Source organism: Gobius niger (genome assembly GCF_951799975.1).
Source record: "Gobius niger genome assembly, chromosome: 24".
NCBI lineage: Eukaryota > Metazoa > Chordata > Actinopteri > Gobiiformes > Gobiidae > Gobius > Gobius niger.
In genome coordinates, this window is record NC_136875.1 from 211,358 (window position 1) to 333,253 (window position 121,896).

The 121,896-nt window shown below is 45.1% G+C and overlaps 2 protein-coding genes across 2 annotated transcripts; one reads left to right on the plus strand and one right to left on the minus strand.

Annotated features, from left to right (window-relative positions):
* The first annotated feature begins 24,282 nt into the window (after positions 1 to 24,282).
* Positions 24,283 to 94,903, plus strand: slc2a9l2 (solute carrier family 2 member 9, like 2). The gene is made up of 13 exons (XM_079582109.1): positions 24,283 to 24,646; positions 62,840 to 62,910; positions 63,911 to 64,012; positions 67,597 to 67,757; positions 68,442 to 68,566; positions 69,689 to 69,834; positions 72,361 to 72,493; positions 76,373 to 76,560; positions 79,156 to 79,266; positions 81,994 to 82,095; positions 85,232 to 85,307; positions 91,360 to 91,487; positions 94,583 to 94,903. Exons 2-13 carry the CDS (start codon positions 62,857 to 62,859, stop codon positions 94,853 to 94,855), a joined length of 1,599 nt encoding a protein of 532 aa, XP_079438235.1. The 5' UTR covers positions 24,283 to 24,646; positions 62,840 to 62,856; the 3' UTR covers positions 94,856 to 94,903.
* Positions 94,904 to 96,575: 1,672 nt separating this feature from the next.
* On the minus strand, positions 96,576 to 98,677 carry drd5a (dopamine receptor D5a). Its single transcript, XM_079582268.1, has one exon. It carries the CDS (start codon positions 98,573 to 98,575, stop codon positions 97,007 to 97,009), a length of 1,569 nt encoding a protein of 522 aa, XP_079438394.1. The 5' UTR covers positions 98,576 to 98,677; the 3' UTR covers positions 96,576 to 97,006.
* Positions 98,678 to 121,896: the final 23,219 nt, after the last annotated feature.

Consider the following 121,896-nt stretch of genomic DNA (forward strand, 5'->3'; position numbering starts at 1 on the left):
CTGTGGGTTTTGTGGAGTCTGTAGGGTTTGAGGGGTCTGTGGGGTTTGTGGAGTCTGTGGGGTTTGTGGAGTCTGTGGATTCTGTGGGGTTTGAGGGGTCTGTGGGGTTTGTGGAGTCTGTGGGGTTTGTGGAGTCTGTGGATTCTGTGGGGTGTGAGGGCTATGTGGAGCTCTGTGGGGTCTGTGGAGTCTGTGGGGTATGTGGAGTCGGTGGGGTCTGTTGAGTCTGTGGAGACTGTGGTCTCTGTGGCGTCTGTGGCGTCTGTGGGGTCTGTAAAGTCTGTGGAGTCTGTGGAGTCGGGGGGGGGTCTGTGGGGTCTGTGGAGCTCTGTGGGGTCTGTAGGTTCTCTGGGGTCTGTGGAGCTCTGTGGGGTCTGTGGAGTGTGTGGGGTCTGTGGAACTCGGTTGGGTCTGTGGGGTCTGTTGAGCTCTGTGGGGTCAGTGGGGGTTTTGGTGCTCTGTGGGGTTTGTGGAGTCCGTGGGGTCTGTGGAGTCTGTAGGGTCTATGGGGTCTGTAGAGCTCTGTGGTGTCTGTGGGGTCCTAGGGGTCTTAGGGGTCCATGGAGCTCTGTGGGGTCTGTGGGGTCTGTGGAACTCTGTGGGGTCTGTGGGGTCCATGGAGCTCTGTGGGGTCTGTCGAGTCTGTGGAGCTCTGTGGGGTTTGTGGAGTATGTTGAGTCTGTGGAGTCTGTGGGGTCTGTGAAGCTCTGTGGGGTCTGTGGAGTTTGTGGGGTCTGCGGGGTCTGTGGAGTCTGTGCGGTCTGTGAAGCTCTGTGGGGTCTGTGGAGTTTGTGGGGTCTGTGGAGCTCTGTGGGGTCTCTGGAGTCGGTGGGGTCTGTTAGTCTGTAGGGTCTCTGGGGTCTGTGGAGCTCTGTGGGGAATGTGGAGTCTGTGGGCTCTCTGGGGTCTGTGGAGCTCTGTGGGGTCTGTGGAGTCTGTGGGTTTTGTGGAGTGTGTGGGGTCTGTGGAGTCTGTGGGGTCTGTGGAGTCTGTGGGGTTTGAGGGGTTTGAGGGGTCTGTGGGGTTTGTGGAGTCTGTGGGGTTTGTGGATTCTGTGGGGTCTGTGGAGCTCTGTGGGGTATGTGGAGTCGGTGGGGTCTGTTGAGTCTGTGGAGACTGTGGTCTCTGTTGCCTCTGTGGCGTCTGTGGCGTCTGTGGGGTCTGTAAAGTCTGTGGAGTCTGTGGAGTCGGGGGGGGTCTGTGGGGTCTTTGGAGCTCTGTGGGGTATGTGGAGTCGGTGGGGTCTGTTGAGTCTGTGGAGACTGTGGTCTCTGTTGCCTCTGTGACGTCTGTGGCGTCTGTGGGGTCTGTAAAGTCTGTGGAGTCTGTGGAGACGGGGGGGGTATGTGGAGTCTGTGGAGTCTGTGGGGTGTGAGGGCTATGTGGAGCTCTGTGGGGTCTGTGGAGTCTGTGGGGTCTCTGGAACTCTGTGGGGTCTTTGGACACCGTGGAGTCTGTGGAGTCTGTGGGGTCTGTGGAGTCTATGGGGTCTGTGGAGTCTGTGGAGTCTGTGGGGTCTGTGGAACTCTGTGGGGTCTGTGGGGTCCGTGGGGTCTGTGGGGTCCATGGAGCTCTGTGGGGTCTGTGGAGTCTGTGGAGTCTGTGTGGTCTGTGAAGCTCTGTGGGCTCCGTGGACTCTGTGGGCTCTGTGGGGTCCGTGGGGTCTGTGGGGTCCATGGAGCTCTGTGGGGTCTGTGGAGTTTGTGGGCTCTGTGGGCTCTGTGGATTCTGTGGGGTCTCTGCGGTCTGTGGAGTCTGTGGAGTGTGTGGGGTCTGTGGAGTGTGTGGACCTTGTGGGGGGTGTGGAGTCTGTGGGGTCTGTGGAGTCTGTGGGGTCTGGGGGCTCTGTGGAGCTTGTTTGGGTTTGTGGAGTTTGTTGAGTCTTTGGAGTCCGTGGGGTCTGTGGAGCTCGTTGGGGTTTGTGGAGTCTATTGAGTCTGTGGAGTCTAAGAGGTTTGTGAAGCTCTGTGGGGTATGTGGAGTCTGTGGAGTCTGTGGGGTCTGTGGAACTCTGTGGGGTCTGTGGGGTCCGTGGGGTCTGTGGGGTCCATGGAGCTCTGTGGGGTCTGTGGAGTCTTTGGAGTCTCTGGGGTCTGTGGAGCTCTGTGGGGTTTGTGGAGTATGTTGAGTCTCTGGAGTCTGTGGGGTCTGTGAAGCTCTGTGGGCTCTCTGGACTCTGTGGGCTCTGTGGGGTCCGTGGGGTCTGTGGGGTCCATGGAGCTCTGTGGGGTCTGTGGAGTTTGTGGGGTCTGTGGAGCTCTGTGGGCTCTGTGGACTCTGTGGGCTCTGTGGATTCTGTGGGGTCTGTGCGGTCTGTGGAGTCTGTGGAGTGTGTGGGGTCTGTGGAGTGTGTGGAGCTCTGTGGGGTGTGTGGAGTCTGTGGAGTCTGTGGAGTCTGTGGGGTCTGAGGGCTCTGTGGAGCTTGTTTGGGTTTGTGGAGTTTGTTGAGTCTTTGGAGTCTAAGAGGTTTGTGAAGCTCTCTGGGGTATGTGGAGTCTGTGGGGTCTGAGGGCTATGTGGAGCTCTTTGGGGTCTGTGGAGTGTGTGGGGACTCTGGGGTCTCTGGAGCTCTGTGGGGTCTGTGGAGTCTGTGGCGCTCTGTGGGGTCCGTGGAGCTCTCTGGGGGCTGTGGAGTCTGTGGGGTCTGTTGGGTCTGTGGGGTCAGTGGGGTTTTTGGTGCTCTGTGGGGTTTGTGGAGTCTGTGGGGTCTGTGGAGTCTGTGGAGTCTGTGGAGTCTGTGGAGTCTGTGGAGTCTGTGGAGCTTTGTGGTGTCTGTGGGGTCCATGGAGCTCTGTGGGGTCTGTGGAGTCTGTGGAGTCTGTGGCGTCTGTGGAACTCTGTGGGGTCTGTGGGGTCCGTGGGGTCTGTGGGGTCCATGGAGCTCTGTGGGGTCTGTGGAGTCTGTGGAGTCTGTGGGGTCTGTGTAGCTCTGTGGGGTTCGTGGAGTATGTTGAGTCTGTGTGGTCTGTGGAGTCTTTGGAGTCTGTGGGGTCTGTGGAGTCTGTGGGGTCTGTGGAGTATGTTGAGTCTGTGGGGTCTGAGGGCTCTGTGGAGGTCTCTGGGGTCTGTGGAGTCTGTGGAGTCTGTGGAGTCTGTGGGGTCTGTGGAGTCTGTGGAGTCTGTGGGGTCTGTGGAGTCTATGCAGTCTGTGTAGTCTGGGGCGCTCTGTGGGGTCCTTCAAGCTCTGTGGGGGCTGTGGGGTCTGTTGAGCTCTGTGGGGTCAGTGGGGTTTTTGATGCTCTGTGGGGTCTGTGGAGTTTGTAGGGTGTGTGGGGTCTGTGGAGTCTGTAGGGTGTGTGGGGTGTGTGGAGTCTGTGGTGTCTGTGGGGTCCTTGGGGTCTGTGGGGTCCATGGAGCTCTGTGGGGTCTGTGGAGTCTGTGGAGTCTGTGGGGTCTGTGGAACTCTGTGGGGTCTGTGGGGTCCGTGGAGCTCTGTGGGGGCTGTGGAGTCTGTGGGGTCTGTTGGGTCTGTGGGGTCTGTTGAGCTCTGTGGGGTCAGTGGGGTTTTTGGTGCTCTCTGGGGTTTGTGGAGTCCGTGGGGTCTGTGGAGTCTGTGGGGTCTATGGGGTCTGTAGAGCTCTGTGGTGTCTGTGGGGTCCTAGGGGTCTGTGGAGGTCTGTGGAGTCTGTGGAGTCTGTGGGGTCTGTGGAGTCTGTAGGGTCTCTGGAGTCTGTGGGGTCTGAGGGCTCTGTGGAGGTCTGTGGAGTCTGTGGAGTCTGTTGGGTCAGTGGGGTTTTTGATGCTCTGTGGGGTTTGTGGAGTCTGTGGGGTCTGTGGAGTCTCTGGAGTCTGTGGTGTCTGTGGGGTCCTTTGGGTCTGTGGGGTCCATGGAGCTCTGTGGGGTCTGTGGAGTCTGTGGAGTTTGTGGGGTCTGTGGAACTCTGTGGGGTCTGTGGGGTCCGTGGAGCTCTGTGGGGGCTGTGGGGTCTGTTGGGTCTGTGGGGTCTGTTGAGCTCTGTGGGGTCAGTGGGGGTTTTGGTGCTCTGTGGGGTAGGGCTGCACGATATTGGAAATTAGTGCGATATGCGATATGGGTGTCTAGTATTACGATAACGATATTATTGCGATATTATATTCTTTCACCTAAAAATGCTATCTGCAGGAATCGCTAGAGAAAATCTATTAAAAAAATAGAACATTGCAATTAAGATCACAACTCAATTATTTTCAAATCTAGTAAGGTACAAATATTTATACTAGTGTTGATCTTAAAAGTCTTGCCTAAAGTTGCCTTTTCCATCATTCTGCAGACAAAAGAAATGACTCAAGCATTTCAAAGATTGCATTTATTTGCATTATAACATATTAATGTGTGCAGGTGCATTTTTCATGCAAATTGGCCATTTTGAGGCAAAAGCTTTAACAAAACAACAAACCACATTCAGTGTTTGTACCTAGAAAAATAAAATCTTTAAACTTAAAGTGCAATTGCAATTGAAAACATGTACCTGAAATATTAAAATCTGTAAACTTACATTACATTCACTAAATTATATAGCTATGTGCCAATAGACTTGCTGTCTATGTTTTTCAATTTCAAACATAAAATAATAAAACAAAGTGTCCAGGCCTTCACTGAGTGCAAATTATTTCAACAAATAACACGTACAACCTCAATAGTAAACTAAACTACAAGTTTTTGGCCAAAAAAACCAACATGTTGACATTGGCAGGTTTCAAACAAGTGCGTTGGCATGTAACCACATTACCTGATGTACTGAAAAGTCTTTCTGAAGGTGAGCTACTTGCTGGTATGCAGAGGTATTTTCTGGCCAATTTACTCAACTGTGGGAAATTGACCTGATGAACATTCCACCAAGATAGAGGGTCATCTTCGCTGTCGATGGTGGGAGACACGAGGTAGCTGTTGAGTTCCCCATCCAGCGAACGTGATGATGCTGTAGTAGATGTTGGAGCCGGGGCACACTTGAAGAAACTGCCCAGGGATCTTTTGGACGTCTTCTGGATGTCTTCTGGTGGATCCATGTTGTCATGTTGAGCGTCATGGCTTTGCTCCTTAAATATACAATTTGAAATGATTAAATTAGATTGTTATTAAATAAAGTTTGAACAGATTACTGCGTTGACACCATTTACCTTTGGGAATGTTGCTTCCATTTCTGAAATCACTCTGGCTTTGATATCATGCAACTTGTCACTGCTGATGTAGCCTGCTTTAAACCGAGGATCCATGAAGCAGGCCATATCCAGAAGTTCTTGAGTGGCTGGTTCGTCATATTTGGAGTTCAAGTAGTCCAAGATCTTCTTCTTAATAGATTTTGTCAAATCACTGTCTTGTTCTTTTGCAGCAAGAACTGAGGTGTTGAAAACGTGAAGTACTGGTTTCACATATGAAACGCTAACATAGCACTCACTTGAAAGGGCATCTGTGAATTCTTGTAGAGGCTGCAATGCCTGATTTATGGATTCAAGAACATCCACGTCCTGCCAAGTTGGAACCAAGTGTCTGGACTTCCTATCTGCTGACAGGACGTCACTCAGGGCTCTCTGCTGCTCAAGAACTCGCTGAATCATCTGTTGTCTGGACCCCCACCTTGTGGGGCATTCCGTTATCAGTGCATGCTCTGGGAGGTTGTGTTCTCTTTGTGCTTTTTTCAGGGCAGTCTTCTCCCTCCAACTATGGGAGAAATGCCCCACCAACTTCTTGCAAAGTCCAACAGCTCTTGTAATACGATCGTCACCTTTGACTGCATTCTCTGAAACAAAAGACAAACAAAAACAAGGTTTAATATCTAAATGCATAAAATAAATACACAAATAAATGTTAATGAAACATTTAAGGCCCTATACGAGATTTTTTATTCTCCTTGTAGTTAAATCTGTTTTATCCTTCAGTAGTATAAAGTAAAAAATGACTTTTTTTTAACTCTAATTACTTTGTATATAGCCTTTTTTAATCACTTGTTAACTGGTATTGCGCTCTTAAACTCATCCTTGTCCAGAATTGGAAATGTTAGAGATGGACGATAAATAATAATGATAAATAGTGACTCTATTTCATCATCAAATCACGTATAGGCCCTTGATATGTCAAATGTAAAGATTAATAAATTATCATAAACACTCACCAATTGCCAGATGCAAGCGATGGCCAAAGCACTGCAGTCTGACCCAGTGGTTGATCTCGGCAGCCTTCACCACATTCGCTCCGTTGTCTGTTGTTATTGCCACTTGTTTGTCTTCTGGCAAGTTCCAGTTGGTCAAAACATCCCGCAGGGCAGCAGCGATGTTATCACCGGTGTGTGAGTCGGGGAAGTAAGCGACTTCCAGGCAGCGTGTAATCAGTTCAAATTGGCTCGTCAAAAAGTGAAGAGTGAAGCTCATGTAGGGCTCAGTGGTTCGACTGGACCACAAGTCCGTGGTGCTAGCGTAAAAGTCCACTTCACGGAGCTCTTCCTTTACAGACTTTACACATGACTCGTACATCTCCGGAATTGCGACTTGTGAGAAATAGGTTCTAGATGGCACTTGATATCGCCTGTCGAACTCCTTTGCCATTTCTAAAAAGCCCTCTTTACACACCACGGTAACGGAGAGTGTGCATTTGGCTATGTATCGCGTAATGGCTGCAGTTATTGCTTTGTGTCGCTTCGATGTTTTCGCATAAGGAGTGACAGAAGCGAAACTGTCGCTAATGTTTGTTTGCGGGTTTGCCTTTCTTTTCAATGACTTTACCGGAGTTGGCTGTGGCGTTTTATACACAGCGTAAAGTTCCTTGTGATTGTGTTGCAAGTGGCTGTGGAGATTAGTCGTGTTCCCCCTCGACGTAGCCACTCTTTTTCGACATGATTTGCAAATAACTTGCGCCTGCGTTTCGTCTTGTGCACTAAAACCAAAGTAGTCCCATATTCTCGAGGTACAATGTCTTTTTGGAATAAGTTGCTCCCCGCTTTCGTCCTCATTCTCTTCGTCACCCGCCATGCTTGTTTTTCTTATTGCACGTCCTCCGCCGCGCATGTGCTTGTTCTGGCCAATAGAGAGGCAGCAACTGAGAACCCGCAGCGGAGTGGTCAACGTGCGTATATAAGAATAAGCATGATTTAGACATTAAATTATTTGAAATTATCGCGCATCTTTTCGATATGGATATCGCACGTGCCAATATCGCGATGGCGATATTTTTTCGATATATCGTGCAGCCCTACTGTGGGGTTTGTGGAGTCCGTGGGGGCTGTGGAGTCTGTAGGGTCTATGGGGTCTGTAGAGCTCTGTGGTGTCTGTCGGGTCCTAGGGGTCTTAGGGGTCCATGGAGCTCTGTGGGGTCTGTGGGGTCTGTGGAACTCTGTGGGGTCTGTGGGGTCTGTGGGGTCCATGGAGCTCTGTGGGGTCTGTCGAGTCTGTGGAGCTCTGTGGGGTTTGTGGAGTATGTTGAGTCTGTGGAGTCTGTGGGGTCTGTGAAGCTCTGTGGGGTCTGTGGAGTTTGTGCGGTCTGCGGGGTCTGTGGAGTCTGTGGGGTCTGTGAAGCTCTGTGGGGTCTGTGGAGTTTGTGGGGTCTGTGGAGCTCTGTGGGGTCTGTGGAGCTCTGTGGGGTCTGTGGAGTCTGTGGGTTTTGTGGAGTCTGTGGGGTCTGTGGAGTCTGTGGAGACTGTGGTCTCTGTTGCCTCTGTGGAGTCTGTGGAGTCGGGGGGGGTCTGTGGAGTCTGTGGAGCTCTGTGGGGTATGTGGAGTCTGTGGAGTCTGTGGGGTCTGAGGGCTATGTGGAGCTCTGTGGGGTCTGTGGAGTCTGTGGGGTCTCTGGAACTCTGTGGGGTCTCTGGAGTTTGTGGGGACTGTGGGGTCTCTGGAGCTCTGTGGGGTCTTTGGACACCGTGGAGTCTGTGGAGTCTGTGGGGTCTGTGTAGTCGGTGGAGCTCTGTGGGGTCTGTGGGGTCTGTGGAGTCTGTGGGGTCTGTGGGGTCTGTGGAGCTTTGTGGGGTCTGTGGAGTCTGTGGAGTCTGTGGGGTCTGTGGAACTCTGTGGGGTCCGTGGGGTCTCTGGGGTCCATGGAGCTCTGTGGGGTCTGTGGAGTCTGTGGGGTCTGTGGAGTCTGTGGAGTCTATGCAGTCTGTGTAGTCTGGGGCGCTCTGTGGGGTCCTTTGAGCTCTGTGGGGGCTGTGAAGTCTGTGGAGTCTGTGGGGTCTGTTGAGCTCTGTGGGGTCTGTGGGGTCTGTGGAGTCTGTGGGTGCTCTGGGGTCCGTGGAGTCTGTGGGGTCTGTGGAGTCTGTGGAGCTCTGTGGGGTCTGTGGGGTCTGTGGAGTCTGTAGGGTGTGTGGGGTCTGTGGAGTCTGTGGGGTCTGTTGGGTCTGTGGGGTCTGTTGAGCTCTGTGGGGTCAGTGGAGTTTTTGGTGCTCTGTGGGGTTTGTGGAGTCCGTGGGGTCTGTGGAGTCTGTGGAGTCTGTGGAGTCTGTGGAGTCTGTGGGTGCTCTGGGGTCCGTGGAATCTGTGGGGTCTGTAGAGCTCGGTGGGGTCTGTGGGGTCTGTGGAAGAAGAAGAAGAAGAAGATCTTTATTTATATAGCGCCTTTCACAGACATATAGTCACAAAGCGCTTTACATGAGACAATTGTACATTCACTCCACACTCGGTGGTGGTAAACTACGTTTGTAGCTTCAGTTTCCCCTGGGGGAGACTGTCAGAGGCGCTTTCGCGACTACACACGTCTGCGCCAACGGATCCTCTGACCACAACCATACATTCACTCACACACATCATTCATCCTGGCCTATTGTGCATGTTTTTGGTGGTAGGGGAAACCGGAGTACCCGGAGGAAACCTACGCAGACACGGGGAGAACATGCAAACTCCACACAGAAAGGCCCGTCCAGGTGGGAATCGAACCTGGACCTTCTAGCTGTGAAGCGAGAGCACTAACCACTGTGCTACCGTGCTGCCCAACTCTGTGGGGTCTGTCGAGTCTGTGGAGCTCTGTGGGGTTTGTGGAGTATGTTGAGTCTGTGGAGTCTGTGGGGTCTGTGAAGCTCTGTGGGGTCTGTGGGGTCTGTGGGGTCTGTGGAGTCTGTGGGGTCTGAGGGCTCTGTGGAGGTCTGTGGGGTCTGTGGAGTCTCTGGGGTCAGTGGGGTTTTTGATGCTCTGTGGGGTTTGTGGAGTCTGTGGGGTCTGTGGAGTGTGTGGATTCTGTGGGGTCCGTGTAGTCTGTGGGGTCTGTGGAGTCTGTGGAGTCTGTGGAGCTCTGTGGAGTCTGTGGGGTCTGTGTAGTCGGTGGAGCTCTGTGGGGTCTGTGGAGTCTATGGGGTCTGTGGAGTCTGTGGGGTCTGTGGGGTCTGTGGAGCTTTGTGGGGTCTGTGGAGTCTGTGGAGTCTGTGGGGTCTGTGGAACTCTGTGGGGTCTGTGGGGTCCGTGGGGTCTCTGGGGTCCATGGAGCTCTGTGGGGTCTGTGGAGTCTGTGGAGTCTGTGGGGTCTGTGGAGTCTGTGGAGTCTATGCAGTCTGTGTAGTCTGGGGCGCTCTGTGGGGTCCTTTGAGCTCTGTGGGGGCTGTGAAGTCTGTGGAGTCTGTGGGGTCTGTTGAGCTCTGTGGGGTCTGTGGGGTCTGTGGAGTCTGTGGGTGCTCTGGGGTCCGTGGAGTCTGTGGGGTCTGTGGAGTCTGTGGAGCTCTGTGGGGTCTGTGGGGTCTGTGGAGTCTGTAGGGTGTGTGGGGTCTGTGGAGTCTGTGGGGTCTGTTGGGTCTGTGGGGTCTGTTGAGCTCTGTGGGGTCAGTGGAGTTTTTGGTGCTCTGTGGGGTTTGTGGAGTCCGTGGGGTCTGTGGAGTCTGTGGAGTCTGTGGAGTCTGTGGAGTCTGTGGGTGCTCTGGGGTCCGTGGAATCTGTGGGGTCTGTAGAGCTCGGTGGGGTCTGTGGGGTCTGTGGAACTCTGTGGGGTCTGTCGAGTCTGTGGAGCTCTGTGGGGTTTGTGGAGTATGTTGAGTCTGTGGAGTCTGTGGGGTCTGTGAAGCTCTGTGGGGTCTGTGGGGTCTGTGGAGTCTCTGGGGTCAGTGGGGTTTTTGATGCTCTGTGGGGTTTGTGGAGTCTGTGGGGTCTGTGGAGTGTGTGGATTATGTGGGGTCCGTGTAGTCTGTGGGGTCTGTGGAGTCTGTGGAGTCTGTGGAGCTCTGTGGGGTCTGTGGGGTCTGTGGAGTCTGTGGGGTCTGTGGAGTCTGTGGGGTCTGAGGGCTCTGTGGAGCTCTGTGGTGTCTGTGGGGTCCTTGGGGTCTGTGGGGTCCATGGAGCTCTGTGGGGTCTGTGTAGTCTGTGGAGTTTGTGGGGTCTGTGGAACTCTGTGGGGTCTGTGGGGTCCGTGGAGCTCTGTGGAGTCTGTAGGGTCTATGGGGTCTGTGGAGTCTGTGGAGTCTGTGGAGTCTGTGGGGTTTGTGGGGTCTGTGGAGTCGGTGGGGTCTGTTGAGTCTGTAGGGTCTCTGGGGTCTCTGGAGCTCTGTGGGGTCTGTGGAGTGTGTGGGGTCTGTGGAACTCGGTTGGGTCTGTGGAGTCTGTGGGGACTCTGGGGTCTCTGGAGCTCTCTGGGGTCTGTGGAGTCTGTGGAGTCTGTGGGGTCTGAGGGCTCTGTGGAGGTCTGTGGGGTCTGTGGAGTGTGTGGGGTCTGTGGAACTCGGTTGGGTCTGTGGAGTCTGTGGGGAATCTGGGGTCTCTGGAGTCTGTGGCGCTCTGTGGGGTTCGTGGAGCTCTGTGGGGGCTGTGGAGTCTGTGGAGCTCTGTGGGGTCTGTGGGGTCTGTGGGGTCTGTGGAGTCTGTGGGATGTAAGGGCTCTGTGGAGGTCTGTGGGGTTTGTGGAGTCTGTGGGCTCTGTGGGCTCTATGATGTTTGTGGGGTCTGTGGAGTCTGTGGAGTCTGTGGGGTCTGTGGGGTCTCTGGAGCTCTGTGGGATATGTGGAGCTCTGTGGGGAATGTGGAGTTTGTGGGGTCTGTGGGGTCTGTGGAGTCTGTGGGCTCTGTGGAGTCTGTGGGGTCTGTGGAGTCTCTGGAGTCTGTGGAGTCAGTGGGGTAAGTGGAGATCTGTGGGCTCTGTGGAGTCTGTGGGGTCTGTGAAGTCTCTGGAGTCTGTGGGGTCTGTGGAGTCTGTGGGGTCTGTGGAGTCTCTGGAGTCTGTGGGGTCTGTGGAGTCTGTGGAGTCTGTGGGGTCTGTGGAGTCTCTGGAGTCTGTGGAGTCAGTGGGGTAAGTGGAGATCTGTGGGCTCTGTGGAGTCTGTGGGGTCTGTGAAGTCTTTGGGGTCTGTGGAGCTCTGTGGGGTCTGTGGAGTCTGTGGGGTCTGTGGGGTTTGTGGAGTCTATGCAGTCCGTGGAGTCTGTGGAGTCTGTGGAGCTCTGTGGGGTCTGAGGGCTCTGTGGAGCTCTTGGGGTCTGGGGGTCTGTGAGGTCTGTGGGGTCTCTGGAGCTCTGTGGGGTCTGTGGAGCTCTGTGGGGTCTGTGGAATTGGTGGGGTCTGTGGAGTCTGTGGGGTGTGTGGAGCTCTGTGGGGTCTGTGGAGTCTGTGGGGTCTGAGGGCTCTTTTGCCTCTGTGGAGTCTGTGGAGTCTGTGGGCTCTGTGGAGTCTGTGGGCTCCGTGGAGCCTGTGGTGTCTGTAGAGTCTGTGGAGTCTGTGGGGTCTGTGGAGTCTGTGGAGTCTATAAGGTCTGTGGAGCTCTTTGGGGTCTGTGGAGCCTTTGGGGTCTGTGGAGTCTGTGGGGTTTGTGGAGCTCTGTGGAGTCTGTGGAGTCTGTGGGATCTTTTGAACTCTTTGGGGTCTCCGGAGTCTGTGGGGTCTGTGGGGTCTGTGGGCTCTTTGGGGTTTGTGGAGTCTGTGGAGTCTTTGGGTTGTGTGGAGCTCTGTGGGGTCTGTGGGGTCTCTGGGGTCAGTGGAGTCTGTGGAGTCTGTGGAGTCTTTGGTGTCGGTGGGGTCTGTGGAGTCTGTGGAGTCTGTGGAGTCTGTGGCGTCTGTGGAGTTCTGTGGGTTCTGTGGAGTCACCAACAGTCTCGTTCTAAAGCCCTCAAAATGCCATTTAGGCTTTGTTACACCAGCAGCCTTGTTCTCCAGTCTTTCAGAGGCCTTGTTACACCAGCAGTCTCATTCTAGATTCCTCTGCAGCCCTCCAGAGGCCTTGGTTCACCTGCAGTCTCTTTCTAAAGCCCTCCAATGCCATCTCGAGCACTTGTTTCACCAGCAGCCTTGTTCTCAAACCCTCCAGAGCCATGCAGAGGCTTTGTTTCACCAGCGGTCTCATTCTAAAGCCCTCTGCAGCCCTAAAGAGGCATTGCTTCACCAGCAGCCTCGTTCTCAAGCCCTCCAGAAGGTTTGTTACACCAGCAGCCTTGTTCTCCAGCCCATCTGAGCCCACCAGAGGCCTTGCTTTACCAGCCCTACCATTATAAATCCCTCTGCAGCCCTCCAGAAGCCTTGCCTCACCATCAGTCTCGTTTTAATTCCAATGCCATCCAGAGGCTTTGTATAAGCAGCAGCCTCATTCTTTAGCCAACCAGTACTCCAGATGCCTTGTTACACCAGCAGATTGGTTCTCCAGCCCTTCAGAGCCCTCCATAGGCCCTGTTTCAACAATAGTCTCATTCTAAAGCCCTCTGCAGCCCTCCAGAGTCCTTGCTTCACCAGCAGTCTCGTTTTAAAGCCTTCCAGAGCCATGCAGAGGCCTTGTTTCACCAGCAGCCTCATTATTAAGCTCTCCAGTCCTCCAGAGGTCTTGTTTCACGAACAACCTTGTTCTCCCGCCCTCTACAGGCCTTGTTACACCAGCAGCCTTGTTCTCCAGCCCTTCACAGCCCACCAGAGGCCTTGTTTCTCCAGCAGTCGCATTCTAAAGCCCTCTGCAGCCCTCCAAAGGCCTGCTGAAGATGCAGGAGCCTCATGTCAACTGTCTGTAAACCTGCTTCTGCAAGGTAAGACAGGAAGTATTATATGACCACAGTGGATGGTGTAACAGGTGCAGTTTTTAGTGTATGATACAGGGCACTTCAGTGACATGCTGAAGCTAATACTGCAGAGCTGTTTGTGACAGAGTACTGCTGTGATATCTAAATTATACTGATGTTACTTTTACAAAACTGAACTAAGAAATGTAGTGGTGTGGAAGGAATAGTTGAATGAATGACACAGGGTCTGCCTTTGGCCATAGCTGTAGACAGTGGTAAATAGTTCACATTATTTATGTGTGTTTTCCAAACTTACCATTGCATAGGGATTCACTGTGAATGGCCTTGTGCTTCATTGAAATATTGTGTTTATTATTTGTGTGTGGAAGCCCTGGGCTTGCATTTGTCTGATTGTTGTTCAGATTTTTTTTTTATTTTTTATAGTTTTATTGTGCCATGATTTGAATTAGTGTAAAACATATAGAAACCATGGGACTTGGACTTGACTTGCGGGGTCAGAGACTTGGACTTGACTTGGACTTGTGGTCAGAGACTTGGACTTGACTTGGACTTGCAGGGTCAGGGACTTACAGTGCCTCTCGAAAGTATTCATACACCTTGAACTTTTGCACATTTTGTCATGTTTACAGCCCTAAACATAAAGATTTTATTTTGATTTTTTTACTGAACGTTCACACACAAGTAACCGACAACTGTGAAGTGAAAGAAAATGATACATGATTCTGTTATTTTTCAAAAAATAGAAAACCGAAAAGTGGGGCGTGCATAAGTATTCATACAGCATGAATGAATACTTTGTGGGACCCCCTTTTGCTGAAATAGCAGCAGCAAGTCTTTTGGGGTTTGACTCTACAAGACTTGCACATATAGAGACAGACATTTTAGTCCATTCCTCTTTACAAAACAGTCAGATTAGAAGGAGAGCGTTTGTGAACAGCAGTTTTCACATTATTCCACAGATGTTCAATAGGATTTAGGTCAGGACTTTGACTGGGCCATTCTAACACATTAATATGTTTTTATTGAACCACTAGCTGAGACCCGGCCTTCGGCCGTTATTACAAAGAAATGTCCAGTATAGTCCCTATAACCCGTCACTCAGAATAGCTGTAGACCCGCAGTAAGTAGACCAGTGGTTCCCAACCCATTCCTAAAACTATGGCCACTACAAATGTTTAAAATAATGAATGCTAAAAATAATTTCAAACAAACTGCAATTGGAGTGTTTGATGCACCCGTACTCCTTTCGTATATACTACAACGACAATATGTTCGATAAACTCAGGGAATAGAATTCAAGAGACAGTGGAACATGTAAGCCTATGGATTAATATTAGGGGTTCAGCTCTCACGGTTTGGTTCACGGTGCAGGACACGTGGTTTGGTGCATCACGGTGCAAGTGCAATCTAAAAAAGAATAAGTTGTTTTTTATTAGACAGTATTTATATCCTTAGAATACAATTGGCAATGCTTTCAAAGCCGCTTTATTGAATGTAAAGAAAAAATAGAAAAGAAATGGTACAGCAGCAAAGTTAAAAAATACATAAATAAAAAAAAAAAAGCTACAGTGCAGGCCATGCGCTCGTTAAGTGATAGTTTCATTTTCGCTTTCCGCACACGGAGGCTGAAGCACTCGGAGCAGCGCGTTTCATTTGAAGCTCGTGTTTCTGCGTGTACTTTTTTTCGGAGACAAAACTTTGGAGACGGAATATGACCAGGATTGGATCTTACGCATGTGTCTGCACCTCTGACATTACGCAGCACTGGATCTATAATGAACCACAGCCTCGGTCACTGCAGGAGAAACTTAAACAAAGACGCGCAGATGTGTGTTGGAGGACGTAACTGTACCGGTGCGGAGCGTCTACAGCTGCAGTTTAGCGGTGAGTGATGATCACAAATCGCCCTGTTTGGATGCGCGCACACATACACACACACGCGAACACATCGCCCTGTTTGGATGCGCGCGCGCACACATACACACACACACGCGCGAACACATCGCCCTGTTTGGATGCGCGCGCGCACACATACACACACACACGCGCGAACACATCGCCCTGTTTGGATGCGCGCGCGCACACATACACACACACACACGCGAACACATCGCCCTGTTTGGATGCGCACACACGCACGGCAGTCAGACCTCGTGCACTCGCGTTGTTGTGACGGCGGGTTGTCATCGGACAGCAGCACCGCGGTCCATATGGACCCGTGGCCAATGCCCGCGGCCGTCACGTGGTGGCCTCTGGCCAATGCCCGCGAGCGGAGGGACCGCCACGTGAGGGCCGGCCGCGGATTTTTGGGAAATGAACATGACAAGTCTTGTATAGCGCTTTTCCAGACGCTCGTCGGTGTATAATTTGTTGCAGTATTCATTTAGTCCACTGCGCCCATCAGTCCCCACCACCAACCACGCACACACTCACTACTGTCGCCAGGCTTCCTGGTGTTCCCAAACGGTCTCCCATCCCAGTCCTAACCAGGCCCTTCCCTGCTTAGCTTCAAAGTCGATATGGGAAATAAACATGGCGGCACCCATGCGGCGGCCATTGAGATTGCGTTTTCTATTATAGACTAGCTGAGACCCGGCCTTTGGCCGGGCCTCGCTAGTCTCCACATTTGATATTCTGAGATTATGAGTGATTACAAAGAAATGTCCAACCCGTCACACAGTTCAGCTGTAGACCAGTGGTTCCCAACCCATTCCAAAAACTATGGCCACTACAAATGTGTAAAATAATGAATGCTAAAAATAATTTCAAACAAACTGCAATTGGAGTGTTTGATGCCCCCGTACTCCTTTCTTATAAACTACAACCACAATATGTTCACTAAACTCAGGGAATAGAATTCAAGAGACAGTGGAATAATTATGGATAAATATTAGGGGTTCAACTCTAACGGTTTGGTTCACGGTGCAGGACCCGTGGTTTGGTGCATCACGGTAGTGTACAATGTAAAAAATAAGAAGTTGGTTTTGAACTGAAATAGCCTAATGATCGTTGTTAGACAGTATTTATAACCTTACAATAAAATTGGCAATGCTTTCAAAGCTGCTTTAGAATAAAATGTACCTCTGGGCTCACAATACGTGAAAGCAAAATAGAAAACAAATGGTACAGCAGCAAAGTAAAAAAGAGAAAAAAACTACGCAGTGCAGGCCATGCGCTCGTTAAGTTGTAGTTTCATTTTCGCTTTTACTCACACGGAGGATAAATCAGTCGGAGCAGCGCGTTTGATTAGAGGCTCGTGTTTGATCAGGTTTTGGGCAATGTTTTGCGTGTACTTTTTTTTCGGAGACAAAGCTTTGGAGAGGTCTCCCATCCCAGTTCTAACCAGGCACTTCCCTGCTTAGCTTCAAAGTCGGTATGGGAAATAAACATGGCGGCGCCCAGGACGGCGGCCATTGAGATTGCGTTTTCTATAATAGATTCCATTGTAGATTTAGCTTTGTGCTCCGGGTCATTGTCCTGCTGAAGGTGAATCTCCGCCCCAGCCTCAGTTCTCTTGCTGACTCCAGCAGGTTTTCCTCCAAAATGTCCCTGTATTTGGCTCCATCCATCTTCACAACTATTCTTACAGTCTCCCCAGTCCCCGCTGAGGAAAATCAGCCCCACAGCATGATGCTCCCCCCCGTATATTTGACACTGGGGATGGTGCACTCAGGACCATGAGCAGTGTTAGGTTTGCTCCATACATAATGTTTTGCATCTGGGCCAAAAAGTTACATTTTTGTCTCATCTGACCAAAGCACCTTCTTCCACATGGAGCTGTGTCCTCCATATGACTTCTAGCAAACCTCAAACGGGATTTCTTATGGCCTCCTTTAAATAATGGCTTTCTTCTTCCACTCGTTCATGAAGGCCAGATTTGTGTGGATACGACTTATAGTTGTCCCATATACAGATTCCCCCAGCTCAGCGGCAGGACTTCACAGCTCCTCCAGAGTTATCTTGGGGCACTTGGTTGTATTTCTTACCAGTGTTCTCCTTGTTTCATCTAATATTTTAGATGGGCGACCGTGTCTTGGTAAATTGGCAGTGGTGCTATACTCTTTCCATTTCTGAATGATGGATTGAAAAGTTACCCCGGAAGATGTTTAAATCTTGGGAAATCTTTGTATAACTTAATGCTGCTTTACACTTCTACAGAACTTTATCCCTGACCTCTCTGGTGCTCCTTGACCTTCATGATGTTGTTTAGTGACCAATACACTCCGACCACAGCTCTGAGGGCCTAAAAGAACAGCTGAAATTAAACTGAGAGTAGATTACACACAGGTGGCCTCTATTTAACCGTTAGGCCAATGTGTAGACACTCTGGAGTCATAATGAATGTTATAAAGGCAATTTAATGCACTCAGAAAATGCTGTATGAATACTTATGCACGCCCCACTTTTCACTTTTCTATTTTTTGAAAAATAATAGAATCATGTATCATTTTGCTTTCACTTCCCAGTTGTCTGGTACTTGTGTGTGACTGTTCAGTAAAAAAATCAAAATAAAATCTTTAAGTTTAGGGTTGTAAACATGACAAAATGTGCAAATGTTAAAGGTGTATGAATACTTTCGAGAGGCACTGTATGTGCATCTCTGCTATACAGAGTTTAAATTGTTAAAACTAAGTATTTTCCTCCCCCTACATGTTCCAGCCATGTCCTAATGTGTAGAATGAGCTCAGACCTGTTCACCACAACTGCCTCTAAAATCCTGCACTGTCACTCAAAAAGGTGTTAATTCGGGTCTGAAGTGCTGTCATGCACGAGCTTAATATAGAAGCTGCAGTTACACATAAGACCTGAGGTGGCAGTAGTGAGTGTAAAATGACGAACTTGCATCTAGCCCCTTTAATATAAAGCGCTGCTGCAATCGTAGGTTGGTATGACACTCAGTTTTACTATGTTCAATTTTTCACACCCTCGATTGATTGATTGATTGATTGATTGATTGATTGATTGATTGATTGATTGATTGATTGATTGATTGATTGATTGATTGATTGATTGATTGATTGATTGATTGATTGATTGATTGATTGATTGATTGACTGTTCTATCGTCTGAAGTCTGTGAAGTTGCCTGTGTTGGGCCATTGAATAGTAGGCCCTGGTTATACTGTAGTGTCCTCATTGGTCTGGACTCAGAAGGTTGTGAGGCAGGATGTTTGGTGACCCTGTTTTAAATTGAGTTAGTGACTATAAGCCTCATGTGACACAGCTCTGGGCACCGTTGTGTCCTCAGTTCGAGCTCCGATACAGGTCAGTTCCTTTATTTTCTTTGGCTCTAATATTCCGCTATATTTATGCAGATTAACTCTGGGACATTGTGGTCGGTGCTGCGGTGTTATCTTGGGAGTCGTTGTTTGTGATGACCACAGAATCAATGCAGTGACTGAACAGCAGTGGCTCATGTTGTGGTGAGAGTTTGTTGTTCTCCAGTGTATGTGATGAGTTTGGGGCTTGTTCGTCTGGCATGATACGAGAAAGAATGATAATCCCACCAGTCCCACCAGGCATAGATCAAGGTCAAACCACGACTGGCTCTGAACCAGAAAAACACACAATGTAAAGCATCAATGATATTAACTGATTCAAATTAATAAAGTCAAAAATTGTAGTTGACCTTGATGACCACCTGAAGGAGCCCCAGTAACACCAGGGGGACCTTTCAATAGTTGGCTGATCTGGTCAATGACAGAAAATAATGGTGACATCTTAAGATGTAATGGTTTAAATGTTTCAAGTTTGTGTGCCCTAAGTGCTCATTTTAAAACAGGAACTGACAGTTCAGCAGACACAAAACTAGCATTTCAAACTCAATGTTAATACTTTTCAAACAAGATACTACTCATTACTAAAACAATGTAGATTCTCATTCATCCAGTGGATCAAACCACCACGTCTACATCCGGTGGGCGCGTTCATCACAGACAACAGCTCTGAGGATGCTGCCAAGATGGGCTTGAAACAAATATTGTGTTGTTCCATTAGTATTGAAATTGAGTTTGAAGTGCTAGTTTTGTCACAGCACTGGAAAGGGAGGAGGGAGATATTCAACAATAATCGTACCCATAAAATATTTTTGGTGAATATTTGACGCCGCCCAGTTTGGAGGATAACTCAGGGTTTACAAAGCAGGGACCCCAGGGGGCTACGTCTACATGAGTGTTTATATCTGTGTGTGGATAGGCTCCCACAAAGTCGCTTTAGGTTACAGCCTGAGGCATCTCTCAGGGCCCGCTCCTGCTGTTAAGTCCTGTTATTACAGTGCACTGTTTCTCAAAAAAAAAAAAAAACTCTCTTGGGTGGGCGGCCCCCGCTGGTGGGGTTTCTGATCTGTTCAAAACAGTCACAGCAAATCATTTGAGCCATGGATTTTTACTGCAGTACCAACAATGTTACTGCAGTGCCAACGCTTTTACTGCAGTACCAACACTTCAATCAATTGTTTGTTTTGTAAGTAAGTGCTTTATTTGTCATTGTGTCAAGCATACAACGAAATAGTGTTAGTGTTTAGGTGTTAATCCTAAGCCACTGCGACTGAGACTACCACTGTGGGTCAACAGTCTTTCACCAATCTTCTGGGAAGAGCTTAGTAGTTCATCTGTTTTATTCTCCAGTGAACTTCCATTAGTCAGAACAATAGAAGGCATATGTGGCTTAGCTTTGAGTCTTGCCCGGATACCTCTTCGTTTGTTCCTTCCTTGTGTCCTGTAGCTCCTCTTGTGATGCCTCCACTGTGCTGCAGCTGTGTGGGCTCTCAGTACCTCTTCAGCGGGGTTTACCGCTACACCGGTAACCGTGACATCCCTGAACTCTAATTATATGACGAGCACCTGTAATCCAAAATGTTAATGGCTAATGTTAAAAGCAAACCCCATATGGTTTGTGTTCCAGTGGCAATAAGACCTACTAAGAAGAGACCTGTGGAGTAGAGAGGTCCAAAGGCAGAATCGATCAATGGAGAGCCTTAAAATGCTCCACCTTCTGAAAGTTAGTTTTAAAGAGGGGGTATTTTGCTCCTTTTTTGGTGGTGTAAACTAGATCCAGGATGTTGTTTCCCCTTGTTGGAAAGTCAATGTGTTGATAGACTTTGGGGAAAATGCTCTTTAGATTTGCATGGTTGAAATCTCCAGCTAAGATGAGAAAGGCATCTGGGTGGGCTGTCTGCTGGTCACTGACGCTCTGGAACAGTTCATTCAGTGCCTCTTTCCTGTTTTTGATGTTGGAGGTGGGCGGGATGTAGACAGCCACAAGCAGTACAACAGTAAGTTCCCTCGGCAAGTAGAAAGGCCGACACTTAACGATTACTTGGGTCTTACAGAGGGTCACTCTCAGTTATTATATTTATTGACAAGACAAATAATTATAGCAACTTTATTGCTAAGGAGCCATGTGCCAATTCCTGTGGCTCCCAAGATGTTGATTTTTCTTTTTTCTTTTTTGCAAAAGTTTCAATTTTACCTGAGTTAGAAACTACTTATATTATATCATGGATAATGCTGCTATTTGTATATGATTTTTTTTTGGGAGACTGCATCTAAACGGAAAAAATGCCTTCAAGCAAAACTTGCATATTCCCATCCCTTGCTATAAACATTCATTGTAAAATGTGTTACCACCCCAGAAATAATCCCTGACCCTGCTTGCTACCCTGTGATCTTTTTTCTAGATCGGCCCCTGATTATCTAATCCCTCTTTGCTACTGTCATGCCCTATGGATCTTAAGCTATACCACCATGGCTACACCAGGGTTTCCCCAACTTTTTTGGCTGGGACCCCAAAATTGACACATAAACAACGCAGGACCCCCATTGTATAAAGTTATTGCCTCTTACGCTACTTCAGGGAAGAAAAACAAGTTATAATCAAGTTAATATGTATTTAAACAATTTATTTTGAATAATAAGCGAAATCGTAATCTCAGTTGGAGCAATGAATTATGGGATCACTCTGAGGTCAGTCGGGATCAATTTGACCCGGAAGTTTGTTTTGACAGCGCAGAAGCATGTGCGAAGACGAGAGAGGGCAGATAAATGCAGTTTAAATGACTTGCTCCACGTTTGTATGATATTCAAAACTTACTAAACTGAGTGAGAGGCTCGGGTGGAGGAGACAGAGATGAGTCGCTCTGTTTTTAGACGATGGACATTTGGCGATTTTCATTAGTTATTTGTGTGGAAACGCGGGCTATCGCTAAGCGGCTACAAAGAGGACTTGTTGGTGGCAGACACAAGACGGTGGACTTTTGCAGATGCTTGAGTTGGATGGAGTTTGCTGGCCATATACGATGTGCTTGTGTTGTGACATCGGTGAAAATGGCATCATGTCCGCGACAGAGTTCACCGTGGGTCTGGAAGTGTAAGACCACGTAACTGCAGTCAGCACTGGGACTTGAGGAGACGGCTTCTGCTTTATGCATGCCCTTGAAGTTTTCAAGTTTTTATAGTTTATTATTTAAGTTTTATGCTTCATGTTGCACGATTGTTTTTAAAAAAAAATCCTACTTTGTGAACCTGTTCACTGACAAAGGCAATAAAACCAATTCTGATTCTGTTGGTTTATTAACCAGGAAAAGCTTTCAGTTCCTGCACACACATCTGGATGGTGAGGGGAATGTTTTACTTCAGTGCCGAGTACGAACGAAGTACACTTTCTTGAAGGCCGAGTGCGTTATCAGAAAATATTCAATAAATTACATAAAGTATGAATTCATTGAACAGGGCACATAGAAGGTGCTATTGTACATGTTTTGCTGGGTATGTTTATTTATTCCTTTGCTGCATGACTTTATTCAACTTCTAGGCATTTGCCATTTAGCCTTTCCTTCATACACAATCATTGTAATCCCTCTTCCCCATACAATGCTGAGAGAAAACATGTTCATGTAGCCAAAGCATTGTGTTGTATAAAAGTAAAGATGACTTACTTTCTGCTTTTCTATAGTACGACGATCTGTTATTGTACCACAGTTTTGATGCCTGTAAAACAATCTTTATGCATGCATATTTTATATTGGGATTACTTGGAGAGAGCGCATTCATGCGCATGCGCACTACGAGATTACGATTTCGCTTATTGAATGGATTTCACTAATTGTAGACTGGTTTACACTAAAAAGGTACAGCACAAACGAGCGCACACAAACGAATGGAGCGCACACAAAACCATTTTTTTAACATTGCGCGATAGGACGCGGGCAAAAATGAAGTTTGCTGTAGAATCCTAAAAATCGGTACAGATGTGCATCATGGTGGTTTACAGCTACGCATCCACTCGTCAAAGCTCAGGTAAGAACATATCTCAGTATGAAAAAAACGTGGCCTGTTCCTTTAAGTTGCATCCAATGCAATTTGGATTTTGTAAATTTCATTCTACTGATACTGCAAACATTTATCTTACAGAGAATATCAAGTCAAAATTGGATAGAGGGGGTATAGTTGGGGCCATCTACCTTGATCTAAGAAAAGCCTTTGATACTGTCAATTCAGACATATTAATTGCCAAATTATCAAAATTTAACTTTTCACCAAAGGTTCTACAATGGGTGGAATCATACTTAAAAGACAGGAAACAGTGTGGGTTAACAATAAAACATCCGAGGTAATGTATAATCATGTAGGTGTGCCCCAGGGCTCAACCCTTGGCCCTTTACTATTTAGTTTATTTATCAATGATCTACCTGATGTATGTTCTGAAGCATCATGTCAGTTATATGCTGACGACACCATCATTTATGTTCAAGCAAAAACGAAAAAACTGGCAGCAGAGAAGCTGACATCTGCTATGGTGTCAGTCTGCCATTAGAGAAAAACATACACATAGTTTTGCTAGCATTTAAATGTAATTTTGAATTTTTTAACCAAGTCGGCAACCAAAGAGAGCGACCCAATAGTTCTGGTGGATGGGCAAGCACTACAAGTGGTGCAAGAATACACGTATTTAGGCGTCACCATGGATTCCCAATTATCATTTAAAAAACATGTTAAGAAATTTAGTAATTTAGTAAACTTTAAACATATTAGAAATAACGACTGATGCTTCAAAATTATACCTAAACGCCACAATTCTCTCGCATATTAATGACTGTTTGACGAGCTGGTCTCAGGCCAACAAGACCACACTGTGCCTGTAGAAAGACTTTATAAGTAGACAGTAAAAACATTAGACAAAAAGAACAATTCTTATCATTACTGTAAAGTCTTTACCAAACATATTTTTTTAAAGTGGGAAAATGTGTTAATGTATTCAGATGTAATTATGATCTATAAAACCCTAAATGGACTTGCCCCGCCCCCATTACAGGAGTTTATTCAGCTGAATGTAAATACAAACACTCGCTCATTAAGCAGAGGAGGCTGTAAAATCCCATTTAGAAAGACTTCTTTTGGACAACCTGCCTTCTCAGTACGAGCAGCTCACTCCTGGAACCTGATCCCAACAGAACTGAGAAACCTGACCTCATTCCACACTTTTAGAAACTCTGTGAAGAAGTGGCTTTTGGACAATCAGACATGTGAACACACCATGGTCTAAAGTCACCACTGATACATGTCTGGCTGTGTGGAAGATTGTGGTGTATTGTCCCTTTCTTATCTGTGAACATTTACCGACTTTTTACATATTTAATGTTGTCATTCATCATTCACTGTCTTTTTATGTCTCTGTGATGGTGTTTTTTCTTTATGTTTGTGCCTGTGTTTGTCCTGTCATGACCTCAACCTGCCATGGGACTACGGATGAAAATGAGCCTATATGGCTAACTCCGGCACATTTACATGTTGAAGAAACACATGTTGATTAATGTGCACTCTCCCAATTCAAATAAAGATATAAAAAATAAAAACAAGTAATTACTGTTTAGTCTATTTAAGATGAACTACATGGTTGTCAAAGTACAGTAAAATATTTAAAGTAACTTACAGTATTTAATGTAGTAAAAATAAACCAAAACTATTGCCTGACTAAAATAAGGACAGAATAAAAACATGCTTTGCTCACAGGTTGAAAAATGCAAACACTGAGTTGTGATATAAACGTGTGATATTCTTCATTTTCTTGACACTTTCACATTTGTCTGTTGAGTTGGCATCAAATAAAAGACATTACTGTTGGGAACATAATAAAAACATGACTTTTGAGATCAGAGTTAGCGAAGACTTAAGCTCCAGTGAGTCTGAGCCCGAGGAGATGGTTTTGGACAAACCGCAGTTACACAACTCACTGTGTGCTCTCGGCCCTTCCCCCTCAATCGCTCTCCTTGTTTCCTCTCTCTCTTTCCCTCTTTTCCTCGCTCTCTCTCTCTTTAGTCGCCCGGATGTGAACCATTCTGAAGTTTGTAGTATGCCCTATAGCATTTTAACTCGCACACTGCAGTAGTACTTCAGTAGTACTTTGGGACGGTTTCTCTTGGAGGAAGCAGCTGAAATCCGATTTTGGGTTTGTGGAGCAGTGACTTGGCTGAGCTTAGTGAAACTACAAGTACTACTACAAACACTACTACTACATCTGCTACCATCACAACTACTAGTACTCCGGAGCCTCCAGGAGTACTCCTGTGATACTTCCGATCCTGCTTTGTTCGTCATGTGGATGGAGCAGTGTCTCTAAAGAGCAGGGCACACAGAAGTACTTTACTGCAGCTGGACTTCAGATGCAACAGTTGGACTTCTGATACTGCAGTAATACGTCAGATACTGCAGTAGCACTTGAGGAGTACAGTGTTGTCCTGAGGATCATGGGCTGTGGAAGCAGCAGAGACAGAAGCTCCGGTAAAAAAACAAAAAACTTTTAATCTTTTTCTATTAACCCATAATTACACCTAAGCACATTTTTGTGCTTTTGTGCTTTTATTTTTTTCCATAACTCCTACATGTTTAAAGCCAATGGAGTGAAATGTTCCCAGGGAGTGTGTTTTTGGGTGATCAAAAATAATTGTGTGGATTTTTACCCCAATGTACACTCATTAAAAAAATACTCACGTTAAGGGAACTTCGACACAAACATGTGCTTGGAATTTTAGAGAGCTATAACTCCATGAAGGAACAATATTTCTTATTAATTTTTTTTTTTTTTCTTATTATTACTTTCATAATGTTTTAACCCTTTCATTGCCAACTTTCTGACCCAAAGTTGCTACAGCGCATGGTCCAAAAATACAAAAAATATATTTTTTTAATTTCAAATCCAGAATGGGAAATTTCTGGTCTGGCTGTGGTGGCCAGATGTCTGGCCGGTAATTTTAGTATAAAACTAGTGATGTGTGTTGACCTTTCCTCTTATCATACATATAAAAATAATCAAACTTTTTAAAATATTTTAACCCTTTCTGTCGCAAAGTCATTCATATGTATTTCCATTGTGGCCCTTTGACCCCATAGACTTACATTATAATCACAATTTTTCAAAACGCTTCTATAAAACAGATTAAAAATGTAATTTCAAACTTCTGCATATTTTCTGAACCTTGAGGCTTTAAACTAACGCCCTGACACAATTTCACCATGTGGTCATTCTTACCTAGTTCTCCATTGTTACTGAATTTTGTCCTTTATTTTGTAAGTAGGGCTGTGCCCGTTTGGATGTTTTCATACCGCGGGCGGTAATCAACAACTTCCCGCGGTTTTGCGATATACCGCTCATTGGCGTCAGAAGCGTTTCGAAGGTGGGGGGGACACATTTGACCAGGGGAGGGGGGCTATCCAAGCACCTGAGCCGCTGTTCTCCTGCCAGACCTGGCGCTTTATGAAAAACTGAGTGAATTTAGTTCTTATTATGAGGTGACGCTCATGTTGATGATCATTTATTCAGCTTCAGCCTCTTCACTCCGACCATCACAAACAAACATCTCTGCGCTTCTATCTCACATTTCCCAGTAATGCAGATCAAATTGAGTGAAAAGGAGAAAGGAAGCAAACATTTACCTGTCAAATGAATTGTTCTGATATTATTTGGCTAAGTTAGAGTCCAGACAGCGAGGTTTAACACGCGTGTTGACCGGTTAAACACTCGTGCCAGCCCGGTGCAGTTTCCCCAAACTCACGCTACATCAGCTTCATCACCCGCTTTGTAAACACATCCCAAACTAAAGTTCCTTACCTTTAAGTTACTGGTCAGGCCTTTGTACTGATGAAGAAGGGAAACACGTCCACCTGCCCAGGACCGCGAAGAGTCCTGCTCCTCCAGGATAATCTGTGGAAATTCCAAAAACACGACGCACGAGTGTCCTTGTGCTTTGGTCAAATCTGCCAGTCCGTCCAACGATCAGCCTCTTGTCTTCGTAGTTTCGCCGTTTTTCCCCGGTTTACAGAGCCATGTGTACATTTCAGCCGCTCTGAGGTGACGTAGCGGAGCCGCATGAACACAAAGCGGAGCGGATAATGCCAAAACATTTTTTTTAATGGAAAATAAGACGCAGGTCAGATTTAATTGTTCGCCCTCGCGTCGCCTACTGGACAGGCCCAGTCTAAACTTTAAGTAAATGCGTCCTGCTCATGTGCATATGGAGCTGTGTCTCGTCACCCACACACTAGGGATGGGCGATACCACATTTTTTGGAATCGATACGATACCCATACTTTTGGGGTCTTTATTGTCGATACCAATACCGATATCATTTCATATGGGTGAATGTATTTCAATCAATATACATTTCTAAAACTGGTTGTTTTATATAATTAATGTGTTAATTATATTTATATTTATTTAACTGGCTAAATAAACAATGTTAATGTGAAATTAAATACATAAACAACATTTAAAATTAATACTAATACTTAGTTCCTTTTCTGGTTAAATTTCGTTTACTTAAAGGCATTTCCTTTAGCAGAGTCCAATGGTGCTGGTGACATCTTCATAGCTGCTGTAGACCCAGAGATATTTTGGGGGGTAGTCGCTGCAATTGTCGCCGAAAGTGTGGACATTTTTCAAAATGTCACCATCATGATCATAAAATATAAAAAGTATTCTTTGTTATTTGTGCTTTGGCGTGGGACATGTCTGTGATTTTAACCCGCGACTTTTTGAATGAAATGAGAAGATCTGTCCGCGCCTTCAGCAGCCGCTCTAAACTCGGGAGAGTCCATGGGGTAGCTCTGCTCCGCTACCGTGGTAACGGCCCAACTGTGGTCCAGTCCTGGGGCAGTGAACTCTGTGGTTTATGGCCCTGGCACATGTCCCTGGCACATGCCCTGGCACATGTCCCTGGCACATGCCCTGGCACATGCCCTGGCACATGTCCCTGGCACATGCCCTGGCACATGCCCTGGCACATGTCCCTGGCACATGTCCTGGCACATGTCCCTGGCACATGTCCCTGGCACATGTCTCTGGCACATGCCCTGGCACATGCCCTGGCACATGCCCTGGCACATGTCCCTGGCACATGTCCTGGCACATGTCCCTGGCACATGTCCCTGGCACATGTCTCTGGCACATGCCCTGGCACATGCCCTGGCACATGCCCTGGCACATGCCCTGGCACATGCCCTGGCACATGCCCTGGCACACCAGTAACCAGCACCAGTAAATGCTGAGGTTTTGAACTACAAATTAGCTCTTAAAACTATCTCATTCACATGATTGATATACCAAAATAACACAAATGCAGTAGGATATTTTTCTTTATTAAATTCCACTATGAATTTACCAATTAAAAAAAAATTGATATCCAAAATCCCCTCTGAAAAAATATTCTTAACTAATGTACCAATAAAGCCATTAAAGGTATACAGGAGGATTTTTCCGAATTTTAGGAAAGATCTGCCCTCTCCACTTTGAAAAAAAATGCGCAACGCTCTACCTGCCTCCGAGGAGGAAGAATCTCCCAAAAACACTCTGGTCTTGTTTCTCTCTCCTGAAGCCTTTCTCTTCTTCTCATACACTTCGAAGACACTTTTTCTCTTGACCCTCTGCCATTTTCAAACCACTCGGTGCTTCTGCGAGCAGCGTAACTCACATAGGCCTGAAAGTGCGCATGCGCAGAAATGGGCGAGCGCGCACGAGGGCCTCACGTAGGCAAATCACCAGAATGATTGACAATTACGACCAATCGTCTTGATGATCCACCCGGAAATAGAACATCCTCCGCTATACCTTTAATTTAGACATGGATTGTTGCATAATTTAGATTTCATCTGCAAAAAATATTGTAAATTTTGGCATAAAATGAAACTTTGTAAATAATTGATGTATTTCAAAAATTCTAAAAGCCTTTTCACCCTCTTGCTCTGACCTCTGCCATTCTACACTCTTATCTGTCTACTGTATTTTAAATTTTCATCTGGCATTGCTACTCAAAGATGATGGAATCACAATCTGGACACAAGCAGGAACACGATTAACAGCAGCGGACAAATGTTATCTCTGATGACCTTTTACACACATTCCTCACTGGTCAGTCTCAACAGCCAGTGTTGAAAAGGATATGTAGAGGAGAAGCTGTGATTTAGTGATTTTCTTACCTATGTCTCCCTACCTCTATTTTTACACTGCGTTCCAAATGATTATGCAAATGATATTTCAGTGTCATAAAGGTTAAAAAAAAAATGTTCAATGAAACTCATGGATGGTATTGTGTCTCAGGGCTCTTTGGATCATTGACATCAGTCTCAGACACTGTGATAATTAGTTCTCAGGTAAGCCCAGTTTTTTGAGTGCTGCGCTGTTTTGGGGATTTAGCTGTAGTGCCAACAATCCAGACCATTTTTCATGATATTTGTTGCACCACAGCATATTCTATGTTAAAGCTATGGACACATGCTACTGACTCTAAGCTCTCCGTAGGTGAAAACCGTTTAATTCTACGTGCCTCAATTCCAAAGCTAAACAGAGGCTAGTTTTGATCAAAATCACTGATTTTTTTCTCCAAACGGAGATATTGCGCGCTTTATGAAAAACTCTCCTTTCTGATTAAAGGTTGGATCATACTTGACAAGTCCGCGAAGTCCTTGCGGAAAAATGAGGTCTTCATCGCCACTTGGTCTGCAAGAGCTCAACACAGTCCACTGTATGTGTCTTAGGAGTAGAATGTCTGAGATTTCGTCCACACAGGCAGAAAGAAGTTGCATGATGATGACACAGGCTTTTACCTGAAACAAAACAAGTTGTCAGCTGCCTATGGATGATCTACTGCCATCATCATTGTCTTGGAGCACACCCTCCAATCCCCCATCTTAAAGGCACACCGTGTAACTATTGGCCACTAGGGGCGCTAGACCTGTGCATTTCACATCTAGTGCCCCCAGTGGCCACAAGCGACGCAGCACTGTCGCAAAACAGACAGCCGGCCAGCCTCTCGATTGTGTATGCAGACGACCTGTTGGTTGAAGTGAGCTCATCTACTATTGAAGAAAAGAAGACATCCTCCGAATAAATAAATTGCACAAAATTTAACAGAAAACAATGTCTGATCAGGTATGTTGTTTTGTACCTAAAATCAAGTTATTGTGCTCGTTTTGGATTTATATTTATCTTTAGATCGGACTCACGTCGTCTTTTTTTTTCTGTAGTAAACTATGAATTTGTAGCTAAAATCGTATAAGCCACTAATAATAAACATATATGAATGTGTAAAAGGACAAACAAACCAAAGACTATGACTTATATATCAGTTTTGTTACACGACTTTGCTGTAAATACATTATCCACTTTTATGCCGATGTTTATGTTATATTTTCAGTCATCATCATCAACTTCTTCGCCGCCTGAAGATTCTTCAGAGTCCCCTCCCGAAACATGGAGAGGACGAGGTGGACGCGGAGGAGGACGAGGACGAGGAGGTGGACGTGGAGGAGAACGAGGTGGAGGAGGTGGAGGAGAACGAGGTGGACGCGGAGGACAACGAGGGAGAGGCGGGGGGAGAGGGATGGGGAGAGGAGGTGTGAGCTCTGGGGGCCGTGGAGGAGGTAGAAGCAGCAGCAGCAGACCATCTACAGCTGATTATGAAAGGCTCGAGGATCTTCAACAGAGGAGGAGAGCTGACATGCAGGTATGTGTACACTATTTATACTATAATTATTAAGACTACTATGTTGACAAATTTGTTTTATGCATCTTAGGCCAGACTACAATCACTTGAAGCGGACCAAAGAGATGCCCTGCTCCAATTAGTGCTAGACAGATTGCCTGGACTGCTCTTTGATCTCCTTGCACTGCAGGACCATCCTCAAACACCTCCCGTACCTGGACGCATGCATTGGTGTGTGTGTTCAAACTGTAGAGACATGCCTACAGATATTGAGAGACTCTGCTGTGGTCAGCCTCCAGACCGCTGCATTAGTAAACTACCACACATGGACCTCTATATCCTGGATGAGGGAGTTCTGCGTCCAGCTCGTGCTGCGTGGAATGACATCTTTGCAGTTGATGACATCCAGGAACCAGGCGAAGACCAGCGCTCTTACAGACATGCAGCGTATAGGAATGTTGTGCTCTGGCAACATGGGCGTTTAGGGCAATAGAGTGGTCATACCAAGCTGTGTTGTGTGGCGCATTAGGGACAAGTATCCAGACGATAACGGACGATACACAGGCTTTAGAGTGCGCCGGCTTCCATGACTTATTAATAACAATAAAAGGAGTACATGTGAAAATACTTGTTGTATTTCTTTTGTAGTTCAAAAAGATTGTACCATTCTTTACATCTTTGAGGAATCACTGTAAAGTATACTTACAAACTACCAATTCACTTACAGTACAGAGGAAAAATAATATTATGCACAGGATAAAACATCATACATTTTATTCAAATGAAGAATGAACCAAAATAGTTATAAAAAAGATTCTGTGTTAGTCATCCATTACTAGAGCCATTGCTCCTCGGGAAATGTGTCCTGCCACAAGTTCAGCAGTGGGGGGGGGTGTGTCTGCTGTGCCGACCAGTCCAAGGCGCTCAGGGTCATCTTCTGAAAGGGTTCTTCTTCGAGGAAGGCCTGACCCACTCTTCAATCTTCTCCTAAGAATTGCCTTCTGAAGGTCGGGAATGTAGGCATACGTCTTGGCCTCCTTTGTAACATGCACACTCCAGTTTTTCGACTTCTTGTTGTAGTATCTCTGTAACTGTAAAACACATAGAATACCACATAGTATTCCCCTCCAAGCAACAAATTAAAAAGTGTATACAGTAAAAAATACATGCATTTTTTCTCCTTTTCTGTTGCGCCTATGTTCACGGCCATTGTGGAAGTTGTAATCAATTGCAGCAAGGAAAACCCTGGTTCTGTACACTTTATACTTCCCTGCATACATCAGAATATGGTTCTGAAAACTCTCCAAATCTGAGGTAGTCCTGTAAAATTTAGATCGAAATTGTAAGTGCAGTCTATGGCATTTACAGTTTCCAAAGCAAAAAAAGGATTTAAAAAAATGGATAAAGTGCATAAACATACCTGAATGTGATGTACTTTTTCAAATCTTTCAGCCAACGTTTATTCAAAACAATGGCAGTTAGGGTCTGATGAGCAGCAGAACCTGCAAGCCAAGGAAGTTATGATACAGCTACTGTATATCAGCTGTACTAAATAAAATGTTCTAAATGTGTGAAACAAAATGCTTCATGTTACCTTGCTGTATCCAAGGCTTATCTTGACTGCTGTCACCCAATGGCTCATTGATAGGTTAGATTTGACAATAGCAAACACTTTGAGTATCTTGTTGTCTTATTCACATACCTTAAACTGCTCTACAGTTCTTGCATGCTGACAGCAATACCAGAAATGGTTCACAATATCCTTAACCCCATGCATCAGCACAGAATGTTCCTTGCCTTTTGCTGCCTGATTACAAAATACATTTATGAGAATGACTTTGTACCAAAGGTCTATTCCTATTTGAGATTAAATCATTCAACATATAACAGTGTTACTTACTTCACGGAGCTTCCTTCCAATATTTTTGGAAGCATGCCAGACATCCAGCGAATGGGTTAAACTCCAATCCTTGTATTTTCCACGTACTGGATCTGAAGATCATATATTTTATAAGATCCATTTTTGGATGTTAAATATATTTTCTGAGCAAGGCAGATATTTGTCTGTGAGCATCCGTCACTACTTCTTTGATAGGGATTTCGTTGAGAAGGCAGTCCATTGTACTTTCAAAACAGACTTTCTCCAAGATGACCAAATTCCTGCCACATTTCCTTTTGTCCTCACTCACAATGTGCACAATATCACGACTCTCGTGCTCAATCATAGTGTATGTACAAAACTGTGCACAGTGACCTACAAATAACATTGGGTGAGTAGAGTTTTTTCACTCTTGAAGATTTTTTTTTTTTATGGCACTACATACTTGGGGAGTCCATTCTGCTATCACCTGATAAAAAAGAGAGATAAGATTATAACTGAAATATAGCTATGTGATCAGCTTCCTAACAATGACACAGATATTGATATACAAACATTGAAAATGACACTTACCAAGTACAACTACTTCCGTCTTTTGTCGAAGCCTGTTCAACACCCTCTCTCTACTCTCTTTCCAAAGCTCCTCTACAGGCTTTAGGCAGTATTCAGACTGTATGGCAAAAAAGTAGTCTCAGCCACCATTCCCATACACATGAAGTTGAAGAGGAGATGGATTGTTTTGTAGTTGATAAAAGAATGTTTGTTGACAGCATGAAATCACCTCCTTGCATTCCATATTTCAGGAGTGGCTGAGAATTCCAATGCCAAATTGTGTGTCCATGAGGGCAAACCTAAGAAAAGATGTACAAAGCAATTCACAATTCAATACATGATCTCACAACCTTTACCAACACCCCCACATCAGGTGACACCATTTTCCAGGCTCTACAGACAGTCATCCTCAAAACAATAGTGGTGCTTGAATGACACTTACCCATTCAAGAATGACACCAGTCCCTCTGGGCTTCAATTGAACATGAAAAGGAGGCCTTCCATTACATACTGTCCCCAAAATTGGGTCTCTGAACTGACAAAACTGAACAGGTAACTGCATGTACCTTGAAAGTTAAAACAGGAAATGAGAGGATAGCATAGTAGATAGTAGAAAAGCTATCACTAATGGGGGTTAATTTTGGCAGACGCTAGGGTTAGAGATGTGGAAATCTTTTACCTTTACGTTTCAGCCGCCAACTGCAGGCCGACATCAGAGACGTGTCAATTATCAGCTGTTCCGAGGCGTGACCAGTCTGATGGCCCAAACAGGTCCGGCAGACTGGTCACGCCCCCTGCTGCCCGGTGGATTCAGGGCAACGGGGCGTAATCAGCCTGCCGGACCTTTGGGGCGCCTCGGAAATAAGAACAGCTGATAAGTGACATGTCACCGCACGCCGGTGATACTTCTGATGTCGGCCTGCAGTTGGCAGCTGAAACATGTATAGGTAAAAGATTTCAACATCTCTAACCCTAGTGTCTGACAAAATGAACCCTAAATGTGATACTGTAACTCGAGCAGACACAATGAACGGTACAAAGTTTATTAGTAGAAAAGCTATCGGTCATATAGTGTCATATACCTTGCAAGAGAGATCAAGTTGTCATTGTAGCAGATGCTCGCTTTCTTTCCTATGAGGTCCTCTACAGTCTCAACCCTGTGTTGTACAGGAACGTGTTGCTCTTCCTCAGGAACTATGGGCACCTCCTCTACATCCAGCACAGCCTCATCTATGTGTATTTCAGGAAGCTTGTCAAATTCTGCCCTTGAAGCTCCAGTAGCTCTGTTACAATAACATTGATTAGTCAGTGTCATTAAACAGCTTTCTATATTCTGTGACAAGAGGAAAATTACTATGATTATTAGTAATTTATAAGCAGCACATACCGTAGATATAGGAAAGGAACAAAATCCTCATCAGAGTCTTCATCTTCCCAGCCAACAGCTTCCTCCATCTCAATCCTACACAGAAAAATACATATTGGAAATGAATTTCACACATTATACATACAAAAAGGAAAAGGCTAATTTACATACAATGTAAAGCACTAACATACTATTCTGCACATCCTTAGCAGCCTCTAGGCCAGGGGTGGCGAACACGCGGCTCTTGGCCAATCAGAGTGCGGCTCTTTGCATGACTGGATAATACAATGCTGCTCTTTACAAGAGTATTGGTACATATTTCCCATAAACAGTCTTTACGAATCTTGACCAAAAATCCAACCATGCTCCTACAGACCCGGTTTCCATCTCTAGGCCTACATGAATGACAGCCCGGATCACCCTCGTTTTCGAGGCGGCGTCAAAAGGTGCCTGCCTCACTCAAAGCAGGATGTAGGTTAAACAGGCAGGCAGATCGTGGCTCTGGGATCAGCTTCTGTGCTTTTCAGGTTTCTGATCAGCTACTCTTTATTTGATGAAATTTGGCTTCATATTCACAGAAAAAGATCAAAATTAGGAAAGGGAAAAAAGCGGAGCTCTAATGTAGCATATGATGCGAGGAGCGACATAACGTATCGCGGAAATACAAAAAGTCATTGACTTTTCTTCCACATGTGACTGAAACTGTTACAAATACAACTTAAAACAGAACCTCAGACGTCCTCCGGAGGCTCCTGGTTAAAGTTGATAAACTTTGTGCAGCCTAGAGTGCGTTCTCTGCACAGTCCAGTCAGGACCGAGCTGCAGGCACTGAGCGCACGGGCGAGGGGAAAATCAGAGGAGGGGGCTCAGTGGGCAGGGCCCCCCATACAAACACACCCCAGCATTAAAAAAAAAAAACAAAAAAAAAAAATCTAATTCTTTCCCAGTCAGAACAGAACACATTATACTGTATTTAATCACAATAAACTATCACCCCTGGATCTCGCAAATGGTCGGTGCCTTTGTGGCTCTTTACAGGATCAAGGTTGAACATTTCGGCTCTTGGTCTCTGACTAGTTAGCCACCCCTGCTCTAGGCCATCATCGTGTTTTTCGGAAATTGCCAATGAGTGCATACTCATTCATGAGTATATTCTTCTCCCAAAATGACTGCTTATTATGTAATGGTCTCACCTCTGGTTTGTCTTCATAGTTAGTTTTACATTTACAATGTAGGAGCACCGGCAATATGCTTGTGTAGATGCATTAACATTCAATGAGCCATGTGTAGTGTCTTATAATTATTACTATTTTTATCTTTGAATGAATATTTTGACTTGTACCACAAACTGTCAACTGTTGAAACATAGTGTAAACCTGTCATGATCCAAAGAGTCTGTAACACTAGATACTGTATATCAGCTGTACTAAATAAAATGTTCTAAATGTGTGAAACAAAATGCTTCATGTTACCTTGCTGTATCCAAGGCTTATCTTGACTACTGTCACCCAATGGCTCATTGATAGGTTAGATTTGACAATAGCAAACACTTTGAGTATCTTGTTGTCTTATTCACATACCTTAAACTGCTCTACAGTTCTTGCATGCTGACAGCAATACCAGAAATGGTTCACAATATCCTTAACCCCATGCATCAGCACAGAATGTTCCTTGCCTTTTGCTGCCTGATTACAAAATACATTTATGAGAATGACTTTGTACCAAAGGTCTATTCCTATTTGAGATTAAATCATTCGACATATAACAGTGACAGTGACTTACTTCACGGAGCTTCCTTCCAATATTTTTGGAAGCATGCCAGACATCCAGCGAATGGGTTAAACTCCAATCCTTGTATTTTCCACGTACTGGATCTGAAGATCATATATTTTATAAGATCCATTTTTGGATCTTAAATATATTTACTGAGCAAGGGAGATATTTGTCTGTAAGCATCCGTCACTACTTCTTTGATAGGGATTTCGTTGAGAAGGCAGTCCATTGTACTTTCAAAACAGACTTTCTCCAAGATGACCAAATTCCTGCCACATTTCCTTTTGTCCTCACTCACAATGTGCACAATATCACGACTCTCGTGCTCAATCATAGTGTATGTACAAAACTGTGCACAGTGACCTACAAATAACATTGGGTGAGTAGAGTTTTTTCACTCTTGAAGATTTTTTTTTTTTATGGCACTACATACTTGGGGAGTCCATTCTGCCACCACCTGATAAAGAGAGATACGATTAGAACTGAAATATAGCAATGTGATCAGCTTTGCCACAGATATTGATATACAAACATTGAAAATGACACTTACCAAGTACAACTACTTCCGTCTTTTGTCGAAGCCTGTTCAACACCCTCTCTCTACTCTCTTTCCAAAGCTCCTCTACAGGCTTTAGGCAGTATTCAGACTGTATGGCAAAAAAGTAGTCTCAGCCACCATTCCCATACACATGAAGTTGAAGAGGAGATGGATTGTTTTGTAGTTGATAAAAGAATGTTTGTTGACAGCATGAAATCACCTCCTTGCATTCCATATTTCAGGAGTGGCTGAGAATTCCAATGCCAAATTGTGTGTCCATGAGGGCAAACCTAAGAAAAGATGCATTAACATTCAATGAGCCATGTGTAGTGTCTTATAATTCTTACTATTTTTATCTTTGAATGAATATTTTGACTTGTACCACAAACTGTCAACTGTTGAAACATAGTGTAAACCTGTCATGATCCAAAGAGTCTGTAACACTCGATACTGGTGGTCCAGGAGGTTTTGCTGTGCCCTCTCCTTTATATGGTGTGGACGTTGCTACACCTCTCCGTTCTGTGGCAGCACGGGTGGTTAAGGTGGTAGAAATTAAACATAATATACTTAAAAGTAACTAAAATACCAACAACGCCAGCTTGAATAAACAAGCACTAAAGGACACACAGGTTCGCAAATGAATAAGAGGCATGGACAGTTCCATTAAGAAAATATAGTATTTCATTTATTTACTTTGTATTAGGTTCAATAAATCATTTCGTTTCATTTCCTCATACCCAGTACCATAAAAACATACAGTTCACAATCTCACGTTGGTTTGACAAACGTGGGCGCCATCGTTCATTTAGTTTGTGGAAGTGCGCCAGTGGGTTGACCACAGGGAAGGAAACAACCCAGGCAACATAGGTACAAAGCAGGAGGACAAAAGGCGAGAAGGCGAGACATGGTGTTGGGGTGGAGACCTCCTCCGAGCGCAGAGGCACCGCTGTCAGGACAACAACCGGAGGAACACACACATGGACAAAAGCTAGGCCATCGGCCACCATAGCCGGCCCTTGTACACCGCGGCGCAGGCCGGAGCTGTGAGCCGCCCGCAGCTAACGCTCCGTGACTACCCGGAAGAGGGACGGTGAGGCGGCGTATGTGGGAGCGGTAACAGTGAAAGCAGAGGACGGTAAAGCTAAAGCAGGGGCTATTTATATTTTAGGGCTGGCGCCATCTAGTGGCAAGTCCAGCCTGCTACAGTTCGTAGCTAAACAAAAAGACAAGTCATTGTATCAAAGCAATGTCAAGACCACAGGCAAAAGGGGCAGCCTGTTTGCTGTACGCAGGCAAAAACACAACCGCAAATCAGCAAAGCAGTATCATGGGACTACCTCAGATACTACTTCTACCAAATGAACTGCATAAAGAACATAAAACTTAATAAAGCCTGTCGCTAATCATTGTGTTGCCTCCTTGTTTTGTTTCTGAATGACAGCAGAAAGTGTTTGCTGCATGCAAACAATTCCCAATTTTTACAAAATGGCGTTAGCATTGGCTATTAGCAGCCTGTTTGTTAGCTTGCTAGCTCTACTTGGGCATAAACATCCGCGGTACCAATTACGTGCAAATAAAACCAACGAAGCAGTAACATGGGCGTACAAAATTACCACTACTACGTTAGTTTTATGAAAGTAGGACCTGTCGCGTGCGCGAAATGCCTGAGATTTACACATATAAGCTACGGGGTTGCGTTAGCTTTGGTTTGTAGCCTGTTAGTCATTATTTTTGCAGTTTAGTAGAAACAAAATACGAAGACATTTGACTGTACACTAGGAGCAAAGACTTCACTTTCCAGTCTAATAATGAGGTTGCAAAAACAGAATCAGTTTTACATCCAGCTTCTTCTTTTAACCTGCGCCAACGAGCAAACTCATTTCCAAGATCAACTCTTGTTTTTCCTCGAGCACGATCTCTTTCACTTTTTCTCTTTCTAGCCTCCTCGCAAGGTTTAGACCTTTTCCTTGCCTCAGCCATGACCAGGAGTCGAGCAGGCGGAAAAATAGTAGCAAAAGCCTTAGATCTTCGAGTATATCAGCGCCTGGAGCCGTAAAGCAAATCGTTCTTCAAGGTCACTTGACCTGGCCAACGCCGGTGCGCTGTCTCAAAACGTACATAGGCGGTATGTCAAGATGGCAGCCCCGCTCGGAGCATTGACAGTGTCAAACGCTGTATATTGGCCTGAGGAATAATTGAAAATAACTCATATTTGTCAACTCTTCAGGTCACAAAGTCTGCGGTGTGCCTTTAAAGAGAGGGACCACCAATCTCTCCTACAGAGATGTGTCAGCCAAGACAGTCCTGCAACATCCAGAGACCCCCGGAGCCCTAACCTGGCAGTAGCCACATTGGTATGTGTAGAACTAAGAGTTCTATGTTATCAATCTGGGATGGCTGCCATTCCGTCTGTCCGTGAAAAGGAGGGACTTTCAGTACAATACTTCGACCTGATTGGGCGAAGTGCCAGCAAGTACCCGCCTTCCATAATACACTTTTAGCCAACCGTAGCATCGAGCCAAGTGACGTATCAGACATGCGCCAGGAATGACAGGTGGGCCGTGTTTACTGAAAGTAAGCCCATTGTTGGATATCTACGGAGAAGAAGTCATCATGTCATCGTGCAACAACTTTTGCCGATTTTGCAAGACAAATCTGCACATAAAAGGCGTTTTAAGCAACACAAAGTTGATTTTTGAACATCGTCAATCCTCTGATGAAAAAACTTTGCATGGACGATTGATGGACGTGGGATGTAACTTGTCAGAAGCTTCATCAAAATCATCGCAAATGTGCAGGTCATGCTTCCGTCTATTGGAGAGGATAGAGGGGGACTTTGCCATTTTAATGAAATGGAAAGAGGCCGAAAGCGAAATGACGGGGAAGCACATCACTCCCATTCTGTCCTCCTTACATTGGCTTCCAGTTCCCTTTCGCATCAAGTTTAAAATTCTGCTGATTGTTTTTAAATGCCTAAATTCGCTGGCACCTCAGTATCTGTCAGAACTGCTGCAGCTCTACTGTCCTTCCAGAGCTCTGAGGTCTGCAGACCAGCTTCTTTTGTCTGTTCCTAAATCCAAGCGTGTGTCCAGAGGTGACCGAGCCTTCTCAGTGGCGGCCCCTAAACTTTGGAACAGCCTTCCTCTACATGTGCGCTCGGCTCAGTCTGTAGAGGAGTTTAAAACCAAATTAAAAACTCATCTTTTTGCCTTGGCCTTCGGTTCCATGTAGACCAGATACAGTTTGTGCCTTTATATATTACCTGTGTTTAACTTTTATTGTGTTTATTGTACATATTGTTACTGTTCTTGTACAGCACTTTGGTCGACAATGGTTGTTTTTAAATGTGCTTTATAAATAAAATTGACATTGACATTGACATTGACATCTTCTCCTGCTAAACGGACGAGAGAGTATACTCCATCTAAAACTCCGAGGTCTATTAAAAAACAGCGGCCCAAGCCACCAACGCCAACACAAGCCACTGAAGCCAGTGACACCACTGCTTGCTGTGTCCCCGGACCATCTACCGCGATGCCATTACGGCAAACTCTGACAGAGGTAAGTTAAAAAAAGAACTACATTAATTGCCGTAGCCGTGATAATGTTAAGCATGGTACAATATGTTATTGTATGCAATGTTAAATGTTTACCCTATGACACGAAACGTTTTTAGATTGTATAAAGTGAACACATTTTTTAAGTAGCCTAACTATTTTCAAGAGGATCAGAAGGGTAGGGGGAGGGAAATGGAAAACAGACATTATAAAAGTCAAAACAGCAGACTGTTGTCTCACTGTAACTTTGAACATTGAACATTGACAACTTATAACTGAATATTTTGTTTTTTCCCAGGTGTGTGTTCACTACAGATCACAGCGTAGGTCTGACCAGATAAAATGCCCCACAGACACGGCAGGCATTATTGAGAACATCGCCAGAGGAAGATGGACAACAGCTGCCAACCTCATTGTGAGACACCAGGAGTTGTTTTCAGCGATGAAGCGCCTGGTTCTGTATATTATAGAGGATGAGTCCAAACTGCTGTGTAACCCCAATAAGGGTTTCATGTTGTGGAGGACCTCAGCTGATGATTTGAAAACATTTTCATTTGAAAATCTTTCTTCTGACCTACAGAAGCTGTCACCGCTTCTGTTTTCTTTTTTTTCCTACCATCACAAACCAGACCCAACATTCGACTTGTGCAGCTGCAGCTATTGCTTTGAGAGGAAGAGAAGCGCGTCTCTCGGCTTTTGCTTATTATAATGAAGCCTAGGCGTTAATTCAACGTGGGAGACGATTTTCAGCTTCCGAGAGGGCCACAGAGCGGCCGGTTGTACACTGTAGCCCTCTTATTCTATAAAGCTTAAGGACATCACCAGTATGCTTATAGTACCTTTTTATTAACTGTACAGGTCAATGCCACACTTTCGCCATCTCTAGCACATAGCCTTAAATGGAACAGGTTCTGGAATGGGAAGGGTGGAAAGGGCAAAAATATTCCCCTGGACCTACATCTCGAGCATCTCAACAACTTTCTCAAATCCTTTTTAAAGCGTAGTGGTCCAAACTTGACCGAACAGACTGCAGATCGCGTCAGCAAGTCACTTGGTGTCCTTAAAGAAATGATGGACACAACAGATAGTAAACTGGAAGTGTCCAAGAGTAGCGGTGTCCATCACACTGCAAATCTAACAGAAGACATTGCATGTCTAGTGGACATTTTCAAAGAGGCAAGGGTTTTTCAAGATATCACAGGCAGACAGTTCACCGCATTCCCAACATTCAACAGGGATCTTTTTTCAAAGTTAAAACACACCGAGCTGTGCGGATGGATGAGGTCGAAACTAAATGAGTGGAGGAGTGTTCCCATTTAGTATGTGTGTAATAGTAAAACTAAGGACACTGAGGACGACTCCTGATTTTATATATTTTTTATTATCTTTTTTTGTATGTTCAAATACTTTATTTTTAACTTTGTGTGTGGTAGCAAAAGTAATTTATCATAATTGGTTTGGTTTATATTATTTTTGGTTTATAAAAGAAACACTTGCAATAAATGAAAATGTATTTATTGAAAACTTGCTTTTGAATTTACATACATTTAAGTTGCGTTTACATAATGTTAACAATTTAAATAACTCTAACTAATGATACCACACATCTGAATCTCTGCTGCTGTGTTGTGTTTCCATGTTAAAGTCATCATCCTCTTCATCATAGTAACCTCGAAAGTACAGATCTAGATCGGACGACGGCTCCTCAGGTGGAGTTGTACGTGCGTATTCAAAATCTCCAAATACTTCACTGATTACGAGTAAAATCTCTCTGGCATGCTCCAATTTAAAGACTGGCAGATTGTTGACAATGTAATCAATGTCAAACATATATGCACAGTGCTCCAAACAAGCTCTGTGCTGAAACCAGTACAAAATGCCTTGCTTGTAAAGGTATGTTCAACTTTAGCACCGAAAGAGCACATATACTCCTCTAGTAAATCTTGGACCAACTCTTTATCAGCAGGTGTAACATGTCTGCATTTCAGTGGTATGGAAGAATGATCAGGCAATGACTCATAGGTAGGAGAGGGCTCCGGGCAGCCATCATTCTCACATGTACATTGTGAGTGACAAAATGTACAACATAAATGACCTGAGTTGACATCGTCTTCAAAATGAGTATAAAGCGCTTGTCGAAAGCAGCTTTTGTTGGCCTTGGCAATCTACTCTTTAACTGTAACATCATGCTTAGACTGTTTAATGACATACAGTACAATATGGCATGTGACTGCTCCCCATCTCTACCAGCTCTGCCAACCTGTTGAACAATGGCCTCCACATCTTCTGGTGACCCATACATGACAACATGGGAAATGTTGGGGAAATTTAATCCCATCCCCAAAGCTGTGGTTGCAACTACAATCCTACACTGCCCCTCCCCCTGAAGAGATTTTAACACCCTCTCTTTGTGCCGTTGCAAAGTGTAACTGTGGAATATTCCGAGGAGGAGGTTTTCAGACCTTTGGGTTTTGTCTCTGTCCACCCATGCTTCTTCACCAAGTTCTGCTTGGTGATAGCAGAAAACTCTTCCAACTACTTTTAGTGATCGGCAGTAGATGATAATGGGAGCCATTGTCAGTCCTTTTTCTTTAATCGTCTTCACAATCCAGTCCAAACAACTAAGGTTGCAAAACTGGAACAGTGCACAGTCCAAGTCAGATGTTTGTCCTGTTGGGGCTGACTGTCACTTGTATTGCAGCATCCATGTGTAAAAGCTTGGTAACGTGGTCTCTCTGCTTGGTCTCTGCAGAAGCAGTCAGTTCTAACACATGGGTTCCTGTAATTACAAAAAATAAAAACATCAGCAACAAATTTACTAAAGAATGACTGATATAAACAATGATTTATTATTTTTTTGATAATATGTAAATGTTGACTGTATTGTTTGACCTAACATTGGATTTATTATAAATTACAGAGTACAAACAAAAGCAATACTAAAGGTCTATAAATATGTATATAGATCATGTTTATTATAAATGCTAATGCACCTTCAGGGACAATTGATCGCAGTTCTCCAATCTTGGCAAATGACTCTCTAAATGCTGGCTTCCCTTTAGCACCTTCTCCCCTGAGATATAAACACACGGGAGGTTAAGACAGTACAATTCACAGCAGAAATCCCCAGCTGAACAGCTTCGGTAACTTGGTCGTCCATGAGAGCCACCAACGGAGAAACACTGATAACAATAGGAGTCGTCTGTAGCTTCTTGAGTTGTTTCACAACGAGCGGAGTAAGCTGATAAATCAAACTTTTGCCAAATCCAGTCGGAAGAAAAGCACAAACATCTTTCCCACTCACAAATGCACTAAGTGCTTCTCTTTGCTCCTTTTTTAAACGAGAAATTCTCGCTATTTTAGCTAAAACCGAGTCAGTTGCGGTATCAACAGGTGAGTCCTCCAGCGTAGCCATGTTTGTTATGCCGCGACTAGGCGCATCTGACTGTCGTCATTCCTACATGTCCCGCCCCAAACCACACTGCTGCCATGTCATTGGTCCGACTCGCTGGTTGTTACGAGACGGACGTATAAGCGGGAGTCTTTCAAGATGGATTTGTTGTGAGACTGAAAATTCAGATCTCGTGACAATCCAGCTTGCAGCGCAAGGTTACCGGAGCCCTGCCACCGAGGAGCTTTCTAACCACCTCGGTGACTCTTTGAGTCCCCAATCACGTCCTCTTCTTCTTCAGAAGATGTCAGCAGCTCCCCACCCGCACTGTAAACAGTGTTGATGAAGCACGGTTTCCCCCGGGTGGGGCGCCAAAATTTGAAGGCACATTAAATTGTATGCTATATCATACTTTCTTGTTGTCATTACCATTTATTCTACAATGTTTTGTTGTACGTATAATTATTTATTTCTATGATCATTATAGTTTTGAAGTACATGTAAACAGTTAAACTACACTACCGTACAAACCCTGAGCAAACAGCAGAACATAGAAGAAGAACATAGCTCTATTGATTTCCGATGAGTATTTTAATCGTCAGGTACAGCAGGTGCGAACTTTGACGTGCTTTGTCAGAAAAATAAACTTTGTGAAAGCGCTTCACCAGCTTTATTAACCTTAAATAGATCACAAACTAATACCATAATTCTACACAGTAAAACAGTAGCCATGCTGATCCAAATCAGGTATGGTAGCCTGGTAGTTACGACCTCATTACCATAATAAAAACGAGTCCAGCTAATGACTAAAACAATCAGCAAGGCTCGTCCACAGTCTTTTCACTCCTAATCCAATGCTACATGACAACACAACATTGAAATGGCAAACTACAATGTTTATCTGCATAAACAGAATAAATGCTAAACAGAGAATGCTAACTTCAGTAGCTCAGTGCTGTTTTTTTTTACACTTTTATAAAAGCTATTACTATTACTGCGGCTCCAATATCACTCAAAGCAGCGTTTTACAAACACCAAATCAACAATAAAGTTTACCTGTTGAGCATCAGAGGGAAGTGTGGAGTAAACATGGTCACACACGGAAGGACAAAATAGAGGCAGTGACAGAGGGACAAAACTGAGGAAGTGGGTCACGTGACACGTCTGCAGCCAGATGCTGGTGCCAGATTGTGACTTTTCAAAAGTATTTTATCGTCATTTATTTCAGTTCTGTGCATTACAGAGCTACCAAAATCATACATAAATTGTATTAAAGTGTCTAGTTTAGTCATTTGAAAAAACAAAAAACGAGTTTTTACATTTTTGGCACTCAACACATAGCGTAAAAGAGCATAAAACAAGTTTTTCATTATATGATTTGTGTTAAAGGAAAAACTACTGAAACAGGATGTTCCACATTATTAAGCAGGCCACCATTTTCAAGCAGCATGGGAAAGAAAAAGGATCTCTGATGAAAAGCGTGAAATACTTGAATGCCTTGGACTAGGTATGAAAACCTTCGATATTTCATGAAAGATGAAGATTGATCATTGTACTGTTAAAGGCACAATATGAACGGTTGACAGAAAGATGCTGCTGAATTTAGGAAACAGGGAAGACCCTGACGGTACAAATGTTATTTTTTACTTTGTTATTGCATCTGCAAGCTAACATTATTAACCCTATGATTTCTCTCCTTTCTTTACTGATTACAGCAATGGCTGTTACCACAATAAAAACGTGATTTTGTTCCAAAATATTGTCTCTGTCCCTTGTTGAACAAATGAACAAATGAAGGCTCTGTCCTACAAAATACAATGAAAGGAGTAAAACATACAGTTTTAATTTCATAAAACAACCCAAACACATGAACAAGTACATGTAGCCTAAACTAAGTTACATGTCAACACATTCTAAATTACACAAAATAATCCCAACAATACAACTGTAAAACATGAGATAAATACCGTTGTATATCCATCTTTACCAGCAGAGGGCGCACTATCACGGTGGACCCCCGTGATAGGCCCTTGAATACGGTCGGCCCATTGGCCTGAGCATTAGTACCGCAGAATCACTGTGTTCACGCTCAACATTGATAGAGACAGTTATAGGCTCCAGTCACTGCGTAACACAGACAAACGCAGACTGGATCTATCAAGTCAAACACATAGCAACAAACGCACGCGCAATGAGTTAGTGCAACATTGCATTCAGCCAGACTTTACTCCACAGAATAAGCATAAAAACACTACACTCACTGTTGAAGAACTTTCTGATCTTCACCTCTTTATCCAATGATTCTCTCTCGTCGTGTCGGTCATTAGCGGCATTTGGAAAATAGTCCACAACAACAGGCCTGTCTAAAACAAGCGGCGATGGGCAGGTGGAGACAGGCGCCTGTTTTTGTGGATAAAGTTTTTCCAAATGGAGCTGAGGACTGACCAGACGAGTGAGAGTCATCAATAAAGAGGTTGAAGAGCAGCAAGTTCTACGACGGATCCCCAGAAGATCGGGTGCACAGTGAGTGTAGTGTTTTTATGCTTATTCTGTGGAGTACCTAAAGTCGGCCCTTAATGCGCGGCTATTGCACGGACTTATTTGACATGAAGCGCGTGCGTTTGTTGTTGTGTTTGTTTTGATAGAGTCAGTCTGCGTTTGGTGTTACACAGTGACAGGAGCATATCAAACATGCACTAACGCACTCCTCTCGTCGTGCACGTTCCGTGCACGTGCACATGTATCAGAAAACAAACATTGTAATCACTGACATTAATCTCAGAGACCTGGGATGATTTGTTTTCAGGTTAAGCCCAGTTAAGGGAAAAACTACAGAAAAAGGACGTTCCACTTTATTAAGCAGATCATCATTTTCAAGCAATATGGGAAAGAAAAAGGATCTTTCTGCTGATGAAAAGCGTGACATAGTTGAATGCCTTGGTGTCGGTATGAAAACCTTCGATATTTCATGAGAGATGAAGCGTAATCATTGAACTGATAAGAGATTTGTGGATGATTCAGACACACACGGTTTTGTGTAGCTAAAGGCACAATGAGGACGGTTTCAGCCAGACAAATACATCAGATGAATAGAACAGCAGCTACAAAGCAGCAGACAGGTATTTGAAGCTGCTGGTGCCTCTGGAGTCTCCCAAACATCAAGGTGTAGGACCCTCCAGAGGCTGCAGTTGTGCATAAACCTTCTATCCGGCCTCCCCTAAACTCTTAAAGAGGGGGTATTCTGCTTTTTTCAATCACATAGCACCAGTCTATATCACACTACAATGATGAGCAAACCTTCTGTTGGTCTGTAAATGCAGTAAATTAGAATAACTGCCTTGTATAAAATGTGTCTCTCAAAATGGCTGTAGTGAATGTCTTGAAATAGGCCTCTGTCTCTTTAAGAACCTCTGAGCCTTTCCGACACGCCCCCTCCACACGCTGTCTGTGGCATCAGTGGGGAGGGGGTTCTGCTGAGGAGCAGTGGTTGGTTACTCGGCTGGTGGCGAAAACTCGGAGGCGTCTCCAGGAGGTGGGGGCGTTCCTAGGAGGACTCAGGCAAACCTATCCCTAAAATGGCCGCCATCAGAGTTTTTACAGATTACTCAAAAATACGTGAATGTGTCAAGGCAACACTTCAGGCATGTTTTTAATGAGGAAGTGACAGAATAACATGATATAAAGCTTGAAAAAGTCGATTTTGCAGAATATCCCCCCTTTAATTGAAGCTGAAGCAAAAACGGCTGCAGTGGCTCAGAAATACATGAGGACTCATTTTCAAACAGTCTTGTTCACTGATGAGGCCGTGTGACCCTGGATGGTCAGATGGATGGAGTAGTGGATGGTTGGTGAATGACCACAATGTCCCAACAAGGCTGTGACGTCAGTAAGGAGGGGGCGGAGTCATGTTTTGGGCCAGAATCATGAGGAGAGAGCTGGTCAAGTCCCTTTAGGATCCCTGAAGGTGTGAAAATGACCTCATTCTGACCACCTTCTTCTATGGTACAAAAAGAAGAGCCGTGTTTTCCCGAACAAGATCATCTTCATCATGACAACGCACCATAGGGCTGTGCAATTAATCGAAATTCGATTACGATTTCGATTACTACACTAGACGATCACAACACAAAAATCTTCAGGAGCAGTTCAACGGAGCTCAAACAAACTCTTATTACTTCATGCTGCTGATGATGATTGTTTCTGTTCCCTTCGCATTTTTTTATTGTCCAACGAAAATGTAGTCCATAATTGTTTTTTAAAATAATAATATAATTTTTTTTTTTTTTTTTAAGGGAACAAATAATCGTTTGAATAATCGTGATTTCAATTATTACTAAAATAATCATGATTATTATTTTTTCTATAATCGAGCAGCCCTAACGCTCCATGTCCTGCTGTAAAGAATACCTCTGCATCACTGGCTGCTATGGGCAAAAAAGGAGAGAAACTCATGATGTGGACCCCCTCCTCCCCTGACCTCAATCCTGTTGAGAACATTTGGAGCCTCAACAAGAAAAGCATCTATGAGGGTGGGGGGCAGTTTTCATCCAAACAGCAGCTCTGGGAGGCTATTCTGACATCCTGCCAAGCAGAAACTGTCCAAAAACTGACAAGTTTAATGGATTTAAGAATTGTGAAGCTGCTCAAAGAAGCTCCTATGGTAAAATAGAACTTGACCTATTGAGATGTTTTTGAGTGAAATAGCTTTTGATTTCAGTAAATATGACCTCCTAATGTTACAAATACAACAAATGACCATTTTCAGTTAATTACAAGCTTTAAAATGTATTGAAACTGTCACACAGAATTCAGACTCACATTCTACCCGCTCAATGTACATTTCTTGCTCTGTCCACCACAACAAGTTTTTAGTTTTACTTGTCCGTTATCATTTTTTTCCAGGCAAGATGCCAGTCCTTCAACATCATCTGTCAGCATGTTCTGGCGCTTGCAGAAAGGGCATTTAATTTCAACGCACCCTGTGTCAAAACAGTCACATTTTATAACCCCATCAGGGGATGCCCCCAAATATGGATAGGTGGTGTTAATGATCAGGCCAGAATCAAGGATTGAGAAATTGGTGTGACGTCCAGCCATTTCTTGATAATAAAGGTCCCGAACACGTTTCTCGTGACCACATCCCCATGCAGTAGCTGCACTCGTGAACCTCACACTCTCAGGGTAGCAGATGGCTTTCACAAGGCTTTGAGAAGGGGATGCAGGATTGCTGTGGCAAACTGCCCTGAACCGGGATGCTGTAATCCGACCAGCCCTGAACCGCTTCTTTGACATTTGCAACTTGTTCCTGGGTTACATTAATTGCAATGTTCTCACAGTGGGCCAAGAGCTCATGGTATTCCATTTTTGCACATGAATCATCGTGTAAATCAGTCAATAATTGTGGAAAAGTGGGATCAACAGGTTTTGGAATGTATCCAGTGGAATAAGGTGGAACAACGCTGAGAATGGCTGGTTTAATACCGCACAAGCTAATGTCTTTGAGAAAGGAAGTTAATTCCTCTGGGGTAGGAGCTGGAGTTTGACTAGCTTTTTTCATCACTCTGGGTGGTTTAAGGGCCTTTGAGTGACATAGCAAATTAAGAGCATTATCCAATTGCACTCGCTTGCACTTTGCAGAAGTGAAATCAATTTCTTGAATAGGTCTATACTCAATTTCTTTCAAAGCTCCAGGCAACTTCCAGTAGGCTTTCTCCTGGGTTACTGTCTTTGAGTCGCGGATTCTCACACATGCTTCCAGATAGAAAAGCATGGCACCCACATGGGAACATGCTTCACCCAGACCTGCTTTACAGTCACAGTGGGCACCCAAAACGTTGCCACTCTTTTCAGCAACGATCCACAGAAACAGTGCGTTTTTTCTCCAACTCTGGGAATGCTTGACCTGAAATCACATAATGAAAAGAACATGTGTTACTCTGTTGTTACAAATGCAAATAATCATGGTACACAAGGGTGCTTGCCATATAATTAGAATATCATGGAAAAAGTGCATTCACTTCTGTTATTAAACTTAAACTGTGAAAGTAATATATGATAGACTCATTACATGCAAAGTGTTATATGTAGCCTTTATTTGTTATCATTTTGATTATTATGGCTCAGCTTGTAAAAAACCCATATTAAAATAGAATATTTTGAAAATGGACTGTAAGCCATAATCATCAAAATTGTAACAAAGGCTTGACATATGTCACTTTGCATGTCTTGAGTCAATATCATATATTAGATTTACATTTTAAGTTGAATTGTGTTGATCTTCCATGATATTGTATTTATATACAGGCACATCTCACATCATCTTATTTAGGTCATCAATAAAATAGCTCAGATTCTGAAAAAAACAGCATTGCACTCATATTACAGATGAATTATGACAAATTAGCCAACTTACCCTGGATTTAACCACATGGAGTCCATCATAAATAAAAGCAGCTACTTCACAAATCCAGCCACAAACAAACTGGTTGTAAGCTTCCAGTCCCTTGAAACTTTTCATGTGGTCCATTGTGTATGAGCTGGATGTAAAGACAAGGTAGTTCACAATGTCAGGATAAGTCACTCCCGGGAAAAAAGAAACATCTTCACTCCATTTGTCAACAGGAACGTTGTAGGGCTCATTCCCGCCGATCAGACTCAGTTTCTCCTTGTACCGACTTCTCTCAGATTCTGGTAGAGTGTCAACATTATCCGTGATCCCCGACATATTGAGGCCAAACGGAGACGACCATCGGCAATCGTTTTGCACATGGGCTGCTTTCAATTAGTGAAAAAAAGAACTGTATAATTCAAGTAAACACACCCACGCAGGTGCACCCGCATAGGGCCGTCATCTTCCAAGATGGCGCTGGTTCAATGCTGGTTCTTTTTTCGTCGGCCGCTCCCTCTCCTCCTGCTGTCACGCCGGAGCCGCGCTGGAGCATGTGCGCTGCTCATTGGCTCCTCTGCCCATGCCCCCCTCCCTCTGTGCACACGCTGCCCTGTCGTTGGTTTGTTGATGTCGTGAGCGCGCCATTGGGACTGTACTTTTAGCATCACATCAACACTTTCTCCTGTTATTAATGAAAAGCCCATCACAGTGAGCCTTCATTGGGCTTAACATTAACGGAGTGTAAGCGCCAGGCGCGACTGAAGGACTAAGGTGGAGTTAAGAGGAGTTTGAGCTGCTGCATCAGTTGTAACTCAAACTAAAGTTACCACTCAGTAAAGTGATTAGTGATCAAATCGTAACTATTACAAGGCTACCCCGTTTATTTAGGGAATATTTTGTCAGACAAAGACCAAAAGCTGGCAGTGGATATAGCAGAGTCCTGTTGTGTAGCTCCAGGCTGAAGATGCAGGAGCCTCATGTCAACTGTCTGTAAACCTGCGTCTTCAAGGTAAGACAGGAAGTATTATATGAGCACAGTGGATGGTTTAACAGGTGTATTTTTTACTGTATGATACAGGGCACTTCAGTAACATGCTGAAGTTAATACTGCCGAGATGTTTAGTACTGCTGTGATAACTTAGTAATGTAGTGGTGTGTGAGGAATAGTTGAATGAATGACACAGGGCCTGCCTTTGGCCACAGCTGTAGACAGTGGTAAATAGTTCATATTAGCTATGTGTGTTTTCCAAACTCACCATTGCATAGGGATTGACTGTGAATGGCCTTATGCTTCACAGACATATTGTGTTGATTATTTGTGTGTGGAAGCCCTGGGCTTGCATTTGTCTGATTGTTGTTTATAATTTACAGGTGTTTTTTTGTTTTGTTTTTTTAATAGTTTTATTGTGCCGTGATTTGAATTAGTGTAAAACATATAGAAGCCTTGGGACTTGGACTTGACTTGGACTTGCAGGGTCAGAGACTCGGACTTGACTTGGACTTGTGGGTCAGGGACTTGGACCTGACTTGGACTTGCTGGTCAGGGACTTATGTGCATCTCTGGTTTATAGAGAGGACAGATTTAGGCATATTCATTACGATGTGCAGCGTGGATTCTCGTGGATAAACAGCAGAGACTTTAGTTTGATGAAGTGAAAGTGGTGCGTGGATCTGCAGCGGCTCGGAACCTGCAGCTGTATTATATTAAGACGCTGTGGCGCAAAATCAAAAAGAGGCATCCATAATGAAGGAGACGTACGATTCCGATGGATTGCTCAATCAGAAGCTCCCTGGTAAATAATTATTTTGTGATGCTTTACATAAGAGAGAGAGCAGGCGAGTTAATCATCTGTGTATATGTCAGATACTGCGCTCTGTGTGCGGTCAGATACTGTGGTCAGATACTACGCTCTGGGTACGGTCAGAGAGTAGTACTAAATCCATTGGACTAACAATAGTACTACAATACAAGTACTGAGATAAACATTTGACACAAGTTCGGAGGAATAATACTGCAAACACTGAATACTGAGAGACAATACTCTGCCTGCAGAAACTCAGTGGATAATCAACTGCAGTACTGATACTACAGACAACTGGACTCTGGAGTATTGTTACTTTGACAGCGTACTACACGCCTGGGTGAGTTGGTGAAAGACATGAAATATCATAACAGCAGGGCAGATAACATTCCGTCATGATTCTGCAATGTTCTCTTTGCAATTAAATTGTGCCGAGACCTGAGCACTGGTTAACGTGGTTGTATATTGTATATTGTCACAGTCTGACCTGCTGGAGACAAATACATGAATCAGTTTAAGTCTGGTTTGATCTTAGCAATGTTTTTTTTAGATGGCAAAAGGCTATTGCTGCTATTGCTCCTATGTGGCTGTTTAAGTTCAGATCCATGATTTCCCCTGGATTTATTACCTGTTGTTTTGGTTTTAAAGAGAATGGCAGACAGCTCTCTCTCTCTCTCTTTGTTTCTGTGGCTGAAGACAATGATTCAGTGTTGCCTGAGTTTAGCTGGAGAAAGTTATTTGCATCCACAAACTGACCTGTCCGATGCGTTCCAGTGCTATAGTCACTCAGGGGGCTGCCTGTGTGCACTCGAGTGTGAATGGGTGAGAAGTGGAAAAGCGTTTTGAGTAGAGCCTATTTACCATTAAGTAGCGTCCTCAGAAAAGTGAAGTTGGTTAATAATAAGGATGGGAATTGAGACGTTTTAACAATATGAATGGCATTGATCCTTTCTATTATCGATCCGGTTCTTCATCGATTCTCTGATTGAAAAAATAGGCTATAAATTATAATATGTGCATGCTTCTTGTGGTTTACATTCAAACAGGAGTAAATTGACCTATTTTGACATCAAGTCCCTCATAAAGCGTTTTTTAAAAGCTATTGTAGAAGTGTTATTAACTTAACAGGATTTATAGCTAAAATATTTACCGGAGGAAGCTTGGTTTTTGAAGACCATGGCCAGCCTGTGTAACATCACCAAAATGTTGGTGAGAGGCCCATGTTCACCTGCCGTCAGTTTGTGGTAGGACACATTATTGCTGTGTATTGGCTCACACAATGGAAGCATGTAAGAGGGGTCCCAAGATTGAGCCCTGGGGGACTCCACAGGTCATGGCAATTTATTCGGAGACACAGTTCTCGATTTCAACAAAGTGCACCCTGTTCTCGAGATGGGACTTGACCCATTGTAACATCAGACCCTGTTTGTAACCTCTGGAGCCCTGCTAAAGGAGGACTGGCCAAAGTTCCCATCTGACCGAGAACCACGTGTTCTTTTTGCAAACTCAGCCAACAAGCAAACAATGCACTTATAAATGTGCAAGACTTCAGCTTTAGTCTTATTTTGGTCCTTTTTAAAGTCTTCTTTTGACACATTTTGCTAAAGAAAAAAATGAGTAACCTGCAACTTGTATTTATTTAGAATGGAATGATTTAGTGAAACATTGCAACAACATTGTTATCAACATTGCTTAGCCGTATCGCATGTCGCTCATATGCTTTCTAATGCACTGACCAGATATTAGCCTTAATAAAACAGGTCCAGGGGATTCAGCTTATAACTGGAACACGAACTTTAACCCAGAACTTGTTTGTTGAGTTGTAAACAAGAGTCACTGATAAACGGAGGGTTTATAGTTTTCTGATAAGGAAGGGGTGAGCAATTCATTTTTACAAGGGGCCACATGAGTGACCTGAATTCAGTTAGAGGGCCGCACCAACCATAACTTAACCTTAATTCTGCTCAACTTTCTCCTATTGTAAAATGCACTAAATGTGCATATTTATTGATTGTAATAAAAAAAAACATACAAAACAACAGAACTGATGTAAAGTGATTGTAAAGTTAACAAAGGGGCAGATAATATAAGTAAGGAAGAGCTGTTATTGTATAGGGTTCAACAAAATACCGTTCAGGTGTCAGTCCCAGTGGGGGGGTCCGCCCCTTTACACCCGTCTCCAGTACGTGCTAGTGGCAGGCCGTGATATTGCAGCCAGCAGCCCAAAAAGCCCTTTTTGCCATAGACACTCATGTAAAAGGAGCAGCCTGTAAAATGGTCCACAGGCATCTGGAGTTTCAGACTGAGGCAAATATATTTCTTTAAAATTACTATTTTTACTACTTTTTTTCTTCGTAAAAAAAATTGTAAAGCATCAAAAATACATTTTTAAAAGTTTTCTAATGACGTGACGTCACCAGGGCCGCAGACGTGCGCGAGCGTGTGCGTGATGACTCATGAACGAGCAGAGTTCTCCCTCGTGTGATTTAGCGGCTGAAGTCTGAGCAAAACAAATGAACTTGACTAAAAACAAGGACAAACGACAACTAACAAACATCTCAAGTAAGTTTATGTTTCTCTAAGTCTTTAGCCAAAAACTAAATACGAAATGTATGATGAATATAGCATGTGTTTATAGCATTGGATTATGGTTAATAAGAAACAACTAGTCTACATGTTATTAAACTCATTTCTGAAAATTAAATAATGGCACTAATAACCTGTAACTGTTTTATTAGTTTAAAAAATACTAGTAGCATTTAATGTACTTATGTACTTATACTATTATTTGTGTAAGTAGAATGAAACACAAAAAAATGCATGATTTCTGCATCTGTCCTGGATCCAGTACAGTACAGGACAGTACAGATAAATGCTATTTAAAAAACAATTTCTCACATTTTACCAATGAAAATGTAATATAAAACACTTTTGCAGTGCTCATTCTTTGTATTTCAGCCAAACAATTCTAGTTGTGACGTTATACTAGCAAATAGAGTGATGTAATATCTCGATTTTTATCAATTCTATCACAATATCAAGACTTCCAGCACTTACGAAACTTCCCAGAAAAGTGACCGAGCGGAAGTTCATGAGCGCGGCTACGTACGTCCGAAGGGCCGCTAAGCGCCCGGTTGTTCCAAGAGCGGCTAAACTAGCTTTTTAAGCCCCGCACTGACAAACTAACCCCCAAAGTCATCGTAGCAGAGCAGCTTATTCGCCTGAAATGGCCTTAAAAAATGATTTTGTATTTAAAGAACAATGATATTAAGAGATTTGACTTGAGCGCAATGGCGTCCGCTCCGCTCTGAAGCTTCGTCGGCAGCCGTGCGCGCTCCCGCTGCTTTCACCCACTTGGGCCGTAGGGAGCAGAGATACAGGTGACGCGTCTTACGGGTACTTTGGGCCGTTATGGCGGACGAAACTGGAGTCATGCGCCACTATGTAAAGAGATAGGAGCTGGGACAGCATGCCTTATCCAGTTTTTATAATAGATCCATGGTCAGTCCTGAGCTGCTGCAGCTGAGCCGTGCTGCTATTGTGGGTCAACTTGACCCGCATGACCTTGAAGGTCAAGGAATTTGTAGCACTCAGAAGAAACCTGGCTGGCTGCCTTCAGTCTCCTCTGATCCTCTGAAACTTTCAGAGCTTGGTGTTCCCTGTAGCTCCTCTTGTGAAGCCTCCTCAGTGCTGCAGGTGTGGGGGCTCTTGTTGCCTCTTCAGTGTCTCAGAAGAAGACATTTGTAGGTCCCAAAAGGGTTTAGCTGATAAGCTAGCATTTTGTTCACCTTTAAAAAGCTGTTTTCTTCAGGACCATTTTTGACTCTCAAATTAAACAAATCCACCAAACTTCCACAAAAACACAGCAAAGACTTACAGAAGTATCCAGAAAAACAATGAGATACAGTGAGAAACCACAAATTGCAGAAAAAGGTAAAAAATGAAGCTGTACCTGGAGAGAGGGAAGTTGCTTCCTGTTTTCACATTGCCATGATGACAAGTCATAAGATAGCTCTTCTCTCTGCTCCGTTTCATTTAAAAAGTAATGACATTGCGGTTTTGTTGTATATATTTTAAAGTCACTTTTAATGAAATAAATAAATACAATGAAAAATGTGGAGCCATTTGGGTCCACTCTGGCAGGGGATGGATGATCATAGGGCCTCTGATACACCACTATGCTTTTTAGCATGGAAAATGCTGAATAAATGATATAAAGTATGGCAACAGAGTCGAGGGCTGGAAAAAAAAACTGCTTGGGGGCCAGATCTGGCCCACATGCCGCTGTTTCCTTGCCTCTGTGATAAGGGGTAATATCCTTTATGACCATTTACATTTGATAAGAATGAGAAAGTCCAATATAGTATATAGGCCAAAAAAAAAAAGTTAATGATTGCAATTTTGTTCACACCCATAAGATGCAATAAAAAGACTAGGTCGGGCCTACTAAATATCGGCCCAGGGGCCAAACAATAAAATCTGACCCGCGCCCCATTTTCTATAAAAATGTATATTTTTCGGCATTTTCCGCGCCGCATTCGCGTGGCTCCGTGGCGAGTTCGTGCCACATTGCGTAGCAGTGTGGCTGCGGCTCCGGTACAATGGCCGCTGGCTGCCCTGCTTTTTGACCACAAACGTGGTGGCCGTACCTGCAGTACCTCCATATCGCCGCTAGGCCCCCATTGAAAAGCATTGGAGTTTAGACACGTTAAAAACTACTTTAAAGCCTGGTTTCAATTGTTTCAACACTAGACTAGGCTAGATCTTCCTCCTGAGATAACGCTGGGTTAATAACAATATATGAAACCAGGCTGGTTTTCGTAATATGATTTTTTAAATCTCGTACTTAATGAGGCTCGGACTGTTAGCATTGGAGCAGCGCGAGCTACACGTCACGCAAGGGCCGAGTCTACGGTGAAAATCCCGCCCGTATGTCCTTTTTAGGAACATGCTTCGTCAGAGCTGGGGAGGGGGAGCCTGTAAATCCGCCATGAATTGCCCCACGGCCGTGGTCAATCTGGTAAACGGGGAGGAGTGAGCATAAGACGTCCATTTTTTTTTACAGTCTATGCTCCGGTACCATCATCTCCTACAGCGCGGGCTCAAATGGAAACATGGCTCTGTAAAAAGGTAAACATTGTAAACAGGAGGCTTATTGTTGGACGGACTGACAGATTTTATTAAACCGAAGCACAAGGACTGTGCATCGTGTTTTTGGACTTTTGCTCGGATTATCCTGAGCAGAAGCAGGACTTTTCGTGGTCCACGGCAGGCGCCGTGTGTGTTCCCTGGTGCCTTCACCGGTGCAAAGGGCTTGACCAGCGACTTTCAGGTAAAGGTGCACCAGTTTAGTTGTGGATGTTTGTAAGGCGGAGGATGAAGCCCATGGTGTGTGAGTTTTGGAAAACTGCTCCGCACCAGCAGCGCCCGTGTTCAACCGGTCAACGCGCTAAACCTCGCTCTCTGGGCTATACTTTAAGATAAGATAAGATAATATAAACCTTTATTGATCTCACAAAGGAGAAATTCACTTGTTACAGTCGGCGTTCAAGAAGATCACTCAGAGTTAATAAAGTGCAGCTGATGCAGAGATTATTGCACATGTTGAAGGCTTTGCGGTAGCGCTCCGTCCTGCACTGAGGGTGTCTCAGTCTGCCACTGAGAGAGCTGCACAGCTCTTCTACAGTCCCGTGCAGTGGGTGGGAGGTGTTGTCCATGATGGAGGTGAGCTTGGCTAACACCCTCCTGTCCCTCACCTCCTCCACAGAGTCCAGGGGGCAGCCCAGGACGGAGCTGGCCCTCCTGACCAGCTTGTTCAGTCTGTTCTTGTCCCGCTCGGTGCTGCCCGGGGCCCAGCACACGGCAGCGTAGTGGAGAGCAGAGGCCACCACAGAGTCATAAAGAGTCCTGAGCAGAGGCCTGGTCACTCCGAAGGACCTCAGTCTCCTCAGAAGGTGGAGGCGACTTTGGCCCTTCTTGTACAGGGAGTTGGTGTTGTGGGACCAGTCCAGTTTATTGTTGAGGTGAACTCCCAGGTACTTGAAACTGTCCACCTCCTCAATGTCCTCCCCCTGGATGTTCAGCGGTGTGTGCGGTAGTGGCTTCCTCGTGAAGTCGATCACCATCTCCTTCGTCTTACTGATGTTCAAGCACAGGTGGTTGCGCTCACACCAGTCCACAAAGTCTATGATGACTGACCGGTACTCCAGGTCGTTCCCCTTAGAGTAACTGAACAAAAATGTTGTTATTTCAATGTAAGGAACATTAACACAGAGACTGCAAGTTGCATCTGCAGTTTTGTTGACTTTCTGTTGGAGTCTCTACAACATTTATGGTTTTTATTTGGTAGGGACAGTGCAAGTTAATGAACAAGCCACACCGGATTGTAGCCTTAAGCTACATGTGCCTCACCAGTGGCAAATCTCATCACACGTCATTGGTTACTACTACTACTACTACTACTACTACTACTACTACTACTACTACTACTGCTTCTGCTGCAAATACATCTGATACTACTTCTACTACAGCAAATGTGTTGCCTGCCTAGGGACTACAGATGGAAACTAGCATCCCTGCTATAATCTGGCATATTTACAGTGCCCATGTGCAACTGTTCATTAATATGCATTGTCCCTATCAAATAAATAAATAAAAATACAAGTGCTACTAGTGCTTGTTTTATTACTAGTTTTTATGTCCTTCATGGACTTACTGCTCCCTTATACCCACAGTAGAATTACGCTGAGGGTTACGATGGTCCCTTTGTCCACAGCAGGTACAATGGGCCCTTACGTCCACAGCAGTCATGATGGTCCCTTATATCCACAGTAGAATTACGCAAAGGGTTACAACGGTGCAGTCACGATGGTCCCTTATGTCCACTGCAGTCACAATGGTCCCTTATGTCCACTGCCGTCACAATGATCCCTATGTCCACAGCAGTCATGATGGTCCATTATGTCCACAGCAGTCATGATGGTCCCTTTTGTCCACAGCAGTCACGATGGTCCCTTTTGTCCACAGCAGTCACAATGATCCCTATGCCCACAGCAGTCACGATGGTCCATTATGTCCACAGCAGTCATGATGGTCCCTTTTGTCCACAGCAGTCACGATGGTCCATTATGTCCACAGCAGTTACAATGGTCCCTTTTGTCCACAGCAGTCACGATGGTCCATTATGTCCACAGCAGTTACAATGGTCCCTTTTGTCCACAGCAGTCACGATGGTCCCTGATGTCCATTGCAGTCACAATGATCCCTATGCCCACAGCAGTCACGATGGTCCATTATGTCCACTGTAGTCACAATGGTCCCTTATGTCCACAGCTCGGAGCACTTCCTCCACTGTTACCAATAACGGGACCACGATAACCTTGCCCAGAACACTTGCACACCATGTAAAGCAGCAATGAGCTACACATTAAAGCTGGGCCATCTATCGGTGTGCCCGCGCTGCTAAGGCCTGTCACGGACCGCGGCCTACATGCAATAAATTAGCTGCGGGAAAACACTATAAACTGTGACACACAGCAGACTTAGAAACTCCTAAATAGTACTTACGTTCTTCATATACACGCGCACCACAACCGTGGCAATAACACCCCTGAACCGGTCTGTGACTACAACAATACAACACACGTACAACACACTCGCAACTTAGGAGTCTCTCCGCTCAGTCCGTCTCGCACACTGAAACAGGTAGCGCTGCGCTGAGCTCTGGGGAGGCCGAGGGGTGGAGCTATGCCCCTGGTTGGCTGTTATATAAATTGTCACCTGTATCTAGGCAGAATTCGAAAGAGTGTTAGACCTTTTTAACATTGATCATTATTATTTCCCTACATGTACATCTGGGCTTGATCCTGCCATTCAGCGAGCGGGGGAGGCGGGTGTTGTTGGTGACGTCAAGCATTTGCGCCGATTTGTGGGTTGTAGTTTGGCAATGGCGGCGGATATAGTAGTAGTAGTAGTAATGGAAGCTCTTCGATCCATCCTGGCTCGGCTACTTAATATCCAGAAATAAAAATTGAAGCCTTGAAGAGTTATGATGGCTCAATTGTGAAGGTCCAGACTCTCACGTAGTAAGCACGAGGGTATGGTAAAACCAGGCTACCCTTAAGTAAGAAAAAAAACAGATTATTTGGCTAATATGTTATGAATACCAATAAATATACTTGGCACACTCATAATTGAAGACACTTGCATATTTGTTCATCTATAACATAATTTGAACATAATAATGTTTAAATTAATTGATTACACATGGTCCCTTATGTCCACTGCAGTGCAGATGAATCTATACTTGCATTATCTACGGCAGCTTTAAAGCCAGATTGGTTGTGCACCTGTCTAAGATTTGCATCATAAATGCGAGAAACAAAAGCAAATTTACATGCCTTTCCATCAAGCACTTTTTGCAAATTATGGCGGTGGTTACCTGGTTACAGCAGTCGGCTGAATGGCACTATTGCAGCATTTCCCGAGCAGTGGGCTCACTGCGGTGCGATTTCACTCAAGGTGCACTTTTTTCTGTCCTTGTTTTGTTTTTGCCATATTAATTGACCTTGTCGGAATGAGTTGCTTGTTTTTACTCATAATGCCATTAAAGCAATAATAAATCCTTTTCATAGTCCCTCTGGGGGTAATACAAGTGTTAATGGGATGATTGGAGGGCCTTTCATCTCCCTCGGTGTCTCTGTCCAGAAAACCAATTACAACTTGACTGCCACCGGGTCGGAGCCAATACACACTAATGGAATCACGAAGAAGAAGATAACAGGCTAACGGTTAAAGCTAAGCTAAAGCTGCGGACTAGTGCCACTTTAAACAGTATTTACAGCCAAGTTTGAGTGAAAAAAATATTTACATTGTATAATTGGATGTACAAAATCCCTCTGTCCCTTTGCCTTTTCTGTCAGCGTAGTATTTACTCAGACGGACAATTAATAAGTTAAAAAATTGTAACTTGCTACTACACCTGCAGTTGCGCTTCGGGCCTCTAGGGGCAAGAGTTACTTAGTACTGCTTTAATAAAAGTTCATTTAGGCGTGACATGCTAAAGCTAAGCCGAAGTATTAAAACAACTACACTGAAGTCTCACAGCACTGTAAATGCTGAACAAGCAAAAACTAACACAGAGTGTGTTCTACATTTTCTTTTGAAAATCAGGCCACATATGCATCTCTGGGCAAGTTTTTATTTCGCTAATTTGGTCCATAGTTGCAATGCATGGTTGTTAGCATGATCAAGGCAATATTTGAGCTCCTGTACATCTGGGATATATTAACTGAACAACGTGTGACTGTATTACTTTATTCGCTAAATCTGCTTCCATCGTTAAAAATGCGCATTAACACGTATTCGCAAAAATGAAAAACCACCTCAACGGGACGGGTAAACCTTTGTTACTCGTTACTTACGCAAAACCTCAAAATGCGCATTAAAACCATAGATGGAAACACAGTCACTGAAACTCTTATTTATTCATGCTTTGAATAGTTTCATTTTAATATTTGTTATATTGTGTTGTTTCCTTTAGATTGATCTATAAAATGTCATTTGTGTTCTCTCTGTGTAACCCTCGTGGCTCTGCAGAGTGCTGGGGTGAGGTCAGAGCAATTGAGAAATCACTTCCTCAGAGTTTTTAGGTCAAAGGGAGTTGTTTCCTCTCCTCTTGACTTTGTTTACACGTCGCTGAGTCCTGTGAGTATTTTCAGTTATGGATTGTAACCTAGTTTATTGATAGTGCTGCTAGGGGGGCGTTGGACTGGGGGGGTAAAGGGTACCGAGTACCCAGGGCCCAGAGCAGGGTAGGGGCCCTCATAAATGCTGAAAACGCGTATATTGCAAGCGTGTATTGTACATTCCTCATAATTGATACTATAAGAACTGAACACAACCGGGCTGAAATACAACGGTTGCTACACAGAATTTTGCACAAACAATAATGATCTCAGAGCCCTGACACCCCTTTAAAAATGTGCCAAATGGTTCAGCTCACATACCGGTGTTCAGCACCAGCTTCAGCTCAGCAGTGATTTTGATGAGGTGGACTCTGTAATGTCATTACACAGAGCTGGGAAAGACAGATCTTAGTGTTTCCTCGCTCTAATGTGCTTTTATTTAACACTAGCCTGTTCTAGCGGATCTTAGAGGAAACTTTCTTGTCATAGATGACAGTTTAACATGAGGTGAGGCACGTCCTGCCTCTGCCTGCGCTGAGAAGTGGATGGTGCAGGAGCAGAGTCAGAACTCCTTCTCTCCTCGTTTTAACCTCTAAAGTTTCTCTTTCCTCATATTTATTGTAATTGAGTCATCAGGCCAATACAGTGACAAAAGCCACAGGTGGCGCACACGCCGTTTTCGCCTTATTAGTGATGCTAATTAGATGCGCGAATTTGGATTGATGCATTATAAATGCTCAGCTTTAGAGACGAGTCCACATGGTTCTAGTTAAAGTTTCATTCTAGTGCCATTTAGTCTATTCCAGCGTAACTTTTTACAACAACAATTTACTGACAATACACTTAAAGGTATAGGCTTCAAATATGTGAGAGACTAAATTAGACTGAAGCTCTTGAGTTTTTTGTTCAGGCCACAGAGATCATATAGTATGATCATTTTTTGTAAAATTGCATTTTAATGCCTATTTTAAAGTGACACATGTGTTATTCTCAGCACAGACATCCTCTGTCCCTGGTGCAGCCCTCCTGTTTAATGTGGTCTGCTAATAATCATTATGCTCTACCTAAAATGAAAAGTTGAAAGTAGAATATTCCACCCTAATCTAAATATCTATGTCACTACAGGATTAAAGGTCATTCAATTTGTGTAACTGAAGCCAAATCAGATGCAATTTCAAGTCAAACTTTGACTTGAAGCAAACAAGCAAACAAACAAAAAAACAAACCATGACCAAAGTACCCATTGGATTGGATGTGTGTTTGTATATGAAGCACTTTTTTGGCCATCCCATTCTTTCACTTAGTTAAGGTGTATATAATAATGTTATAATAGAATATAAGTGAACTGCACTGTCAAACCACTAAACCACTGTTATGTGGTCAAAGAACATAGAATATGAAATGTGAACTTCATAGGGGGGGCGGGGGGGGGGTTGGTTTACCAAGATAGTTTGTACCCAGGGCCCAACTTGGTGCTACGCCCCTGCAACTACTACTACTTCTATTACTGCCATTAAATAAGTTAATTGGAGCTGGTCCTGCTGCCCTCCTCACTCACTTTGTGGGATTTATTTGAGATTTAATTTAATTTGCCGATGGCCTTTTAAAAGACCTTTCTCTTTTTCATAGAAATGTGTAAATAAATCACGGCTGCCAGTGCCAAATATTTGCAGCCGAACGTGCAAGCATCCCACAAAACCAACGGGAAACACTGCATTCAGAAATTCTCTCTACTTAATCCAAGCTGCTGTACCCTTCTCCCTCAGACCCAGCTGCTGCCTGGAATTGTCATTCAAAAATGGATTCTTAACTCAGTGTTGCTATGAATATCAATATTTTACGATGAACTTCAGCATCCCACAGGAGCTGCCCCTGCAGGCGGTGTGTCACAGAGTCGAATATTTGGTTGTTTTTTCAATATTTTATTATTTTTGGTGCTGAAGTTTTTGTTATTGATGCTGCAGATGGTGGAAATTGATGCAGATGGTGACAGAAATGGTGCAGATGGTGATGTTTTGTTATTTTTGGTACAGAGGGTGACAGATCAAATGTATGTTTTTGTTCAGGGCAGTGACAGAGGGAGATGGACAAACCTCAGAAGGACAATCCTCAGATCAGCATAAAGGACCCACAGAAGGTGAATAAACTTTACACTCCATTTACTGCTAACTTGACCTTTCCCCTTGACTTCTCAAACAAATAGCCAATGTAAAGTCCAAATAAATGTCTAAATAAGCTGTCAGCAGCAGATGGAAAAAACTCAGAAACCCAGTGGGAGAAAAGAGAAGCCTCGGGCACAAGAAGGAGAGATCCACTCCCATGGATCCACTCCAGCCTGAGGCTGTGGAGCTAACGTCCAGTCCTCGCTGGAGCTTCAAATCAATTGTAGTAAAACTCAAAGTCCCACTCTCACCTCTGTCTCCTCTCTCTCCCCTATCTCCTCCCTCTCCTCGCTCTCTCCTCCCCCTCCTCTCTCTCCCCTCTCTCCTCCCTCTCCTCGCTCTCTCCTCCCCCTCCTCGCTCTCTCCTCCCCCTCCTCCCCCTCCTCTCTCTCCACTATCTCCTCCCTCTCCTCGCTCTCTCCTCCCCCTCCTCGCTCTCTCCCCTCTGTCCTCCCCCTTCTCTCTGTCCCCTCTCCCTTCTGTCCTCCCCCTCCTCTCTCTCCACTATCTCCTTCCTCTCCTCGCTCTCTCCTCCCCCTCCTCTCTCTCCCCTCTCTCCTTCCTCTCCTCGCTCTCTCCTCCCCCTCCTCGCTCTCTCCTCCCCCTCCTCGCTCTCTCCTCCCCCTCCTCCCCCTCCTCTCTCTCCACTATCTCCTCCCTCTCCTCGCTCTCTCCTCCCCCTCCTCGCTCTCTCCCCTCTGTCCTCCCCCTTCTCTCTGTCCCCTCTCCCTTCTGTCCTCCCCCTCCTCTCTCTCCACTATCTCCTTCCTCTCCTCGCTCTCTCCTCCCCCTCCTCTCTCTCCCCTCTCTCCTCCCCCTCCTCGCTCTCTCCTCCCCCTCCTCCCCCTCCTCTCTCTCCACTATCTCCTCCCTCTCCTCGCTCTCTCCTCCCCCTCCTCGCTCTCTCCCCTCTGTCCTCCCCCTTCTCTCTGTCCCCTCTCCCCTCTGTCCTCCCCCTCCGCTCTCTCACCACAGGCCGTGGTGACCCCCTGCCTTTTGGGCGCAGCGTTCTTCGGTGCCTTGGGCTCGTCGTTCCTGTACGGCTACAATCTGTCTGTGGTCAACGCGCCGGCGCCGGTGAGCACCACCACTGACACTGGTGTCACTTCCACCACTTCTGAATGTCACTAGCTGCTCCACCCACGGAGGGAACACAACCCTTTTCAGCTCATTTTCTGGGATACTTGCGAACAACAACCAATCAGCAACAGTTTCATTGGCAACGATCTGTGGGTCCTACTGCCCTTTCTGCATTTATGAAACGAATTGATCTAAACTGAGGAACATGTGTAGCTTTTCCAATTTTCTCACTGTTAGGAACTGTATTATAGTGATAACAAAAATGTATTTCATTCACAATTTAAAACCTTTATCAATGATGAAGTTGATGATGAAGTTAGGATTGAAACTGTTGATAGCTCTGAACATCTGTATAAACGTGTGATCGAGCTGGTGCAGAGCACAATGTGTTATGGTACAGCTCCACAAACTAGTAATAACAACATGATTTACAACGTGGTATGAATGAGGTAAGAATAAACATGAAAAGACATCAAACATGTTGGGGGTCATCTTCAATGAAGTTTCTTGAGTCTTCTGTACTCTGTAGTTTAAGTGCTGAACGTTTCGCCTCTCATCCAAAAGGCTTCGTCAGTGCACTAGGGTCCAGCTTAGCCCCTCCCCATTCCTCTTCTTTGCAACAAATACAATAAACCATGTTGCTTTGTTTGTGGCTCAGGTTTTGTCTGTGGGATGAATAATTTGTTGCCACAGTGTATTCACTTGTTTGTGGTCAACTGGAATCCTGTGTTTTCTAAAACTTCTCTGAAGTTTCTGTGAGACCCCAGCTACATACGACAAGGAGACTCCCTTTCCTCTGGGCTCTGTAGTCTGCCTGTCCTGTTCTTTGGGGCTTCTTTCCCTTTGTGCTTTAGTGAAAGCCCAGTGAGGATAGCCACGGCCTGAGAGGACTCTCTTTCCATCTGCACTGGTCCCTGTTTAGCTCTGTGCTGGAGTGTCCTAATGACCCCTAGAGGAATGAAAAGAACATTACATTGGAGAAACCAAGAGGCTTTCTCAACACCGCAGGGAAAGCACCAGCGGCCCTCAGTCTGCCATTCACCTCAAAGACACCGACCAGTCCTTTGAGGACAGAGAGGTCAAAATGTGGTAACACTTTATAGTAAGGTTGTGTGAAGTCAAGCATGAATAACATGAAATTATGCATGAATTAATGCATGTTTTCATGATGTATTCATGCATGATGAAATCAGGACTCATCATGAGTTAACATGACTTCATGTTCTTTCATAGATGACTTCATGCATTAATTAATGAAGTAACTACTATAATGATCTTGTTATTATATCATGATTTTAGAATCATGATGATTTCATTAAAACATTTAGATTTTTTAACAAAAACATTAACTAATCTTAGTTATGAAGTTTATGTATGAATATTATGATTCATCATGATGCACTTTTATGCTTTGGACAATAATCAAGGACAAAACAAACACAAACATCACAGACATTATAATGTATAACTGTCATGCTTTATGGGTTTAAATTAGTTAATGTTTTGTGGTCCATTCAATTTCACTTACATCAACATAAACACTGCCTATTACTTAACTTTAACTTTTAAAAAACCTCCACTAAAACTTATTCATGATGTAAATGTTAAATATAGCACTTTTTTTACTCTTGCACAAATGTGTCCAAAGCAGAACCAAGGATTAGCAAATGATAAGTTAAGTATATCTTGCAAACTAGCATAAACTTAAAAAATCTAAATGTTTTAGTGAGTTCATCCTGATTCTAAGATCATGATATTTTAACAAGATTGTCTCATGAATCCATTACAGTGGTTACTTAAGGAACTAATGCATGAAGTCGTCTATGAAAGATGAAGTCATGTTAACTCATGATGAGACTTAATATGGTCATGCATGAATACATCATGAATACATCATGAATACATCATGAATACATCATGAATACATCATGAATACATCATGAAAACATGCATTATTTCATGCTTAATTTCATGTTATTCATGCATGACTTTTAGTAACATTATAAAGTGTTACCCACCTCTCCAGGAATGGAGGACTTCGATTTCATCTTTCTCCAGTTTACAGAAATCTCTTAGGGCCCATAGCTCGAGGGCTCTGTCATGTTAATGACACTGATCAACATGCAGGTGATTACCAGAGTACAGAAGATGACTCTAGCACTTTTCTGGACACTCAAAGACGCTTTACATTGCACTCTTCGTTCACTCCATACTCGGTGGTGGTAAGCTACTATTTTAGCCACAGCTGCCCTGGGGTTGACTGACGGAAGCAAGGCAACCAGTCTGCGCCATCAGCCCCTCCAACCACCACCAACCACTCACTCACTCACTACATTCGCTAGGCGTCCTGGTGTTTCCAAACGGTCTCCCATCCAAGTCCTGCCAGGCCCTTCCCTGCTGAGCTTCCAAAGTCTGACGGGATTGGGCAGAGCAAAGGTGGTATGGCCACATTTGCTGCCTGCCAATGGACTACAGATGTAAACTAGCATCCCTGCTATAATCTGGCATATTTACAGTGCTCAAGTGCAACTGTTCATCAATATGCATTTTCCCTATCTAATAAATAAAAAATAAAAAAACGCCTGTACGAATGAGAGCCTGCATAGACATATTGGGGGTCTTTTACTAAGCGTTAGTAAGTGAGTGTAAGTGGAGTAAAAAGCAAGTGCTCTTGATATTTGCATTTTGTTTTTTTAAACAGCAAAGGCCGCATGGGTCCGCATGAATATGCACATTATGGCAATTTTGCCACAATGTGTAAAATTTTAGGCGAGGAAAATATCAGTGATTTTGTTTATCTCGACTATGTGAAGTAAAACTGCACAAGAAATGTGTACATTGGAGAAGCAGGTACAAACCTATAATGCAGTGTGCGCACCAACATGGTGTTGTAAATGTTTTCAAAGTTTGTGTCCGGCTCACTGTCCAACCGTGGCGGCGCATTGAGGAGGCACGAGCCATATGTTCACCGCTCACCTGCTCCTCTCTTCACCTCCAGATCCATATTCTCTGAGGACTCTATGATAAAAACCTCATCATCTTCAGTGACATGACTGTTTCCTGCTGGTGTAAGTCCCAGATGTGGCTGTGGCCTGTGTGCCTGTGAAATCAGCCACAAATCACAGGCAGTAACTATGAAACCCAAGAGGACGGATTTCATTAAATGTTGTAAATGTTCCCTCAAAGTCGCTCAGTCAGTAGCAGTTTTGCGCAGACTGTGCTCGTGCAGGAAACTGATAAAACTAATAAAAGTAAATCAGATGCAGCACGGCCACAAAATAGTCCTTGCTCATTTTTGGCGGGGCAACCAGGCTAAGTAAACGACCCCCACTGTGCATCAACATGCCTCGCTGGCTCACCCATTCTTAGAGCGAGACCTGTGGACTTTGACGACAAACTGATGCACTTTGCAAACTTACATCGTCCTACAATGCCATACCTGCAACTTCATAAAGTGCACCAGCGGAACAAATATATGGTATGATTGTTCCTCCATGAGCACATTCACTATAGATGTCCTAATTACAAGCAAAACGGTACAAAAACAAAAAAAAGAACTCTCTCTGCCCTCTTGCTTCCAGTTCGTAAAGGCGTTCTACAACCGGACGTGGGTGGAGCGTTATGGAGAGCCCATCGCCATGGAGACGCTGACCCTGCTGTGGTCCATCACTGTGTCCATCTTCTCCATCGGAGGCCTGGTGGGGGCGCTGTCTGTGTCCCTCATCATCAAAGTGCTGGGCAGGTCAGTAACAGGACTGCATTTCAAAATCAGGTTTAAAAGTCATTTGTGTCTTTTACATGATATTTTATATTTTCCATATTATCCTGTTCTCGCCCTAGACGGGTTACTCTCCTGCTGAATAACCTGTCTGTCCTCGCTGTAGATGGGGTACTCTCCTGATGACTAACCTGTCTGTTCTCGTTGTTGACAGGGTACTGTGATGAATAACCTGTCTGTCCTCGCCCTAGACGGGGTACTCTGATGAATAACCTGTCTGTTCTCACTCTAGACAGGGTACTCTGATGAATAACCTGTCTGTTCTCGCCCTAGACGGGGTACTCTGATGAATAACCTGTCCGTCCTCGCTGTAGACAGGGTACTCTGATGAATAACCTGTCTGTCCTCACTGTAGGCAGGGTACTCTGATGAATAACCTGTCTGTCCTCACTGTAGGCAGGGTACTCTGATGAATAACCTGTCTGTTCTCGCCCTAGACGGGGTACTCTGATGAATAACCTGTCCGTCCTCACTGTAGACAGGGTACTCTGCTGAATAACCTGTCTGTCCTCACTGTAGGCAGGGTTCTCTGATGAATAACCTGTCTGTTCTCGCCCTAGACGGGGTACTCTCCTGCTGAATAACCTGTCTGTCCTCGCCCTAGACGGGGTTCTCTCCTGCTGACTAACCTGTCTGTTCTCGCCCTAGACGGGGTACTCTCCTGCTGAATAACCTGTTTGCTGTGGTGGCCGCGGTGCTCCTCTCTTTGGGACAAACCTCCAGATCGTTCGAAATGTTGATCATTGGACGCCTCGTGGTGGGAGTCGACTCTGGTACAGTCTCACCCCACAGCCGGCAACTCCTGACCACAACAGAGCACCTAAACACCCCACAGCTGTGTACTCCTGACTGCTACATAACAGAGCAACTAGTAAATAACGTCTCTTTGAACAGTGAACTTCATGTGGTTTACGTCACATGATGTAAAGCACCTTTGAAATCTTCCTTGACAAATAAGGTCAGGCTCAGTTATGCTCCCATTTCGTGTACAGTAGGGAAAGTTTTTGTTTTTTTCCCCCCTGTAGATAGATCTGTGCGTTTCAAGCATAGTTACTGTCACTACAGTTATGCTTCCACACGTGTATAATGTCCAGCATGCGATGTTTAAAGTCACCACAAGGCGGTGCTGGAAAATGTACCCACATGTTAGATGAAGAGCTGGGACCAAAAAAATATGGCACCACCCACAATGTTATTTTTTTTTAAAACACACTGAGTATAGTCAAGAAATTAGGTAATACAGTTGTGGTGTCTTTTATTTATTTATTTATTTATTTATCTATTTATTTATTTACTGACTTATTCATTTATTTCATGGGGGGCTGGACATAAAATGTTGCAAATGGTCAAAATTACAACTGCTTCAGTCAATGGCCGCTGGCTGCTCTGCTTTGTGACGATAACACTAGGGGCCGCCATTGCTCCACCATTGCTGTAGTATAGGGTCGGATTGTTAGCCTTGGAGTAGCGCAAATTACACGTCACGCAAGGGCCGAGTCAACAGTGAAGATCCCGCCCTTATGCCCTTTTTAGGAACATGCTTCGTCAGAGCTGGGGAGGGGGAGTCTGTAAATCTTCCATGATTTCCCTCTTGAGTGTAGTCATTGAGGCAAACGGGGAGGAGTGACGTGGAGTCGTCTATTAGTTTTTACGTTCTATGGTTAATATTTTAGAAGTGTAGCCGTTTGTGATGCTTCACCTGTTTAGCTGTGTTTGACCATGTCGGAGATGGACAGAAAGCTACCTGAGTATCCATGTGTGTTTCGAATGAGGAGCATAAATGAGCCTTAAAAGTACAATCATACTGAAAGCAGTTCAGTTTTTGTGGTTTAGGCTGCTGATGGAAGGGCATCAGGAGTAAACCAGGTTGGGGAGTCATACTGTGTGTGTTGCAGGGATCGCCCTGAGTGCGTTGCCCATGTACCTCGGGGAAATCGCTCCTCGACACATCAGAGGCTTCATCGGACAGTTCAACTCCATCCTCATCTGCCTTGGGGTCTTCACGGGACAGGTGCTGGGTCTGCCCGAGCTGCTGGGTCAGGTGAGGGGCATACATGCAAATCTGTCGCCTTTCGGTGAAATTCACCGTTTTGACCTCGGAAAATGCCATTCATGTGAATCGTGTAGATCTGCAATTAAAAAAACGTGTAAATAAACTATGCACTGGCTGAGGCATGTGTAATGTTCACTGGTGCTGTTACGCCAAATATGCCTCTGGCTACAGCCACAGGAGCCTCCAGCTCCAGGCTGAGTGAGCCCGCTGCCCGCGCTCGCTCACTTCACCTGGTCAGCGCAACAGCTGCCCGCATCCGCCGGCTGACTGTAGCTCGTCTCCTCGCTGACCCCGCTCCAACAGACCCACCACTGAGGCCGATGAACCGCATGAGACATCGCGCTGACGCTGAGGTGAAAGTTATACCGCTTTATATTACGTCAAGTGAACTTTTACTGCTTTTACTTCGTAGCTGCAGCGCGTCTGTCTCAGCAGAGATGCCCAGACTTCCCGATCCACACACACCTCCTCCAGCTGTTCTGGAGGGACCCCGACCTCCTCCAGCTGTTCTGGGGGGACCCCGAGGCGACACCAGGCCAGCTCGGAAACATAGTCCCACCAGCGTGTCCTGGGCCTTCCACGAGGCCTTGTCCCACTAGGACATGCCTGGAACACCTCCTGCAGGGGGCGACCAGGAGGCATCCGGAACAGATGCCCGAGCCACCTCAGCTGCTCCTTTCGACGTGAAGGAGCAGCGACTCTACTCCGAGCTCCTCCCGGGTAACTGAGCTCCTCACCCGATCTCGAAGGGTGCGCCCAGCCACCCTGCGAAGGAAACTCATTTCGGCCGCTTGTATTCGCGATCTTGTCCTTTCGGTCATTACCCAGATCTCATGACCATAGGTGAGGGCGGGAACGTAGAGCGATCGGTAAATCGAGAGCTTTGCCCCGACTCAGCTCCCTCTTCACCACGACAGACCAATACAGCGACCGCATCACTGCTGACGCCGCACCGATCCGTCTGTCCATCTCACGCTCCATCCGTCCCTCACTGAGAACAAGACCCCGAGATACTTGAACTCCTCCACTTGAGGTAAGGACTCCCCACCGACCTGTAGAGGGGAAACCACCTTTTTCCGGTGGAGAACCATGGCCTCGGATTTGGAGGTGCTGATTCTCATCCCGGCCGCTACACACTCGGCTGCAAACCGCCCCAGAGCAGCTGAAGGTCCATCAGAACAACATCATCTGCAAACAGCAGAGATGAGATCCTGAGGCTCCCAAACCGGACACTCTCCGGCCCCTGGCTGCGCCTAGAAACTCTGTCCATAAAGGTAATGAACAGAACCGGTGACAAAGGGCAGCCCTGAGGAGACCAACACGCACCGGGAACAGGTCTGACTTACTGCCGGCAATGCGAACCAAGCTCCTGCTGCTCATACAGGGAACGGACAGCCCTTACAGAGGGCCCCGGACCCCATACTGTGGGTTTATGTTCTACTAAATAAAGATAAAGAGACATGGAGAAGAGCAAAATGGTTCAACAGCCCATGAATGCGTTAATAATACTAACACTTTATGTTACACTGAGCTTCATGCTAACGCTAGCATGAGCGGTGGTTTTACATCACCTCCACTTTTTGTCCCTACAACATTTGTTGAAATGCAATAAGACGACTTTAGTATACTTCACTTTCCTAAGGTTCGGATTTGGGTTAGGTTTCAGGCTAGATTACATTTGTGGACATTTCATTTGTTCAAAACCATTTTAGCAATTTGTACATCTGTTTACAACACATACATGCACACACTCTCGTGCACAGATGTTGTGTGGGGCAAAGAAAAGGGAGAAATGACTGTAATCTTCAAGCCAGAGATTAATTAAATTGTTCTTTGTGACGCCCCTGAAGGCCACATGATGAGTTCAGGGCCTCGGGGGAAACAGCCACCGCAGATGGAGCCTCCACTGCCATTTATGTATACTTCCCCACGGCTTTCACCGTTATGTCTGCACTCTGTAGCAGCCGACCTCTTTACCGTAATGTCTGGAAAACTGCCCTCTCTACTATAGTATCTGGAATAACCGCCCTGTTTACCGTAATGTTTGGAATAATCACCCTCTTTACCGTAATGTTGGGAATAATCACCCTCTTTACCGTAATGCTTGGAATAATCACCCTCTTTACCGTAATGGATGGAATAGCCGTCCTCTTTACCATAATGGAATAACCGCCCTGTTTACCGTAATGTCTGGAATAACCACACTCTTTGCCATAATATCTGGAATAATCACCCTCTTTACCGTAATGCTTGGAATAATCACCCTCTTTACCGTAATGTTTGGAGTAGCCGTCCTCTTTATCATAATGGAATAACCGCCCTGTTTACCATAATGTCTGGAATAACAAACCGCTCTTTACCATAATGTCTGGAGTAGCAGCCCTCTTTACCATAATGGCTGGAGTAGCAGCCCTCTTTACCATAATGTCTGGAGTAGCTGCTCACAAGAGTCATCCCCTGCTCCTCTGACTGACTTCACATGAGTCTTCCTCTGAGTGACTGTGTGTTCCCCAGGAGTCTCGGTGGGTCTTCCTCTTCACCTTCCTGGCGGCGCCGGCTCTGCTGCAGTTGTGTGTTCTGCCCTTCCTCCCTGAGAGTCCACGCTTCCTCCTGATGGAGAGGAGAGACGAGGCAGCAGCCAAGAGAGGTACTACTTCCACTACTACTACTGCTACTACAGTACAGTAGTACAGTAGTACAATAGTGCAGTACAGTACAGACAAACACAACTACCACTACTTCTATTATTACTATACTACTACTACCACTACCACATACCACTCCTACTACTACTTCTATTATTACTACTATTATTACTATTATTATTAATACTATCACTACTACTACTACTACTACTACTACTACTACTACTAGTACAACTACTACTACTACTACTACTACTACTACTACTAGTACAACTACTACTACTACTACTACTACTACTACTACTACTAGTACAACAACTACTTGTACTAGTACAACTACTACTACTACTACTACTACTAGTACAACTACAACTACCAGTTGTAATAGTTACTATTACAACTGCTGCTACTACTGCTATTACTACCACAACTGACAAATGAACCATCTCCGCTCTGAAAACGTCAGGGAGTGGTCTCCCGCTTGTCCCAGAGACAGGACTAAACACAGTGAGGCTGTGTACCAGGCTGCAGAGGGTTTACTTTAGCACAGTGAGACAATCCAAGCTTTTCAGTTTGACACAGAGCTGGGTGCCACAGGCCCATAGTAGCTCAGTGTCCACAGTGTGGCCTCGCCGAGGAAACCTCTCATGGGACGCCCCATTTTTAGCAGTTTTCTGGCAGACTATGAACATTTTCATCACACAGAAAGTGAAGTCGTAATCGGGTCCATGTGGATGTTTCTTCGCAGCATTGAAGTAGATGCGAAAAAACCGACACTATAGCTAACGTTAACATATGTAGCATGAAGCTAACATTAGCATTGTCCGTTTGTTCTTATTTATGGACTGTTGAACCACTTTACTCCTTTCCATGTCTCTGTCCCTTTATTTCATAAAAATATATTCCTATTTCAGCATTTCTTAAAGTAATGTCCAGTTCTCCTCTGGACACAAGAATCATACACGTTTTCTGAAAGAAATATTAAAAATCCTCCTCCATCTGAGTGTGGAGTGTGCCCTGACATGTGTCTGCTCATGACCAGAGGTAGTACTCAGTTACATTTACTCAAGTACATGTACTGAATCGTAAATAAGACTTTGACTAAGCGTCAAAGTCTTATTTACGATTCAGTACATGTACTTGACAGTTATTCACAGTAACATTTTCCCTCAGTACTTTTTTTCAGTCACTATTTTATACTAAAACAATTTCACAGTAAAGTTACTCTTACTTGAACTACTCTAAACACTGTCACGGCCTGTTGCCGAGGGGGATTTATTTAACTTTGTTAAGACACAATCTTTTCAACAGACACTTGCTTTCCCCTTTGCTCTTGTTACTATGTTGAACCAAAAAGCAAACATCAACTCCCATTCACTTTTGTAGGTTTTAGTTCTAGTTCTATGGGCTACACCTACAGTGGGAGGAAACGCTCTGGAATTTCTCACATTTCTGCCTTAATGTGGTTTGATTTTCATCAAAATCATGAGACTGATTAAACAGTGTCTGCATAAACGAACACCACCCAAACATTTACATTTGATCCTATTTTTATTGGCCATAACATGCAAACATACACAATACAGCATAAAGTAAGTGAACGCTGAAGTGCATCAGTTTTGGTCCGAGATTCATCCTGATCGTTGAGCGTCTGATCTGCAGCTACAGAAAAGCAGTTACTGCTGCAAAAGAAGGATCAGCAGATATTTAATACAGGGGATTCCCTGCTGTTGTGAATGTCTTAGGCTTTTCTGCAAAATATCTTCATAAACTTGTGACTAAATTCTTCTGTTGATGATATCACGTTGTCCAGGCCCTGAGGCAAAAAAAACAGCCTCACACCATGATCCCCCTGCTCCAGACCTCACAGCCCCACAAACTGAAACCTTTATGTTTGACTTTACTAATCCAGCCAAATATGCTTAAGTGCAGGATTATTTTATGTACGTCAAAAAATGATGAATAGCCTTTACCGTTTTCAATATTAATGGAAAGCTCATATTATACAGTATTAACAGTAGCTAACCTAGCTGCTCACTCTCCTCTACTTCACATTTATCAACATTTTTGTTTTGGCCACAAAATCCATCTCATACGTTCCTGTCAGTCACTAATTACGCCTTTATCTGATTCAGCTGTGTCATGCGTTGCTATGGCGAAGCCCACAGCGGAGTGATATCCCAGTGATTTAACTACCGGACTACGTGTGCGGTAGTTAAATCACAACCACACACGTAGTGGTGGCTGCGCCTCGTGCATTATAACGTCTAACGCGGCTCCTCGTTGTTTAATCCGCTTATACCAGGGTCCCACAAACCTAACATTTATAATAAATGTGTTTTTCATTGACTAAAGTCACTAAATCTGCCAGACTACGGGACTATTTTGTGTGGGTTATTAGCCGGTCACTGAAGGCTGGTCTCAGAGCGAGTCATTCTCCGCAGCTATTACGAGGATCTCAGTCAGGCTCAACGACACAACATCAGCACAGAATCACAACACAACAGGACTAACCCGGAAACACTTTTCCCTGGAAGTAAACACCGATATGCGGCACTCGAGGGCACGAGTTATTTACCTTTTACAAGGTTTAACCTGAAGCTAGCTAGCTAGCTCAACCAGCTCAACTGTTTATGGAAACAGCTGCGGTGGAGTCGCTCACACCTGGGCCCCCCCAACTCAAACTTTTATGTTTGACTTTACTAATCCAGACAAATATGCTTCAATGCAGGATCATTTTATGTACGCCTGAAAATGATGAATAGCCTTAACCGTTTCCAATAGAAATGTAAAGCTCATATGTTATTAACAGTAGCTAACCTAGCTGCTCACTCTCCTCTACAAACATTTAGCAAACACAAAATCCATCTCATACGTTCCTGTCAGTCAGTAAGTACGTGTTTATCTGATTTAGCTGTGTCATGCGTTGCTATGGTGATGCCACAGCGGAGTGATATCCCAGTGATTTAACTACCGGACTACGTGTGCGGTTATACCAAAATAATACACCAGCCAATCAGAATCCAGTATTCACCCAGACCATGGTATAAAATATATATAAAAGTAGGATTATAAAAGTAAGATTATTTGTATTGTCCCAAAACAAGTAGGATTTTTGATTTGTGTTGTTTGATTAATAAAAACAGCAACAGCTCACAGCTGACTGTCCTCCCGATTTCCGCCTTTTATGTGGAGGGGGGTGGGGCTGGAGTGAGGGGGGTGGGGCTGGAGTGAGGGGGGTGGAGCTGGAGTGAGAGGGGTGGGGCTGGAGTGAGGGGGGTGGGGCTGGAGTGAGGGGGGTGGGGCTGGAGTGAGGGGGGTGGGGCTGGAGTGAGGGGGGTGGGGCTGGAGTGAGAGGGGTGGGGCTGGAGTGAGGGGGGTGGGGCTGGAGTGAGGGGGGTGGGGCTGGAGTGAGGGGGGTGGGGCTGGAGTGAGGGGGGTGGGGCTGGAGTCAGGGGCAGTCGGGTGGGGCTTGCGCAGCCAATCACTGTTCAACTAGAGGGAATCACAAAACACCTCTTCTTTGTTGCTCTGGCTTCTGACCATTCTGTCTAAGCCATCAGAGCATGCATTTTCTGAAATGAGCCCAATGGCATTTGGCATAGATGTTCAGGGAGATCATTTTGAAGAGCACACGGGACAGCTGATGAACAAGTGACCTGCTCATGAACAGTATTGCGCACTTTTAAATTTTAATGACATTTTAGGGGAAGCTCAGCCTCCCTTGTAGTCAATAAGGAGCCGCCATAAATTAGTCTGAACTTAAAGCCTTCAAACTAGGAAGACGGTAAGAACTTTCTGGAGGATTTTCTCTGTAGCCCACGGTGTTCCTGTGGTTCTCAGCCACATGTTTGATGCCGTGTCTTCTCCTCGGTTCTCAGCGTTCCAGCGGTTCCTGGGGAAGGAGGACGTTTCGGCGGAGTTGGAGGAGGTCCATGCTGAGGCCAGAGCTCAGGTCACTCTCAGAACCGTCAGCGTCCTTCAGCTTCTGAAGACTCGCTCTGTCCGATGGCAGCTGATTACCATCACCGTCACCATGGGCTGCTACCAGCTCTGCGGCCTGAACGCGGTGAGCACTTTGGAAACAAACGCTCATGTTCCGAACTGGAGGACCAGAGTTTCACTTTTGTTTCAATCCAACCGACTGTGCTGCACAAAGATGTACAAAAAAACAGTACACAACAGTCCTCAAAGTAGCTTCGCCAGTCAATAAAATAAGAGCAAACATATAAATATCTATTCAAAACCAATGCAAGTAATAAAACAATACATTTACATACAAACAATAACAATAAATACTGTACATAAAAACTAAAAGCAGTAAAATAAAATAAAAGACACAAAGGACCACAAATCACGCAGTGTTAAAGGAACAGGCGGATATGTTCTTACCTGAGCTTAGACGAGTTGATGTGTACCTGTCTGGTCTTTGTACGTGCCCTCAGTCACGCAAAAAGACCAAAGATGTTGTTAGCATTTGGCCTCTCCCAATGTATTCCTATAGCTCCAAACGGGGGTGAAGTTTGAAGTTCCACATTCTTCCACGGGCACAAAGACCAGACAGGTACACATCAACTCATCTAAGTTCAGGTAAGAACATATCACAGTCTGGAAGAACTGTGTCCTCTCAGTCATGCAAAAAGACCAAAGATGTTGTTAGCATTTCGCCTCTTCTCTCCTCCTCTATGGGGCTGAACAGAGGTGAAGTTAGTTTGTTAGCTAGTTAGATAGTCAAAAGGGAAAACGTGGAAGAGCTTGGTTTTTTCTAACTTCACTGGGTCCATAGAGGAGAGGAGGAGAGGCTAAATGCTAACAACATCTTTGGTCTTTTTAGCAAAAGACCTTATATTTGAGCAGCATCAGCCTCGTGGTTGTATAAGCTACGCGGCGGCGGAGTGATCTGCTAGAAAATAGTCCCTCAAAATGCGATCATTCATGTGATGCAGGTCAGTTATATTCCAAAAGTTATTCGATGGACACAGACATTTATATGGTCAGTCTGGTGTTATAAGTGATTTGCCTCAAGTGCTCTGTGGAGCGGGTCACACTGTTTTTAAAGCAGGCTAGCTGATACCATAGACATGTGCTAGCCTTGCATTAGCCTAGCGCCACTAGAACTGCATGAATTACAAAAAAAAATATCTCCAGAAATCAGCAACACTCTGGATAGCTAGGGAATGAGGCCCTGTGTCAAAAATCCGGAAATATCCCTTTAATCCCTTCGCTCTGAAACAACCTCCTCCGCCTAAACTCCATGTTGGTCTGTCAAATGTCGCCGTGACAACGGGGTTCCAGTTCACGTCTATGCACGGTACTATTACTAAAGCCTAAACACGGACATAGATTTTAAAAAAATATGTTTTAAATCAATGTTTCCCTTATGTATACTTTATTACGACGGTGTTAAAGGGATGCTTTATGTAAACGGTGGGTTTATTGACTTTATTCATGCATTTTTCACATGATCATGATCATCCGAAGTTCATCGAAGTTCATGATGCTACGATCGTAGCATTAGCTTTGGGAATGCCCCTGCATCATCAAGGCCTAAACACATTCCTATCGTGGATACAGACATTTTCAATAAGTTTTCTTGTCACTTCTTTTAATCCTGGGTGTTGAGGTAAATTCAACATTTCTGTGTCTTTGCAAAAGTCCCAGAGTTGCTGTAGCTCCGGTTCACAACAACGATGAAGCTAATCCTCCATGACTGTTTGTTTACATCTGCACCAGTGGCTCTGCTGTCCCCGCCGTACAGACGTCTATGATCACGGATCTGAAAAAGAGTTTAAATCTCGAAATTACGAGTTTAAATCTCGAAATTTCGACTTCCTGTTGGGCTTTTATTTTTTTAACATGGCGGCAACGGGCTTCCATACATTACAGTCGTCCAGGCGCGATTAAATAAAAGTGTTCAGGTGTAAAAGATCAAAACAGTTTGACTTAAAATAAATGGCCTGACAATAGAAAAAGTTTAGGTGCTACTGGTATCGGAAAATGAAAGTGTGGAAAGCAAGTGGATTATTTTTGCCACAATTTCTTACAATTTTCCATTTTGCCCCACATTATTCTCCATTTTTCACACATTTCCTGACAACTCCATGTTGTAAACTTGCAGACCAAACATTATTGTTCTATTTTCTGGTTCTAGGCGACAAATATTTGAGTTCAGGTATCAGAAAAAGTATCAATCAGGCATCGGTATCAAAAACTAAGTATTGTTAAAGTACTGGTATCAGAAAAAAAAATAACGGTACCCTGCCCTCAGCCTGATTGTGTTGATTTGAAATCACTGTCCATGGTGACGCCAAGAACGTGGTCTTAAAGGGGGCCAAGTCCATTCATGGGTCAGTGGGCCCAAAGATTTCAATTTCTGTTTTCCCTCATCAAGATTAAGACAATTTTGGGCCGACCATGCCTTGACATCACTGGGGCGGCCAGGGTGTCCGGGGCTGAATCTGAATCATCTACATGAAAGTGGAAGGAGATGCTGATGCCTCTTGAAGATTAGACTCAGTGTTTGGGGACAGGCTGGGCCGGACAGACTGGACCGGACAGGCTGGGCCGGACAGACTGGACCGGACAGACTGGACCGGGCCGTCTGCGCACACACAGACCACATATCACAGTTACATATTGTCTGAATGCTTTGGTGCTGTTTCAGATCTGGTACTACACCAATGGGATCCTGCGGGAGGCGGGGTTTGCGGAGAACATCCTCCCGTACATCACGCTAAGCACGGGCGCGGTGGAGACGCTGGCTGCCATCGCCTCTGTGAGTATGAAAACTGCAAATAGGCTACTACTTCTACTACTGCTACTACTATTATTATTACTACTACTACTACTACTGCAAATTCTGCTATAGCATCCCAAACTTTCGTCCGGTCGGTGTCCGTGCATGAGCCCCGGTAATGCGCTTGCCTCGTGGGCTGATAGTATGGACAAGCCCCTGTTCTGGATGACACAATGATCCAGGGAGGGAAAACATATCTGCAATGAAACATACTTCCTACACCTAGATTACACCAAATTTCAGCTGTTCAAGAAAAAAACGGAAGGTTCATCAGTTGTTTTAGCAGCGTCTCATTTGAATAATCCGCTCACTGGCTCGTGGCTTTGTCCAGTGAGATGCGTTGGCGTCACCTTGAGCCAGCGAGCAGGCCCGGGGGACATGTAAACCCTGTCAACCCAGGCTTCTGATTGGCCAGACGGCTTGTGTTCTACTGGAGTTGTTTTATATGGATTAGACCTGCAGACGTGAATCTGAAGGCTGACGCAGAAGCAAAAATGACGTTACAAAACAACGAGAAAATAATATTTTGAGCCATTAGATATAATATTCAACATTATACATTTGGGTTATTGTATAATTGTTTTGGCCAGCAGAGAAGGCCAGAATATTTTGGGCCGATTTTTCCAAATGTCCGGTCTATTAATTCTGTAAAATAAATACTTGGCCGCTCCAACAGTGGCCGATTTTATTTGATTACTTTAGGGCAGTGGTTCCCAAAGTGGGGTCCGGGGCCCCCTGGGGAGCCTGAGAGGCACTGCAGGAGAGCCTTCTTTCCCAGTCTTGATTAGTTTCCGTTAGCATTAGCACACTGTTGTTAGCATTAGCATACTGTTGTTAGCATTAGCATACTGTTGTTAGCTGTGGCATTTAGCACAGTGATCAAAAACATAATTCCGGAGGTTAACACTACCTCAGCGACCAGCTTCAAAATGACATGCAGCCTGTCCCTGTTCACTGAGATGTAACTTCGTTCACTTAAAGGGGGGGTGTTATGCAAAATCGACTTTTTCAAGCTTTCCATCCTGTTATTCTGTCACTCCCTCATTAAAAACATGCCTGAAGTGTTGTCTTGGCACATTCACGTATTTCTGAGTAATCTGTAAAAACTCTGATGGCGGCCATTTTAGGGATAGGTTTGCCTGAGTCCTCCTAGGAACGCCCCCACCTCCTGGAGACGCCTCCGAGCTTTCGTCACCAGCCGAGTAACCAACCACTGCTCCTCAGCAGAACCCCCTCCCCACTGATGCCACAGACAGCGTGTGGAGGGGGCGTGTCTAAAGGCTCAGAGGTTCTTAAAGAGACAGAGGCCTATTTCAAGACATTCACTACAGCCATTTTGAGAGAAACATTTTATACAAGGCAGTTATTCTAATTTACTGCATTTACAGACCAACAGAAGGTTTGGTCATCATTGTAGCGTGATATAGACTGGTGCTGTGTGGTTGAAAAAAGCATAATACCCCCTCTTTAACAAGCCAATTTTCAGTGCAATGTTCCTCTGAGGCTGAGGATGTGGTAGGAGGATACACTCCCGGAGAAATCGGCTTTTATCAGCGTTGGATCGGCCGATAGCCAATGTTGTAAATTCCCTAAATATATATCATGTTTTATTTATGTTAGTGTTTTATAACAACTGACTCCACCTCAGGCCCAGAGGAGGGAACAAAGGAGGAGGGGGAGTAGAGGAGGAGAGGAAGAGGAGTTCAGTGGGCCCCGTCCTGCTCCTGATAGAACACATGGCTGGACTTGTGCACCGTGTTTAAAAAAATGCAATGTTTTTCAGTCGTCCAGGACTTAAGAAGAGATTCTCAAACATGGTCGACTGGACTGTGATGCGGACAGTTTGTTTCCATCTTCAGAAGCTTCTTCTCGCTCTTGTGATTGCTCACTAAAGTCTGCCCAATCCAGTGGACGGCATTGTACAGTCCACTGTTGGACCTGAGCCTCCGTGCCTGGGGTGTAGCTCTGCTCCTAATGAGGCGCCTGGAGCAGAGTCTGGAGGGACAGACTCCTTCACGTACAGCAGCTTTCTCCACAGCTGTTTATGTCTGACTGGGGACGGGAGGGCATCTGACACACTGGACCAGGTTGTTTTATAACTGACCATCATGAGCCTCTGACCATCATCAGGCTCTGACCTTCATGAGGGTCTGACCTTCATCAGGCTCTGACCTTCATGAGGCTCTGACCCTCATGAGCCTCTGACCTTCATGAGCCTCTGACCTTCATGAGCCTCTGACCTTCATCAGGCTCTGACCTTCATGAGGGTCTGACCTTCATCAGGCTCTGACCTTCATGAGGGTCTGACCTTCATGAGGGTCTGACCTTCATGAGGCTCTGACCTTCATGAGCCTCTGACCTTCATGAGCCTCTGACCTTCATGAGGGTCTGACCTTCATCAGGCTCTGACCTTCATGAGGGTCTGACCTTCATGAGGGTCTGACCTTCATCAGGCTCTGACCTTCATAAGGCTCTGACCTTCATGAGGGTCTGACCTTCATGAGGGTCTGACCTTCATGAGGCTCTGACCCTCATGAGCCTCTGACCTTCATGAGCCTCTGACCTTCATGAGGGTCTGACCTTCATGAGGGTCTGACCTTCATGAGCCTCTGACCTTCATCAGGCTCTGACCTTCATGAGCCTCTGACCCTCGTGAGCCTCTGACCTTCATTGTTTGTTGCCTCACACTTGTTTCCTCTGCCACAGGGTTTGGTGATCGAGAGAATCGGGAGGAGGCCATTACTGATCTTTGGTTTCTCTGCGATGGCCGTGTTCTTCAGCCTCCTCACAGTCTTCCTCAATCTCCAGGTCTAATATCCGCCTCACAACCTGCCCTACCCCTGACATGTTACCCCTCTGCACCTGTCGCTCCTCTGCTCTGCACCTGTGACACCCTCATGCCTACCACATACACTCTGTCATGATCATAACCTGCAGAAATCCCCCTCTAGAGCACTAAAATACAGAAACACACAGGGGTCTCAAACTCATTTTAGGATGTGGCCAACATTTCTGCTCCAATGGCAGTAACAGACCACATATAACTTCAACAGGGCGGCATGGTAGCGCAGCGGTTAGCGCCTCAGCTAGGTACTCCTAACAAGGCCTCAGCTAGGTACTCCTAACAAGGCCCCAGCTAGGTACTCCTAACAAGGCCCCAGCTAGGTACTCCTAACAAGCCCCCAGCTAGGTACTCCTAACAAGGCCTAAGCTGGGTACCCCTAACAAGGCCCCAGCTAGGTACTCCTAAAAAGGCCCCAGCTAGGTACTCCTAACAAGGCCTCAGCTAGGTACTCCTAAAAAGGCCCCAGCTAGGTACTCCTAACAAGGCCCCAGCTAGGTACTCCTAACAAGGCCTAAGCTGGGTACCCCTAACAAGGCCCCAGCTAGGTACTCCTAACAAGGCCTAAGCTGGGTACCCCTAACAAGGCCCCAGCTAGGTACTCCTAACAAGGCCCCAGCTAGGTACTCCTAACAAGGCCTAAGCTGGGTACTCCTAACAAGGCCCCAGCTAGGTACCCCTAACAAGGCCTAAGCTGGGTACTCCTAACAAGGCCCCAGCTAGGTACTCCTAACAAGGCCCAAGCTAGGTACTCCTAACAAGGCCCCAGCTAGGTACTCCTAACAAGGCCCCAGCTAGGTACTCCTAACAAGGCCTAAGCTGGGTACCCCTAACAAGGCCCCAGCTAGGTACTCCTAAGAAGGCCCCAGCTAGGTACTCCTAACAAGGCCCCAGCTAGGTACTCCTAACAAGGCCCCAGCTAGGTACTCCTAACAAGGCCCCAGCTAGGTACTCCTAACAAGGCCCCAGCTAGGTACCCCTAACAAGGCCCTGGCTAGGTACTCCTAACAAGGCCTAAGCTGGGTACCCCTAACAAGGCCCTGGCTAGGTACTCCTAACAAGGCCTAAGCTGGGTACCCCTAACAAGGCCCCAGCTAGGTACTCCTAACAAGGCCCCAGCTAGGTACTCCTAACAAGGCCCCAGCTAGGTACCCCTAACAAGGCCTAAGCTGGGTACTCCTAACAAGGCCTCAGCTAGGTACTCCTAAAAAGGCCCCAGCTAGGTACTCCTAACAAGGCCCCAGCTAGGTACTCCTAACAAGGCCTAAGCTGGGTACCCCTAACAAGGCCCCAGCTAGGTACTCCTAACAAGGCCTAAGCTGGGTACCCCTAACAAGGCCCCAGCTAGGTACTCCTAACAAGGCCCCAGCTAGGTACTCCTAACAAGGCCTAAGCTGGGTACCCCTAACAAGGCCCCAGCTAGGTACCCCTAACAAGGCCTAAGCTGGGTACTCCTAACAAGGCCCCAGCTAGGTACTCCTAACAAGGCCCAAGCTAGGTACTCCTAACAAGGCCCCAGCTAGGTACTCCTAACAAGGCCTAAGCTGGGTACCCCTAACAAGGCCCCAGCTAGGTACTCCTAACAAGGCCCCAGCTAGGTACTCCTAACAAGGCCCCAGCTAGGTACTCCTAACAAGGCCCCACCTAGGTACTCCTAACAAAGCCCCAGCTAGGTACCCCTAACAAGGCCCTGGCTAGGTACTCCTAACAAGGCCTAAGCTGGGTACTCCTAACAAGGCCCTGGCTAGGTACTCCTAACAAGGCCTAAGCTGGGTACCCCTAACAAGGCCCTGGCTAGGTACTCCTAACAAGGCCTAAGCTGGGTACCCCTAACAAGGCCCCAGCTAGGTACTCCTAACAAGGCCCCAGCTAGGTACTCCTAACAAGGCCCCAGCTAGGTACCCCTAACAAGGCCTAAGCTGGGTACTCCTAACAAGGCCCCAGCTAGGTACTCCTAACAAGGCCTCAGCTAGGTACTCCTAAAAAGGCCCCAGCTAGGTACTCCTAACAAGGCCCCAGCTAGGTACTCCTAACAAGGCCTAAGCTGGGTACCCCTAACAAGGCCCCAGCTAGGTACTCCTAACAAGGCCTAAGCTGGGTACCCCTAACAAGGCCCCAGCTAGGTACTCCTAACAAGGCCCCAGCTAGGTACTCCTAACAAGGCCTAAGCTGGGTACCCCTAACAAGGCCCCAGCTAGGTACTCCTAACAAGGCCCCAGCTAGGTACTCCTAACAAGGCCCCAGCTAGGTACTCCTAACAAGGCCCCAGCTAGGTACTCCTAACAAGGCCCCAGCTAGGTACCCCTAACAAGGCCCTGGCTAGGTACTCCTAACAAGGCCCCAGCTAGGTACCCCTAACAAGGTCCTGGCTAGGTACTCCTAACAAGGCCCAGGCTAGGTACTCCTAACAAGGTCCTGGCTAGGTACTCCTAACAAGGCCCCAGCTAGGTACCCCTAACAAGGTCCTGGCTAGGTACTCCTAACAAGGCCCAGGCTAGGTACTCCTAACAAGGTCCTGGCTAGGTACTCCTAACAAGGCCCCAGCTAGGTACCCCTAACAAGGTCCTGGCTAGGTACTCCTAACAAGGCCCCAGCTAGGTACCCCTAACAAGGCCCTGGCTAGGTACTCCTAACAAGGCCCAGGCTAGGTACTCCTAACAAGGCCCAGGCTAGGTACTCCTAACAAGGCCCTGGCTAGGTACTCCTAACAAGGCCCAGGCTAGGTACTCCTAACAAGGCCTAAGCTGGGTACTCCTAACAAGGCCCTGGCTAGGTACTCCTAACAAGGCCCAGGCTAGGTACTCCTAACAAGGCCCTGGCTAGGTACTCCTAACAAGGCCTCAGCTAGGTACTCCCATCCCCCAGATAGGTTCTCCCACCCCAGCTAGGTATTCCTAGGTATAGCCCAAAGCCAGTGAAAGATAGGAATATGCAGTAGGTCTCGGGCTCGATTCCGACTGGACGGGTCCTTTCTGTGTGTTTACATGCATGTGTGCCATGTGTGCCATGTGTGTACATTAACACGCGCTGTCCCGACCTAAAAAACAAATAAAGACTCTGTGTGAAGCTGTGACTGACTGACTGCTCTTGTTCATGTTTTAGGATCAAGTGTCCTGGATGCCTTACCTCAGCTACATCTGCATCCTGGCTGTGATCGCCTCCTTCTGCTCAGGCCCAGGTACTGCAGTCTGTTCTACATCACTCCTCACAGTCACTGCCATGAAGAGCTCTTTTGTCTGTATTGTCATTGTCACTAATAAACATGTAAAATAGGTTAATCCTTCAGCCAGGTGTTTCTGTCCATCAGCCTAGTTCCACATCTGGAGATGGGTCCCGAGCACTGGTCCATACTGGCTGCTCACTTAACTGTAATAATTGCCGTGACCCTGAATAAATAAGCCAGATGCCGATCTTGACTGCGCGTACATGGGTCAATCAGGCTCCTGAATTTCGGCTCCCAAACAAACCACACCACCATTGAAATGTGTGAGCGAGTTCAGGTCGCGGAGCGTGAACGCTGAAGTGTATTGAGCCATCACCGTGAACCGTAAGGCTTACGGGCATTGTTTTAAAGACTATCAGTCTCAAGTCACATTTCTTGCAAATATTTATATTGCCAGTATCTTGAAAGCGAGGGAACGGTCAGGACGGCGCCTCCGTAGGCAGGAGTGGACCATAGCGGACAGGGGAAGGACAGGACCTGGGATCAGCCTGACACAGACAGCATCACTTTTTTAATCCTTTAAAATCGTCTTGGAATCACAGGGAAAAGTTTTAAAACTGTGTTGATGTTAGACATAGTGGGTAAATTTCCATCTGTCAAATTGGTGATCGATTCGCTATGCTGTGCACCAGATCAGAACACTCGTTAAAAAATAATGCAAATAAAGTACATTTAGATGGCATAGCCTGTATGTGTATGTGGATCACTCTGGCCACAATTAAAACAAAAGATTTGTTTACTGTCCACCTGAAAGTTGTCATTTTTTGAATTTGTAGCATTAGGAGGTCATATTTACTGAAATCAAAAGCAATTTCAATCAAAATCATCTTAACAGGTCAAGTTACATTTTAACATAGGACCCTTATTTGATAGCAGCTTCAAAATACTTGCATCCATTAAACTTGAGAGTTTGTGGAGAGTTTCTGCTTGGATTTCTTTAGAGGATGTCACAATAGCCTCCCAGAGCTGCTGTTTGGATGTGAACTGCCTCACACTCTTTTGCTTGAGGCTCCAAAGGTTCTCAATAGGGCTGAGGTCAGGGGAGGAGGGGGTCCACATCATGAGTTTCTCTCCTTTTAAGCCCATAGCTGCCAGTGATGCAGAGGTATTCTTTACAGTGTGACATGGTGCGTTGTCATTCAAGAAGATGATTTTGTTCCGGAAAGCTTGGCTCTTCTTTTTGTACCGTGGAAGAAAGTGGTCAATCAGAAACTCCACATATTTTAAGAGGTCATTTTCACACCTTCAGGAATCCTAAAGGGGCCGACCAGCTCTTTCCCCATGATTCCAGGCCAAAGCACCTCCTTGCTGTCGTCACAGCCTTGTTGGACATGGTGGCCATTCAACTATCCACTTCCCTGGATGGTCCAGCTCCATCCATCTGGACCATCCAGGGTTACACGGCATTCATCAGTGAACAAGACTGTGAGCATTCAATGTCCCCTTTGAACATACCAATCTCCAAATCACCCCGCTACAGATGCTGTCTGTTTTCAGGAAGGTCTGCAAAAGCAAATCCTCAGGAGAGGAGGCAGTTGTGATAAATAGGTCTAGGCTCATTCTACACATTAGGACATTGTTGGAACATGTAGGGGGAGGAAAATACATATTTTTTAAATAATTATATTTTTTAAACTCTGTATAGTCCCTTTAAATCAGAGGTAGGCGGCAGCCTCGATCCCCGACAGTTTGCATACAGGCAGGGTCGCGGGCCCGAGGATGATGTCATTACTTTCACGCATCTGGTTAACAAACATCTCAAGCAGTCCCTAGCCCACACCACAGTTCTCTTTGACTTTAGCTCCATCTTTAATGCGGTCCAGCCACATTTGATTATACAAAAATGAGCTGACTTGCATGTTAACCCTGTCATCGTGAAATGGTTCTACTCGTTTCTGACTAACAGCATGTTAAGTCAACGGCTCACTTTTGTGTCATCAAACAGAGTAACAGAGGTGTTCCACAGGGTTGTGTAATCTCTCCAGTGTTCCTTACATTGTATATGAACGAGTATAAGATTACCCACCCTTGCAATCATGTACTCAAATTCTCTGACAACACCATCTTTCTCTCCCTGCTAGATACGAAGGTCGACCCCAGCGTGTATTTCAGGGAGATAGAGAGTTGCAATCTTGGTGCGATGATCATTTTCTGGGCCTTAACACAAAGAAAGTAAAAGAGATGATCTTCGACCCTCGGGGGGTCGCAGCGCATGACCCTGTAATAACTGGCAACAGTGTCATAGAACAAGTGCCCACATATAAATACTTAGGCCTGATGGTGTCTCATAGCTTGAGCTGGAGTGAACATGTAGAGTATTTACGCGGTAGATTAGCTCAAAGGCTGCATTTCCTCAGAAGGCTGCTCTTGTTTGATATGCGTGCAGAGATCAGGGCTATATTTTACAATGCAGTTCCTGCAAGCATTGTGAGAAGTGGCTCCCTGACCAGAGTAAGACCAAGCTGCACAGAGTGGCAACATCAGCACTGAAGCTGTGGGAAAACCAGACTCACGGCCTCTTTAGTCTTTGTATGAGGAGGTTGTTGTGAAGCCTCTAAAATTCTGGTTGATTAAACTCATGTTTTGTTTTCAGAGTACGATCTGTTGCCCTTGGGGAGGCGATGCAGAGCCAGCAGATGCAATGGCAACTGCTTATTTTCTTTTATTCCCACCTCCATTTCAGTGCTAAACAAACAGAAAAGCAAGGCCCGGTCCATGCCCCCTCCACTCCCCTCCGAGGTTAGTGAAGAGGCCCCCAGCTCTGGATCCCCTACCCGAGCTCCAATCGGCAAAGCAGCTACTCTCAACGGAACACCGGTTTGCTGACTGTCCATATACGCTTGGATTGAAGTCCACTTCTCCTTTTTATTTCTGTAGTTTCAACAGTATGGCTCATATCAATAACACTTGGGTCTATCCACGTGAAACCAAACTGTCACAGAGTTCATCATCTTGTGTGGCACAAATGAATTAAGGTCACAAACAAACATTTGGAGATTTTCTTCAAAATATCTCTCTCCCATCATACATCTGTTTATCGTGGTGGGCTCCCTCTGGTGGACACACGGGGGGCTGCCACTCATTGTTAGAGTCTGGGTCGGATGAGTTTCTGATGATGATGATTTGGTGATAATCCTTTAAACCTCTGTGATTCTGCCTTATGCAGCTCTAATCCTCATAAACAGAACAACAGGACAAACGTGCACAAGAGCAGTGTTTCATTGCACCCATTTTACTCTGTCCAAAAAAGAGCGGTGACCTCAGCAAAAAAATCACAGAGCTTTGGAGCGACCAGGAGGCATCCAAAACAGAGGCCCGAACCACCTCCGCTGACTCCTTTCGACGTGGAGGGGCGGTTCTACTCTAAGCTCCTCCCGGGTAATTGAGCTCCTCACCCTATCTCGAAGGGTGAGGAGCTCAGCCAGCCATTCTATGAAGGAAACTAATTTCGGCCACTTGGATCCGCAATCTCTTCCTTTCAGTCATTTCCCAGATCTCATGACCGTAGGTGAGGGTAGGAACGTAGATCAACGGAAAATTCCTCTTCACCACAACAGTCCAATGCAGCGACCGCGTCACTGCTATGACGATCTCACTCGTGAACAAGACTCCGAGATATTTGAACTCCTCCACTTGGGACAAGGACTCTCTATCGACCTGAAGAGGGGATGGTCAAACCCTTTCTCCAGATCCACAAAGCACACGTGGACTGGTTGGGCGAACTTCCATAAACCTTCGAGCACCCGATGGAGGGTGTAGAGCTGGTCCAGTGTGCCGCGACCGGGACAAAAACGACACTGTTCCTCCTGAATACTATCGACTATCGGCTGGATCCTCCTCTCCAGCACCCTGGAGTAGACCTTACCTGGGAGGCTGAGGAGTGTGATCCCTCTGTAGTTGGAGTACACCCTCCGATCCCCCTTCTTAAAGACAGGGTGAATCCCCCTTCTTTAAGACAGGGTGAACCCTGTCTTAAAGAAGGGGGACCTGGTTTGCCAATCCAGAGGCACTATTCCCAATTGCCATGTGATGTTGCAGAGACGTGTCAGCCAAGACAGTCCTACAACATCTCGCGACTTGAAGTACTCCCCCCCCGGAGCTCTGCCACCAGGGAGCTTTCTAACCACCTCGGTGCCTTCAGTGTGGATGATGGCCTCTGAGTCCCCTGGCTCTGCTTACTCATCGGACGTGACGGTGAGATTGAAGAGATCCTTAAAGTACTCTTTTCACCGCCTTGCGAAATCCCCAGTCGAGGCCAGCAGCTCCCCACCCGCATTGTAAACAGTGTTAGTGAAGAACTGCTTCCCCCTTCTGGGGCGCCGGATGGTTTGGCAGAATCTCTTTAAGGCCAACCGATAGTCCTCCTCCATGGCTTCTCCGAATTCCTCCAAGACCCGAGTTTTTTGGGTGATGTAGTACAATTATATTGACCTGTGTGTGGCGCCCCCTGCAGGTCTGATATTTACCTGTGTGTTGTGTCCCCTGTAGGTGTGATACTGTCCCTTTGCACCCCCTGCAGGTGTAATACTGTCCCTTTGCACCCCCTGCAGGTGTAATACTGTCCCTTTGCACCCCCTGCAGGTGTAATACTGTCCCTTTGCGCCCCCTGCAGGTGTAATACTGTCTCTCTGAGCCCCCTGCAGGTATAATACTGTCTCTCTGCACCCCCTGCAGGTGTAATACTGTCCCTTTGCACCCCCTGCAGGTGTAATACTGTCCCTTTGCGCCCCCTGCAGGTGTAATACTGTCTCTTTGCGCCCCCTGCAGGTGTAATACTGTCCCTTTGCACCCCCTGCAGGTGTAATACTGTCCCTTTGCACCCCCTGCAGGTGTAATACTGTCTCTCTGCACCCCCTGCAGGTGTAATACTGTCCCTTTGCACCCCCTGCAGGTGTAATACTGTCCCTTTGCACCCCCTGCAGGTGTAATACTGTCCCTTTGCACCCCCTGCAGGTGTAATACTGTCTCTCTGCGCCCCCTGCAGGTGTAATACTGTCCCTTTGCACCCCCTGCAGGTGTAATACTGTCTCTTTGCGCCCTCTGCAGGTGTGATACTGTCTCTTTGCGCCCCCTGCAGGTGTGATACTGTCTCTTTGCGCCCCCTGCAGGTGTAATACTGTCTCTCTGCGCCCCCTGCAGGTGTGATACTGTCCCTTTGCGCCCCCTGCAGGTGTGATACTGTCCCTTTGCGCCCCCTGCAGGTGTAATACTGTCTCTCTGCGCCCCCTGCAGGTATAATACTGTCTCTTTGCGCCCCCTGCAGGTGTGATACAGTCCCTTTGCGCCCCCTGCAGGTGTGATACTGTCTCTCTGCACCCCCTGCAGGTGTGATAATGTCTCTTTGCGCCCCCTGCAGGTGTAATACTGTCCCTTTGCACCCACTGCAGGTGTGATACTGTCTCTTTGCGCCCCCTGCAGGTGTAATACTGTCCCTTTGCACCCCCTGCAGGTGTGATACAGTCCCTTTGCGCCCCCTGCAGGTGTAATACTGTCCCTTTGCACCCCCTGCAGGTATGATACTGTCTCTTTGCGCCCCCTGCAGGTGTGATACTGTCTCTTTGCGCCCCCTGCAGGTGTGATACTGTCCCTTTGCGCCCCCTGCAGGTGTGATACAGTCCCTTTGCACCCCCTGCAGGTGTGATACTGTCCCTTTGCACCCCCTGCAGGTGTGATACTGTCCCTTTGCACCCCCTGCAGGTGTGATACTGTCTCTTTGCGCCCCCTGCAGGTGTGATACTGTCCCTTTGCACCCCCTGCAGGTGTGATACTGTGTCTCTGCGCCCCCTGCAGGTGTGATACTGTCTCTTTGCGCCCCCTGCAGGTGTGATACTGTCTCTTTGCGCCCCCTGCAGGTGTGATACTGTCCCTTTGCGCCCCCTGCAGGTGTGATACTGTCTCTTTGCACCCCCTGCAGGTGTGATACTGTCTCTTTGCGCCCCCTGCAGGTGTAATACTGTCCCTTTGCACCCCCTGCAGGTATGATAATGTTTCTTTGCGCCCCCTGCAGGTGGGATCCCGTTCATTCTGACTGGGGAGCTGTTTGAGCAGTCGTTCAGACCCGCCGCCTTCATGATCGCTGGGACGGTCAACTGGCTCTGCAACTTCGCCGTGGGACTGCTGTTTCCGTTTATACAGGTAACCCCTGTCGTCTGCTGGAGGGAGCTGACTACAAACTTGTTTCTAGCTCTCATATCACATTCCGATTGTCCACGTGGATTAATTACATCCCTGTTATTCACATGACATCTGGTGGAGGTGAATCTGTGAGCGAATGATGAATATGTGCAGCACACGGTCTCAAAGCACCAATCTGTCACCATTACTCATTCACTCCATAAGTGGTGATAAGCTCCGATTGTAGCCACTTCTGCCCTGGGCCTGTCAATCTGCGCCATAGGCCCCTCCTCCGATCAACAACTCACTCAGTATCTCTTGCACACAAACACAATGACAGTCTGCACCTGCACGGGAACTGAACTGCCGATTTCTCAGTTATTGGAAAACCTACTCTACCGTCTGAGCCACAGAACCCAATAATATTCATGTTGTGTATTATATTCATATTAATAATGTATTTCTATCTGCAGTTATTCGGACATGTTGGTGTTGTATAATAGAGATTAAGGTTAATTCCTTTGTTTTTGACTGTGACCCTGAATACACCACAGCTTCCGAGCAGCCTAATCTCCCCGACCCATATTCACTACGAGGACTACTACTGACCACTACTGCTACTGCATATTCACTCTGACTACTGTCACTAACCACTTCTACTACTACTGCTACTGCACATTTACTCTGACTACTGTCACTAACCACTTCTACTACTACTGCTACTGCACATTCACTCTGACTACTGTCACTAACCACTTCTACTACTACTGCTACTGCACATTCACTCTGGCTACTGTCACTAACCACTTCTACTACTACTGCTACTGCACATTCACTCTGACTACTGTCACTAACCACTTCTACTACTACTGCTACTGCACATTCACTCTGGCTACTGTCACTAACCACTTCTACTACTACTGCTACTGCACATTTACTCTGGCTACTGTCACTAACCACTTCTACTACTACTGCTACTGCACATTCACTCTGGCTACTGTCACTAACCACTTCTACTACTACTGCTACTGCACATTCACTCTGACTACTGTCACTAACCACTTCTACTTCTATTGCACATTCACTCTGACTACTGTCACTAACCACTTCTACTTCTATTGCACATTCACTCTGACTACTGTCACTAACCACTTCTGCTTCTACTGCACATTTACTCTGACTACTGTCACTAACCACTTCTACTACTACTGCACATTTACTCTGGCTACTGTCACTAACCACTTCTACTACTACTGCTACTGCACATTTACTCTGGCTACTGTCACTAACCACTTCTACTACTACTGCTACTGCATATTCACTCTGAATACTGTCACTAACCACTTCTACTTCTACTGCACATTTACTCTGGCTACTGTCACTAACCACTTCTACTGCTACTGCATATTCACTCTGACTACTGTCACTAACCACTTCTACTACTACTGCTACTGCACATTTACTCTGACAACTAGTACTACTGCTGTAACTGGCCTTCTCCAGTTAACACACAGTGACTTTGAAAAGTAACTTGGATTTGAAAACACTAACGCATTGATTGCATTGCTGGAAAAATGTTGTTCCTCTTGGGTCCAGCAGGAGGCGCTGCAGTCTGATGTTGTTCTTCTTGTGTCCTGCAGGAGGCGCTGCAGTCTGATGTTGTTCCTCTTGTGTCCAGCAGGAGGCACTGCAGTCTGGTGTTGTTCCTCTTGTGTCCAGCAGGAGGCACTGCAGTCTGATGTTGTTCCTCTTGTGTCCTGCAGGAGGCACTGCAGTCTGATGTTGTTCCTCTTGTGTCCTGCAGGAGGCACTGCAGTCTGATGTTGTTCTTCTTGTGTCCAGCAGGAGGCACTGCAGTCTGATGTTGTTCTTCTTGTGTCCAGCAGGAGGCGCTGCAGTCTGATGTTGTTCCTCTTGTGTCCTGCAGGAGGCACTGCAGTCTGATGTTGTTCCTCTTGTGTCCTGCAGGAGGCGCTGCAGTCTGATGTTGTTCCTCTTGTGTCCTGCAGGAGGCGCTGCAGTCTGATGTTGTTCCTCTTGTGTCCTGCAGGAGGCGCTGCAGTCTGATGTTGTTCCTCTTGTGTCCAACAGGAGGCGTTGCAGTCTGATGTTGTTCCTCTTGTGTCCTGCAGGAGGCGCTGCAGTCTGATGTTGTTCTTCTTGTGTCCTGCAGGAGGCGTTGCAGTCTGATGTTGTTCCTCTTGTGTCCTGCAGGAGGCGTTGCAGTCTGATGTTGTTCCTCTTGTGTCCTGCAGGAGGCGCTGCAGTCTGATGTTGTTCTTCTTGTGTCCAACAGGAGGCGCTGCAGTCTGATGTTGTTCTTCTTGTGTCCAGCAGGAGGCGCTGCAGTCTGATGTTGTTCCTCTTGTGTCCTGCAGGAGGCGCTGCAGTCTGATGTTGTTCTTCTTGTGTCCTGCAGGAGGCGCTGCAGTCTGATGTTGTTCTTCTTGTGTCCAGCAGGAGGCGCTGCAGTCTGATGTTGTTCCTCTTGTGTCCTGCAGGAGGCGCTGCAGTCTGATGTTGTTCTTCTTGTGTCCAACAGGAGGCGCTGCAGTCTGATGTTGTTCCTCTTGTGTCCAACAGGAGGCACTGCAGTCTGATGTTGTTCCTCTTGTGTCCTGCAGGAGGCGCTGCAGTCTGATGTTGTTCCTCTTGTGTCCTGCAGGAGGCTCTGCAGTCTGATGTTGTTCTTCTTGTGTCCTGCAGGAGGCGTTGCAGTCTGATGTTGTTCCTCTTGTGTCCTGCAGGAGGCGTTGCAGTCTGATGTTGTTCCTCTTGTGTCCTGCAGGAGGCGCTGCAGTCTGATGTTGTTCCTCTTGTGTCCTGCAGGAGGCGCTGCAGTCTGATGTTGTTCCTCTTGTGTCCTGCAGGCGGCGCTGCAGTCTGATGTTGTTCTTCTTGTGTCCTGCAGGAGGCGCTGCAGTCTGATGTTGTTTCTCTTGTGTCCTGCAGGAGGCGCTGCAGTCTGATGTTGTTCTTCTTGTGTCCAACAGGAGGCGCTGCAGTCTGATGTTGTTCCTCTTGTGTCCAACAGGAGGCACTGCAGTCTGATGTTGTTCCTCTTGTGTCCTGCAGGAGGCGCTGCAGTCTGATGTTGTTCCTCTTGTGTCCTGCAGGAGGCGCTGCAGTCCTATGCGTTCCTGGTCTTCGTGTTCGTGTGTTTGGTCGGGGCCGTGTTCTTAGCCATTGTTCTTCCCGAGACAAAGAATCGGACGTTTGTGGAGATTAGTCGAAGCTTCACCAAAATCAACGGCGTCCCAATGTCCCCGCCCACCCAGGAGGTGGAGCTGGTGCTGTCCCCGCCCATCCAGGAGGTGGAGCTAGCATTGTCCATCACTCCACACACCAACCGCCCAGCAGAGCCAAGCAAGATGGAGAGCTCCTTCTGAACTGAACTTTTATTTTGGATCCCAGGACTGTGCAAACAAACTAGCTATTTAGCTCTCATCTGGTGCAGTCCATCGTTGTCTCTATGAGGTTAATGTCTCTGTTCATTGGCACTAAAATAAAGGTTAAACTAAACTGAACCGAACTGAACCAAGCAATATACCATACTCCCTGCTCCCTACTCCCTGCTCTATTCCCATCCTCTCCTTTGACCCTTCTCTTCATTCCCAACTCCTCACTCAATTATCTCGACTCTCTACAACCAACTCCTCCCTATACCCTGTGACTTCCTCTCTACTTCTTACCTACAATATACACCTACTCCCTTACTCCCTACTCTTTTCTTCCTGTGCCCAACTCCTTAAACCCTTCTCCTTACGCCCAACCTCTTACTCAATACTCTCTACACTCAACTTCCTCTACTCTACTCCCTGTTACCTACACTCTACTCCCTACACCGCACTACACTGTAGCCATTATTAATTCACTTTATATTCGGTGGTTGCAAGCTAATGTTGTAGCCACAGGTGCAAGGCAACCCCGTCCGTGCCATCAGCCCCTCCGACCACCACTCACTCACTCACCACTTCACCCAGGCTTCCTAGTGTTCCTCAACGCTCTGCCATCCAAGTACCAGCCAGGCCCTTCCTGCTTAGCTCCCGAAACCTGACGGGATCGGGCATTGCAAAGGCGGGATGGTCTGACACCCTACGCACTATTGCACCCTTCTCCCTACGTATTAAACCTTATGTGTGAATGTTACTGTTATCAACGTTTGTATTTTATTGTTTTCAAATGTATCTGAAGCATTTGTGTGGACTGTTCCTGTCGGGACCAGCAGGTGGCGCTACTAGCGCTGTTATAAGTGAAATGATGGACTTTTTGGATGACGTTCTTATTCCAAACATTTTATGGACATTTTCTCTTTGTTATTGTGTCTAATAAACTGGCTGATGTTTCACAGCTGTGCCTCGTCTGGAAACAGTCCAGACGAGGTCAAAGTCGACACGTGTTATAATCTGTGCCTTTTAATTGGAGAATTCCTCTTCAGTTCACTTGACTTCACTAAGTCGAGTTTTTAAGTAGAGCAGAGGATCTGTGCTTTGAGTGGTATTTTACTGAGAACTCGTGACTTTTACTGCACTACATAAGCCTTAAGTTAAAAAGAAGTCCATTTGGCTGCATGTTCATATGAATGAACATATGTTCCACACGTGCAGCAGCCTTACCCGCTGTCATGTGTTAACCTGAGCACGTATGTCTGTAACAGAAGCAGGTTATTTCCGTCAAACCTATTTCACACTGAACCATCTGTTTGTGAAACAGTCACACAAACACGTGCACACACACCTATGCAAACGCCTACGTGCACACACACACACACACAGGTTTCACATGACGCCATAATCTATATTTAGTCTGACACATGAGAGCAATGATCCTGTGGATAAACAGAGCTGATAGAAATGATCAGGAAAGACGGCTGTGGCTTTGGGACATATCTTAGAATGATACAGGGCTACACCCATCACTGCAGTAAAAAAAAACGGGCTCAGACAGATCCAGGACTAATATACTGTATAATAGAACCTGAAACAGTCCAGGATCAGACTGAAACATGAGCTTTTTACTCCGACATTAATCGATCAAACTGATGTGCTTTGTTTTCTTTTATTGGCTGCTACAAGAGAACCGATTAGAGTCTGCTTCAAGAAATGACTCTCCTTTATCCTAAAACATTAGGCGCTGGATCAACAGAAGAGGCCTGAGCTGCAGGTCACACACAAGAGTTTTATTCCAAAATACAGTTAATGTAAAAGTACAAATACATTCACATCTGAGACAGAGCAGGTGAGGGATGAACAGAGGGACTAGGTGAGTGCATACTTTTCAGTGGAAGTCAAAATGGCAGTTTGTTGCCGCTGAGTTTTCTTTGGTTTCTGAGACACCGTTCGACCAGAGTCATGTCCTTCTGTCGCAGGGCCACATCCAGACAACAGGGGGCAAAAGGGGATGAGGGTTACTGCATTTGTTTGTGTAATAATAAGGCTCTGGAAGTGACACCTGCACATGTAAACACAGGACACACATGGCCGCGACACGGGATGAAGACCAGTCCACGGCTCTGTCAGGGCAGAAACAGAGAGAATGGGTCAGTGCAGCCCGCTGGCAGTGAAATCTGATGGTCCACTGAAAGCTGGAGGGTCAGGGTTAAGACTAGGGCTGGTTGTGAACAGGTTAGGTTTGGGATTAAGTTTGGGATTATGAGTGAATGGAGACAGCTCCAGGCGGATGTTTGGATGATATTTTGGGTCGGGAGTAACCCGGTGAAGGCGAGGGTTGGTTGTGAACGGGGACAGCTCCAGGCTGATGTCTGGGCCATCAAGGTCGCAGGCTGAGTCTGTAGCGTTTTTGTGGTGTGAAAACGGCGATATTCGGTCGAAGTCATCCTCCTGTAGACACTCCACGACATTGGGGATGATGTTGACGTAGGCGCTGGCGATCTCCTTGTGGATTAGCGTGTCATGGTGGTAGGAGACCAGCTCGTTGCTGATGTTGACCGTTTCCACGGTGTTGGAGGTGCACAGATAGCGGCAGCCCAGCAAACTGGCAAAGGCCTTTCGGAAGTCCGCGTTAAAGGCGTAGATCACCGGATTCAGAGAGGAGTTTGTCCACCCGAACCACACGAACACGTCAAAGGTGGTTTCACTGACGCATGGCAGCCCCGCACTGCGCACCGCTGCGGGCTTTTGGCAGAACGGGACCATGCAGTTGAGGACGAAGAAAGGCGTCCAGCAGCACACGAACACGCCCATGATGACGGACAGCGTTTTCAGCACCTTCGTCTCCCGTTTGATGGACGTCTTCAGAGTCCGGTGTTGTTGGCACTCCAGACTGTTAGTTCGACAGCTCTGAGCGTGCTCCGCGGCGCGTTCCAGCGTGGCGATGCGGCGGATCTGCATTTGAGCAATGCGGTAAATCCTGGTGTAGGTCACGATCATAATGGCCACGGGAATGTAGAAACTGATGAGCGACGAGGAGATGGCGTACTCGCGGCTCAGACTGGAGTCGCAGTTCTCTGGCATCGCTTGGACACTCGTGTCAGCTGCTGCTTTGTGCCAGTTTAGTTTTACCGGGATGAAGGAGATGAGCACGGACAGCGTCCACGCCACGCTGATCATGACGAAGGCTACGCGCTGCGTCATCTTACGCTCATAACGGAAGGGCGTGGAGATGGCCCAGTACCGGTCCACGCTGATGACGCACAGGTTCAGTATGGACGCCGTGGAGCACATGATGTCAAACGCCACCCACACGTCACAGAAGGCGCCAAATGGCCAATACCCCACTACCTCCGCCACTGCCTTCCACGGCATCACGAGCACAGCCACAAACAAGTCCGACAGTGCCAGCGACACGATGAACACGTTGGTGACTTTGCAGCGTAGGTGGCGAAAGCGCAGCACCGCCGTGCACACCAGGATGTTCCCCAACAGTGTCCACAAGATCAGCAGCGACAGCAGACAGCCTGTGAGCGCTCGCACAGCCGCGTCACGCCCAGTCGCAGCTGTACTGTTCCACATGACCTCCCCGAGCGGCCGCGGCGCAGACTCGGAGTCCTCCGCTGCTGAGACATACCGCGCCGCCTCCATGTCCTCAGTCAGAGCCGAGCTGTTCATGTGCAGCGGCAGCATGTGGTCAAGCGCACGGGAACTGTCCATGAGAGCCCCCCGTGATGTCCCATCTGTGGAGCAGGCGGGAGAACTGAGCCGTGCAGTCGGACACTCAGAGAGACGCAAGCAGAGCGCATCATGGCTGTCCTCCTGCCGTCTGCCGCAAGACTGAGCCACAGCGTGCGAACCGGAGGAAATGATCACTGACTGCAGAGGGGAGAGAGAGGAGAGGAGAGAGAGAGGAGAGAGAGAGAGGAGAGAGAGGAGAGAGAGAGAGGAGAGAGAGAGGAGAGAGAGAGGAGAGAGAGGAGAGAGAGGAGAGAGAGGAGAGGAGAGAGAGGCGAGAGAGGAGAGAGAGGGGACAGAGAGAGAGGCGAGAGAGGAGAGAGAGGAGAGGAGAGAGAGGGGACAGAGAGAGGAAAGAGAGGGGAGAGAGAGGAGAGGAGAGAGAGGGGACAGAGAGAGGGAGAGAGAGAGGAGAGGAGAGAGAGAGGAGAGAGGAGAGAGAGGCGAGAGATCGGAGAGAGAGGGAGCAAGAGAAGAAAGAGGGAGAGAGAGGAGAGGAGAGAGAGGATAGGAGAGAGAGGAGAGAGAGGAGAGAGAGGAGAGGAGAGAGAGGAGAGAGGAGAGAGAGGCGAGGAGAGAGAGGATAGGAGAGAGAGGAGAGAGAGGAGAGAGAGGAGAGGAGAGAGAGGAGAGAGGAGAGAGAGGCGAGAGAGAGAGAGGGGGCAGAGAGAGAGGCGAGAGAGAGGAGAGAGAGAGGAGAGAGAGGAGAGAGATAGGAAAGAGAGGGAGCAAGAGAAGAAAGAGGAGAGATTGGAGAGAGATAGGAAAGAGGGGAGAGAGAGAGGGGAGAGAGGGGAGATAGGAGAGAGAGGGAGCAAGAGAAGAAAGAGGGAGAGAGAGGGGGGAGAGAGGAGAGAGAGGGAGCAAGAGAAGAAAGAGGGGAGAGAGGGGGAAAGAGGCGAGAGATAGGAGAGAGGCAGGTAAAGTAGATATAGGATAGGGGAGGGGGAGTTGGGATGTGCGTGTGGAGGAATGTGTGCATGTCACGTGCGCGGATGTGCGTGAGAACATTGTTAATGAAATCTCTGCAGCAGCAGCTCATTCATAAGGAATCGGTCTGGGAGCTGTCCGCGGTGCTAAAATCTCTCGAGTTCCCAGCCAAGAGGGAGACAGTGCAGGGGGAGGGGCACAGGGGGTGGGCACAGGGGGGAGGCACAGGGAGAGGGGGGGGCGGGAGGTCAGGAGAGAGGGGTCGTGCAGTGAAAGTGGGACGGGTGAGTGAAAGCAGCAGGTGACTCACTGTGACCTGCGGCTGAGACAAACGTCACAGATATTTTTAGACACGTTTGCACGTCCGTCAAATCAGTGTGGCATCACTCACATCAGCGCCGACCTCCAGAGCAGGCCCACCACGTCAACGCCATCTGCCCTCTCACCTTTGACCTTTCAGAGCTCCTTTGAGGAAATCAATGTCATTCACATTTTACCTTGATTTTAATGCCCAGTTTACATGGAGCCTTTCTGCGTAGGTTTCCTCTACCGCTAAAAACATGGAATGTTGAGTCAAATGCAGAGTACACATTTTATTGTATAATGACAAATAAAGTACCTTAAACACCACAAAGTTTTATATCTTTGTTTATTTTCATGACTTTTCTAAAAAGAACTGACCAAGCTAATGTCTAGTGTACAAAGGAAATAACGGCCCGGGAATTGAACATGACATTTACGCTTGTGTTGCTTAATATACTGTGTATCTGCAGCTGCAGCTCAGTTAAAACCTTTAGGTCTGGAGAAGCACAACTGTGGGAGTCTGTTATTAATTCATATGTTTTATTCTGACGGCTCAAAAGCACTGCAGCCCACCAGGAAACGTTCCACCTCTCCCCATTACCCAGTACGCCTTTGCAGTAGCACAGACGTTTGTCATTATATTTTGGGCATTGTTATGTTCTGTCATTATGGGTGGCTCAGCGGTTAGTGTTTGTGCATCACAGCGAGAAGGTTCCGTGTTTGATCTCCAGCCGGAGGGAGCCCTTCTGTGTGGAGTTTGCATGTTCTCCCCATGTCTGCGCGGGGTTCCTCCGGTTTCCCGTACTAAAAACAGACAAATACAAAAGACAAATATAGCCGCAATCGGTGATTATCGGCCCTCGCCGACCGTCCTGCCCAAAGCAAGAGGGCGCTTCACGCCCTTGTGTCTCTTGTTATGATTTGGTTTGTGTGCTGTCCCCCTCGCTCCTTTTTGTTTTTGCAGCAGAGCAGTGTGTGGCAGGGGGCGTGGCTGACTCCTCCTGGTGCTGCAAACTGGACACCTGCACGTCATTACCTAATCAACCACAGTATGAAGGCCTGGATGTCTCAGCACCACACTGCCAGATAATTCCGTCCTGTTCGGTAGTGTTACAGAGCTCCTTGTCTTGGAAGTACTTTGTGTTTTTACTTACCTGGATTATACTTACCTGCTGTGTCCTCATCTGTACAGATTCTCCTGGTGTCTCGTTCCTGGTGACCTGTTCCTCGTCGGCCAGCTCCCTGCCTCCACTGCCTGCCACGATCTGTTTGTAAAATAAACTGTGTAACTTGCCTCCTGCTTCTGTCCTCTGCTTTGGGGTTCCTTAGTTAAACCTAACATCTCTCAATCTAAATTGACGGTATTGCTCCTGCCTTTATGTTTGTTTGTTTTTTCCCTTGGGTCTTAGTTTTAGGATTTTTGGAATGTGCTAATGTGCCCTCTCGGTATCTGACAAAGTTTTTTGTTTTTTGTGACTACACTGCGTTCCAAATTATTATGCAAATGACATTTTTCTCTGATTTCCTAAACTGTCAACTCAAATGAGAGTCAGCATCATTTTCAAGTCTTTAACTGGTAGAGGATCATTGAAATGTGTTTGAAAAAATCTCCCAGTGATAACAGTATTTTTTTCAAAAATAAATACAGTAAAAAACTGAAATTATGCAACTCATCGTTTCAATACATTTTAAAGCTTGTGATTAACTGAAAATGGTCATTTGTTGAATTTGTAGCATTAGGAGGTCATATTTACTGAAATCAAAAGATATTTCAATCAAAAAAATCTTAACAGGTCAAGTTATATTTTAACATAGGAGCTTCTTTGAGCAGCTTCAAAATTCTTAAATCCAAACTTGAGAGTTTTTGGACAGTTTCTGCTTGGATTTCTTTGCAGGATGTTAGAATAGCCTCCCAGAGCTGCTGTTTGGATGAAAACTGCCTCCCACCCTCATAGATGTTTTGCTTGAGGCTCCAAAGGTTCTCAATAGATAGTCAGGGGAGGAGGGGGTCCACATCATGAGTTTCTCTCCTTTTATGCCCATAGCAGCCAGTGATGCAGAGGTTTTCTTTACAGCAGGACATGGGCCGTTGTCATGATGAAGAGGATTTTGTTCGGGAAAACACGGCTCTTCTTTTTGTTGCATTGAACAAAGTGGTCAGTCAGAAACTCCACATATTTTTCAGAGGTCATTTTCACACCTTCAGGGAGCCTAAAGGGCCGACCAGCTCTCTCCCCATGATTCGCCATCTTTGAAAAGCGCTTTGGGGGAAAGTCCTGTTCACAATAACACTTCTGCCAGCTTGTATTGTGGTGTAATCCTTTTGTCAAAAGCTATAAAGCCAAGAGATTATTATTAATATCACAATTTCCAAAACGTATCAAAATGAATTATTACTTTTCATAATGAAGCTGACTAAACGTGACTCAAACTCACATTTAGAAGTCACTAAAACAACAGCGGTGTCTTTCAATAATGAATCCAAATGCTACACTGGAAACTTTAAGCTGAGACCAAAGGCTGCAGATGTTCAGGCCGCACCATGTGATTGAAAAACAACAACAAAAACCCGGTGTCCATTGAGTTCTGTTTTGTGTAAAGCTGCCAACCCTGTAGTTTACAGCTTTACAAACGTGTTTCCAAGTTTACAAGGCATGACTGGGCGACGCGTCTGCGGAGGTGAAGAAATCCTGCAGTTTCCTCTGAGTGTTGCCAACACCCCCACCAGTCACCCCCACGACTTCACTGTCAAGGCAAGTTAGCTTTGGGCTAGCTCACTCTGTTAGCATGTGCCTTCACCTGGAAACAACAAACATGTACAATATGGTCCTCTTTGAGCCAGGACTCCTCTAAAACATCAGTCTCCAGAGGCAGGCCGACCTGGCTCTAAGGACACAGTTAAAGAAAGAGATGAGAACAGAAGAAAAGAAAGATTGTGCGGCTTTTATTTCCACTTGTGTTAAGTTATAAAAGTAAATCTTTTGGATGCGGGGTCAGTTTCATACTCACAAATACTGACTATGGAAAATAGAATAAAATAAAAGCACTGAGTTACAGAATGAACTATATCAGGTTTATTTAAATTGTCTATGTAGGCTCTCAGTCACACAGGAGTTATCCATCTTCAATGAAGGTTCTTGAGTCATCATCCGTACCTCTCATCCAAAAGCCTTGGTCAGTGCACTTAAGTATTTCCTTTTGACGATATCAGCACCATGGACAGAGGAAGGCTTCTTTTTAGCCTGACACGCCAGACCAATCTCCTCTGTTTATTGTAAACTGTTTATTCTGAAGAGAAAAAAGTGCATATGACTGGCCAGGCTACAAACGTCTAGTGTCACAGCATGATGCGAGTATGTACAGTGGCTTAGTTCATTTAATAATGATATAAATTATAATATAATCATAAATACTTATTATTATTCTATTCTATCTCTTGTTTATCTAAAGTTGTATAGCTTAATTCGCTCTAACATGTTGCAATCTTAAATAATTGTGCAAATGTAAAATGGAACAGCCATAGAAACAATATAAAAAGTAGAAAAAACAAGTGCCGCTCTCTACCATGACCTATAATGTTCAAATATTAAGTGTCCAACTCCTAATGTTTTAGTGTGAACTCCAGTATTTTACCTTTTGAAATCTCTATTAGTTTATGATGAAAAATATATATTGTAAATCAAATAATGCGCCCGTCGTGGTTGCCATGAGACCTGTGTGATGATGTCATCGGACCCAGCGGGGGGCAGGAGCCAGTTTTTCCTATTAATAACATTACACTTTCACAAGTCGTAGCTAAAAAGAAAATATATGAATTTAAAAAAGGATCTTTAATATCAGTCACTGGGTCCATGATCTCTCTGTACGAGACCAAAAATGTCCTCAAAACCAAAATATATTTTCCTCTATATAATAGTATAGGCCTTTAGAATGCTGTGATGTCACCTGCAACCCAGCAATAGATACAGACGGCATCTCTGGAATTGCCTATATATGGTCATTTTTGAAAACAGTTAAGGGGGAAAACAATTTTGAAAAAATGTAAATTTTCTCAAATTATTCAAAAACGACTGTAACAAATGCTGAATTATAAATATAGTTTCTACTAAATAATGATGCAAAGACATGGGGAGGAACAAAGTGGTTCAACGACCCATAAATACATGAATAACGGAGAATGCTAATTTGATGCTACATGTTAGCATCGGGCTAGTGCTAACGGTTAGCTAGCGCTTGCTACAACTGCCGTTTTTTCACTTCTACTGAACAATCTGCTGTGAGAAAATATCCATATGGGCCCGATTTACACTGGACTTTATTTGTGTGTGATAAATAAGTTCATATTCCACCAGAAAATGGCAAAAAAAAAGAGTGAAAAATTGTGTTTCTCTAAAGATTCTATTTTCCCCCTCGGCGAAGCCACGCCCCCTTCTATGACGAGATGCCGTCTGTATCTATATAAGGCTCACAGTTCCAAGGGTCAGTTCTCACTTGGACTGCGACTGCGACTGCTACAGAACTGGTGCATATCATTTAGCATGTTCTGCTTTAAATCGTGTCTCCACATTCATCTGTCGGCAATTTAAAAGCACTTTAACAAACACATGTTTCATATTTTGCCAAGTTTGTGAAAACGTCTGGAAAACTTTGAAGATGCCCCCGTTGGACCTCCCTCCCTCCAGGACCTGCAGGCTGGAGGTAAACTTCCCTAAATCCTCACTTATTAGTACCTATTGTTGAATGAATAGTTTGTGAAAGACATTTGTCCTCAGAAGTCTGTTTTAGAGAGACAGTTGGTGTGATACGTGCAGACTGACAGTCACACTAAGCTAACGTTAGCGTTTTCTTTGGACAATGAAACCAAAAACCTGCTGAAAACAAGTCAAATGTAGCAAATGTGTCACAATCTGAGCAAGGCAGACCCAAACAGTAGACTGAGAGAAAGGTGAGTACAAGATTTATTAATCAAAGCTGGTTGATGGCTGGTTGGACGGAACAGAGATATTGGTTGTTTGGAGCAGACAAGGTGGTGGAGGCTGGAGTGAAGCAGGTAGGTAAAGGCTGGGCTGGGGAGAGGCTGGAGTGAAGCAGGTAAGTAGGGCTGGGGCTGGTGCGGGACGAGGCTGGGATCCGGAGTGGAGCAGGTGAGGATCTGGCAGGCAAACTGGCACGAGGATCTGACGGGGAGCAGGAAAAGGCAGTTAGAAAAATATCCAAATACAAAAATAGCAAATACCAAAGTAGGCCTGAGAAGTCTTCTCACTGAAGTAGACTGACGATCTGGCAGAGGATTGAAGGAGAGCCCGTGCTTTATACTGCAGGTGATGAGATGAGTAGATTCAGGTGTGCCAACAAGCCAGCCAGGGAGCAGGAGCAGCCACACCCATCAGGGAAGCAGCCAATGACACGCCCACAGCAGCAAGTAAAAAGGACAGACACCTACACTACAACAAAATGATCCAATTATTTGCAAATGTACACTTATCTTTCATAACTTGACAGAGAAAAACATGTTTTAAAAGGCAACTGTGGAGCTAACAAGCTAATGTTCGCTAGTTTGGTTAGCAGACAAAACAATAGCAAATAGTTCATTCAAAGATTGCTTCAAAATGTCACTATAAAACCTGGATAAAAGTTCAAAATGTGAAAGGAGAGGGCACAAACTAACAAAGTAGAAAAGGATATGTGGGAATTTGTTTGGATTTTGTGTGCTGGACGTTGTTGAATGTCACATGTTAAGTAGCGACATGTCTAAACAAAATGGCGCCCGTTTTGGAATGTTTACTTTGAAATGCACAGTATAGCATGAAGTTACTGCAGGACTTGTACAGACGTCAAATGATTCAGTATTTTGATGCAGCAGTGTGTTTGGAGACACAAGGAACAGGACTGTCCACTCACTGACAGTTCCTACAGTGTCCAGCTTTGGACAATTCTTAAACAAATAGATGAAAAGATGAGGGAAAAAAAACATGTACATAGAAACCTAATTGAAATACTTTTCTAAATAGTTGCAGTACTAAGCCAGTTTAATGGGACTAAGTTTGTAAGTTGAAAAGTACAACTCTGACTCAGGTTTTTCTGTGTTTAGGAGACGCCCCCTGGCTGCCGCCTGTGGACCCTCCTCCTCCTGCGGTCCTCCCCATCGGCGCTAACCCTGGCCCCACCCCCGGTCAGCCTCCGCCTTCTATTTGTCCCACGCTTTTGTCACCCCTTACTCTGCCTTGTCCTTAGTTCACGAGGACATTATCCCCTTCCTCTTCTCACCTTTTCTGAGTCCTTTCCAGACCTCATCCTGTCTTCTCTTTCGCCCCTTCTTCCTGCCTCTCCTCCTGCCTCTCCTCTTGCTCCCCCTCCCACGGGGATCCCCTCGTTGTTGCATTGCCTTTTCCCCCCTCTCCTCCTGCAGCTGTGCGCCCTATCCCTATCCTCCCTTCTCGGGAGGATCCTCCTTCTTCTCCCTTTTCCTCTTGTCCGTCCTCCCCCTCTCCTCCACACACAGCCCTACAGTGCACACACAGGCCTACAGTGCACACACAGGCCTACAGTGCACACACAGGCCTACAGTGCACACACAGGCCTACAGTGCACACACAGGCTTACAGTCACAATCATTAGATAACATTTTCTGTTCCTATTTTGAAAAAGCATTTTAATTTAATCATAGATTGTTTTAAATATAGCCCATTTTTCATAGATTTTTTTGACCCTTTGCCCTCTCTTTTGAGCTCAAGTTTCTGACTTTTTATTCTTATAGAGCTGGTCTCCCTAATTCTGGTACTCTCTTAATTAATAGTGCGCATGCGTAAGAGCCCCACCTTCACACGAGCTTCTTACGTTGTTAACACCTCCACCTGGCGTGTGAGCAGCGCAAAGTGTATTTGTTTACTATTTGTTTATGAGTTCTCACTGCTGAGCTGTTTCTAACTTTCCCATTCATTATATTTCTCACGCCTGTTAGCCAATCACTGCGCTCGCTTTCAGTGACGTCATCGAGTCAGATCAGAGTCGTGCTACAGCTCAGTTTAAGCGGCTTCGGTGTGCGAGGAGTGAGGGGGGAGGCAGCACCTCAGCGCTGCGGAGAGCGGCAGCTGTCAGTGATTGTGTTTGACGCAAAGCCATGAGGCCCGAAACAGCTTTCAGCTAACGAACACTGCTGAATATCCGACCATATATGCCTCAGATGAAGTGACGAAATCTGGATTAAGGTACCAAAACTTTTCCCCATCACAAAGACGTGCGCACGGCATACTCCTCTGTGCATGCTATCTAACCCATGCGCAGAGCTCGAACAAGAGGGCACGGACGGGGTAGAGGTCGCCCTAGAATGACGGACAAGAGAAGTCGGGATAAACTGAACATGGATAAAGAAAATGAGCCGTCTGCTCAATTTACACAGTTTAACAGCGGGAATCCAGACCCTAACGTGAACTTTCACCCACGCTCAGGGGCTATCGGGGTACAAGTTGAAATGCATTCGGAATCTTTGCTCTCTACCCCGAGCCCTGCAAATAAAAAGGGAAGGACGGAACCCTCCACATTATTTGAACTTCAAGAAAACTTGTTCATGAAAATAAACGAAAGCACTGATTCTCTTAAAAGTTTGATTGCAACCAACAAAGCAGAGATAGGGGAACTGAAACGCACCTCAGAGTTCCTCTATGAAGAACTCAGAGATATGAAATCATCAGTGAAAACTATAGAATCTGTCTCTGCGGGATATGAGAAGAGAATCGCCAAGCTAGAAGAAAAACTCAATGAGCAAGAAAGACGGCAACGAGCTCACAATCTACGCTTATATGGACTACCAGAAGAAAAGGGAGAAGATTTGAGGAAGAAGATCGTCGACGTATGCCTGTCTGTGGCCCCGGAGATCAACAACAAGCTCCATTTGTTCCTGGATGTTTGTCACAGAGTGGGCCGGCCGAGAGATGGAGGACATCGGCCCGTGGTGATCCAATTCATCTCCAGATCACTGCGGGATACAATCTGGAACAACGCCAGGGAGTCCGAGTTTCTGAATAGGCGGAAACTTCACTTCAAGCTTGATCTGACTGACAAAGACAGAGAGGACCGGAATACCCTCTGGCCGACAGTGGACGCTGCACGAAAAGAAGGGAAAAGAGCCTTCTTCACGGGAGGCAAGGCAATCATCGATGGGAAAGTAGTCAGAGCTTGCGATGCGGTAAAGTAACCATTTTGAAAATTAAGAATCTTAACTCATTGGAAGTCGAGTAAGGTAGTGGTACGTCATTATATGATGGAGGTTATAGGTGTTGGAGGTTCGGCACTCTTTCTTGGTTGATTACATTTTTTTTATTACAATTTTTTCTTTTTTTTTCCTTTTTTTTATAGGTTTATTTTTTTCTCTGTGTTGCTTTGTTTGTTTGTTTTGTTTTTCCTAATAAATGACCAACAATTTCCATAGCGCGCTAAAGATTGTTTCATTAAATGTCAGAGGTTTACGTGACAATGCAAAAAGAAAAGCTATATTTTTGTTTTGTAGAAGAAAAAAGGCAGACATTATCATGTTACAGGAAACTCACTCAGTTAAAAATGATGAGAAGTTTTGGAAATCCCAATGGGGGATAGATGTTTTTTTAGCCATGGGACAAATCTGTCAGCAGGGGTCGCTATTTTGTTCAATAATTTTCAAGGAGTTGTTAAGGAATCGATTTACTCCAGTGAGGGGAGATATATAATTTTAAACTGTGAGGTGGATGATAAAAAGTTCATTGTATGTAATATTTACAACTTTAATAATGCAACGTTAGCCAAAGCAATGATCACACAATTTGAGGCAAAGGTAATGGAAATGAGAAGTAGCATTTCAGATTCTCACTCTCTAATTATAGGGGGAGACTATAATGATGCACCAAGTGATTCAATGGATAGGATACCATCTAAAACAGCATTGGCCAAAAAATTCAAAAGTACAGCTTGGTTGACTGAGAAATTAAAAGTTATTGATGTTTGGAGGTTTCTAAATCCCAATTCCTTTGAATATACATGGTCCAATACTAGTAGATCTTTACGGTCAAGAATTGATTTATGGCTGGTGTCCCCAGAATGTATTCAGTATGCTATAGAGGTGTCTCACACTTATGCTCCCTTGTCAGACCATCAACTAATTACATTATACCTCTCAGGAAAAAGGGGAAACAACCATAAGACTCAAGGTTATTGGAAATTAAATATTAATCTACTTAATGATGATATTTTTTGTGAACAAGTTACCAATTTATCGCAGAATATTTTGAATGAGGATACCTTAAATTATATTCAAAAATGGGAATACTTTAAATTTAAGACTCGAGAATCAGCAATAAATCGCAGTAAGGACATTAGAAGGGACACTTTGTCCAAGGAAGATAAAATTATGGATAAATTAAAAACCCTGTTAGCTAAACCGTCTCTTGATGAAGATGAAGAAATAGAAATAAAAAGATTGAGAGAAGAAATTGATAATTCATATGTTGAAATGGCTAAGGGCGCATTTGTAAGATCACGTAGCAAATGGTTAGAGCATGGGGAACGGAATTCAAGTTACTTTCTGTCGTTAGAAAAAAGGAACCAGAAACGAAATAACATCACTAACCTTAAAGTCAATGGGATCATGCTATCTGAAGCTGGGGATATATCTAAACATGTACAACAGTTTTATAAGAACATTTATTGTACTGCCTCCCAACCTGATATATGCGATTCATATTTGGACTCAATGAAGGATAACATACCGAATATCTCTGCTAGTTTTAAATACCAATGTGATAGTCCAGTAACAAGAACAGAACTGAAAATGGCGGCTGACTCCTTACAAAAAGGAAAATCCCCAGGATGTGATGGGCTTCCTGTGGATTTTTATATCAAGTTTTGGGAAGTGATTGAAAAACCCTTATTCAATGCACTAAATCAGTGCATATCAATGGAAGAAATGTCATCATCAATGAAGCAAGGATTGATATGCCTTATTCCCAAACCTGATAAGGATCCGGTGATAATAGAAAATTGGCGCCCAATTACACTGCTTAATGCTGATTATAAAATTCTTGCAACAATTTTTGCTTTGCGTTTAAAAAAGGGCCTCTCAAGTATCATTAGTGAAACCCAAACAGGATTTATGAAAAATTGCCATATAAGCTCAAATATAAGATTAGTATTAGATTTAATAGACTATGAAAATAATATTTCTTCCCAAGCTCTGATTATGTTTCTGGACTTTTATAAAGCTTTTGACACAATAGAACATTATTTTTTGTTTAAGACCTTAGAACATTTTGGTTTTGGCTCATCCTTTATTTCATTGATTAAAACGTTGTATAAGGATATCAATAGCAGTGTGCTGTTATATCCGTATACAACATCTCGCTTCTCAGTAACACGATCTGTCCGTCAGGGATGCCCGATTTCACCCTTTTTGTTCCTGTTAGCTGTGGAAATTTTATCCATTTGCGTTAAAAATGCAGATAACATCGAAGGATTAACGATATTCCAAAAAGAAATTCGAATAACACAACTGGCAGATGACACTGCTCTCTTTTTGAGCGATAGGCATCAGGTTGGGAGTGCCATTGCACTGATACACAAATTCTCAGCTGCATCCGGCCTTAAACTAAACACTAAAAAATGTGAAATTATGTGTTTGTATGATTGCAATGAAAATACAATGTGTGATATCTCTGTAAAACAAAATGTAAAATACCTTGGCATAACAATCACTAAAGACAAAAAGGAAAGGGAAAGGACAAACTTCCAGCCAAAAATAGAGAAAACCAAAATGATATTGAATTTATGGAAACAGAGGGATATCTCTATATGGGGTAGGACACTTCTGACCAAAGTAGAAGGGATATCCAGATTTGTTTATCCTGCACTGTCCCTAGAGGTAAGTGAAGCTACATGCAAGGATATAAATAACTTGTTCATAGATTTTGCATGGAAAGGTCGACAACACCAAGTTAAAAAATCTATATTAACACAGCCCAAGGGTGCAGGAGGTCTTGAGCTTCTGAACTTTATAGATTTAAATAATACTTTTAAGATCAAATGGATCCAAGCATGTCTTAGAAACTCCGACTCTTTATGGTATCTTATCCCCATTAACATCTTTAAGCAAGTCGGAGGTTTACAGTTTTTGTTAAAATGTAATTATAATCTAACTAATCTACCGCTAAAATTGTCAACTTTTTACCAACAGGCTTTGCTGGCATGGAAGCTGTGTCATACGCATAATTTCTCCCCCCATAAAAGCATAATGTGAAACAATGAATATATATTAAAACGGAATAAATCACTGTATATTAAGAAATGGGTCGGAAAAAAAATTATTCTCATCGAAGATTTGTTTGAGAATGGGGGAAATATTATGGAGTATGGAAGTTTTATAAATCACTATAATTTTCCTGTAACTCCCCAAGAATATAATCACGTGATCAAAAGTATTCCCACAGGAATCAAACAGTTAATGAAAGGGCAAAACAAAACCGCCAAAGACACCGCTGTAGGTAAAGTTTTTTTAAATGGAATTGATATTAGAGATAATAATGCTCTAATAAACACATTAGGAATACATTCCAATGTCTTAACGCACCAATACCTGCCTGCAAGGCCTACTGGTCTGCTCAATTTTTAGAAGTATGTTGGGACGCAGCATGGCTTATGCCATTCACGTACTGTATTTACAACAAAGTTAGAGAGGTCCATTGGAAGGTACTACATAATGTGTACCCGACTAATCTGAGAGTCGCAAAGTACTCGGATAAATCATCAGGTTGTACTTTCTGTGAGACAAGCGAAGAAAACCTCAAACATCTATTCTTTGATTGCAGGTACAGTCAGAAATTTTGGAAAGACCTTGAATCATACGTGCGACAGAAAACATCATTTAATATTAAATTGAATTACCAAAATATGATAACTTATTATAACCACCCCAATTGGAAAATAAAATTTATGGTGAACTTATTTATTGTCTTAGGTAAATTCCATATTCATAAAGTAAAATTTAGTGAAAACTGTAGTTATCCCCTCCTTAAAATATTCCTAAATGAAATTGAAATGTATATAAGATCTCTAAACAAAGGTTGGAATAAGAACTCGATCAAAATACTAAATATATATAACGAACTTTTTACATAATCTGTGCAGCAGCTCATATGTCGTATGGGCTGGAGTTCTGCCCTAGAAGCACTCAGGTTAGGCTCACCCCCTCTATTTGTGCCCAAGTACACCCGCTCTATGGGACACATCCTTAGTTACTTATTGTTATCTATATTCTTAAAACTACTATTTTTATTTTTTTTATATTTTTTTTTTTTTTTATTGACATAAAACACAGCTTACAAATAGCACATAGACAAGGGGAAGACACATAAGGGTAGGGTACATATTTGATTATTCATTCTTGGGTTCTGCATGGCGTGGATGTGTGGTGTGTGTGCTGAGTAGGTGTGCGATATGAGTAAGAGAGAAAACACAACAAAAAAAGATGAAAGCAAATAATAAATCATGGGAAACAAATCGTGGAACATGAAAAATGATGATAGTAACAAATAATAGTAAGGACACAATAATAATGAGGTAAAGGTAAACTGAATGGGGTAATGGACATGAGGAAGGGTAAACATTCAAGATTGGAGGAAGAAAAGGGAGAGAACAAACAGGAAACTACAATATTAAGTTCTGCCCACCCCCACCTGCATCTCTGTCCTTGTGTGGTGCATTAAAAATTTTGTGGTATGTGGTGCAGTTAAAAACTCATAGGGTAGTACATGATGCAGGTGGGGGAGCCTTATTCCAGAGCTCCTTAATGTTTTATTTTATAAAATATAAAATAATTCATTTGTTTATTATTGTTAACATTATTCTTATTGACTATTCTTAAAACTACTTAATGCCTCTCTCTTCTGTTTGTCATTGTCTGTGCTATCAGTTTGTATTTACTTAATATTTTGTTTTGTTTTGTTCGTCTTATTATTGTCTTGTCTTCTTCTGTTGAATTGTTTGCTGTGAGTTTGTCTGGCTCGGTGTGCGACAGCAATGTGCTATGCTGAAAGGCCTCGAGCCATGTATCACTTCTGGCTGTTTTAAAATAAAATCAATAATAAAAAAAATAATAAAAAAAATAAATAAAATAAAAAACAGCTCAGTTTAAGCTTATTTTCGTTGTTCTAATACTTCACTTTTACTTGTCACTTAGCTGGTTTATATATTAACTCATAGGAGTCTCCTACCACAACCTGCGAGGAAAAGCTCTAGTGCGCAGAGATAGATCGCAAAACCGGCCAGGTTCTGATCTGATGGTGAGCTGATGGAGCAGGTCTAGTGCCCACAGTTTGGTGACTGTTCAAGAATCGAATCGCACTGAATCACACCTCTCCTGCCGGGCCGGTAGGGAGAACTCTCCCCACTCGCCTCACTTGTCACTTGTTACACACACTATTCCATAAAAACTGTCAGACAATTCCCCTGGCTCATCACACTCAACCCAGACGTGGGTTTCTACGGGACTTGTGGAGGGGTTGGGAAGTGGGGTGGATTCTCCCAATTTGGGGTTTCCTGATTTGGGTTTGTGGACTCTTGATTGCGATTGATAATATTCTAATGTACTTTCTATTGTGCATTATTATTGTATGGTTGATTTGATTTGAACTGAATTTACTGCTTGGGTTTTGAATCGCCATTCATCAAATCTTTACTATTAGTTCACTGTATATATTTGCACTATTGTTTTGTCCTTGACTACACTTGACTTTAAAATACATGGTACCTCTTGAACCTGTCCACTCCCTCCATGTGCTGAATCAGATCTTCTGGTCTCTAGCCTTTGTTACATTCACTTTTGCGTTCCTGTGTTAGTAGCATTGACAAGTACAGGTACTGGTCTTGTACCTTTGTAGTGTCTATTACACTTTTACGACACAGGTGCTACAATCTGGGATCTGCTGGAGCCACTCCTCCAGTTTGGGGGTCACTGCCCCGAGTGCCCCAACGACCACGGGCACCACTGATGCTTCACCCTCCAGGTTTTCTCCAGCTCTTCTCTGAGCCCCTGGTATTTCTCTAGTTTCTCGTGTTCCTTTTTCCCAGAGATTTTAGGCACATTTACGCCCCACCCCCAGGTAGGAGCTATTTACATGGAGAGACTATATTGAGGCCATGCGGCCGGCCGTCCCCATTCAAACGTAAACTCACCGTCTCAAACAGTGACTTTCATACCTCTTATTGCAGGAAAATTAATGGGGACCTGTGGCCAAGTGTCATTACGAATGTAGTGAGTGAGTGAGTGGTTGGTGATGGTCGGAGGGGCCGATGGCGCAGACTTGTTGCCTCGCTTCCGTCAGTCTACCCCAGGGCAGCTGTGGCTACAATAGTAGCTTACCACCACCGAGTATGGAGTGAACGAATAGTGCAATGTAAAGTGTCTTTGAGTGTCCAGAAAAGCGCTATATAAAACCAATGCATTATTATTATTATTACTATTTTACCGTATTTTGTACAGTGTTGCCATGGACACATAAATCTCACATTTTGCATACTGACAGCACATTAGCGCCCTCTGCCAGGAGCATGTAGACAGTGCTCATTGAACTACGGCCTGTTAGGGCCGTCCAATGCTGCTTGTGAATTTTTTTAAAAATTAGCCGCGTTGGGTAGGAGCTATTATTCACATGTAGAGGCTAAATGTAGTTTTGATGTTTACTCACAAAGATGAATGGCACATCACCAGAGTATTAAAATGTAGGTAGGGTTACAGAGGCGATGTCACGGCTTTAATTGTGTTTCTATTTTCATGATGCATGTGAGTTTTAACATAATGCTTTCATCTGGAAAAAACACATGTAATGTCAATATCCATCCATCTTCTTCCACTTCTCCGTTGCCGGGTCGTGGGAGCAGCTGTTGGAGCTGCACCAGCCCCTATGGCGCCTCCTGCAGGTGGTGGGTCCACAGAAGGACGACCTCATGGTTCTAACCGGGCCTGTTGGTCTCTCATAAGGGCCTTCTGAACCGCTCTTTGTCTGACCCGTCACCTAGGACCTGTTTGCCCTGGGAGACCCTACCAGGGGCACGAAGCCCCCAACAATATAGCCCCCAGGATCATTCGGACACTCAAACCCCTCCACCACGTTAAGGTGGCGGTTCCAGAAGGGGTGTAGTGTCAATATGTAAATAATATTTAAGTGTTTGACCCTGTGGCTCCTCCCCTCTTACATATGACAACTCACAGGTATGACAATATTGTTGTACCTTTCTTTGAAGGACTTTAGAGTCTCCGTATTCCCTTAGAAGGCTGTGGTGAAGTTGTTGGTATCGTATCACAACATCATCTAGTAGATCTAGAGTAGATCTGTCTTTGGAAGCATTGGCTCTTCAGGTCCCACTCCCCCTCCATTATTTCCTTGTTTTATTGTTGGTTGTGATGTTCTGCAGAAAGTCAATATTTGCACATTACAGCATGATTCTGACCTTTCATTCTGTACACATTTATCTCATGCCATGTAGTTACTTGTTTGGTGAGTTTGGCAAGTTTCTTGTGCCTTTGGGGTGCCTCTATGTAGGCCTGGCCCTTCCCATGCCTGCCAAGGTCTCCTTAATAGAGACCCACACCAACATTCTCTTTTTTACTATAACTGACAGTGAGCTGATTGATGCAAGATTTAGTTATGGTACATTTCACTTACCAAGCATCATGACACTCCATAAGCCCGCACAGGGCATCATATATTTAAAGACCTCATGACACGAAGCTGACTTCATGTAAATTCACTATGACATAATGTGTAAAGACCACATAGGTCCCTACATGTGAGTCACCCAGCAGGGGTGAACCAAAACCCTCTATAATGTCATTCAATGTGAAGAACCTGGTCACAGAAGGCATAGAATATGTTTATTGTAATTGTCTCATTGTTTTACTGTTGTAATCCGGTGCTGTTCCTGTGTTAATGAAGAATTAGGATGTTGCCGGTATATCAGGGTTACGAGGGCGCAGAGAGATGTGACGTCACACGCCCACCTGGGACACTTTGCCAGAGTTGCGTTGCCGGGAGCTAACCTTTTTGTGGAGTATAAACAGTTTTGGAAGTAACTCATCCAGGACGGAGGTGGATTAACGCTTCGCGGAGCTGCTGGGAGTGTCTGGTCCGACTTCGGGTGCACGGGAGGGCAGTCGCTCGGGTTAAACCGGTGTAGCGATTTCAAACTACCCCCCATTCACCTTACCCCCCTCTACTTTGAAATCGATTTAAAATTACCCCCAGGGGTAACCTGGAACTGATTTCAAGTTAACCCCCCTGATTTCAGATTACCCCCGCCGCAATATGTATTGTTTGTTTGGCACGGCTGTGTTAAATAGAAAATGCCCGGATGTTAATTGCTAATAATAGCTACTACTCTCATAACTTTACATCTGGTAAGGTTAGCTTTAGTTCGCAAACTCCACTATCCTTAAGGTTAGGGCTAAGGTAAGGTTAGCTTTAGTTCGTAAACTCCACTATCCTTAAGGTTAGGGCTCCAACCGCGGTTCCTGTAAGGTATCGTATGGATGAAGAAAGCAGTTGAGAGGGGGGTAATCTGAAATCGGGGGGGTAGCTTGAAATCGCGTTCATCTTACCCCTGGGGGTAACTTGAAACTGATTTCAAATTACCGGGGGGTAGCGTAGTTTAAAACCTTTACACCGGGCCAGCGGTGGGATTCAAGGCTTCGTGGTCTGGACCTGTGTTTACGGACTTTATTTGGACTATAAAACCTTTTATTTTCACGTGCCTTAGTGCGTAGTTTTGTGTTGTTCAACGGGTTTACGCTCGAGCGTTGGGGTGGGATGTGTCTGAATACATATGGCTATAAACTAGAGCCAAAGTTCATTCATGTGTTTGGTTGTTGGTCACTCACCCCTGCTGGTATACAGATACGCCCCGGTGAATCATTACAAATGTAACCAGCTTGATGGACCTGGAGAGACACAGAGGACGCGGGGCCAACTCAGCTTTTTCCAAGTAATTTATTTGTTTTCAGCAGGTTAAAAACCTTAAAGGGGAGAAAAGAAGAGAGAAAGAAATGAGATACTATTACTAGCAGATAAACTAATAAACCGACTCAAATCTAACGGTCTTCAAAGTTCCACCCTTTGGGATTGTGTTTACGTTTTTAAAGCAACTACCCAACATAAACAAACATGCTAGTGTATTAAATGCATTTTCCTTGTACATTTATTTACTTATACTTTTACTAAATCAAAATATCCAATGGTTTTAAGCCATAAACAATAATGTTTAGCTTTTGCACCTCTAATATTTATTCCGCCACTGTAAACCAAGTGACCTGTGCTTAACTTTGGAAAAGCCTAAACTTCAACCTCTACAGCCGTTTTAGTGTTAGGCCCAATTACTGTGTATGCTGTGAAAGGAAATCTAGGTCAGAACTATTGCAGCTTAAACAATTGTTAGGGGACCATGTCTCTAAGGTAAATCCGAACCTAAACATTCATTATTAAGCACACTAAACTTAAAGGAACTCAACAACAACGTCTCTGTGCTCTGCCTTTGATTTCATTAACTGGGTGTGTGCAGTCACTCCTGTATTGGGTCTCGCCATTAGTGCAGTGGGAACGTTTATGCCTCCATCTAGTGTGGTTGTAAGGGAATGCACCTACACTAGGAAAAGAGGGAATGACAGGTAGAAAAAGAAAAGAAAAAGAAAGAATTAGAGGGTGAGCTCTTCTTTGAGAATTGGTACGACATAAACATAAATCATCAAATACAGCTGTGCTTATAAGTACTCTTATGTTTCAGAGAATATGAGAACACAACTTTTTTTTCACTCATGGTTAATGGTTGAAAAAAGGAAATCTTCCAGAGTATGTAAACGTATGAGCACAACTGTGAAGTTTTTTTAGTAGTCCATCCATCCATCCATCCATCCATCCATCCATCCATCCATCCATCCATCCATCCATCTTCTTCCACATTTCCGTTTCCACGTTGTGGGGGCAGCTGTTGGAGCTGCCCAAATCACATTGCGCTCTTTGTCTGACCCGTCACCGAGGACCTGTTTGCCATGGGAGACCCTACCAGGGGCATGAAGCCCCGGACAACAGAGCTCCAGGATCATTCGGGTGTTCAAACCCCCCCACCACATTAAGGTGGCGGTTCTAGGAGGAGATTTTAAGTAGTATGAAGTATCATTAACAATATTTACGTAGCTAGCGTCTTTCCACCTGCTTTAGGCACTCAGAGGAACAGGAACCAGTCACCCATTCACTCTCATTCATACACCAGTGTATGCAGACACTGTGAATAATAGAGCTGTTTACCTGCATTCCATTCCACTGAAAGAAAAGGAGATCATCTTTGGAGCAAAGTGGTTCAATGAACTGTGAAATACCTCAATGGTAGATGTTTGGTAGGAAGAAGAAAGTTGACAAATATCCTTGAGAAGTCTGGGGTTGCAAACTATCCTCTCCATTTCCATTGCAGCTTCTGTACCTGAAGTGAACAATACAATTAATATGACATGTAATTGCAGCTCATAATGTGACACATATCAATAAATATATACTTAGATATATTCAAGCATTAGGAGAGTGAAAGATTACAAGGTTGAAGCCAAGCTTTCTGCCCCTGAAGAGGACCATGAAGGCATCTGGTGAAACGTCCAGGGAATCCCTGATGCTGATTTTGAATATGGTACACCACTGACTGGAGCTTGTCCAGCTCCAGCTCACGTTCATGTGGAGGAGACGAGACAACAGGGCTTCAACTGGGAAGCAGCCTGCAACTTTTTCTTGAGCCCTGAAATGAATAATATACATGTGAGCCTTGTCTCATTATAATAAAAAGTTAGTTGTTCACCTTTAGCAACGTGCCATATGTTGAAGAGATGTTCAATATCTGGATGTTTTTCACAGAGATATTTCTTTATGGACACGTGCCTATCAAGAGTGACAAGAGTGTCAAGAGCAACAAAGTTCTTGATCCGCTGCAAAGATCTCGGCAATCCCTCTCCCTCCATATGGCAGCTGCCTCCGACCTCGTAACTCTGAAGATAATGTTAACATCGCAGAGTACCTTGTGTAAACGTCCCACTATATTGGTCCAGGTAAGGGGTCGTCCTCGACTCCGTTGAGGGCAGCTCGGGGGTCCAGATACAGCAGTACAAAGGCGATGAAGGTGCGTGGTCCACACCCGATCCGCAGTGACTTGTCTTCGTTTCCCACGTTGCCAGAGGTATGGTGCATTCATGTGGACTGGGGAACTCGTTTTCCCGAGATGTGATGTCATTGTCCCCAGTTGGTTTGTGTTCATGAGGTTTTTATGTGGGAAAGTGGGGATTTTGATGTCATCAAATAAAAACGGTCTTTTAGCATTGATTAGCGCTTAGCTGAGTTTATCATTTAAATGTGTTAGCGTCTCAAAAACTAAACAGAGACGCGAGCGGAGAGAGCGGAGAAAGGCTAGCCGCCGTTAGCGGCGAAGTGAAGCTGAACCGCTAAACTCTGTTCGCGGTTGAAATGTAGCTTGAAAAGGTGGTTGTTGTGAACTTTTGGTGATATAAAGTTGTGCTGTTTCGTGTGTGGGGCTGTGGCCATGACATGAGTTGTTTGTGCCGCTGTTTTGACAGAGAAATGAGCAGGGGAAGGCGTGGCCGTGTTTTTCTCTTTTTCCTTTAGACCAGGGGTGTTGACATACACCGGATCAGGCCCGAGCTGATTTAATCCGGCCCCTGCAGAGGGCACTGACATAATAAGAGCTCAGGATTTGAACGCCACATTATATAGCCACATGGTAAATGGACAGTCTGCCCCTGGACAGCTGTGGCTTCAATAACAGCTTACCACCACCGAGTGTGGAGTAAATGAATAATGACTACTATGTAGTACTTTGAGTGTATTAAGTGTATTCATGAATCTACAGTCAAGTTGGGGCTTTGACCAAATCACAGCTTATTATTATTCATTTATTGGGAAAATTGTTCTCTATTATATGCGGCCCGCGACCCGTCGTGGGGGCTTCATTTCGGCCTGCGACCTAAAATCAGTTTGACACCTCTACTTTAGACGATAAAAGAACAAATCTGCTGATTTCCGCGTCAGGTGCTGAAGTCGGGAAGCTTGTTTTGACCCGAGTTCCCCAGTCGTCTTCCCCAGTTGAACGAGCGTTCCCATGAATTCCCCAACTGAACGCACCAGTGCTCTGAGCGTGACTATCTGGGGTCCGCACTTCGTTGTCCAGTCCGGTAGCGATCCTCTGTTAGCTTTTTTGTCCCACGAGGTTAGCGAAACGGCAGCCTCAGTAGTCCTGAAGCTTCGCGCTGAAGCTACACAGCGTCCGACTTCTTAATGACTTCAACAAAAAGAAACAGTGGTTTAGCCGAACAAAACTTACTCTGAAAAAGGCTTACGAAGAACAAGCTACTCTCACGACGATGCTGTCTCTGCCCTGACCCAATCAGATCTAACCAGTTGCTCTCTCACGTTGCTCCACAAGAACCTATGTCACCTTCACAGACTATATCCACTTAGGAAAACACACTTTTCACATAAGTAAGAAAAATAAATGAAATAAGATATTTTTAACAATGTAAATACCTTTTTATGACCTTACCATGAACATGGCTTTTAAATAAATACATGACCTATCGCTTCACTATTTATAATCTTTTACTTTATGTATGTTTTACTATTTATGCATATATTATACAGGTTGCATGTTGACCTGCGTTCCCTTAGTTGTCAACATACAACTTTATATGTTTTCGACTTTACGTCTTGACTAATTAACAAAATACAGTACTTACTCCAAAATTAAACAGAATTTACCAGTCCAGCAGAAGTTTAGCGTCTTCAGCCTCTTTAGCTCCTTTAGCACACGCCATTGCTGTAAACAATGTCCCAGATAGATCGGCTCCGTTCTCTTCCACTTTCTCACTTCGTTCAGCTACCTCCAAAAATGACTTCCTTTTACAGCTAGGTTATACAGGTTTTTTTCTGCCTTTGCTGCTCAACTTCAAACAAATACAAGAAGCCTAGCTACGTACTAGGGGCTACGCAAAGTTTTGGTCTCATTTTGTGCGCAGCAAGCTTGATAAATGAGGCCCCTGGCCTTTATGGGAACCAGGCCAAAATTAGAGACAGGCCTTTATTTCTATTTGAGCAAAACGGACCTGAACCTATAATATTTGGTTCATTTATTAACTAACATTTCAAACACTCTTCCAGCAGCTGGAACATTGACGCCTTTTATTTTGTAGGGACAATTGTCTTAGGGACTTATTATTATTCATTTATTTATTATTATTTGTTGTTATCTTGTGTACAGTTGAGTTTAGACGGAGGGTTTGTGTTTGTGATTGATCATAAAATAGACCTGAGAGAAGACGAGACACTCGCGCCGATCAGAGGAGTTATTTTGAGGCGTGGGACTGACCTGCACACGGAGCAGCTGGACGTGCTTTGAAGACACGATGGTGACTTTATTAAAACCCTGGAGGGTCACACAACATTTGTTGCTTGTTTCCAAATATAGTCACAGGAGGTTTGAAAAGTGACTAACTGTCAAAGTTACGCTCGGATCCGCAGCGTTCCCCATTGGCCGGGTTTCCGTTTGCTTCCTGCACATGAGTTCTCATTTACACTACAGTAGTATGAGACAAATTCCTCTGGGGAATATTTGTAGGTTCTAATAATAGCCCCGGCCTAAATTAGAGACCAGCTCTTTTTTACCTCCGCCAGCAACGAACCGGGCCACTATTAGAGACCCGGCCGGTAATGGGGTGCAGAATTTACGGTAAGCATACTTTTGAAATGAAACAAATACATTGAGAACACTTGTGCCCTTTTTCAATTGAACTTACCTGTATGTCCTAAAGCTAATTTGTCTGTCCTGCACACCCACCTATAAAAGGGCGTTGCTACTTATGTTACTACCTACGTTCGTCCCCTCACCTGACCTTCCACCCTCCGACTTCACGCCCCGTGGTAGCTGCAACACTGGAGACCGAGCTAAGAGGATGATGAGGCGCACTGGGGTCATTGTGTAAAGCCGTCGAGGCCAGTGACCGGGCAGTGCTG

What these genes read in the sequence shown, in the direction of transcription:
- slc2a9l2 (XM_079582109.1), top strand. Translation starts at nt 62,857, where the DNA reads ATGGACAAACCTCAGAAGGACAATCCTCAGATCAGCATAAAGGACCCA. An exon ending in TGGTCAACGCGCCGGCGCCG is followed by an intron (nt 64,013 to 67,596) that starts GTGAGCACCACC and finishes TCTTGCTTCCAG; the next exon opens with TTCGTAAAGGCGTTCTACAA. An exon ending in CGAGGCAGCAGCCAAGAGAG is followed by an intron (nt 72,494 to 76,372) that starts GTACTACTTCCA and finishes CTCGGTTCTCAG; the next exon opens with CGTTCCAGCGGTTCCTGGGG.
- drd5a (XM_079582268.1), bottom strand. Translation starts at nt 98,575, where the DNA reads ATGGACAGTTCCCGTGCGCTTGACCACATGCTGCCGCTGCACATGAAC.